This window comes from Aquarana catesbeiana, linkage group LG05 (genome assembly GCF_042186555.1).
Source record: "Aquarana catesbeiana isolate 2022-GZ linkage group LG05, ASM4218655v1, whole genome shotgun sequence".
NCBI classification, from domain to species: domain Eukaryota; kingdom Metazoa; phylum Chordata; class Amphibia; order Anura; family Ranidae; genus Aquarana; species Aquarana catesbeiana.
In genome coordinates, this window is record NC_133328.1 from 632,165,169 (window position 1) to 632,309,347 (window position 144,179).

The 144,179-nt window shown below is 45.1% G+C and overlaps 1 protein-coding gene across 1 annotated transcript; it reads left to right on the forward strand.

Moving 5' to 3' along the window:
- Positions 1–50,290: 50,290 nt before the first annotated feature.
- LOC141146096 (forkhead activin signal transducer 3-like) lies at positions 50,291–96,502 on the forward strand. The gene is made up of 4 exons (XM_073632850.1): positions 50,291–50,578; positions 52,125–52,229; positions 52,452–53,043; positions 96,387–96,502. The coding sequence occupies exons 1-4, from the start codon at positions 50,291–50,293 to the stop codon at positions 96,500–96,502; spliced, it is 1,101 nt and encodes a 366-aa protein (XP_073488951.1).
- Positions 96,503–144,179: the final 47,677 nt, after the last annotated feature.

Sequence of the window (144,179 nt, forward strand, 5' to 3'; positions counted from 1 at the left end):
TTAATGGGCACAGTGGCGGCAATTTATGGGTACAGTGGCTGCGTTTGATGGCACAGTGGCTGCGTTTGATGGCACAGTGGCTGCGTTTAATGGGTACAGTGGCTGCACTTGATGGCACAGTGGCTGCGTTTAATGGGCACAGTGGCTGCACTTGATGGCACAGTGGCTTCGTTTGATGGCACAGTGGTGATAATTTATTGGCACAGTGGCTGCGTTTAATGGGCACAGTGGCGGCAATTTATGGGTACAGTGGCTGCGTTTGGCACAGTGGTGGCAATTTATGGGTACAGTGGCTGCGTTTTATGGCGCAGTGGCTGTGTTTGATGGGTACAATGGCAACCTTTAATGGGCACAGTGGCGGCAATTTATGGGCACAGTGGCTGCGTTTAATGGGCACAGTGGCTGCGTTTGATGGTATACAGCTTTTCCATGATAATCTGGCACTTGAACAAAACATGAACTTGTACACCTCCCTGAAGACCAAACTGCAGACAAATGTGACTGTCACAAAAAAGGAGAGAGAGAGAAAGGAAGAGAAAGAGGGAGAGAGGGAGAGAGAGAGGGGAGAGGGGGGGAGAGAGGGGAGAGGAGAGGGGAGAGAGAGAGAGGGGGGGGAGAGAGAGAGAGAGAAAGAGGGAGAGAGGGAGAGAGAGAGGGGAGAGGGGGGGGAGAGAGGGGAGAGGAGAGGGGAGAGAGAGAGAGGGGGGGAGAGAGAGAGAGAAAGAGAGAGAGAGAGAGAGAAAGAGGGTGGAGAGAGATAGAGAAAGAGGGTGGAGAGAGAGAGAGGGTGGAGAGAGAGAGAGGGGGGAGGAGAGAGAGAGAGAGAGAGAGAGAGAGAGAGAGAGAGAGAGAGAGAGGTGGAGAGAGAGAGAGGGGGGAGGAGAGAGAGAGAGAGGGGGGAGGAGAGAGAGAGAGAGGGGGGAGAGAGAGAGATTAGTGGGCGGTGCTGGCGCCACACGGGACCAGTCACAAAGGGAAAATCGAGCAGCACGGCATTCTCCTGCTCCTCCCCTCAGGCACACAGAGGCATATCACTGTTTAGTTCTGTGGCCGGTGCGCGGCGCTGGATCGGAGGAGGCGGCACACACAGCTATTGTGTAGTGCGGCGGCCGCCGCCACTGCTGTCTATTTTGCTGACACAGTCAGCCAGCCAAGCTCAGAGCCAAAAGCGGCCCCAGGGGTACTAGGTGCAGACAGCCTACTGGGAAACTTCCCGGTATCCCGGTAGTCCAGTCCGGCCCTGGTGTAGAGGTGTCCCCTTACATTGGTGGTTGGTGTAGAGGTGTCCCCTTACATTGGTGGTCAGTGTAGAAGTGACCCCTTACATTGGTGGTCAGTGTAGAAGTGTCCCCTTACATTTGTGGTCAGTGTAGAAGTGTCCCCTTACATTGGTGGTCAGTGTAGAAGTGTCCCCTTACATTGGTGGTCAGTGTAGAAGTGACCCCTTACATTGGTGGTCAGTGTAGAAGTGTCCCCTTACATTTGTGGTCAGTGTAGAAGTGTCCCCTTACATTGGTGGTCAGTGCAGAAGTGACCCCTTACATTGGTGGTCAGTGTAGAAGTGACCCCTTACATTGGTGGTCAGTGTAGAAGTGACCCCGTACATTGGTGGTCAATGTAGAAGTGTCCCCGTACATTGGTGGTCAGTGTAGAAGTGTCCCCGTACATTGGTGGTCAATGTAGAAGTGTCCCCGTACATTGGTGGTCAGTGTAGAAGTGACCCCGTACATTGGTGGTCAATGTAGAAGTGTCCCCGTACATTGGTGGTTAGTGTAGAGGTGACCCCTTACATTAGTCAACATAGAAGTGTCTCCTTACATTGGTGGTCAGTCACAGAGGCAAACCAAGACCAGTTCATCTTTGATCGAGTCTATGGCCTTGGAGGACCAGAACGACATCATGACGTCACTTCCGATCGAGGATGTAAACAATTTTTTTAAAGCAAAAGATCAAAAAATAGAAATAAATGTTTTGATCTTTTGCTTTTAAGGTAAAGGAGTGTTTTGGGGTCTTTTTGACCCCAGAGTTCTCTAAAAAGAGGATCTGTCATCCCTTATTTCTATTACAAGGTGCTTATGTTTGTGATGTTTACATTCCTTGTAATAGGAATAAAATTGATCAAAAATAAAAAATAAAATAAATAAGTAAAAAAAAATTGAAAGCGCCCCTATCCCTCTGTGCTTGCTCGCAGAAGCGAACGCATTTATGGGTTGCGCAGGCATATGTAAATGGTGTTCGCACCACACATGTGAGGTATCCCGGCGAACATTAGAGCAAGAGCAATACTTCTAGTGCTAGACCACCTCTGTAGCTCTAAGCAGGTAAGCTGTAAAAAAAAATAAAAAATAAAGCGTTGCCTATGGAGATTTCTAAGTACCATAGTTTGTTGCCATTCCACAAGCGTGCGCAATTTTGAAGCGTGACATGTTAGTTATCTATTTACTCGGCGTAACATTAACTTTCATATTTTGTAAAAATAATTGGGGTATATATTGTGGTTTTTTTTTTATTCATTTGTTTTTAATGCGTTTGAAAAAATGCACAAATACTGTGTAACAGAAAAATTGCAATGATCGCCATTTTATTCCCTAGAGTCTATGCTAAATATATATATCATATATACACAGTAAAACCTTGGATTGCAAGCATAATTCGTTCCTGAAAAATGCTTGTAATCCAAAGCACTTGTATATCAAAGTGAATTTCCCCATAAGATATAATGGAAACTCAGGTGATTCGTTCCACAACCATTTATTCATAAGTCCTTCAGTTTATAGTCCATATAAAAAGATTCTAGCAATGTGACCAGGTTGTATAACCATAAAATGTCCATCCACTAATGGAAGCCTCCACAAAGGGGATTAGAAGCAAAATCCATCAGGAGCTCCAGAGTATAAAAGAGAAGAGAGGCGCCTCTAAGTGTAGCAATATGGTTATATTTAATGAAGGTTCAACATTTAGAAACTCACATGGTTGATGATTAAAACCGGCACATCTAAGTATGCAGACATCCGGGGTAAAGCTGTCCACATAGACTGTCCTCCGCACCACCGGCTCTCACCGCTGTCAGTCTGCAATTGGCGGAAGGGATGGAAGTGGAAGGGATGGAAGTGGAAGGGATGACGTTGATGGTGGTGCGGAGGACGGTCTATGTGGACAGCTTTACCCCAGATGACCGCATACTTAGATGTGTCCATTTTAACTACTTCAGATCCGCGCTCTAGCCGAATGACGAATACAGTGCAGACCTGCTTTGCCAGGAGTACGTCTATTGACGTCCTCCCATGCCCGAGCGGCCTGCGCGCCCCCTGCAGGGCGTGTGGCGCGCTCTGTGATCAGCGAGTCTCTGAGACTCGCTGGATCACAGATCGGAGTAAGGGGTCGATTCTGACCCCTTACCACATGATCAGCTGTCAGCTAATGACAGCTGATCATGTGATGTCAACAGAGCCGGTATTCGGCTATTTTTTCTCCTCGCGCCGACAGGGTGAGGAGAAAAAAATAAAGCCGATCACCGGCGGCAGTGAGAGGGACATCAGTCCTGATCACGGTGAGCTGCTGCCAGATCCTCAGTGCACACCTGTGCCCCCTGCCAGTGCCACCTAGCAGTAGACAACAGTACCGCCTACCAGTGCCCACAAGCGCCATCAATCAGTGCCCACAGTGCCACCCATCAGTGCCCACAGTGCCACATATCAGTACCCACAATCAGTGCCTCAACAACAGTGCTGCACATCAGTGCCACCTATCAGTGCCCATCATTGTCCATCAGTGCCGCCCATCAGTGCCCATCAGTGCCACCTGTCAGTGCCATCTATCAGTGGTACCTATCAGTGATACCTATCAGTGCCCATCAGTGCCACCTGTCAGTGCCATCTATCAGTGGTACCTATCAGTGGCCATCAGTGCCGCCTTATCTGTCCCCATCAGTGCCGCCCCATCTGTGCCTATCAGTGCCCATCAGTGCCGCCTCATCTGTGCCTATCAGTGCCCATCAGTGCAGCCTATCAGTGCCACCTCATCAGCGCATATCAATGAAGGAGAAAAATTACCTGTTTGCAAAATTTTATAACAAACTATGAAGCATAATTTTTTTTTTTCAAAATGTTTTTGTTTGTTTAGCAAAAAATAAAAATCCCAGCTGTGATTAAATACCACCAAAAGAAAGCTCTATTTGTGGGAAAAAAGTGATAAAAATTTCATTTGGGTACAGTGTTGTATGACCGCGCAATTGTCATTCAAAGTGCGTCAGCGCTGAAAGCTGAAAATTGGTCTGGACAGGAGGGGGGTTTAACGGGTTCAATACCGGGCATTTTCACCCCCTTCCTTCCCAGACCAATTTTTAGTTTTCAGCGCTGTTGCACTTTAAACGACAATTGCACGGTCATGCGACGCTGTACCCAAACAATATTAACGTCCTTTTTTCCCCACAAATAGAGCTTTCTTTTGGTGGTATTTGATCACCTCTGCGGTTTTTATTTTTTGCGCTATAAACAAAAGAAGAGTGACAATTTTGAAAAAAAACACAATATTTTATACTTTTTGCTATAATAAATATCCCAATTTAAAAAAAAAAAATGTTTCCTCAGTTTAGGCCGATACGTATTCTTCTACATATGTTTGGTAAAAAAAATTGCAATAAGCGTATATTGATTGGTTTGCGCAAAAGTTATAGTGTCTACAAAATACGGGATTTATGGCATTTAAAAAAAAAATTATTTATTTTTTTTACTAGTAATGGCAGCTATCTGCGATTTTTTCCATGACTGCGACATTATGGCGGACACATCGGACATTTTTGACACATTTTTGGAACCATTCACATTTATCCAGCGATCAATGCTATAAAATTGCATTGATTACTGTATAAATGTGACAGGCAGGGAAGGGGTTAACCACTAGGGGGAGACGAGGGGTTAAATGTGTTTCCTAAGGGAGTGATTCTAACTGTAGGGGGAGGGGACTCACAAGGGGAGGAGCCCGATCGGTGTTCCTCTGTACTGGGAACACAGATCGGTCTCCTCTCACCTGACAGGACGTGGATCTGTGTGTTTACAGGTTAATGGGCAATCGCGGGTGCCTGGTGGACATCGCGGCCGTCAGGCACACGCACCGGGTCCTGAGCAACGCGGCGGGCGCACGCACGTGCCCCTTAGATGGTCGGAAAGTCCAGGACGTCATATGACGGCTGCCCAGGATGGGAGATCCCATCTGCAGCCTACATTTGACTATACGCGGGTATTGAAGTGGTTAAAGGGGTTGTAAAGGTAAAAGTTTTCACCTTAATGCATTCTATGCATTAGGGTGAAAAAACATCCGACAATACCGGCCCCCCCAGCCCCCCGTTTTACTTACCTGACCCCTCAAAAGTCCCGCGCTCGCCCCCGACATCTGCTTCACCGCTCAGCCTGGCCGTTGATTGGTTAGAGTGGATGGATTGAAAGCAGCGCAGCCATTGGCTTGCGCTGCTGTCAATCACATCCAATGATGCGGCGTGCAGGGGGGCGGGGCCGAGTGATACAGTGAGCAGCTATGGCCGCCGGCTGTATCACGGGAGCGCGCCCGCAAGCACTCATCACCATACGAGGGAGCTCACATGAAGGTGTTGAGTCCTTGCGGGGGGAGCCGAAACAGCCGCCGAGGGACCCCAGAAGAGCAGGTTCGGGGCCACTCTGTGCAAAACGAGCTGCACATTGGAGGTAAGTATAACATGTTTGTTATTTAAAAAAAAAAAGAACTCTTTAGTGATCCTTTAAGTGCCCAGTAAGCAAGTGGTTAATCATCTACCATGTGAGTTGCTAAATGTTGTACCTCCATTAAATGTAACCATATTGCTACACTTAGAGGCGCCTCTCTTCTCTCTTATACTCTGTTGTGACATGACGCTACTTGTATATCAAGTCACAAATTATTAAAACATTTAGCTTGTCTTGCAAAACGCTCTGAAACCAAATTACTCGCAAACCAAGAGATAGATAGATAGATAGATAGATAGATAGATAGATAGATAGATAGATAGATAGATAGATAGATAGATAGATAGATAGATAGATAGATAAAAAACATTCGGGGGTTATAAGTCATTTTATAGCAAAAAATACTGATTTAAACCTGTAAACAGAAAAGGTCTGGTCAGCAAGTAGATAGACAATCTTCAAGGGTATGTCTGATGTCTCTGTAACACTACCAGTTGGCCTCAGGTGTCCTGTAACTACAATATATTTCATGGAGTTTGTAAAGTGGCCCTGCCTTGGCTATAACAAATGGCTTAGATATTTACTGTGAGTTGCTCAATAGCTTATTACAAAAGGAAACATTTGTGATCTGTGGGCTTTGTTGTGCCATATGGACAGTTGTACATGCAAGTCTTGGGCTTTACAATTGGCCATTATTATTAGGAAAACATTTACATAGGGAAAGTCAACTTTAACCTCCTGGGGTGAAGCCACATAATAATAAGGACCTGTGTAGAACAGCAGCCATTAGCATTTGTTTTGGTGGAGGCAGTAAGAGATGGACGGGGAGGACAAGGGGAAGTTGTTTTGACAACATTGACAGTGGAAGTGGGTTTTAGAATTCTTTTGTGTCCATTTTTTACCTTCCTTATTTAATAATAAAGTACCACATACCATACTATAGTGATCCTCTTCATGTGATCTTTTGGTGAGCTTTGGGTTTCTTTAACCACTTCCTGCCCGGCCTATAGCAAAATGACGGGCGGACGATGCTTCAGTTATCCTGATTGGGCGTCATATGACTTCCTTCAGGATAACAGCCATCGCGTGCCCATCGGAGGCTCTTTACGACGTGATCAGCCATGTCCAATCACGGCTGATCACGATGTAAACAGGAAAAGCCGTTGATTGGCTTTTCCTCACTCGCGTCTGACAAACACAAGTAGAGGAGAGCCGATCAGTGGCTCTCCTAAAGGGGGGGTCTGCGCTGATTGTTTGTCAGCGCAGCCCTCCCGCTGATGCCCACACTGGACCACCAGGGAAGGAGGCAACATGTGGATGGGCAGGTATGTACCCCAATGTCATCCACATGTGCAAAAGAATGCCCAATCTGTGCCAATCAGTGCCCATAAATGGGCATTGACTGGCACCATTATGTAACAAATGACATCAGCAATGCCCAGCAATGCCACCCATCAGTGTCAACAGTGTCACCCATCAGTGTCCATTAGTGCCACCTATCAGTGCCCATCCATCAGTGCCCATCTGTGCCACCTATCAGTGCCACCCATAAATACCCATCAGTGCCACCTATAAGTACCCATCAGTGCCACCGATGAGTTCCCATCAGTGCCACCTATGAGTGCCCATCAGTACCACCTATGAGTGCCACTTATCAGTGCGCATCAGTGCCACCTAAAAGTGCCCATCATTGCCGCCTATCAGTGCCCGTCAGTGCCACCTCATTAGTGCCACCTCATTGGTGCCACCTCATCAGTGCCGCCTTATCAGTGCCCATTATTGAGGAAGAAAACGTACTTATTTACAAAAAAAATTAACAGAAACAAAGAAAAACTTTTTTTTCAAAATTTTCAGTCTTTTTTATTTTTGTTGCGCAAAAAATAAAAACCGCAGAGGTGATCAAATACCACCAAAAGAAAGCTCTATTAGTTGGAACAAAGTGATAAAAAATAGTTTGTGTACAGTGTTGTATGGCCGCGCAATTGTCATTCAAATTGTTACAGCGCTGAAAGCTGAAAATTGGCCTGGGCAGGAAGGTGTCTAAGTGCCCGGTATTGAAGTGGTTAAAGATGTCCTTATATTTTAGGCGAGGAGGTATTATAATTGATGAGGAGATTCCTGGATGTTTCTATAATCTTTATCATTTCCATCACTGACGATGGTCACCGGGACTAATAAAGAAGTGAATTTCCTCGGCACAGATGGCATTAAAACTCAACAGGGAGTTTAAGGCTGGGGTCACACTATTGCAAATTGAATGTGGGATCTCCATATCCAATTCGCAACAGCAGGAGATTGTGAATGGCTCTCTATGGAGCCGGTTCACATAACACCGATGCGGCTCCCTGGGGCGTCTTTTGGTCAATTTCAGGTCTGAATTCAGACAAAAATTTGGGCTAAAACTTGGACCTGAAATGGTGAACCAGAACGCACAGCACCCCCTGCTGGGAGCCGCATCGGTATTAGGTGTGAACCCAGCCCAACTCTTCCCCACTCCATCCCAAGCTAAAAAATATTTTTCCCTTTTATTCAACAAAGGTATCTACCTGGTTTCCCCCAAAATAAGACCTAGCGTAATTGTCAGTGATGGCTGCAATATAAGCCCTACCCCCTAAATAAGCCCTACCCTGTTTCCCCCAAAATAAGCCCTACCCTGATAATAAGACCTACAAGGACTTTAACTAGGGCTTATTTGGGGGGTAGGACTTATATTGCAGCCATCAATGACAATCACGCTAGGTCTTATTTTGGGGGAAACAGGGTATCAGAGAACGTTCCTCCTACCTACACTACCCAACCATGGTCAGCTCAGGGACTGATATGACATTTCTGGACATCTTTGCTTGGATCGGATTGGAGAGTCAATCAGCCAGTGGGGTTCTTTCCAGTAGAGCTCCAACATTTTCCCCAGAGGGATCCCATAGATGGGGATATCAGCTAGGCTCCCCCACCTATAGGCACTGGCTTTATTTTTGGTAGAACAATTGTTTGGCCTCTACCTTGTCATCTGTAGGAAGCATTAGAAGCTTTTTCATATTTCTTTCAAGCCAACACCACCATGTGAAGAACTCCTTGCTGTTTTTTCTAAAATCACAGTTTTTCTATGGCCAAAATGAGGTTTCTGAGGATTCAGTTCCCTAATGCCGTGTACACACAACTGGTTTTGCCGTTGGAATAAACTCAGAAGGGTTCTCTGACAGAATTCCATTTAAGTGGTCTTGCCTACACACGGTCAAACCAAAGTCTGACCATCCAGAACGCGGTGACGTATAAGACGTACGACGGGACTAGAAAAATTAAGTCCAATAGCCAGTAGCCAATAGCTTCCGTCATGTACTTGCTACAGAGCATGCATCGTTTTTGGTCTGTCGGAACAGCATACAGACGATCGGTTTTCCCGATAGGAATTGGTTCCGTCAGAAATATTTAGAACATGTTCTATTTCTAGGTCTGTCAGAATTTTCGAAAAAAAAGTCCGATGAGGCCCACACACGATCGGAATAGACAATGAAAAGCTTCCGTCTGACTTTTTCTGTCGGACATTCCGCTCGTGTGTATGTGGCTTTAGTCTCCGCTCTAATTCATCCCAAAGGAGTTCTATTGGGTTGAGGTCAGGACTCTGTGCAGGCCAGTCAAGCTTTAGAGCGGAGACTGCGAGCCAGGCCTTCTCACTCCAACATCAGTGCCTGACCTCACAAATGTGCTTCTGGAAGAATGGTCAAACATTCCCATAGACACCCTCCTAAACCTTGTGGACGGCCTTCCCAGAAGAGTTGAAGCTGTTATAGCTGCAAAGGGTGGGCAAACTCCATATTGAACCTACAGACTAATGCCCCGTACACACGGTCGGACTTTCCGATGGAAAATGTGTGATAGGACCTTGTTGTCGGAAATTCCGACCGTGTGTGGGCTCCATCGGACATTTTTCATCGGATTTTCCGACACACAAAGTTGGAGAGCAGGAGATAAAATTTTCCGACATCAAAATCCGTTGTCGGAATTTCCGATCGTGTGTACACAAATCCGATGGACAAAGTGCCATGCATGCTCAGAATAAATAAAGAGATGAAAGCTATTGGCTACTGCCCCGTTTATAGTCCTGACGTACGTGTTTTACGTCACCGCGTTTAGAACAATTGGATTTTCCGACAACTTTGTGTGACCGTGTGTATGCAAGACAAGTTTGAGCCAACATCCGTCGGGAAAAATCCAATTTTGTTGTCGGAATGTCCGAACAAAGTCCGACCGTGTGTACGGGGCATAAGACTGGGATGTCATTAAAGTTCATGTGTGTGTAAAGGCAGGTGTCCCAATACTTTTGCCAATATAATGTAAATGTAATATATATATATATATTTGTTATTACATTATTTGTTGCAATCATTGTAAGAGGGGACTGACATAAGGGGGATTCTGATAGGCTCTCTCATGTATGGGAGACTCTCATAGGGACTCTGTTGTAAGGGGGACTCTGATGGGAACCTTGATGTATGAGGGGGCTCTGATATAAGATGGGCTTCTGATTGGGACCCTGATGTAAGGGGGGACTCTAAAGAGTAACCAGATGTAAGTGGTGGCCCTGATGGGGACTCTTATGCAAGGGGGGATTCTGATGGGGACCCTGATGTAAAAGAAACTTTGATGGGGACCCTGATGTAAGAGAGGGGAGAATGGGGACCCTGATGTAAGAGGGGGGAGGATGGGGACCCTGATGTAAGAGGGGGGAGGATGGGGACCCTGATGTAAGGGGGGGAGGATGGGGACCCTTAAGTAAGAGGGGGGTGGGGACTCTTAAGTAAGAAGGTTGATGGGGACCCTGATGTAAGAGGGGGGAGGATGAGGACCCTGATGTAAGGGGGGAGATGGGGACCCTGATGTAAGGGGGGAGGATGGGGACCCTGATGTAAGAGGGGGGGAGGATGAGGACACTGATGTAAGAGGGGGGGAGGATGGGGACCCTGATGTAAGAGGGGGAGGATGGGGACCCTAATGTAAGACGGGGGAGGATGGGGACCCTGATGTAAGACGGGGGATAGGGACCCTGATATAAGGGGGGTGGGGACCCTGATGTAAGGGGGGGAGGATGGGGTCCCTGATGTAAGAGGGGGGAAGATGGGGACCCTGATGTAAGAGTGGGAGGATGGGGACCCTGATGTAAGAGTGGGAGGATGGTGGCCCTGATGTAAGGGGGGGGGAGATGGGGACCCTGATGTAAGAGGAGGAGGATGGGGACCCTGATGTAAGAGGGAGAGAGGATGGGGACCCTGATGTAAGAGGGAGAGAGGATGGGGACCCTGATGTAAGAGGGGGGCAGGATGGGGACCCTGATGTAAGAGGGGGAAGGATGGGGACCCTGATGTAAGAGGGGGGAAGGATGGGGACCCTGATGTAAGAGGGGGGAAGGATGGGGACCCTGATGTAAGAGGGGGGAAGCATGGGGACCCTGATGTAAGAGGGGGGAGGATGGGGACCCTGATGTAAGAGGGGGGAGGATGGGAACCCTGAGGGGGGGAGGATGAGGACCCTGATTTAAGGGGGGAGGATGGGGACCCTGATGTAAGGGGGTATGGGGACCCTGATGTAAGGGGGGAGGATGGGGACCCTGATGTAAGGGGGTATGGGGACCCTGATGTAAGGGGGAGGATGGGCACCCTGATGTAAGAGGGGGAGGATGGGGACCCTAATGTAAGAGGGGGGGAGGATAGGGACCCTGATGTAAGACGGGGGAGGATGGGGACCCTGATGTAAGACGGGGATGGGGACCCTGATGTAAGCGGGGATGGGGACCCTGATGTAAGAGGGGGTGGGGACCCTGATATAAGGGAGGTGGGGACCCTGATGTAAGGGGGGAGGATGGGGACCCTGATGTAAGGGGGGGGAGGATGAGGACCCTGATGTAAGAGGGGGGGGAGGATGGGGACCCTGATGTAAGAGGAGGAGGATGGGGACCCTGATGTAAGAGGGAGGGAGGATGGGGACCCTGATGTAAGAGGGAGGGAGGATGGGGACCCTGATGTAAGAGGAGGAGGATGGGGACCCTGATGTAAGAGGGGGGAAGGATGGGGACCCTGATGTAAGACCCTGAAAACCAAGCACCGCCTTCAGGCTTTCTAAGGGTGTAAATTTTTGATTTCACTCTTCACTGCCTATCACAGTTTCGGAGGCTATGGAATGCCCAGGTGGCACAAACCCCCCCCCAAAATGACCCTATTTTGGAAAGTAGACACCCCAAGTTATATGCTGAGAGGTATAGTGAGTATTTTGCAGACCTCACTTTTTGTCACAAAGTTTTGAAAAAATACTCACCATGCCTCTCAGCAAATAGCTTGTGGTGTCTACTTTCCAAAATGGGGTCATTTGGGGGGGCTTGTGCTATCTTGGCATTTTATGGCCTTCAAAACTGTGATAGGTAGTGAGGAGTGAATCAAAAATTTATGCCCTTAGAAATCCTGAAGGCGGCGATTGGTTTTCAGGGCCCTGTATGCAGCTAGGCTCCCAAAAAGTCCCACACATGTGGTATCCCCATACTCAGGAGAAGCAGCAGAATGTATTTTGGGGTGTAATTCCACATATGCCCATGGCATGTTTGAGCTATAAATCATTTAGTGACAACTTTGTGCAAAAACAAAAATTGTCACTTTCCTGCAACTTGTGTCAAAATATAGAATATTTCATGGACTCAACATGCCTCTCAGCAAATATCTTGGGGTGTCTACTTTCCAAAATGGGGTCATTTGGGGGGGTTGTGCCATCTGGGCATTTTATGGCCTTCAAAACTGTGATAGGCAGTGAGGAGTGAAATCAAAACTTTACGCCCTTAGAAATCCTGAAGGCGGTGCTTGGTTTTCGGACTTTGTACGTGGCTAGGCTCCCAAAAAGTCCCACACATGTGGTATCCCCGTACTCAGGAGAATCAGCAGAATATATTTTGGGGTGCAATTCCACATATGCCCATGGCCTGTGTGAGCAATATATCATTTAGTGACAACTTTTTGTACATTTTTTTTGTCATTATTCATTCACTTGGGACAAAAAATAATATTCAATGGGCTCAACATGCCTCTCAGCAATTTCCTTGGGGTGTCTACTTTCCAAAATCGGGTCATTTGGGGGGTTTTGTACTGCCCTGCCATTTTAGCACCTCAAGAAATGACATAGGCAGTCATAAACTAAAAGCTGTGTAAATTCCAGAAAATGTACCCTAGTTTGTAGATGCTATAACTTTTGCGCAAACCAATAAATATATGCTTATTGACATTTTTTTACCAAAGACATGTGGCTGAATACCTTTTGGCCTAAATGTATGACTAAAATTGAGTTTATTGGATTTTTTTTATAACAAAAAGTAGAAAATATCATTTTTTTCAAAATCTTCGGTCTTTTTCCATTTATAGCGCAAAACATAAAAACCGCAGAGGTGATCAAATACCATCAAAAGAAAGCTCTATTTGTGGGAAGAAAAGGATGCAAATTTCGTTTGGGTACAGCATTGCATGACCGCACAATAAGCAGTTAAACAACGCAGTGCCAAATTGTAAAAAGTGCTCTGGTCAGGAAGGGGGAGTAAATCCTTCCGGGGCTGAAGTGGTTAAAGACCATGTATATTGTACATTAGCACATTAACAGTACACATACCTCCCAACATTTTGAGATGGGAATGAGGGACACCTATCAGCAAAAGTATGCAGGCATAGGACACACCCCTTGCCACGCCCCCTTAAAGGAGAATTGTACAAAAAACAAGATTGGATAAAACCACAAGTACTTTTTTTACCACTACTATTTCTTTATATTGGCTTTTGGAATTTACAAATGCAGTAATTTAGGAATCAGATGAAAGGTTTAGCGCTGGAAAACACTTTTTGATAAATAAAAAGTGTATTTTATATACATCTATATAGATCAGACCAAAATGAGGGACAAATGAGGAGGAATGAGGGACAGAGGGACATTGCTCCAAATCAGGGACAGTCCCTCAAAATCAGGGACAGTTGGGAGCTATGACAGTACATAATCCAAGGGGTAAATTGCACAGGCATATCATGTGTCAAGCAGAATTATGAGGTGCAGGTGGTAGAGGACCATAGAGGGGTGTTATCATGAAATACTGGATAATCCAGCCTAGAGGTCACCAGATCCCAAATCCTCTTGTGCTGGAATGAGAGTTTGGAGCGATGAGGAGATGTCACCGTGCCCTTTAGCCCTCTCAGTATGTCACAGAAGGGGTGTGGGAAGCGTGAGTCCGTCTGTTTGGATACTAAGGCCAGATACCTATGTCTATCTGATTTGTCTATGTGATAGAAATGTGATAGTTGTGCGGCTAAGTATTAGGTCCCAACATCAGGGACAGCAAGGCCCCCCAGTGACGTTGGGCACTGTATTGTCTTCCATGAGAGTCTGTGTCTACCTGTTCCCCATATAAAAGATTGTAGAAGCATGTCCATAATTTTAAAGTATTTGAGGGTTATGTATATTGGGGAATGCCATATCACATATAAGATTTTTGGTAAAAGTATCATTTTGACCAGGCCTATACGACCCATCACACCCACCGGTAATCTGGCCATTGTTTGCATTTCAGATTTAATGAATGGGACTAGGGGTTCCACATTTTGGGGGATGAAGTCTGTCAGTGACCTGGAGATCTGTATACCCAAGTGTTTAAGAGTGCTCACTCTTACTAGAGGTAAGTCAGCGTGTTCTTTTGTTGGGGGGAATATATCAATGGGAAGAATTTGGGACTTGTCTCAGTTCATTTTGAGCCCAGAGAACCTGCCAAAATTCTTGATAACCTGCAGGGCCATTTGGAGAGAGGGACCCGAGTCTGAGAGATATAGTTATCGTATCATTGGCGTATAGCCCCACCCTTACCTCCATTGTGCCTGAAGCTATACCGTGGATATCCGGATGTTCTCTAAGCGCCACTGCCAGGGGTTCCACTGCCAGCGCATACAGTAGAGATGAAATGGGACATCCCTGCCGCGTCCCCCGTGAAAGTGGGAAGGCAGCAGAGGTCCATCCATTAGCCACAACTCCAGCCTGAGGTGCATTATATAAAATAGTGAGACACTTAACAAAGTTAGGATCAAACCCATACCTATGTAGACAATGCCACAGGTACTGCCATTCCACCGTGTCGAATGCCTTGGCTGCATCAAGGGAGACAACTACTCTGGATCCTATTTGCTGGTGAGAGGCCTGGACGTTACATAGTTACATAGTAGGTGAGGTTGAAAAAAGACACAAGTCCATCAAGTCCAACCTATGTGTGTGATTATGTGTCAGTATTACATTACATATACCTGTATATTGCGGTCATTCAGGTGATTATCTAATAGTTTCTTGAAGCTATCAATGCTCCCCGCTGAGACCACCGCCTGTGGAAGGGAATTCCACATCCTTGCCGCTCTTACAGTAAAGAACCCTCTACGTAGTTTAAGGTTAAATGTCTTTTCTTCTAATTGTAATGAGTGGCCCCGAGTCTTATTAAACTCTCTTCTGTGAAAAAGTGTTATCCCTATTGTGGGGTCACCAGTACAGTATTTGTAAATTGAAATCATATCCCTTCTCAAGCGTCTCTTCTCCAGAGAGAATAAGTTCAACGCTCGCAACCTTTCCTCATAACTAAGATCCTCCAGACCCTTTATTAGCTTTGTTGCCCTTCTTTGTACTCACTCCATTTCCAGTACATCCTTCCTGAGGACTGGTGCCCAGAACTGGACAGCATACTCCAGGTGCGGCCGGACCAGAGTCTTGTAGAGCCGGAGAATTATCGTTTTATCTCTGAAGTTGATCCCCCTTTTAATGCATGCCAATATTCTGTTTGCTTTATTAGCAGCAGCTTGGCATTGCATGTCAATGCTGAGCCTATCATCTACTAGCACCCCCAGGTCCTTTTCCATCCTAGATTCCCCCAGAGGTTCTCCCCCCAGTGTATAGATTGCATTCATATTTTTGCCACCCAAATGCATTATTTTACATTTTTCTACATTGAACCTCATTTGCCATGTAGTCGCCCACCCCATTAATTTGTTCAGATCTTTTTGCAAGGTTTCCACATCCTGCGGAGAAGTTATTGCCCTGCTTAGCTTAGTATCGTCTGCAAACACAGAGATTGAACTGTTTATCCCATCCCCCAGGTCATTTATGAACAAATTAAATAGGATTGGTCCCAGCACAGAACCCTGGTGAACCCCACTACCCACCCCTGACCATTCCGAGTACTCCCCATTTATCACCACCCTCTGAACTCGCCCTTGTAGCCAGTTTTCAATCCATGTACTCACCCTATGGTCCATGCCAACGGACCTTATTTTGTACAGTAAACGTTTATGGGAAACTGTGTCAAATGCTTTTGCAAAATCCAGATACACCACGTCTACGGGCCTTTCTTTATCTAGATGGCAACTCACCTCCTCATAGAAGGTTAATAGATTGGTTTGGCAAGAACGATTCTTCATGAATCAATGCTGATTACTGCTAATGATATCGTTCTTATTACTAAAATCTTGTATATAGTCCCTTATCATCCCCTCACATTCATGAAGAGGCGTCTGGTGTTAAATGCAGTGTTTTTGGCTGGTATAAAGCCTGTTAGGTCAGGGTGTATGAGGGAGAGGATAACCTTATTTAGACACAGGGCTAGGATTTTGGCCAATATTTTGATGTCTGTTTATAGGAGTGAAATAGGCCTATATGATTCAGGTAGGTGGGGATCTTTGCCTGGTTTAGGGATGAGGACTATGATGACTTCACGCATGCATTCATAGAGAGCGTTAGCCTTAAATATTGCTTGGTATAAGGTGAGAAGTCTAGGGATAAGGGTTTCTGAAAAGCGAGCATAAAATTCAATTGGCAATCCATTGGAGCCTGGGGAGTTAGCATTGGCAAACTGGGAGATAGCGAGTTTAATGTCATCTGCGGATAAAGGGACCTCAAGCATCTCAACTTGTTCTGTATTTAATTTAGGTAGTGTAAGGGCATCAAACAGATTTTTGAGGTCTTGTATGGGGTAATTTATCTCGGATATGTATACTTCCTTAAAGAATCTTTCGAATTCCTTAACTATCAATGCAGGATCTGTAATATTACCCGCCGTGGCTGATTTTAGGGTGATAAGCACTGTGGGTCTGGAGTCAAGGTGTGCCAGATAAGCCAATAGCTTACCTGGGCGTTCCCCGTGCTCGAAAGCCTTTTGTTTACTGAAGAACATCTTATATCTAGCCCGCTCCTGACACATCTGATCAACCGCCCTGGTTTGCAGCTTCAGCTGTGCCAGTGTGGCTGGTGTAGGGGATGTCACATAGTCAGTTTCTGTTTCCGCTAGTTGTGCTATAGCTTGAGTATAGGTACGTTTAGAATTTCTCCTAAACCTGGATATACATTCAGTGAGCAGCTTTCTAGCATGTTTTTTAAACGATTCCCACTCACTCAGTGGAGTGGAAGTGCCAGTGTTATTTTGAAAAAAGAATCCCCATTCCAGGACTAACCTATCTGTGTCAGGGAGTATGTTTAACCAAAAGGGCTTTAGACTCCAATTTGGGGGGATGGGGGGGTCGGCATGAGATGTCAGTTCAACCCAAAAGGAAGAATGGTCAGAGAGTAGTCTGGGGACAAATCCGGCATTATGTATCCTGGGAGTTAGATTGGCGGATATCCACACATGGTCTATACGGGTCATGGAAGAATGGGAACTAGAGAAGCAGGAGTAGGTTTGGCGCTTTGGGTAGAGGTGTCGCCAGGTGTTCACCAAGTCAAAACTTGTCATTAGTCTGCTAAACCTAGTATCATGATCTGGTAGGGGTGGTTGTGAGGCCTGTCCCAGGCAGTCAAGGGAGGGATTGGTCACCATATTAAAGTCTCCTAGCCATATTGCCGGTACACCCGGGTATTTAGCCATAAAAGAGAATCCCTCACTGACAATGATGGAATTAAAAGGCGAGGGAATATACCAAGCACGTATTAATATGGGGTCACCCGCTATTTTGGCATGCAACAGCACATATCTGCCCTGGGGGTCTAACACCACAGATTGTATCTCAAAGGGTACTGACTTAGCCACCAGCACTGAGACACCCCTGGAGTATGAGGTATGGGTGGCATGGTAAGCCCAACCAATCCAGGGGTGCTGCAGCGCTAGCTGTAGGTGTCCCTGTACATGGGTCTACACTAGTATAATCACATCAGCCCTTTGATTTTTAAGGAATGAAAACACTGCGATGCGTTACAGTTTATCACCCAGTCCACGGACATTCCACGTCAGGCACTTTAACCTAGCCATAGGCACAGCATAATGTAGCGGGCAAGCCGGGTAGGCTCGCTCATCCCTATCTTGTGTTGGCGTTGTAGTGCGCCTGTGCAAGTGTATCCATAGTGTAATAAATCATTAGACATCAGCATATTAATGGTCATATTTGTGCAAAAAATATGTGCGATAGACGGATCTTTTGCTTTTAAAGGTCTTTTTGACCCCAGATCTCTCTATAACGAGGACCTTTCATCCATATTTCTATTACAAAGTGTAGGGTTGCACTGATAGCGATACTAGTATTGGTATCGGTTGCCGATACCGAGCATTTGCACAAGTACTTGCACTTGTGCAAATGCTCCCATGCTTAACCTGATACCTCCAGATCTTCAGCCCTCCTCCAGATATAAAGACATCGCGCAAGGGAGTTGGAGGCGTTGTTCTATCAGATTACCGCTACCCATCAGATTGTGTAACGGAAGTGACGTTCCGACCAAAAAATACTTACTGCGCATGCGCTCCAACATGCGTTCCATGGTGCGCTTTACGTTCTACACACTTCTCCACTCCACTACCAACAGAGCCCATCAGGTTGTTTGACAACAGCAGCAGTGGACATCTTACTACACCCAGCTAGGTCTTGAACTTTTTTAGCAATAAAGTGAGCGTATATAAATAAATATAGTATATTGACATCTGTGATGCTGTTTGGCTGTTTAATTTTGAAAACCTAAAGGTTAAGCGCTGAGCAGTTTGAGGTGTACCAACATGGCCTCCGCCACCTTCCTACTGCTGGCTAGGGATGAGCTTCGAGTTTGAGTCAAACTCATGTTCGACTCAAACATTGGCTGTTCGCCAGTTCTCCAAACAGCGAACAATTTGGTGTGTTCGTGGCAAATTCGAAAGCTGCGGAACACCCTTTAAAAGTCTATGGGAGAAATCAAAAGTGCTAATTTTAAAGGCTTATATGCATGGTCTGTTTTTTCGGGAGCAGTGATTTTAATAATGCTTAAACTGAAACAATAAAAGTGTAATATTCCTTTAAATTTCATACCTGGGGGGTGTCTATAGTAGGCCTGTAAAGGGGTGCATGTTTCCCGTGTTTGAGACAGTCTGACAGCAAAATGACATTTCAAAAGGAAAAAAAGTCATTTAAAACTACTCGCGGCTATTAATGAATTGCCGGTCCGACAATACACATAAAAGTTCATTGATAAAAACGGCTTCGGAACCCCGAACCAAAATTAAAAAAAAAAAAAAAATGATGTGGAGGGTCCCACTAAATTCCATACCAGGCCCTTCAGGTCTGGTATGGATATTAAGGGGAACCCCGCACCAAAATTAAAAAAAAAAAATGGCGTGGGGTCACCCCAAAAATCCATACCAGACCCTTATCAGAGCACGCAACCTGGCAGGCCGCAGGAAAAGAGGGGGGACGAGAGAGCGCCCCCCTCCTGAACCGTACCAGGCCACAGGCCCTCAACATTGGGAGGGTGCTTTGGGGTAGCCCCCAAAACACCTTGTCCCCATGTTGATGGGGATAAGGGCCTCATCCCCACAACCCTTGCCCGCTGGTTGTGGGGGTCTGCGGGCAGGGGGCTTATCGGACTCTGGAAGCCCCCTTTAACAAGGGGACCCTCAGATCCTGGCCCTCCCCCCTGTGTGAAATGGTAAGGGGGTACAAAAGTACCCCTACCATTTCACAAAAAAATGTCAAAAATGTTAAAAATGACAAGAGACAGTTTTTGACAATTCCTTTATTTAAATGCTGAGATGTTTTATCAGCTTACCGCTACACGTCAGATCATAAAGTGTTTGGAACGCATAGCGCTGTAGAATGCATGTTGGAACGCATAGAGCATGCGCAGTAAGTATTTTTTGGTCGGAACATCACCTCCATAACACGATCTGATGGGTAGCGCTATTCTGATAGAACAGCGTCACTTGCTCATTCCCGGAACTCTGTGGGCAAAGAGAAGACAGAGGGAGTCAGCGTCAACATTTAACACATTGGCAGCTAGCAGGTAAGCTGGTCTGGGGCAGGGGCGCAGCTGCTATGTTTTCCTAAGACAAATATGCGGGTGTTCCATCAGAACCCGTCAGATTTGGTAACGGAAGTGACGTTCCATCAGAACACCGCAGTGACCATCTTGGTGCACCCTGCTCATATAGTGAAATACAGCATTTTAAAATCCATGAGACATGTTTTTGTTTTGATATTGAATTTGAAAAGCAGCGTCAAGAAAGCTGATCTCACAGGTTTGGTAATCTGACAGAACACTGCTGCTTTTAAAATTCAACATCAAAATAATCTCACGGGTTATAAAATATTGTATTTGAACCATATAAGTTCAGTTTACTGCTAAAATAAGTCTGAAATTCAAGACTTGGCTGGGTGTAACAAGATATCCGCTGCTGCCTTCTGACTGCAGGCTTACTGCGGCCGAGTACAGGGTACCAAGATGGGGGTCGCAGTGCTCACTTTCATTACCTTATCTGACAGGTCGCCGATTCTGACGGAACACCAGCACATTTGTCTTGGAAAGACAAACTATATTATTTAAAATAAATAGTTAAAAAAAGGTATAGCATCTTAGCTGCACACTCTGGAACCAACAAAATAAAAATTAAAATGTAAAAATCAATTAAATAATTAAAGTGAGCAGCCCGTGGTGTAACCATAAGGTCAAATGTGAAAATAGAAATTAATAAATTTCATACCGAGATCAATAAACCAAATCATGGGATATAAATTACTCATATTAACATATGCAGAACATAAACATATGCAGAAAAAGAAAGAAAAGCCGCTCATAGTGTAGCTTGAAGCCGTATATTTTAAAAAAGTACTGGAGACATCAGACGTGCTGACAAAATGCGTTGGATTATGTACGTGATACGTCACTTCTGCCATCGTGGTTGGAGCGCAGGTGGAGCGCAACTTGGCGTACCGGCTTCATTTTATGTGTTTTTAATGGAATGAGTACATTTTTCAAATAAACGGCTACAAGCTAAACTATGAGGAGCTTTTCTTTCTTTTTCTGATCTACAAATCTCGTTTTGGCCATATCGTTGGGGAGAGACGCCTATACTGGGTGGGGACATTGTGATATACATTCTCTGCTTATTTGACACCTGTCATGGGTGTCAGATCTATCCAGTGAGTAGGATGTTTGCCTAGATTGGTGGAGGACGGCACCTTTCCCATTCCCAGAATTGTATTTTCACCGTTCACTGGATTGAAGAATCGTTTGGTGGCGGTTCATTATAATTTCGTTATAATTTCATTGTTGTATTTACAAAGTTCATTTATATCATTTGTCACATGCATATGTTTATATGAGTAATTTATATCACGTGATTTGGTTTATTGAGCGCGGTATGAAATTTTATTAATTTCTATTTTATAATATTTAAAAGTTGCAGTGAGGCCAATCTGTGCCCTTCAGTTATGCCAATCAGAGCTGCCTTTTAGTGCCACTGTAAAAAAAAGGTAATCGGTATCGGCGAGTACTTGAAAAACAACTATTGGTACTTGTACTCTTAAAAAAGTGGTATCGTTGCAACCCTAACAATGTGTTTATGTTTGCAATTTTTACATTCCTTGTAATAGAAATAAACATGATAAAAAATTGAAATAAAAAATAAAACAAATAAGAAAAAAAAAGTAAAGTTCCCCCATCCTTCTGTGTTCGCGCACAGAAGCGAACGCATTCATAGGTTGTACAGGCATATGTAAACGGTGTTCGCACCACACATGTGAGATATCCCTGTGAACGTTAGAGTGAGAGCAATAATCCAAGCGCTAGATCTCCTCTGTAGCTCTAAACAAGTAACCTGTAAAAAATGTCGCCGGTAACCTGTAAAAAGCGTCGCCCATGGAGATTTTTACATACCAGTGTTTGTTGCCATCCCATGAGCGTGCGGAACTTTAAAGCGTGACATGTTAGGTATCTATTTACTCGGCGTAACATCATCTTTCATATTTTGCAAAAAAAGAGGGTATATATTGTGGGTTTTTTTTCATTAAAGTGTATTTTTTTTAAAAAATGCATTTGAAAAAACGCTGCGCAAATACCGTGTAACATAAAAAATTGTAATGATCGCCATTTCATTCCCTAGGAGTAAAAAAAAACAAAAAAAAAAAGGAATAGGGGCGCCTCTGCGTATATATCGTAAAACAATTTATTAAAACAATAATATCCACTCACAAGGAAAGAGGAGTAGTATTCAGGTCCATAATCTGGGCTGAGAAGATGATGGTGTGGGCTTGTAGGTCACAGCAGTACCAGTGTGGCTGACACTCCATCAGATCCAGACAGGCAGGAGTGGAGATGACTGAGCACAATACAATCTAATGTAGTTCGGTATTCCTGGCTAGGGATGAGCTTCGAACCCATGTTTGTCTCGAGCATCGGCTGTTCGATCGTTCGCCGAATTGCGAACGATATGGGCGTTCGCGCCAAATTCGTGTGGCGCGTCACGGCCCATAATTCACTGCGGCATCGCAGTGCATTGCTGGCTGATGATTGGCCAAGCATGCACTATGACCCGCATGCTTGGCCGCCGTCGGTAGAGAGAGCTGTAATTGCCCAAAGCCAGGGTGGCTTTGGCCAATTATGGCTCAGGCGGCCCTGTGTAGTGTGTTCTGGCATGCTGAGAGAGAGACAGTATCATTTCATTCGAGTTAGCTAGATTAGGCAGCACAGTCAGTGAGTTAGCTGCCCTCACAGTGTATTGTGTATATATATATGCATCCCAGCTGTTGTATATATATATATATATATATATATATATATATACACACACACACACTGTATTCAGTTTAGCTTGATCCGTTCCTGTTATCTTCCTACTGACAGGCAAGCTTGTCTTGTTACAGTATTTACAGCTACCTGAAGAAAATTGCTGGTGTTCTTTTGATCCTATTAGTACCACAGTCAGGCAGCTAGACTATTTACAGTTAGTGTAGTGCGTCCTCCTCACAGTGTTCAGCTAAACCTACAAGTTATTTTTTGGCGAGTTCTGCACAGTGTTCACCTAAAGCTACCTGTGGAAGGTTGGTGGTGTTTTTCTGATCCTGTCACTACCGCAGGCAGCTAAATAAGCTACAAGTTAGTGTAGTGTGAGCTATGCACAGTGTTCATCTAAAGCTACCTGTAGAAGGTTGGTGGTGTTCTCATACTACAGGCAGGCAGTTGATTTTGCTAGCTGCAGGCTGCAGTATCAGTATAATTATATATATATATACAGTACCTGACCGCGAGATTGTGTTTCCAGCGCGATACCATCGCGCTGGTTCTCGGCGACAGGGTACTGTGAATGTCGCGCTGGCTCGCTCATCGGGAAAGGAAAACTTTGTTTTCCTTCCGCGATGAGTGACAGGCAGCGCTGACAGCTGTCTGGTATGAATCCTGAGGCGGGAACACGGCGCCAAATTTTAAATGAAAAAAATGGCGTGGGTTCCCCCCTCGGAGGCATACCAGGCCCTTAGGTCTGGCATGGATTGTAAGGGGAACCCCCTATGCCGAAAAATCGGCGTGGGGGTCCCCCCCAAATCCATGCCAGACCCTTATCCGAGCACGCAGCCCGGCCAGCCAGGAAATGGGGTGGGGGATGAGCGAGCGCCCCCCCCCCTCCTGAGCCGTACCAGGCCGCATGCCCTCAACATGGGGGGGTGGGTGCCTTGGGGGAGGGGGGCGCCCTGCGGCCCCCCACCCCAAAGCACCTTGTCCCCATGTTAATGAGGACAAGGGCCTCTTCCCGACAACCCTGGCCGTTGGTTGTCGGGGTCTGCAGGCGGGGGGCTTATCGGAATCCGGGAGACCCCCTTAAGAAGGGGGGCCCCCAGATCCCGGCCCCCCACCCTGTGTGAATGAGTTTGGGGTACATGGTACCCCTACCCATTCACCTAGGGAAAAGTGTCAATACATAAAAAAAACACACTACACAGGTTTTAAGAGTAATTTATTAGTCAGCTCCGGGGTCTTCTTCCGACTTCGGGGGGTCTCCTTCCGACTTCTCCGGGTGTTCGGCCTCTTCTCCCGGTGTTCGGCCTCTTCTCCCGGGCCCCGCCGCTATCTTCTTCCAGCTCTATTGCCAGCGAGGGGCCCGGTCTGCTGCCGCTGTCTTGTCGCCGCTGTCTCGCCGCCGCTGTCTCGCCGCTTCTTCTCTTCTTTTCTTCTTCCCCGATGTTGACACGACGCTCTCTCCGGCTCGAATGCTGTGTGCGAGCTGCGGAGCCATTTATATAGGCGGTAACCCCGTCCCTGCGCATGCTGGGACCATGACGTCGTAAGGGGGCGGGGTTACCGCCTATATAAATGGCCAGGGTTGTCGGGAAGAGGCCCTTGTCCTCATCAACATGGGGACAAGGTGCTTTGGGGTGGGGGGCCGCAGGGTGCCCCCCTCCCCCAAGGCACCCACCCCCCATGTTGAGGGCATGCGGCCTGGTACGGCTCAGGAGGGGGGGGGGGGCGCTCGCTCGTCCCCACCCCCTTTCCTGGCCGGCCGGGCTGCATGCTCGGATAAGGGTCTGGTATGGATTTGGGGGGGACCCCCACGCCGATTTTTCGGCATAGGGGGTTCCCCTTACAATCCATGCCAGACCTAAGGGCCTGGTATGCCTCCGAGGGGGGAACCCACGCCGGTTTTTTCATTTAAAATTTGGCGTGGTGTTCCCACCTCAGGATTCATACTAGACAGCTGTCAGCGCTGCCTGTCACTCATCGCGGAAGGAAAACAAAGTTTTCCTTTCCCGATGAGCGAGCCATCTCGGCGCTGGCTCCTGCGACGGGGCTCGTAGGTGTCAAATCTTGCCGAGAAGTGCGGCGAGATTGACACAATATCGCAGTCACCTACTGTATTAGCCTTTTTTTCGACAGCTGGCCGTGTTGAGCCGCAACATGCGGAAGACTTGGTAGAGTGGATGACCAAGCCATCCTCATCCTCCTCATCCTCTCTCACCCATGCTCAGGGTACTTTGTCTGGCAAAGCAGCGGCCTCTGCCCTCAGCTCAATGTCATCAGTGACTCCTTCCCTAGCCCCACCATGTCCTCCTGAGGAGTCCCTCAAATTGTTTGACCACACTGTTGGGTACATGCTCCAGGAGGATGCCCAGCGTTTGGAAGGCTCTGATGATGATCCTCAGCTAGATGAAGGCAGTAACGTGAGCATGGACTGAGGGGGTGCCCAAGAAGGACAGCAATCTGGCAGTCATGCTCCCCCTGCTGCAGCATACTGCCAGGTTTGCTCCAGTGATGAGGAGGGAGGGGATGATGAGGTCACCGACTCAACGTGGGTGCCTGATAGGAGAGAGGAGGAGGAGGTGGCACATCACCAACGAGGCAGGATGCCCTCCAGGGGCCAGTCTAAGGGCAGCACACTGACTGCATCACATCCCAAAGCTCCGCATGTGCAGGGCGCTGCAGTCTCTGCGCATTATTCAAAAAGTTCTTTGGTGTGGGCCTTTTTTGAGACGAGTGCATCAGATCGCACCACTGCTATTTGCAACATATGTCTCAAGCGTATCTGTCAGATGTAGCAGGGGGAGGCCTCCCTTACGTTTCTGGTTCCCGGCCCCTGGTAGTATGGACAGGAGGCACGGGAGCACAGAATGGTATGAGAGCCTGGCGGGTTAGCTGCAGGAAGATCCCAGTAAAGGTGGTTATTGAGATCACCAGTCAACTGAAGCACAGGCAGCAGGTGCAGAGCAGGAGTGGAGCAAGCAGGTCAGGTCACAGGCAGAGGTCCGAAACAGGCAGGCAACGTGGTACAGAGGAGCAGGCAGATCGTAGTCAGGACAGTCCGGGATCAGTGGCAGGCAGCAAGCAAGGAGAATCAAAGACAGGCTGGTGGTCAGGAGATCAGGTTCAAAATAGGAAGCAGGAAGCAGGTGCAGGGGTACAGGGAGCTGAAGATCGGACAGCACCGAGCCCCTTGTGCAGACAGCCTAAATAGGCAGATTGGTGCCAAACGCCGGGCACGCGTGCACGCCAACGTGCGCCGGCACGCGTCCCCGCACACATGCAAGTGCCCACACGCCAGCACCCACGGCGAGCACGGGAACGCACGTGCCGACGCGCCCCAGCGCATACCAGCAGCGCGTCTGGCCAAGGGAACTCTCTGACAGTATCTCACGTGGCCAAAACATCTCCCGCTTGGGTACCACATGCTTGACCAGACATATGTTGACCTGCCATGCAGTTCGTTGGCAAGCGTATCTAAAAGACCCACACCAAAGAACAAAGAGGACCTCTCCTTGCTCCTCATCAGCTGAGATCTCCAACCCCACTATACCTTCAGTCCTCTCTGAGACCTGCACTGAGAGGAATGAAGGTGTAGAATTAGGCGTGTCACAGCCAAGTACTTGTGGGCAATCTGCTTTCAGTACACCGACGTCAGATTGTACCAGGCAAATTTCCCTGCCCCAGCTGCTGCATCGCCGAAAGAAGTTTGCTCCCAGCCATCCACATGCCCAGTGGTTGAATGCTAGCTTGGCAAAATTGCTAGCACTTCAACTGCTGCCTTTTCAGTTGGTAGATTCTGCACCCTTCCGTGAGTTTGTGGAATGTGCGGTTCCTCAGTGGCAGGTACCCAAATGACACTTTTTTTCACGGAAGGCGATTCCGGCTCTCTACCGACATGTGGAAGGCAATGTCCATGCCTCGCTGGACAGGGCGGTCAGAGGTAAGGTGCATATTACCGCTGACTCATGGTCCAGCAGGCATGGACAGGGACATTACCTAAGTTTCACAGCGCATTGGGTGACTCTGCTGGCAGCTGGGAAGGATGCAGGACAAGGTGCAGTAGTGTGGAGGTTGTTCCGCCACCACGCCTCCAAAATGCCACTACTAAAGATTGTGACACACCTCACTCCTCCACCCCCTCCTCTTCTTCTTCCTCCATGGCCTCTTCCTGTGCTTTGTCCTCGGAACCAGCGGTGCTCCGTAGGCATTCAAGGGGCTACGCATGTACGCAGGCCAAAAGATGCCATGCGGTTCTTGAGCTGGTGTGCTTGGGGGACAGGAGCCACACTGGGGCAGAGGTTCTGTCAGCTTTGAAGGGGAAGGTTCAGAGGTGGTTGACACCACACCAACTTAAGGCAGGAATGGTGGTTTGCGACAATGGCACCAACCTCCTCTCCACCCTCCGACAGTAACAAATGACCCATGTGCCCTGTTTGGCTCACGTCCTTAACTTGGTGGTGCAGCAGTTCTTGGGCAGGTACCCGAGCTTACAGGATGTCCTGAGGCAGGCCAAGAAAGTCTGTGTGCATTTCCGCTGGTCATATAATGCCAGTGCTGGGCTGGCGGACCTCCAAAAGGAATTTAACCTGCCCAAGAACCGCCTAATCTGTGACATGCCCACCAGGTGGAACTCAACGTTGGCCATGCTGCAGCGGCTGCACATGCAGCAGAGGGCCATCAATGAGTACCTGTGCGACTATGGCACCAGGACAGGGTCAGGGGAGCTTGTTTTTTTTTTCCCCACGCCAGTGGGCCATGATCAGGGATGCATGCACTGTCCTGTCACCATTTGAGGAGGCCATGAGGATGGTGAGCAGTGACAGTGCATGCATCAGTGATACTGTCCCCCTTGTCCACCTGTTGGAGCACACACTGCATGGAATAATGGACAGGGCACTTGAAGCAGAACAGAGGCAGGAAGAGGAGGACTTTCTTAGCTCTTAAGGCCCCCTTTATCCAGACAGTGCCCGCAGATCACACAGGAAGAGAAGGAGGAGGATTGTGTCAGTATGGAGGTGGAGCCTGGCACTCAGCATCAGCAGCAGTTGTTAAGGGATCAGTCCCAAGAAACACATGGACTTGTACGTGGCTGGGAGGAGGTGGCTGCGGACCATGTCATCCTTAGTGACCCAGAGGACTCCGGACCGAATGCCTCAGCAAACCTACGCTGCATGGCCTCCCTGATCCTGCAAAGCCTACAGAAGGATCCTCGTATTTGTGGTATCAAGGAGAAGGACCAATACTGGCTGGCAACCCTCCTTGATCCACGTTACAAGGGTAAGGTTGCGGACATTATCTTGCCGTCGCAGAGGGAGCAGAGGATGAAACATCTTCGGGAGGCCTTGCAGAAAGCTTTGTGCAACATGTTCCCAGAGACTGGGAGGTTACAAACTCCTGTTTCTGGACAACGTGTTGCTGAGGCTTCAGTCAGTCAATGAAGAAGCGGTGGAGAAGGTGGCCGTCTGACCGATGCGTTCAGACAATTTTTTAGTCTGCAGCCCCAAGGTATGATCGGTTCCAGCAACCATTGACAGCCTCTGTTTTACATGGTGCAGGAATACCTAGGGGCAAGATCTGACTTGGACACCTTTACCACCAAAAATCCTCTGGGTTACTGGGTGTTGAGGATGGATCACTGCCCAGAGCTTGCACAGTATGCAATTGAGCTACTGGCCTGTCCTGCCTTCTTTTGGAACGCACATTCAGTGCTGCTGGAGGCTTTCTAACTGATCACAGGGTGCGTCTGTCCACCGACTTGGTCGATCGACTGACCTTCATAAAAATGAATCAGTCTTGGATTACCACCAGCTACCAAGCACCTGATGCTGATGTAACCGAATAATTTTTTTTGAAATCTCAAATCCCTTCAAAGACTGCCTATGCTGATGCTGAGTTACTATCCTGAGTAATTATCCTGTTCCTCTTCAATGATCATGCTGATAGCTTGTAAGAACATTTTTGGTTCTGGGCACCGTCACCAGTGCCTAAGGCCCAATTTTTCAGCCCGTTTAACAGGGGCGTGTAATTACAATTTTTGATGCAATACTTTGCAGCAGGGCTCGTTCCTGTGTTCCAACTAGAGTATCTGTGAGGGGTTGCAGTGTTGTGTCACCAGCACCAGTGTCTAAGGCCCAATTCTTCTGCCCCTGTTTAACAGGGGCGTGTAATTTTTGATCTAATATTTCACGGCAGGGCCTGTTTCTGTGCCCACTAAGAGCGAGTGAGGACTTTGTTGTGGCACCAGCACCACCACCAAAGGCCCAATTTTTCAGCCCCTGTGTAATTACAATTCTTGATCTAATATTTCACAGCAGGGCCCTGTGAGGGCTTACAGTGTTGTGGCCACAACAACACCTAAGGCCCAAATTTCTGCTGAGTATATAGGGCAGGCCCCTACCTTAAAACATCCAACTTACAAAAGACTCCTACTTGCAAACGGAAGGAGACAACAGGAAGTGAGATGAAATCTACCCCTAGGAAGGGAAATTCTCTCCTGTAAGAGTTAATATGGGAAAAACTTTTCTCCTTTCCACTGATGCTTTATCACCAATCCTTGTTTCACAAAAAAAACCAAATTTTCAAAAAACATTTGTCATTGGGACAAAAAGTGAGGTTCAATCTTCTGAAGAGGAGCACAGACAGCAAAACAAAATGTCACAGGGGTGATAACCCTTCCCTATGTTTTCCAAAAAGCTTAAAACAGATTTTTTGGCTGGAGCTAAACATGTTAAAAATGTACCCGTTCAAAATTACAAACTGATTCTACTTAACAACAAACCTACAGTCCCTGTCTTGTTTGCACCGCCTGTATACTGCTGCTCAGAGTATATAGGGCCTGGTGGCCCCACACCTTTCCTTTTTTTAATTTGGGTGCGAGGTTCCCCTTAATATCCATACAAGACCCAAAGGGCCTGGTAATGGACTGGGGGTACCCATGCCGTTTGTCTCACTGATTTTCATCCATATTGCCAGGACCCGACAATACATTAAACCCACAAGCAGTTTTAAATGACTTTTTTTCCTTTAAAAATGACATTTTGTGCCGGGACTGTTCTAAGCACGGGAAACACGCGCCACTTTACAGGCATACTATAGACACCCCCCAGGTACGATATTTAAAGGAATATTGCATCATTAAAATCACTGCTCCCGAAAAAACGTCCATTTTTAAAAGTTTTTTATTGCATTGATACATGTCCCCTGGGGCAGGACCCGGGTCCCCAAACCCTTTTTAGGACAATACCATGAAAATTAGCCTTTAAAATTAGCACTTTTGATTTTGAACGTTCGAGTCCCATAGACATCAATGGGGTTCTAACGTTCGTGCGAATTTTCGGTCCGTTCGCAGGTTCTGGTGCAAACCGAACCAGGGGGGGGGTTCGGCTCATCCCTATTCCTGGCAGATACCTGTAGCAATCCGGTAGGGAGGAGGGAAAACAGTCTGGTGCTGACAAGGGTGTCAGTAAGGGGGGGAGGGGGTGGACATATGGATGGATGGCCGAGCCGTGCCTCCACAGTGTTCGCACTGCCTCTGTGTTATGGAGGGAGACACGACCGTGTATGCAGATTGATATTGGTATTCTCTAGAGTCTCTGCTAAAAATTTATACAGTATATATAAACATTCGGGGGTTATAAGTAATTTTCTAGCAAAAAATACCGATTTAAACTTGTGCCAGAAAAAGACTTTGTCCTCAAGTAGATAGACAATCTTCAAGGGTATGTCTGATGTCTTTGTACTACAAGTTGGCCTCAGGTGTCCTGTAACTACAGTATACAGTATTTCATGGAGTTTGTAAAGTGGCCCTCCCTTCGCTATAACAAATAGCTTAGATATTTACTGTGAGTTGCTCAATAGCTTATTACAAAAGGAAACATTTGTGAGCTGTGGGCTTTGTTGTGCCATATTGACAGTTGTACATGCAAGTCTTGGGCTTTACAATTGGCCATTATTATTAGGAAAACATTTACATAGGGAAAGTCAACTTTAACCTCCTGGGGTGAAACCACAGTGGGGATAAAGGACGGGGGAATAAGGACTTGTGTAGAACAGTAGCCATTAGCACTTGTTTTGGTGGAACTATTAAGAGATGGGATGCAAGGGCAAGTTGATTTGACAACATTGACATTGGAAGTGGGTTTTTGGATTCTTTTGTGTCCATTTTTTACCTTACTTATTTATTAATAAAGAACCACATACCATACTATAGTGATCCTCTTCATGTGACCTTTTGGTGAGCTATGGTTATCTATGAAGATGTCCTTATATTTTAGACGAGGAGGTATTTAAATTGATGAGGGAATTCCGGGGGTGTTTTTATTATCTTTCTCATTTCCATGGTCACCTGGACTAATAAAGGAGTGCATTTCCTCGGCACAGATAGCAATAAAAATCAACAGGGAGTCTAACTCTTCCCCACTCCATCCAAAGCTAAAAAAATATATTGCCTTTTATTCAACAAAGGTGTCTATCAAAGAACGTTCCTCCTATCTAGCCAACCATGATCAGCTCAGGGATTGATATGACATGTCTGGACATCTTTGCTTGGATCGGATTGGGGAGAGTGAATCAGCCAGTGGGGTTCTTTCCAGATGGGGATATCAGCTAGGCTCCCCCACATATAGACACTGGCTTTACTTTTTTATACCATGAGAATTTGGTGGAACAATTGTTTGGCCTCTACCTTGTCATCTGTAGGAAGCATCAGAAGCTTTTTCATATTTCTTCCAAGCCAACACCACCAAGTGAAGTACTCTTGGTTCATTGCCACTATTTTTTTCTATAATTACAGTTTTTCTATGGCCAAAAATTAGCTTTCTGAGGATTCAATCCCCTTATTTATTTTTTTTATATTATCTTCCTCTATGTGGGAAGACATCTGCCAGAGCCAGGAGAAAGGATCTAAGCTAGGTCCCTTCTTCCAGACATAGGAGCTCCATAGGAAACATGTTCTGCACTTATGGGCAGTGTGGACAAGGGTGACAAGCAGTCCAAGTGGTTACAGTGGCTCCTGTGGTGAGAATGCTGGATCTAAAGATCTATGCTAGATCCCTTCTTCCAGACATAGGCACCCCATTGGAAGCTTGTTCTGCACTGATGAGCAGTAAGGGCAAGGGTGACAGGAAGCCCAAGTGGTTATAGCAGGGCCATCTAATCCAGTGGGCACACCTGGGCACTGCCCAAGGGCCCCAGGTGCACACGGGGCCCCATCAGGATGGGCCCACCCCTAGAGAGATGCTGCTGGCACTGGGGCACAAATACTCCCCCAGCTTTGCCTTATCTCTCCTACTGATTGCAACACATTAATCCCTCTCCTCTTCACTTGCTCTCTGGCCACGGCTCACTCCACCTTCTTTCCAGATGAGTTTCTTTTAATTATTTCTGCTACAAACAGGTCACCCTCTGCTTCTCCCTTTATCTACACTTTCAGTTTGCTGTAAGTTGAACACTTTCACACGATCCAATCCTCCTTCCCTCTCCCCTGATAACACTATGTCCTCTCCTTTCCATAAATCTGCACTATAAACAACACTGGAGCCTCCACTCTCAGCTCTGGGCATTTGGAAGACATAGAAAGGGTGCAAGACCAGTGGCAGCTGGTGCACATAATTTTTGGGGGGCGCAAACAAACTGAAAATACTGAAAAAAAAACATCAATTGCATCCACTGTGCCCATCAAACGCTGCCACTGTGCCCATCAAACGCTGCCACTGTGCCCATCAATTGCTGCCACTGTGCCCATCAAACGCAGCCACTGTGTCATCAAAATCTGCCACTGTGCCCATCAAAAGCTGCCACTGTGCCCATCAAAAGCTGCCACTGTGCTATCAAATGCTGCCACTGTGCTGTCAAATGCTGCCACTGTGTCCATCAATTGCTGCCACGCTGCCCATCGAATGCTGCCACTGTGCCATACAATGGCACCGCTGTGACCCCCCCACTCACTGTCTGCCAGCCACTTACCCGGTCTCGGTGGGGCGGCGGATGACGGCGGTGAGCAGTGTCCTCCGAGCGGTGTCTTCATGTGTCTCTTCCCGTCCTCTCCTCCCATCTGGGGTCCTATCACAGCGCTTATTGTTTCAGCCAATCAGGTGATGGGTAACAGACCCAAGCACCTGATTGGTGGAGAGGCGGTTCAGTGTTAGGACAGCAAATATTCATTCGCTGTCCTAACACACCTGGGTAAACTGCGAGAGCCAAGCATGGTCACCTTTTTTGATGCCTATTAGAGCCTATGGCTCTAATCATGTGCTTCAAAAATACCCCCCGCCACTGTAATTTAGGTGCCCGATGCCCGAAAAGGGGACAGGCACCTGAATAGGGGGTGGCATCAGTGGCCATGGATAGATTCATGTAATGCATGAATCTATCCATTGGTCATAGAAGGGGTGGCTGGAGAGAGGGTCCCTTATGGATGCACTGCCACTGTGCAAGACAGATGAACGTGTGGACTGTCTTGCACCCTTTCTATGCCTGCTCACTTTTTATCTCTTCCAACTGTCCTGCAGCCTAACACATTTTCTGCAGTTATTTAAACTGCCCATAGCATAACACACTCCCGATCCCTGTATTTTGAGCATAACACACTCGTGATCCCTGCATTCTGAGCAAAAGACACTCCTGATCCCTGCATTCTGAGCATAACACACTCCCGATCCCTGCATTCTGAGCAAAAGACACTCCCGATCCCTGCATTCTGAGAAAAACACACTCCTGATCCCTGTATTCTGAGCATAACACACTCCTGATCCCTGCATTCTGAGCAAAACACACTCCCGATCCCTGCATTCTGAGCAAAACACACTCCCGATCCCTGCATTCTGAGCAAAACACACTCCTGATCCCTGCATTCTGAGCAAAACACACTCCCGATCCCTGCATTCTGAGCAAAACACACTCCCGATCCCTGCATTCTGAGCAAAAGACACTCCCGATCCCTGCATTCTGAGAAAAACACACTCCTGATCCCTGTATTCTGAGCATAACACACTCCCGATCCCTGCATTCTGAGCAAAACACACTCCCGATCCCTGCATTCTGAGCAAAACACACTCCCGATCCCTGCATTCTGAGCAAAACACACTCCCGATCCCTGCATTCTGAGCAAAACACACTCCTGATCCCTGCATTCTGAGCAAAACACACTCCCGATCCCTGCATTCTGAGCAAAACACACTCCTGATCCCTGCATTCTGAGAGCAAGCACTCCTGATCCCTGCATTCTGAGAGCAACACCCTCCTTAATCCTGCATTCTCAGCGCAATGCACTACTTAACCCTGCATTCTGAGCGCAACACAAGCCTTAACACTACATTTTGAGCATAACGCACTGCTTTGATCTTTGACTTCATCAGTGATCTTTGACTTCATCAGTGTTGTTCAAGTAGGTCTCCATCTGTCTAAGGTTGCCTACCCCTGCCTTAGAGCCTTTTTCAATCCCTTTTTCTCCCTCAGAGCCCCCCTAGATCCCTTTAGTTCCATGCACCAACTCATTCCCAACTGGGAAATATGTTTCCTCAGTCCCTTCCATTGCATCAAAAGTGAGACTTCCGGGGTCTGTTTACACCCCTGATATCTCACCAAAGACAACAGCATTATGAAAAAAATGTAAGCAATTATTTTTTTTAAAAATGGTTTAAAAAAAAGGTCAAAATCAAACTAAAAGTTCTAATCAGCCTAAAAAGTCTTGCCCAATATGTAGCATAATTTAGCCACACACAATGTTTGCCACGCATAGCATGCCGCAGATCACCATCTTCATTGTTGGGGTCCCAATGCATTATTTTGCCCAGGGGCCCATGATGCTATTAAGATGGTAGTGGGTTATAGTGGCTCCTGTGGTGACAACGCTGGATTTAAGGATCTAAACTGAATCTAAGCTAGATCCCTTCTTCCAGACATAGGCGCCCCATAGGAAGCTTGTTCTGAACTGATGGGCAATGAGGACAAGGGTGAGAAGTAGGGATGAGCCGAACACCCCCCGGTTCGGTTCGCACCAGAACCCGCGAACGGACCGCAAGTTCGCACGAACGTTAGAACCCCATTGACGTCTATGGGACTCGAACGTTCGAAATCAAAAGTGCTCATTTTAAAGGCTAATTTGCATGGTATTGTCCTAAAAAGGGTTTGGGGACCCGGGTCCTACCCCAGGGGACATGTATCAATGCAAAAAAAACTTTTAAAAACGGCCGTTTTTTCGGGAGCAGTGATTTTAATGATGCTTAAAGTAAAAAAAAAAAAGTGAAATATTCCTTTAAATATCGTACCTGGGGGGTGTCTATAGTATGCCTGTAAAGTGACGCGTGTTTCCCATGTTTAGAACAGTCCCTGCACCAAATGTCATTTTTAAAGGAAAAAATCTCATTTAAAACTGCTTGCGGGTTTAATGTCATGTCGGGTCATGGCAATATGGATGAAAATCAGTGAGACAAACGGCATGGGTACCCCCCAGTCCATTACCAGGCCCTTTGGGTCTTGTATGGATATTAAGGGGAACCCCGCACCCAAATTAAAATAAGGAAAGGTCCCTATATACTCTGAACAGCAGTATTCAGGCGGTGCAAACAAGACAGGGACTGTAGGTTTGTTGTTAAGTAGAATCTGTTTGTAATTTTGAACATTTTTAATGTGTTTAGCTCCAGCCAAAAAATCTTTTCTAAGCTTTTTGGAAAACATAGGGAAGGGTTATCACCCCTGTGACATTTGTTTTGCGTCTTTCCTCCTCTTCAGAAGATTTCACCTCACTTTTTTGTCCCAATGAAAAATGTTTTTGGAAAATTTGGGTTTTTTTGTGGAACAAGGATTGGAAAGCATCAGTGGAAAGGAGAAATTGTTTTCCCATATTAACTCTTACAGGAGAGAATTTCCCTTCCTTAGGGGTAGATTTCATCTCACTTCCTGTTGTCTCCTTCCGTTTGCAAGTAGGAGTCGTTTGTAAGTTAGATGTTTGAAAGTAGGGTCCTGCCCTATATACTCAGCAGAAATTTGGGCCTTAGGTGTTGCTGTGGCCAAAACACTGTAAGCCCTCACAGGGCCCTGCTGTGAAATATTAGATCAAGAATTGTAATTACATGCCCCTGTTGAACAGGAGCTGAAAAATTAGGCCTTAGGCACTGGTGCTGGTGCCACAACACTGCAACCCCTCACAGACACTCTAGTTGGAACGCAGGAACGAGCCCTGCTGCAAAGTATTGCATCAAAAATTGTAATTACACGCCCCTGTTAGACAGGGGCAGAAAAATTGGGTCTTAGGCACTGGTGCTGGTGCCACAACACTGCAACCCCTCACAGACACTCTAGTTGAAACGCAGGAACAAGCCCTGCTGCAAAGTATTGCATCAAAAATTGTAATTACACGCCCCTGTTAGACAGGGGCTGAAAAATTGGGTCTTAGGCACTGGTGCTGGTGCCACAACACTGCAACCCCTCACAGACACTCTAGTTGGAATGCAGGAACGAGCCCTGCTGCAAAGTATTACATCAAAAATTGTAATTACACGCCCCTGTTAAACAGGGGCTGAAAAATTGTGCCTTAGGCACTGGTGGTGGCGCCCAGAACCAAAAATGTTCTTACAAGCTATCAGCGTGATGATTGAGGAGGAAGAGGATAATTACTCAGGGATAGTCACTCAGCATCAGCATAGGCAGTCTTTGAAGGGATCTGAGATTTCAAAAAAAATTATTCGGTTACATCTGCATCAGGTGCTTGGTAGCTGGTGGTGATCCAAGACTGATTCATTTTTATGAAGGTCAGCCGATCGACCGAGTCGGTGGACAGACGCACCCTGTGATCGGTTACCACGCCTCCAGCAGCACTGAATGTGCAATCCGAAAGAACGCTGGATGCAGGACAGGCCAGTAGCTCAATTGCATACTGTGCAAGCTCTGGCCAGTGATCCATCCTCAAGACCCAGTAACCCAGAGGATTTTCGGTGGGAAAGGTGTCCAAGTCTGATCTTGCCCCTAGGTATTCCTGCACCATGTAAAACAGACGCTGGCGATGGTTGCTGGAACCGATCATACCTTGGGGCTGCGGACCAAAAAATTGTCTGAACGCATCGGTCAGACGGCCACCTTCTCCACCGCTCCTTCTTTGACTGACCGAAGCCTCAGCAACACGTTGTCCAGAAACAGGAGTTTGTAACCTCCCAGTCTCTGGGAACGCGTTGCACAGACCTTTCTGCAAGGCCTCCCGAAGATGTTTCATCCTCTGCTCCCTCTGCGATGGCAAGATAAGGTCCGCAACCTTACCCTTGTAACGTGGATCAAGGAGGGTTGCCAGCCAGTATTGGTCCTTCTCCTTGATACCACGAATACGAGGATCCTTACGCAGGCTTTGCAGGATCAGGGAGGCCATGCAGCGTAGGTTTGCTGAGGCATTCGGTCCGGAGTCCTCTGGGTCACTAAGGACAACAACGTCCGCAGCCACCTCCTCCCAGCCACGTACAAGTCCATGTGTTCCTTGGGACTGATCCCTTAAAGACTGCTGATGCTGAGTGCCAGGCTCCACCTCCATACTGACACAATCTTCCTCCTCCTCCTCCTCCTCCTCCTCCTCCTCGTCCTCTTCCTGTGTGATCGGCGGGCACGCAGGAACACTGTCTGGATAAAGGGGGCCTTGAGAGCTAAGGAAGTCCTCCTCTTCCTGCCTCTGTTCTGCCTCAAGTGCCCTGTCCATTATTCCACGCAGCGTGTGCTCCAACAGGTGGACAAGGGGGACAGTGTCACTGATGCATGCACTGTCAGTGCTCACCATCCTCGTGGCCTCCTCGAATGGTGACAGGACAGTGCATGCATCCCTGATCATGGCCCACTGGCGTGGGGAAAAAAAACCAAGGTCCCCTGACCCTGTCCTGGTGCCATAGTCGCACAGGTACTCATTGATGGCCCTCTGCTGCGTGTGCAGCCGCTGCAGCATGGCCAACGTCGAGTTCCACCTGGTGGGCATGTCACAGATTAGGCGGTTCTTGGGCAGGTTAAACTCCTTTTGGAGGTTTGTCAGCCGAGCACTGGCATTATATGACCGGCGGAAATGCACACAGACTTTCCTGGCCTGCCTCAGGACATCCTGTAAGCCCGGGTACCTGCCCAAGAACCGCTGCACCACCAAGTTAAGGACGTGAGCCAAACAGGGCACATGGGTCAGTTGTCCCTGTCGGAGGGCAGAGAGGAGGTTGGTGCCATTGTCGCAAACCACCATTCCTGCCTTAAGTTGGCGTGGCGTCAACCACCTCTGAACCTGCCCCTGCAGAGCTGACAGAACCTCTGCCCCAGTGTGGCTCCTGTCCCCCAAGCACACCAGCTCAAGCACCGCATGGCATCTTTTGGCCTGCGTACTTGCGTAGCCCCTTGAACGCCTACGGAGCACCGCTGGTTCCGAGGAAGAGGCCATGGAGGAAGAAGAAGAGGAGGGGGTGGAGGAGAGAGGTGTGTCACAATCAGCATTTTGGAGGCGTGGTGGCGGAACAACCTCCAACACTACTGCACCTTGTCCTGCATCCTTCCCAGCTGCCAGCAGAGTCACCCAATGCGCCGTGAAACTTAAGTAACGTCCCTGTCCATGCCTGCTGGACCATGAGTCAGCGGTAATATGCACCTTACCGCTGACCGCCCTGTCCAGCGAGGCATGGACATTGCCTTCCACATGCCGGTAGAGAGCCGGAATCGCCTTCCGTGAGAAAAAGTGGCGTTTGGGTACCTGCCACTGAGGAACCGCACATTCCACAAACTCACGGAAGGGGGCAGAGTCTACCAACTGAAAAGGCAGCAGTTGAAGTGCTAGCAATTTTGCCAAGCTAGCATTCAGCCGCTGGGCATGTGGATGGCTGGGAGCAAACTTCTTTCGGCGGTGCAGCAGCTGGGGCAGGGAAATTTGCCTGGTACAATCTGACGTCGGTGTACCAAAAGCAGATTGCCCATAAGTACTTGGCTGTGACACACCTAATTCTACACCTTCATTCCTCTCACTGCAGGTCGCAGAGAGGACTGAAGGTCTAGTGGGGTTGGAAATCTCAGCTGATGAGGAGCAAGGAGAGATCGTCTTTGTTCTTTGGTGTGGGTCTTTTAGATACGCTTGCCAACGAACTGCATGGCAGGTCAACATATGTCTGGTCAAGCATGTGGTACCCAAGCGGGAGATGTTTTGGCCACGCGAGATACGCTTGAGACATATGTTGCAAATAGCAGCGGTGCGATCTGATGCACTCGTCTCAAAAAAGGCCCACACCAAAGAACTTTTTGAATAACGCGCAGAGACTGCAGCGCCCTGCACATGTGGAGCTTTGGGGTGTGATGCAGTCAATGTGCTGCCCTTAGGCTGGCCCCTGGAGGGCATCCTGCCTAGTTGGTGATGTGCCACCTCCTCCTCCTCCTCCTCCTCCTCCTCCTCTCTCCTATCAGGCACCCACGTTGAGTCAGTGACCTCATCATCCCCTCCCTCCTCATCACTGGAGCAAACCTGGCAGTATGCTGCAGCAGGGGGAGCAGGACTGCCAGATTGCTGTCCTTCTTGGGCACCCCCTCTGTCCGTGCTCATGTTACTGCCTTCATTGAGCTCAGTATCATCATCAGAGCCTTCCAAACGCTGGGCATCCTCCTGGAGCATGTACCCAACACTGTGGTCAAACAGTTCGAGGGAATCCTCATGAGGACATGGTGGAGCTAGGGAAGGAGTCACTGATGACATTGAGCTGAGGGAAGAGGCCGCTGCTTTGCCAGACAAAGCACCCTGGGCATGGGTGAGAGAGGATGAGGAGGATGAGGACGGCTTGGTCATCCACTCGACCAAGTCTTCCGCATGTTGCGGCTCAACACGGCCAGCTGCCGAAAAAAAGGCCAAGCGTGTCCCATGGCCACGTGCTGATGAGGATGCACCGTCTCCACGACCAGCACTAGACACAGAGCCTGCTTGCCCTCTCTTATTGGCTTGTGACTGTCTGCCTCTCCTTCTTGGCCTTCCAGACATACTAATGGCCTGTAGCTGCACTAAGCTGGGATAGAACACCTGTAATTTTCTTCAGGTAGCTTTATATACTGTAACCAGACAAGCCTGCCTGTCAGTAGGAAGATAACAGGAACGGATCTAGCTGAACACTGTGAGCAGGACGTACTGCACTAAATGTATATAGCAGGAACGGATCTAGCTGAACACTGTGAGCAGGACGCACTGCACTGAATGTAAATACCAGGAACGGATCTAGCTGAACACTGTGAGCAGGACGCACTGCACTGAATGTAAATAGCAAGAACGGATCTAGCTGAACACTGTGAGCAGGACGCACTGCACTGAATGTAAATAGTCTAGCTGCCTGACCGTGGTACTAATAGGATCAAAAAGAACACCTGTAATTTTCTTAAGGTAGCTTTATATACTGTAACCAGACAAGCCTGCCTGTCAGTAGGAAGATAACAGGAACGGATCTAGCTGAACACTGTGAGCAGGACACACTGTACTAAATGTAAATAGTCTAGCTGCCTGACCGTGGTACTAATAGGATCAAAAAGAACACCTGTAATTTTCTTCAGGTAGCTTTATATACTGTAACCAGACAAGCCTGCCTGTCAGTAGGAAGATAACAGGAACGGATCTAGCTGAACACTGTGAGCAGGACGTACTGCACTAAATGTATATAGCAGGAACGGATCTAGCTGAACACTGTGAGCAGGACGCACTGCACTGAATGTAAATAGCAGGAACGGATCTAGCTGAACACTGTGAGCAGGACGCACTGCACTGAATGTAAATAGCAGGAACGGATCTAGCTGAACACTGTGAGCAGGACGCACTGCACTGAATGTAAACAGCAGGAACGGATGTAGCTAAACACTGTGAGCAGGACGCACTGCACTGAATGTAAATAGCAGGAACGGATCTAGCTGAACACTGTGAGCAGGACGCACTGCACTGAATGTAAATAGCAGGAACGGATCTAGCTGAACACTGTGAGCAGGACGCACTGCACTGAATGTAAATAACAGGAACGGATCTAGCTGAACACTGTGAGCAGGACGCACTGCACTGAATGTAAATAGCAGGAACGGATCTAGCTGAACACTGTGAGCAGGACGCACTGCACTGAATGTAAATAGTCTAGCTGCCTGACCGTGGTACTAATAGGATCAAAAAGAACACCTGTAATTTTCTTAAGGTAGCTTTATATACTGTAACCAGACAAGCCTGCCTGTCAGTAGGAAGATAACAGGAACGGATCTAGCTGAACACTGTGAGCAGGACACACTGTACTAAATGTAAATAGTCTAGCTGCCTGACCGTGGTACTAATAGGATCAAAAAGAACACCTGTAATTTTCTTAAGGTAGCTTTATATACTGTAACCAGACAAGCCTGCCTGTCAGTAGGAAGATAACAGGAACGGATCTAGCTGAACACTGTGAGCAGGACACACTGTACTAAATGTAAATAGTCTAGCTGCCTGACCGTGGTACTAATAGGATCAAAAAGAACACCTGTAATTTTCTTCAGGTAGCTTTATATACTGTAACCAGACAAGCCTGCCTGTCAGTAGGAAGATAACAGGAACGGATCTAGCTGAACACTGTGAGCAGGACACACTGTACTAAATGTAAATAGTCTAGCTGCCTGACCGTGGTACTAATAGGATCAAAAAGAACACCTGTAATTTTCTTAAGGTAGCTTTATATACTGTAACCAGACAAGCCTGCCTGTCAGTAGGAAGATAACAGGAACGGATCTAGCTGAACACTGTGAGCAGGACACACTGTACTAAATGTAAATAGTCTAGCTGCCTGACCGTGGTACTAATAGGATCAAAAAGAACACCTGTAATTTTCTTCAGGTAGCTTTATATACTGTAACCAGACAAGCCTGCCTGTCAGTAGGAAGATAACAGGAACGGATCTAGCTGAACACTGTGAGCAGGACGTACTGCACTAAATGTATATAGCAGGAACGGATCTAGCTGAACACTGTGAGCAGGACGCACTGCACTGAATGTAAATAGCAGGAACGGATCTAGCTGAACACTGTGAGCAGGACGCACTGCACTGAATGTAAATAGCAGGAACGGATCTAGCTGAACACTGTGAGCAGGACGCACTGCACTGAATGTAAATAGCAGGAACGGATCTAGCTGAACACTGTGAGCAGGACGCACTGCACTGAATGTAAATAGCAGGAACGGATCTAGCTGAACACTGTGAGCAGGACGCACTGCACTGAATGTAAATAGCAGGAACGGATCTAGCTGAACACTGTGAGCAGGACGCACTGCACTGAATGTAAATAGCAGGAACGGATCTAGCTGAACACTGTGAGCAGGACGCACTGCACTGAATGTAAACAGCAGGAACGGATGTAGCTAAACACTGTGAGCAGGACGCACTGCACTGAATGTAAATAGCAGGAACGGATCTAGCTGAACACTGTGAGCAGGACGCACTGCACTGAATGTAAATAGCAGGAACGGATGTAGCTGAACACTGTGAGCAGGACGCACTGCACTAAATGTAAATACCAGGAACGGATCTAGCTGAACACTGTGAGCAGGACGCACTGCACTGAATGTAAATAGCAGGAACGGATCTAGCTGAACACTGTGAGCAGGACGCACTGCACTGAATGTAAATAGCAGGAACGGATCTAGCTGAACACTGTGAGCAGGACGCACTGCACTGAATGTAAATAGCAGGAACGGATCTAGCTGAACACTGTGAGCAGGACGCACTGCACTGAATGTAAATAGCAGGAACGGATCTAGCTGAACACTGTGAGCAGGACGCACTGCACTGAATGTAAATAGCAGGAACGGATCTAGCTGAACACTGTGAGCAGGACGCACTGCACTGAATGTAAATAGCAGGAACGGATCTAGCTGAACACTGTGAGCAGGACGCACTGCACTGAATGTAAATAGCAGGAACGGATCTAGCTGAACACTGTGAGCAGGACACACTGCACTAAATGTAAATAGTCTAGATAGAAGATAACAGGAACGGATCTAGCTAAACTGAATACAGTGTATATATATATATGCAACACCTGGGATGCATATATATACACAATACACTGTAAGTGCAGCTAACTGACTGACTGTTCTGCCTAATCTATCTAACTCAAATCAAATGACACTGTCTCTCTCTCTCTCTATCTCTCAGCACACCGGAACACACACTACACAGGGCCGCCGTGCAGGCGGCCTTATATAGTGTGGGGTGTGTACTAAATCCCCTGAGCCATAATTGGCCAAAGCCACCCTGGCTTTGGCCAATTACAGCTCTCTCTACTGACGGCGCTGTGATTGGCCAAGCATGCGGGTCATAGTGCATGCTTGGCCAATCATCAGCCAGCAATGCACTGCGATGCCGCAGTGAATTATGGGCCGTGACGCGCCACACGAATTTGGCGCGAACGGCCCATATCGTTCGCAATTCGACGGACGGTCGAACAGCCGATGTTCGAGTCGAACATGGGTTCGACTCGAACACGAAGCTCATCCCTAGTGAGAAGCAGTCCAAGTAGTTACAATGCTGGATTTAAGGATCTAAGCTAGATCCCCTATATTACACTATACTATACACTAAACTATAATAGCAAAAGTATTGGGACGCTTGCCTTTACACACACACATGAACTTTAATAGTATCCCAGTGTTAGTCCGTAGGGTTCAATACCATGTTTCCCCGAAAATAAGCCCGGGTCTTATATTAATTTTGGTAACAAAAGACACAGTAGGGCTTATTTTCGGGGTAGGTCTTATGTAATGTGCGGTCTTCTCTCCCCCTCTCTCTCTCCCTGCCTGACAGGAACCCCCAGTGTGAACCAAGTTAAAATGCTTGTAAATCCTATATTCCACTCTATTAAAGTACTATATAATGTACAATGTGTGTTTCTGTAATATAATTGTGCCAAATACCTTCATTATAGCGTCGTTCTGCTCTTCTGTGACCCACCGGAGATCTTTTCCCTGCAATTATATTACAGAAGCACACACATTGTACATTATATACTACTGTAATAGAGTAGATTATAGGATTTCACAAGTATTTTAAACTAGGGCTTATTTTCGGGGTAGGGCTTATATTGCAGCCCTCCTGGAAAATAACGCTAGGTCTTCAACTCTTCTGGGAAGGCCATCCACAAGGTTTAGGAGTGTGTCTATGGGAATGTTTGACCATTCTTCCAAAAGCGCATTTGTGAGGTCAGGTATTGATGTTGGATGAGAAGACCTGGCTCACAGTCTCCGCTCTAATTCATCCCAAAGGTGTTCTAACGGGTTGAGGTCAGGACTCTGTGCAGGCCAGTCAAGTTCCTCCACCCCAAACTCGCTCATCCATGTCTTTATGGACCTTGCTTTGTGCACTGGTGTGCAGTCATGTTGGAACAGGAAATCCCCAAACTGTTCCCACAAAGTTGGGATCATGAAATTGTCCAAAATGTCTTGGTATGCTGACGCCTTAAGAGTTCCCTTCACTGGAACTAAGGGGACAAGCCCAACCCCTGAAAAACAACCCCACACCATAATCCCCCCTCCACCAAATGATTTGGACCAGTGCACAAAGCAAGGTCCATAAAGACATGGATGAGCGAGTTTGGGGTGGAGAAACTTGACTGGCCTGCACAGAGTCCTGACCTCAACCCGATGGAATACCTTTGGGGACAAATTATGCCCTTTACACATGATAGGATTTTCTGACAACAAATTCCATGTTTTTTTCCCGACAGAATTCCGCTCAATCTTGTCTTGCATACACACGGTCACTCAAATCTTGTCGGAAATTCCGAAAGCCAAGAACGCAGTGACGTACAACACGTACGATGAGCCGAGAAAAATGAAGTTCAATAGCCAGTGCGGCTCTACTGCTTGATTCCGAACATGCGTGGAATTTTGTGCGTCGGAATTGTGTACACACGATCAGAATTTCCGACAATGGATTTTGTTGTCGGAAAATTTGAGATCCAGATCTCAAATTCTGTGTGTCGGAAATTTGACGGAAAATGTCCGATGTAGCCTACACATGGTCGGAATTTCTGACAAAAAGCTCCTGTTGAACATTTCCCATCAGAAAATCCGACTGTGTGTACGCGGCATTAGAATGGAGACTGCGAGCCAGGCCTTCTCGTCCAACATCAGTGCCTGACCTTCACTGCTGAATTTGCACCTGAACCAGACCCAGAAATGCACAGGACCCTTTTTGAAACACCACCTCGTCAGCCCCAGAAATGTGTGTACCGGCTCCATCGAGAGCGAATTGGATGCGGTTTAAAACACATTCACTTTGCATATATGTAAACACAGCCTAGAACTTATGTTTATTAGATATAATACATTTTTGGGGCCGTGGATATTGTCTCTTGTACTGAAAAGTTCGGAGACCCCTGTATATGATTGGGAGATTGATAGCTTATTAGTGATTTAGTTTCATTCGGATGATTAGCGGTGAGCTCCACTAATGTTCTTCTCTATATTGTATTTGTTTAATAACATCTATTATTATTATTATTATTATTATTATTATTATTATTATTATTATTATACAGGATTTATATAGCGCCAATAGTTTGTGCAGCGTTTACAACATGAGGGCAGCTATTGAGTTTTCTTCACACATAGAATATATATTGCTGACAATTTATAGGTTATAACAAGAGAAATGCACATTTTTTTTATATATGAGATTTGTAACGAAATAACAATTTCCATCTTTAGAAAGATTCCTGCGGGTGTATTCCTTGTAGTGGGAATTCCTGGGCTCGTGTCTCCTGACAATGGGAGGTTGTGATGTTTGGAAGGGTGTAATGTACACTGAGATCGCTCACCATTGTTGGGGCTGTTGAGAAGTAGATGAAGGTTGGAGTCACACGGGGGATGAAGGGTTGGTGGGACATATCAGGAGAACAATGGGGGCCTGATGGGTTACTTTAGGCTTCTATCATGTGCTAATCACTGTAAACAGGGTTCAGATTGAGAAGTGAGACTCCTCCAGGCAAGAAATGGGAAGTCACTTTCATATGTGTCATGGGACTGATAACCCTAAAAGACGCAAATTGAAAGCATATTGTACAAAGTTTAGGTGAGTCTATGAGAGTTTACAAGCATTTTGTTTACAGGCATCTTTTACACTACACGCCCCTCTGCAAAAGCCAGGAAATGATGTACAGTAACAACATACCTTTTTTTTTTACTAAAAAAAGTTGAAATTTGATGTTCAGAAGAGGTAAGAGGAGTTTAGAAGAGATTGACGTTTTTACAGCTCCTAAACGTCTCCAGAAAACGCGATAGAGAAGGTTTTTTTTCCTGCCTCTGAACGTCCCTGACAGAAAACGCCTGTAGTAGTCATAATGTGCAAACACACATAGAACACAATAGAAGTGCTTCTAGAGGCAGGTGAAAAAAACGCCAAATGCCTGTAGAATCGACGTTTTTTAAGTCCAGTGTGCATGGAACCTAATAGTGTCAGGATTGTCACATTAGCCATCGATATTTCTTGTTCTTGTGTGATGGTGAACTGAGAATACTCACATTAAGAATCAACACATTTGTTACAATCTTCAATGACTTTTAGATCCACCAACAATTATCTAGAGTAAGGGCCGGCCTGATTGGACACAAATTGATTGGGTAGATTAGGTAGGTTCTTATATAGTTCTGGTAAACCTTAAGTTGATTGGGCAAAGTTTGTATGGTCAAATTGTAACATGTTTGGTGACCCTAAAGCTGACCACGTGCGGGAATCTGATTGTAAAACCTCCTTTAGATCTACCAACAACTATGTAGTGCATGGGTACTCAACTTGTGGCCCTCCAGCTAAACTATAATGCCCATCATGCCTCTGCCTTTGGGAGTCATGCTTGTAGGCATCAGCTTTGCAGTGCCTCATGGGACTTCCACAACAGCTGGAAGGCCACCAGTTGAGCACCCATGATGTAGTGTAAGGGCCTGCCCGATTGGATACAAATCCATTGTATAGATTAGGTAGGTCCTCATATTACATTGCTTCTTTTTTCTGTAAAGTTGATATTACAAAGATGATACGGTCAGATGTTTTGGGGACACGAACCGTGACTGTCTTATAAGATTCATGGTCAATATTCCCATAAAACACTTTGATAGTTTATCTTCGTTGTCAAATTACTAATCCAAGCAGAAGAAGTGAATCTAAAGGCCATATTTATCCAGCACAGAATGGACTCACATATACAAGAACCTTTTTTTGATTATTCTATATTGGACAGTGGTATTTCTCAGCTGGTATTGTAATTTTGAGTAAAAAAACGATATAATTGGAACCAACATTACTCTCCATACACCTACATTGACTTGATGACATTTACATTGTTGCAATGTTGAGTAGGGGCAGATCTGTGTTGGACATTCATTCTATATATCATTTTTTATAAGATTTTTCTAACTCCCTGGTGTCCAACCTGTGGCCCTCCGATACTTGTAGTGCAGCCCTTACCCCCAGCAGTCAGTACAGGGAGCACTGATTTGTAAAGGGTTCCGTAACTGTAGAAATGTCCAGTGGTCTCTTGCAACATTTGCCTAGTCTCTGATGGTCTCCTATAGCATGACTTCAGTCTCCAACCACTCTAGTACAGGGGGTCTCCAAACTTTCCAAACAAAGGGCCAGATTACTGTCCTTCAGACAGAAGGGGGTTGGACTAGGGCCATTTAGAACAGAAAATGTTCTGGTGTCCAGTGGGAGTAAACAGCGCTCTATCTTTGATGTCAATGGAAAGAATTGTGCCCCATCATTGGTGCTAATGAAAGGAATTGTTCCCCATCATTGGTGTCAATGGGAGGAATTGTGCCCCAACGTTGGTGTTAATGGAAGGAAATGTGCCCCATCATTAGTGTTAATGGAAGGAGTTGTGCTCCATTATTGGGGGACCCGCATCCAAATCGCAATGGTGTGAACCCAGCCTAAAGTTCCATGGGAGGTCTTCCATGTTTAAGAATAGATTTCCATTTCTCTGAAGAAATTTCCTCTCATTTCCTATTGTGTCTATAGTATAGGAAGTGAAAAGAAATCTAAAAATGGCAGACATTTTAACCATTTCCTACAGTATCCAAAAATGTTTTTAAAAGTTTTGTCTTTTTATGCTTACTTTTTTGGAAAATCTGCTATTACTGACAGAAACAAATATGGACATTGGTTTTAACCCGTTTCCACTCCATCCAAAAATGAAACACAGTTTTGATACTCTGGCTTTAATTCAGCTTGAGTACATTTTTTCCCCCTTTTACTAAAAAGCCATTTTGGTTAGAGTTACTGGGTTTGGTTTACTAAAGCCAAATAGGCCGATCACTTTGCAAGGGAATTTAACCTTAGCTTAGTAAATGAGGTGAAGCTCTGTAGCCTTCCATCATTTAATCATATGCAAGAAAAAAATGTGTTTTTTTTTCTTACATTTTCGTTGCCTGGTTGGGTTTCCTTTGTAAAGCGCATTTCACCACATTCACTAAGTTAAGGGAAAAATCAGTTGCAAAGTGAACACTGGTTTGCCTTTAGTAAGTCAAACTCGGTTTGTTCAGTTCTGGAGACCTCACATGCAAGAAGATATTGATAAGATAGAATGAATCCAGAGATGGACAACAAAATGGTGAAAGGTCTGAGGGATGAAACATATCAGGAGAGACTTCAGAAACTTACAGTCTGGAGGAAAGAAGGGAAAGGATGGATATGACAACCTTCAAACTCATAAAGGGGGTGAATAAGGTTCAGGAGGGCAGGACTTTCAATATGAAGCCAAGTTTAGGAACACGGGGACATGACCTCAAACTGGATGAAAGAAAGTTCTACACTAATCTTAGAAAGGCTTGGAACAGACTTTCAGAAGAGGTAGCGAGTCAGTCAACAGTCAGCCCCTGTTCACATTAGAGTGACAGGTCAAATCGCATGACAAGTCACATCCTATTGCCAGCAATCACTCTGTTCAAATCAGTGCGACGCCGACTCATGCATATTGGATGCGGTGTAAAGCGCATCCAAATCGCATATATGTGAACCCAGCCTAAATCTCCCCTAATGTATTTAACATTACTGGGCATTTTATTCTCCAGATTTGCATCCCTGCTCCATGTCCCTTTTCCACCATATTTATCATCAGTATAAAAAAATTATTTCAAAGCATGTCTATCATAGATTTAAAATAGCAGTTTCGTTGTTGGGGTGTCAAACTAGTTAAAAAAGTTATGCAACCAGCAAGAGCAATAAAGCAGTTTCAATACTAACCCCTATCAATCATTATACCAACATTTAATAAGTCATTAACTCATCATTATTAATTGATTAATAATAATTAATAATAATCAATTAATATGTATTTGTAGTTTTTACCCATTTAATATTACATCTAGACACACAGACACATAGAAGTGTGAGGACAGAAAAAAAAGACAAAGTGCTCCATCAATCGGGCCCACTTTTTTAATTTATATCTACAGCATATACATATTTTGTATTCTTTTAGTATAGATTTATGTTTGCCCCAAGCATTTTTGAGATGCATGTTTGAAAATCTATTAACAGTTATAGACCTCCCATGTTATATGGAGTCCTACTGAGTGTGTTTTTTATCAAAAACATTTTTTCCTGCAAATTGCTCAGATCTGTCATCTTAACATAGTAAAATTGTTCTACTTATATAGATATAATATCATATAGGTATTTATATTTTTTATGTTAAATATAATCCCCTTCAATTTGCTTCTACAAATTTCTTAAATAGAATGAATGCCTAGAAAATGGCCACTATTAAAGGAAAAAATGCTGAAAACCATCTGGAATAACAGGGACACCAACGTGCAGCAAATTTAAAACACTGATTTCAAATAAGAAATAAACAAACAGAAAAAAATGTAAATTTATGCTAAAAAAAGCAGTTGTAATTTAACACAGTATGTGCTCCTTAGATCTTATCTTTCAAAGTTATTGTTAGTTTAATAAATAAAAATAACTTCTAAAATTCAATGTACTTGTAAATGTTAACTGGATAAAATTATTTTAAAAATTAGACATAAAATAAAACTATTTTGACAGCCAAAAGAAAGTCGTAAGAATATTTAGAATAATAAAACCATCAAATTCAAGTTTGGACACTTTGAGTGGTTCTGATGGATAAAAAGCAGTATTGAGCTATTTATGCCCGATGTACCCTAACAAAAGCCATTCTGAGATTGGTAAATGTGTCTAAAATTTTATGCAAAATGTAGGAAAATTTAAAGATAAAATAAATATATTTTTGAATTATTAAAAAAAATCTAAGTTATACATGTGATATAAAAATATATACAAACAAATCTATATCCACAGGTAAAAAAAAAATTGTATATACAAGAGATCATTTTAGTATATGAACGTAATATTCACCTCATAAGCATACAATATATGCTCCATCAGCTTATAGTCAACACAACATATACATATCAATGCCCCCCCAACATCTCAGCCCTGAAACTTCCAGGAAACTTATTCAAATGGATGGTGAGGGGCCCTCTGCAGTAAGGGAGGTGTCGCCTCTTATGGTTACAGGTGCATTTACATTATAAAGCCCAGGGTGGGGATCCCAGCACTATGTATACCTGGCTGCCCCCATACACACAACACACCTGACAAGCCATGGATTGCCCACAACATTCCTGGGACCCCCTCTACAACCAAGTCCCTGAGCCACACAGCATAGACAGGATCCTGGCCGAAGTAGAGAGCTGTCCTGGGGAGGCCAACGGAGGCCCCAAAAAGCCAGAAACCACGGATCAGCTCAGCAAGAAGAGTAAGAAGAGCAAAAAGAGCAAAAAGAGCAAGAAGAAGAATTATCAACGCTACGCCAAACCACCCTACTCCTACTTGGCCATGATCGCCCTGGTTATCCAGACTTCCCCCAAGAAGAAGCTCAAACTGAAACAGGTAACCAACCTTCCATTATGGGGCTTCTTGGGGCTTTAGGGCAGCTAAGGGCAGAGGGAGGGGGTGACACTGAGACTAGCTCAGATAAAGGATTTGTCAGAGGGATATTCTTTATTTTCGGCACAAACTTATTTGTTTCTGTTAGGTCTATGAAGGCTGAATAAATTATACCAATATTTATCAAAAATAGAAGTTCAAGAATTTGGGTGAATTGTCAATGTTTTATTTTTTTAGTTATTTTTTTATTTTTAATTTAGGCCCCTGGCCGCCTGTGATATTTGCAGCATATAAAACTCTCATGACTACAGCCTGAATTACAGAAAAAAAAATGTTTTAATTTACTCCTCAAATTTTTTATATAAATAAAAAAAGCCAAAACTTTTTTTTTTCTTTTTTTTTATGAAGTGGGTCAGATTTTTGTTGTTTTTGTATGGAGTAATAAGCCTTATGCTGTCCTTACATATATCATTCACAGCTGTTCAATTACACCAACTTTTTTTCAAAAACACGGAAAGAAAATATAAAGAAAAAAATAATAGAATCACAAACATTGAGAAAAAAAGGGTTGTTTATTTAAATTTTTATTGTTTGTATTTTTTGTTCATGTAATTTCATTTGTGTGTGCTTTTTTTCAAACAGTTTTTTCTTAATATTTTTACTTTATTTATTACTTCCTTTTTTTTTTTGCTTTTTTCATGTTGTGTTTAGAGAATACATCTAATACAATTGATATAATAAATTGAACATATGTGAATAATATATGTAAGGACAGTGCAGCTAAGGCCTTCATTATTATTGCTCTTATTGGGCTTAGCCCGTGCTTTGTGGAAATACGTTTTGTAATAGTGAATGATTTTATAGAGAGGGGTGCTTTTGCATTTTATTTTAGTCTTTATTGCTGTCTGTGTCCCAGCTGGGGAGATTTACCCTGAGACCCCCCAAAGTATGAAAGTGATTGGAAAAGCCAAAATATTGGTCTGTCAACAAAACAGGGGAAGCCTTCCAATGAAGACAATTGTTCCTGTGGCAAATGTCTAACTGGGGATTTGCCTCCCTTTGGGGAGGTTTCATCTTACTTGAAGGAAAGGGAAAAGAGAAATTTCCTCAATGGGGACACAAGAAAAATAAATAAATCTCCACTCCATCCAAAATGTCCAAAAAAAGTTTTGCCTTCAGGTCATCTTTTCTTTCCCAGTTTTGTGCCGGGATCTCAATGGTAACCCAAAAATCCCCCCAGGACATTGATGTCCCTTTCTCCCATACATACATACATTTGGCTCCCAACACCAGACTTCAGAAAGTGCTAGCTGTCTCCCCAATTCAATACAAGCATGCACAAAGTGTTCTGTCTATACCCTGTTGTCACTTTCTACATGCTTAATTTAGGAAGCCTTGTACCACAAATGGACAGGAGGTCTACAGTGATGTCCTCCTAAGTATCTCAGTACAGGTCTCCTGGTTATACTTATATAATGTAAGAGGTATTATTTATCTTGGTTTACGGTCATGTTCATTCACTTACAACTATACTTTTTATTATTGGCAGATCGAACATGAGATCAGCATCCTCTTCCCTTTCTTCAAGGGGGATTATCAGGGCTGGAGGGACTCTGTTCGACATAACCTCTCCTCCAATGATTGCTTCCAAAAGGTAAGGACTTGTTGCTCCTAGGATGTGATGGCGGTGATGGGCTCTTAAGGTTCTCTACATACTGCAGCCAAGTAAAAAAAAAAAAATAGGTGCAGATTCTGAGAAATGACTTTTCTGATCATTGTAAATAGGTCATAGGGTTTTGTTACCCTGACCTGTAATAGATTTGTGTGAATCTGCTGTGCTGGCTTACGCCTCTAACGTCTTCTCCCTCTTTTGCAGATCCTGAAAGATCCGCTGAAGCCGAATGGTAAAGGCAACTACTGGATAGTGAATGTGAGCCGTATTCCCGCCGCAGCCATGAAGCTGCAGAACACGGCGGTCACCCGCCAGGAAGCCTACCCTCATGACCTGGCTCCTTATATCCTGGATGGACATCCCTACAGACCTTCCACTTTTCATAACCCTCATCCTCCAATAGAAAATACTGCGTTCAGAGTAGAAGCAGAGGCTCAGTCCTCAGGACCAACCCAGCCCCCTAGTGTACATCCCGCCTCAACTTACCCAGATATCTTATGGAACCTTCCAACATCATACACAACATGTGTGGCCCCTAATGTGGTGGCCCCTCCTAGCATACACCCTCTGCAGCTTTACCCCAACTTCGCACTCTCTCTACGTAATTACATGCCTTCCCCATACTCAAGCTCCACCTGTGTGATACCTCAAATGTCTCCCCAGCCTAGACCCTCTGAAGCCAGGAATTCCCTGTCAGATTTCCCTCCCAATACAGCAATCTTCGATGTCCCCATATATCCCCCACCCGGGAGCTACATGTCACCTCAAAACATGTGTGGGCAGCAATTATCTCAAGGTGTTGCTTACGGGCAGCATTTAACTCAGGGTGGTGCTTACGGGCAGCATTTATCTCAGGGTGGTGCTTACGGGCAGCATTTATCTCAGGGTGGTGCTTACGGGCAGCATTTAACTCAGGGTGGCACATATGGGGAACGAATATCTCAGGTCGGGGTGTACCCAGAGTACGGACCCAACGGTTACTGATTGGCCAGATGCTGAGCCAAGGCTGGTTTTGGGCCGTTCACTTTTGTCCCAAGGACTAGCTGCACTTGAAGGCTTACCTGATGACATTGGCACCAGTGGTAATTTAGTCGACTAAAATAACACTATTTTAGTTGAGTAAAACAGTTCAGATGGCTAAAATACAACTAAAACTGAAATGGCATTTTAGTCAAAAGACAAATATAAAAAATTAACACTGGTTGGCACTCAACTCGGCATGTGGCCCAGCGGAGGTGGCACCAACCAAGACATACAGTCCAAAGGCATTGGAATTGGATCACATGTATATATGACAATCATTTTGTATCTTGTCTGATTATATTCACTTGAAATAAATTTGAATTTTTGTTTTACTGAAATTTGGCATCAATGTTGTAATTGTCTACATGGGTATCAAGATTAGAACTAGTAAAATAGTCTGAAAAATGTATATATCAACTGTATAGTATAGATCTTAAAGGGTCAGTCCACCCAAAAGTGACATTTCAGTATTTGTCTAATGCTGGTGAATTAATTGCCCTGACAGGGTCTTGTATCTCCCGATTTTACACACTTGCTGTCCCCATTATAAAGGGTTCCCAACTTCCCACCATCACGTCACCATTTTTAATTTATTTTATGTTATGGAGAATGTAACAGAAGGCATCAAAACACAAATGTTTTATATATGAGATTTGTAACAAAATAACAATTTCCATCTTTATAAAGATTCCTGCGGGTGTATTGGTTGTATTCGGAATTCCTCGGCTCATGTCTAGTGATAATAGAAGCAGTGGCATCGCGATGGGGGGGCAAGGTGGGGTGCAGCCTGCATTGGGTGACACCTGCCAGAAAGGTGACACCGGGGCCGCCACTACACAGTGCACTATATTGTATGCACTTGCAGAGCTGCAGCGGTGCGGTGAGAGCGGGACATGTAGCCGTGCGAGGGAGACTGCCTATAACACTCCCCAGTCAGTGAAGCTAACCCTCGGGGATCTTCAATATCTCCTTCAGCTGCAGTTGGGGGCCGGAGCTGGGGGGTGTGGCTGCCTCCTCCACTCCTCCCACACCCTTATTCACTCTCGCGGCTGAAGGAGGAGAAGAGGCAAAAACACAGCAGCCCCGAGTGTCTTCATCTCTGCAGCTATGCTGTAATTTCCTGCAAACTGCCCTATACCTCCCCAACCTGCCCTATACCTCCCAACCTGCCCTATACCAGCCCAACCTGCCCTATACCACCCCAAACTGCCCTATACCTCCCCAAACTCCCCTATACCTCCCCAAACTGCCCTATATCACCCCAACCTGCCCTATACCACTCCCAACCTGCCCTATACCACCCCCAACCTGCCCTATACCACCCCCAACCTGCCCTATACCACCCCCAACCTGCCCTATACCATCCCAACCTGTTCTATACCCCCCAAACTGCCATATACCACCCCAACCTGCCCTATATCATCTCAACCTGCCCTATACCTCCCCAAACTGTCCTATACCACCCCAGCCTGCCCTATTTCACCCCAACATGCCCTATACCACCCAACCTGCCCTAGAATGAATCCAGAGATGGACAACAAAATGGTGAAAGGTCTGAGGGATGAAACATCAGGAGAGGCTTCAGGCACTTACAGTCTGGAGGAAAGAAGGGAAAGGATGGATATGACAACCTTCAAACTCATAAAGGGGGTGAATAAGGTTCAGGAGGGCAGGATTTTCAATATGAAGCCAAGTTTAGGAACACGGGGACATGGCCTCAAAACCAGATGAAAGAACGTTCTACACTAATCTTAGAAAGGCTTGGAACAGACTTTCAGAAGAGGTAGCGAGTCAGTCAACAGTCAGCCCCTGTTCACATTAGAGCAACTTGTCATGCGATTTGACAGGTCAAATCGCATGACAAGTTGCATCCTATTGCCAGCCATCACTCTGTTCAAACCAGTCCAACTCATGCAAATTGGATGCGGTGTAAAGCGCATCCAATTCGCATATATGTGAACGCAGCCTAAATCTCCCCTAATGTGTTTAAAATTACTGGGCATATTATTCTCCAGCTTTGCATCCCTGCGCCATATCCTTTTTCCACCATATTTTCATCAGTATAAAAAAATTATTTCAAGGCATGTCTATCATAGATTTAGAATAGCAGTTTCGTTGTTGGGGTGTCAAACTAGTTAAAAAAAAAGTTCTGCAAACAGCAAGAGCAATAAAGCAGCTTCAGTAATGACACCATCAATCATTATACCAACATTAATTAAGTCATTAACTAATTATTAATAATAATCAATTAATAGGTATTCATAGTTTTTACCCATTTAATATTACATCTAGACACACAGACACATAGAAGAGTGAGGACAAAAAAAAAGACCAAGTGCTCCATCAAGTCTGCCCCACTTTTTTCATTTATATCTACAGTATATCTATATTTTTATTTTTTTTAGTATAGATTTATGTTTGCCCCAAGCATTTTTGAGATGCATGTTTGAAAATCTATTATCAGTTATAGACCTCCCATGTTATATGGAGTCCTACTGAGCGTGTTTTTTATCAAAGACATTTTTTCCTGCAAAATGCTCAGATCTGTCACCTTAACATAACGGAATTGTTCTACTTATAGATATAATATGACATAATATCATATAGGTATTTATATTTTTTATATTAAGTTCTGAGCATAAGACACTCCTGATCCCTGCATTCTGAGAGCAACACCCTCCTTAACCCTGCATTCTGAGCATCATGCACTCCTTAACCCTGTTTACTGTCTTTTTATTTTTGTTTGGTGGGGTGCTTCAGAATTCCCTGCCTATAGGCTCCTGAGATGTAAATCCAGCCTTGCCTGCAAATCGCATCAGACTGCACAAAAAGTAGTGCATGCACTGGCACCACGTTCTGGTGTGAACCGGCCCCAACAACAGGACACTGTGCCCGGTGATCTTTGACTTCATCAGTGATGTTCAAGTAGATCTCCATCTGTCTAAGGTTTCCTACCCCTGCCTTAGAGCCTTTTCAATCCCTTTTGCTCCCTCAGAGCCCCCCAAGATCCCTTTAGTTCCTGGCACCAACTCATTCCCAACTGGGAAATATGTTTCCTCAGTCCCTTTCATTCTATCAAAAGTGAGACTCCTGGGGTCTTTTTACACCCCTGATATCTCACCAGCAAGACAACAGCCTTATGAAAAAAAATGTAAAAAATTATTTTTAAAAATTTTTTTAAAAAATAGGTCAAAAATCGAACTAAAGGCTTTTTCACACGCTTGCTCAGTGGGGATCACTCCGCCGGTCCCCGCTGAGCAGGAAGATGACAGATCTGTCTCTACACACTGTGCAGCGACGGACCTGTCAGAGCGCCGCTCTCCCCTATGGGGGATCAGATGATGACGGATAGTAGTGTCCTTCGTCACCCGATCCGATCCGAAAACGGATGGAAAAGTAGGGTTTTCCTCCGTTACACTTTTCGGATCGGAGCGGGTCGAAAGTTAGCAGACATGTCACCGCTGACATCCGACGCTCCATAGGGATACATGTATGTCCGTTTTTCATCCGAAAATGGAAGTATGAAAAACGGACATACGGATCGTCAGTGTGAAAGAGCCCTAAAAGTTCTAATCAGCCTAAAAATCCGCTCCCAATATGTAGCATAATTTAGCCATGCCCACTATTTGCCACGGCACATGTAGCACGCCGCAGGTCACCATCTTCATTGTTGGGGCCCCAATGCATTACTTTGCCCAGGGGCCCATGATGCTATTAAGATGGCACTGGGTTATAGTGGCTCCTGTGGTGACAATGCTGGATTTAAGGATCTAAGCTGGATCTAATGATCTAAGCTGGATCCCTTCTTCCAGATATAGGCGCCCCATAGGAACCTTGTTCTGAACTGATGGGCAATGAGGACAAGGGTGAGAAGCAGTCCAAGTGGTTACAGTGGCTGGGTGGAGTAAATCATGGGAGTAAGTGTATATACTCTAAGGCTGGGTTCACATATATGCCAATTGGATGTGTTTTTAACCGTATCCAATTCGCATAACATGTGAGTGTGACCGGCTTTCAATGGAGCCGGTACACACATGTCCGGTGGTGGCTTCCATGCGGTTTTGAAAAGGGTCTTGTGCGTTTTTGTGTCCGGTTCAGGTGCGAATTCAGGGAAAAATTTGCACCTGTATCACACCTGAACTGGAGAACCGAAATGCACAGGACATCAGACTGCAATCCACAGCCACAAATACACTATATAAGCAAAAGTATTGGGACGCCTGCCTTTACACACACACATGAACTTTAATGGCATCCCAGTCTTAGTTCGTAGGGTTCAATAACGTGTTTCCCCAAAAAAAAGCCCGGGTCTTATATTAATTTTGGCAACAAAAGACACAGTAGGGCTTATTTTCGGGGTAGGTCTTATCATGTAATGTGCTGTCTTCTCTCCCCCTCTCTCCCTGCCTGACAGGAATCCCCAGTGTGAACCAAGTTAAAATGCTTGTAATTATATTACAGAAGCAGACACATTGTACATTATATACTACTGTAATAGAGTAGATTATAGGATTTCACAAGCATTTTAAACTAGGGCTTATTTTCTGGGTAGGGCTTATATTGCAGCCCTCCTGGAAAATAACGCTAGGTCTTATTTTCAGGGTAGGTCTTATTTTCGTGGAAACACGGTATTGAGTTGGCCCACCCTTTTCAGCTATAACAGCTTCAACTCTTCTGGGAAGGCTGTCCACAAGGTTTAGGAGTGTGTCTATGGGAATGTTTGACCATTCTTCCAAAAGCGCATTTGTGAGGTCAGGTATTGATGTTGGATGAGAAGACCTGGCTCACAGTCTCTGCTCTAATTCATCCCAAAGGTGTTCTAACGGGTTGAGGTCAGGACTCTGTGCAGGCCAGTCAAGTTCCTCCACCCCAAACTCGCTCATCCATGTCTTTTATGGACCTTGCTTTGTGCACTGGTGTGCTGTCATATTGGAACAGGAAGGGGCAATCCCCAAACTGTTCCCACAGAGTTGGGAGCATGAAATTGTCCAAAATGTCTTGGTATGCTGACACCTTAAGAGTTCCCTTCACTGGAACTAAGGGGACAAACCCAACCCCTGAAAAACAACCCCACACCATAATCCCCCCTCCCCCACATCATAATCTCCCCTCCACCAAATGATTTGGACCAGTGCACAAAGCAAGGTCCATAAAGACATGAATGAGCGCGTTTGGGGTGGAGGAACGTGACTGGCCTGCACAGAGACCCAACCTCAACCCGATAGAATACCTTTGGGAAGAATAATGCCACGTACACGCGATCGCACATTACGACAACAAAATCCATGTTTTTTCTTCCGACGGATGTTGGCTCAAACTTGTCTTGCATACACACGGTCACACAAATGTTGTCGGAAATTCCGAATGTCAAGAACGCGGTGATGTACAACACGTACGACAAGCCGAGAAAAATGAAGTTCAAAAGCCAGTGCGGCTCTTCTGCTTGATTCCGAACATGCGTGGAACTTTGTGCGTCGGAATTGTGTACACACGATTGTAATTTCCGACAACGGATTTTGTTGTGTTGGAAATTGTCCGATGGAGCCTACACTTGGTCGGAATTTCCGACAACAATCTCCCATCGAACATTTTCCATCAGAAAATCCGACCGTGTGTACACGGCATTAGAGTGGAGACTGCGAGCCAGGCCTTCTCGTCCAACATCAGTGCCTGACCTTCACTGCTGAATTCGCACCTGAACCAGACCCAGAAATGCACAGGACCCTTTTTGAAACACCACCTCGTCAGCCCCAGAAATGTGTGTACTGGCTCCATTGAGAGCATCAGATGGCTTGCATCCGAGGGTACTTGGGGAACCCAGTCAGGTGATTGCCAGACCGTTGTTCCTAATTTTTACAGACAGTCTATTGACTGGAATGGTACCAGCTGATTGGAGAAAAGCCAATGTAGCACCAATATTTAGAAAGGGCCCAAAAAACATCCCTGGGAATTACAGACCAGTTAGCCTAACATCAATAGTATGTAAACTCTTGGAGGGGATGATAAGGGACTATATACAAGATTTTAGTAATAAGAATGATATCATTAGCAGTAATCAGCATGGATTCATGAAGAATCGTTCTTGCCAAACCAATCTATTAACCTTCTATGAGGAGGTGAGTTACCATCTAAAGGAAGGCCCGTAGACGTGGTGTATCTGGATTTTGCAAAAGCATTTGACACAGTTCCCCATAAACATTTACTGTACAAAATCAGGTGCGTTGGCATGGACCATAGGGTGAGTACATGGATTGAAAACTGGCTACAAGGGCGAGTTCAGAGGGTGGTGATAAATGGGGAGTACTCAGAATGGTCAGGGGTGGGTAGTGGGGTCCCCCAGGGTTCTGTGCTGGGACCAATCCTATTTAATTTGTTCATAAACGATCTGGAGGATGGGATAAACAGTTCAATCTCTGTATTTGCAGACGATACTAAGCTAAGCAGGGCAATAACTTCTCCGCAGGATGTGGAAATCTTGCAAAAAGAGCTGAACAAATTAATGGGGTGGGCGACTACATGGCAAATGAGGTTCAATGTAGATAAATGTAAAATAATGCATTTGGGTGGCAAAAATATGAATGCAATCTATACACTGGGGGGAGAACCTCTGGGGGAATCTAGGATGGAAAAGGACCTGGGGGTCCTAGTAGATGATAGGCTCAGCAATGGCAGGCAATGCCAAGCTGCTGCTAATAAAGCAAACAGAATATTGGCATTAAAAGGGGGATCAACTCCAGAGATAAAAACGATAATTCTCCCGCTCTACAAGACTCTGGTCCGGCCGCACCTGGAGTATGCTGTCCAGTTCTGGGCACCAGTCCTCAGGAGGGATGTACTGGAAATGGAGCGAGTACAAAGAAGGGCAACAAAGCTAATAAAGGGTCTGGAGGATCTTAGTTATGAGGAAAGGTTGCGAGCTCTGAACTTATTCTCTCTGGAGAAGAGACGCTTGAGAGGGGATATGATTTCAATTTACAAATACTGTACTGGTGACCCCACAATAGGGATAAAACTTTTTCGCAGAAGAGAGTTTAATAAGACTCGGGACCACTCATTACAATTAGAAGAAAAGAGGTTTAACCTTAAACTACATAGAGGGTTCTTTACTGTAAGAGCGGCAAGAATGTGGAATTCCCTTCCACAGGTGGTGGTCTCAGCGGGGAACATTGATAGCTTCAAGAAACTATTAGATAATCACCTGAATGACCGCAACATACAGGGATATACAATGTAATACTGACATAATCACACACACAGGTTGGACTTGATGGACTTGTGTCTTTTTTCAACCTCACCTACTATGTAACTATGAGAGTGAATTGGACGCGGTTTAAAACACATTCACTTTGCATATATGTAAACACAGCCTAGAACTTATGTTTATTAGATATAATACATTTTTGGGGCCGTGGATATTGTCTCTTGTAGTGAAAAGTTCGGAGACCCCTGTATATGATTGGGAGATTGATAGCTTATTAGTGATTTAATTTCATTCGGATGATTAGCGGTGAGCTCCACTAATGTTCTTCTCTATATTGTATTTGTTTAATAACATCTATTATTATTATTATTATTATTATTAATATTATACAGGATTTATATAGTGCCAACAGTTTGTGCAGCGTTTACAACATGAGGGCAGCTATTGAGTTTTCTTCACACATAGAATATATATTGCTGACAATTTATAGGTTATAACAAGAGAAATGCACATTTTTCTTATATATGAGATTTGTAACGAAATAACAATTTCCATCTTTAGAAAGATTCCTGCGGGTGTATTCCTTGTAGTGGGAATTCCTGGGCTCGTGTCTCCTGACAATGGGAGGTTGTGATGTTTGGAAGGGTGTAATGTACACTGAGATCGCTCACCATTGTTGGGGCTGTTGAGAAGTAGATGAAGGTTGGAGTCACACGGGGGATGAAGGGTTGGTGGGACATATCAGGAGTAGGGATGAGCCGAACACCCCCCGGTTCGGTTTGCACCAGAACCTGCGAACGGACCGAAAATTCGCACGAACGTTAGAACTCCATTGATGTCTATGGGACTCGAACGTTCAAAATCAAAAGTGCTCATTTTAAAGGCTAATTTGCATGGTATTGTCCTAAAAAGGTTTGGGGACCCGGGTCCTGCCCCAGGGGACATGTATCAATGCAAAAAAAGTTTTAAAAAACAGCCATTTTTTTCGATAACAGTGATTTTAATGCTTAAAGTGAAAAAAAAGTGAAATATTCTTTTTAATATCGTACCTGGGGGGTGTCTATAGTATGCCTGTAAAGTGGCGCGTGTTTCCCGTGCTTAGAACAGTCCCTGCACAAAATGACATTTCTAAAGTAATAAAAGCCATTTAAAACTGCTTACGGCTTTAATGTAATGTCCGGTCCCAGTAATATGGATGAAAATCAGTGAGACAAATGGCATGGGTACCCCCCTCCCCAGTCCATTACCAGGCCCTTTGGGTCTTGTATGGATATTAAGGGGAACCCCGCACCCAAATTTAAAAAAAGGAAAAGCGTGGTGCCCTAGGCCAGTGATGGCGAACCTTGGCACCCCAGATGTTTTGGAACTGCATTTCCCATGATGCTCAACTACACTGCACAGTGCATGAGCATCATGGGAAATGTAGTTCCAAAACATCTGGGGTGCCAAGGTTCACCATCACTGCCCTAGGCCCTCTGAACAGCCATATACAGGTGGTGCAAACATGACAAGGTGTCAGGGAAATAGTGTTCCCAGGCATCAAAGCCGTGTTTCTGCGCGCATGCGCGGCGGCGCATGCACATTCGCGGTCCGGCAATCCAGTGCACGCACATGCGCACTAGCGCACATCCCATGTGACCCTTAGGCTGCCTATAAAAAGGACTTTGGCACACAGTATCTTTGCTGGTTTGTCTTCAGCTTCCTGTGTATCTCTGCTTCCCGATTGTTACCTGATTACCTGCTTTTGACCCGGATTGACCTAGACTACTTTGCTTGTCTCCTGGACTAGACCTGTGGCTTGTTTAACAGATTCCGCCCTTCTCCAGTGTTTGACCCTCTGCCTGTGACCCGGAGCTGCCTGCTGTCTCCTTGCCCTTGAACCATTGCCTGTATCCTGGACTTCTCTTGTATCTACCTGCCACAACACCTCAGCCTGTGTTTGGATAGTCTAACCTGTGTGTTTGACCCTCAGCCTGGTTCTGGACTTTCTCTTGTACCCGCTTTGGTGATACTCCACTTGCCAGTCGCTGCACAGCTACTACTCTCTGACAAGGACTTCACGCCAGCAACCACCTGTTTCCTGGGTAGCCTGTGCCTCTTTGTGCATTTATTCCCTGTCACATCTCCAGGGGGTGGACTGCACTTAGTTGCAAGGGTGAACCGCTCTCAGCATTTTGGCCTTGGTAAGTACCTCTCCTGATACAAGGACTCTAGGTTTGTTGTTAAGTAGAATCAGTTTGAAATTTTGAACTGGTACATTTTTAAAGTGTAAAATCTATTTTTAAGCTTTTTGGAAAACATAAGGAAGGGTTATCACCCCTGTGACATTTGCTTTGCTGTCTGTGCTCCTCTTCAAAAGATTTTATCTCACTTTCTGTTCCAATGACAAATGTTCGACAATTTTGGGTTTTTAGTGAAACAAGGTTTGGTGATAAAGCATCAGTGGAGAGGAGACACGTTTTTCCCATATTAACTCTTACAGGAGAGAATTTCCCTTCCAAGGGGTAGATTTCATCTCACTTCCTGTTGTCTCCTTCCATTTGCAAGTAGGAGTCGTTTGTAAGTTGGATGTTTGAAAGTAGGGGCCTGCCCTATATACTCAGCAGAAATTGGGGCCTTAGGTGTTGGTGTTGCCACAACACTGTAAGCCCTCACAGTTATGCCGCTTACACACGGTCGGACATTGATCGGACATTCCGACAACAAAATCCTAGGATTTTTTCAGACGGATGTTGGCTGAAACTTGTCTTGCATACACATGGTCAAAGTTGTCGGAAAATCCGATCGTTCTGAACGTGGTGACGTAAAACACGTACGTCGGGACTATAAATGGGTCAGTAGCCAATAGCTTTCATCTCTTAATTTATTCTGAGCATGCGTGGCACTTTGTGTGTCGGATTTGTGTACACACGATCGGAATTTCCGACGGATTTTGTTGTCGGAAAATTTTATAGCCTGCTCTCAAACTGTGTGTCGGAAATTCCTATGGAAAATGTGTGATGGAGCCTACACACGGACGGAATTTCCGACAACAAGGTCCTATCACACATTTTCCGTCTGAAAATCCTATCGTGTGTACAGCACATTACTCTTGGTGGGCACAGGAACGGGCTCTGCTGTGAAATATTAGATCAAGAATTGTAATTACATGACCCTGTTGAACAGGGGCAGAAAAATTGGACCTTAGGCACTGGTGCCACAACACTTCAACCCCTCACAGATACTGCCAGGTATAGTGACTCATAGGACAGGCCCTATACAAGATTATGGTCTCCAGATGACACACGGTGAAGGCCGGGAGTTAGGGTCAACCAGAGTAGGGGAAACAGAAAGTACATATTAAAGTGAAAAGGTTTTCAATATTATGCATGTGTGTATGTATATAAATAATATATAATCAGATTTTAAAGAAACAGTGCGGAGGGAGAAAGAGACAACGAAAGAAAAAGAAAAAAGAAGAAAGAAGAAAAGGAAGGAAATAGGGGTGGGGGAAGGAAGGGTAGGGAAGAGGGGAAATGAGGAGAGAAAAGGGGGGAGGGGAAGGATAAGACAGGAGAGGAGAAGAGGAGAAGGGGGGAGGGGGAGGGGATTTTTTTGGGGAAAAAAAAGGAAAGCAGAAGTGAAAAAGGAAAGAGAGGAAAAAGAAGGAAAATAGAAGGGGAAGAGAAGACAAAAAGGGGAGAAATGGGAATCGGAGGAGAAGAAGGGAGGAATGGGTAATGGAGATGGGGATCAGAGGGGAAGGGGGAGGGGTGGGGGGGAAAGAAAATGAGGGAAGGAGGGAGCAAAGGAAGGGGGAAGAGAAAAGGGGAAAAGGAAAAAGAAGGGGGAAAAACAATGTGGATGGTGTGTGGGAGGGTAAAGTTCACTTACCATATTGAAAATGGTAAGACCAGAAACTGTTAATGATAATAAGGTGCATATGATCGCGATTCGATCAGAAGTCACTGTTGTCTGGAGCATAATGAAGAATGAAGATAATGAAGACAGCAGCTGGCCATATACTGGGATATCTCAAATGGAAAGTAGCATCAGGGAATAAGGGAGATAAGGGAATAAAGACTTTGTAGTAATAATGCTGGTATATATATGGGGAACCTGGGAAGGATGCTGGCAAGGATGTACCTGCAGAGTCACTCTGCATTTTTTAGGTACTACATTACTAGGTTCTTTGTTTGATATGCATGCTTGCGTAGCCCCTTGAACGCCTATGGAGCACCACTGGTTCCGAAGTCAAATCAGCACAAGAAGAGGCCATGGAGGAAGAAGAAGAGGAGGGGTGGAGGAGAGAGGTGTGGCAGAATCACCACTAGTATTATTTTGGAGGCGCAGTGAAGGAACAACCTCCAACACTACTGCACCCTGTCCTGCATCCTTCCCAGTTGCCAGAAGAGTCACCCAGTGTGCGGTGAAAGATAGACAACGTCCCTGTCCATGCCTGCTGGACCATGAGTCAGCGGTAATATGCACCTTACCGCTGACCGCCCTGTCCAGCGAGGCCAAGACATTGCCTTTCACATGCCAGCAGAGAGCCAGAATTGCCTTCCATGAGAAAAAGTGGCATTGGTGAACCTGCCACTGAGGAACCGCACATTCCACAAACTCACGGAAGGGGGCAGAGTCTACCAACTGAAAAGGCAGCAGTTGAAGTGCTAGCAATTTAGCCACGCTAGCATTCAACCGCTGGGCATGTGGATGGCTGGGAGCAAACTTTTCAGTGGTGCAGCAGCTGGGGCAGGGTAATTTGCCTGGTACAATCTGATGTTGGTGTACTGATAGCAGATTGCCCCCAAGTACTTGGCTGTGACACACCTAATTCTACACCTTCATTCCTCTCAGTGCAGGTCTCAGAGAGGACTGAAGGTATAGTGTGGTTGGAGATCCCAGCTGATGAGGAGCAAGGAGAGGTCTTCTTTGTTCTTTGGTGTGGGTCTTTTAGGTACGCTTGCCAAGGAACTGCATGGCAGGTCAACATATGTCTGGTCAAGCATGTGGTGCCCAACTGGGAGATGTTTTGGCCATGAGAGATGCACTTGAGACATATGTTGCAAATAGCAGTGGTGGGATCTGATACACTCATCTCAAAAAAGGCCCACACCAAAGAACTTTTGGAATAACGCGCAGAGACAGCAACGCCCTGCACATGCGGAGCTCTGCAGTTTGATGCAGTCGGTGTGCTGCCCTTAAGCTGGCCCCTGGAGGGCAACCTGCCTCCTTGGTGATGTGCCACCTCCTCCTCCTTCCTATCAGGCACCCACGTGGAGTCAGTGACCTCATCATCCCCTCCCTCCTCATCACTGGAGCAAAGCTGGCAGTATGCTGCAGCTGGGGGAATATGATTGCCAGATTGCTGTCCTTCTTGGGCACCCCCTCTCTGGGCTCACAATACTGCCTTCCTCTAGCTGGGTACCATCATCAGAGCCTTCAAAATGCTGTGCATCCTCCTGGAGCATGTAGTATTATTAGGATGAGAACACCAGAAATTGTCTTCAGGTAGCTTTAGGTGCACACTGTGCAGAGGACACAGTACACTAACTGTAAATACTGTAGCTGCCTGCTGTATTAATAGGAGCAGAACAACAGCAATTGTCTCCAGGTAGCTTTTAGGTGCACACTCTGCAGAGGACACAGTACACTAACTGCAAAATACTGTAGCTGCCTGCCTATGGTATTAATAGGATCAGAAGAACACCACTAATTTTCTTCAGGTAGCTTTAGGTGCACACTGTGCAGAGGACGCACTACACTAACTGTAAATACTGTAGCTAATAGGACTAATAGGATCAGAAGAATACCAGCAACTTTCTTTAGGTAGCTGTAAATACTGTAAAAACACCTGCCTGCCTGTCAGTAGGAAGAGAATAACAGCAACGGATCTAGCTAAACTGAATATAATATATATATATATATATATATATATATATATATATATATATATATATATATATATATATATATATATATATATATATATATACATACATACATACACACACACACACACACACACACACATACACACACACACAAGTGCAGCTAACTAACTCGCCTGCCTACTCTATCTAACTTAAATCAAATGACACTGTCTCTATATCTCTCTCTCTCAACGCTGGAACACACTACACAGGGCTGCCGTGCAAGCGGCCCTATATAGTGTGGGGCGTGTACTAAACCCTCTGAGCCATAATTGGCCAAAGCCACTTTGACTTTGGCCAATTATGGCTCTCTGTACAGAAGGCGCTGTGATTGGCCAAGCATGCGGGTCATAGTGCATGCTTGGCCAATCATCAGCCAGCAAAGCACTGCCATGCCCCAGTGAATTATGGGCCGTGACACACCACTCGAATTTGGCGCGAACGGCCCATAGCATTCATAATTCGGCGAACGACCGAACAGGCGCTGTTCGAGTCGAACATGCGTTCGAATCAAATACAAAAGCTCATCCCTAATCAGGAGAACAATGGGGGCCTGATGGGTTACTTAACCACTTCAGCCCCGGAAGGATTTACCCCCTTCCTGACCAGAGCACTTTTTACAATTCGGCACTGCGTCGCTTTAACTGCTAATTGCGCGGTCATGCAATGCTGTACCCAAACGAAATTTGCGTCCTTTTCTTCCCACAAATAGAGCTTTCTTTTGATGGTATTTGATCACCTCTGCCGTTTTTATTTTTTGCGCTATACATGGAAAAAGACCGAAAATTTTGAAAAAAAATGATATTTTCTACTTTTTGTTCTAAAAAAAATCCAATAAACTCAATTTTAGTCATACATTTAGGCCAAAATGTATTCGGCCACATGTCTTTGGTAAAAAAAATGTCAATAAGTGTATATTTATTGGTTTGCGCAAAAGTTATAGCGTCTACAAACTAGGGTACATTTTCTGGAATTTGCACAGCCTTTAATTTATGACTGCCTATGTCGATTCTTGAGGTGCTAAAATGGCAGGGCAGTACAAAACCCCCACAAATGACCCCATTTTGGAAAGTAGACACCCCAAGGAATTTGCTGAGAGGCATGTTGAGCCCATTGAATATTCATTTTTTTTGTCCCAAGTGATTGAATAATGACAAAAAAAAAAAAAAAATTACAAAAAGTTGTCACTAAATGATATATTGCTCACACAGGCCATGGGCATATGTGGAATTGCACCCCAAAATACATTTAGCTGCTTCTCCTGAGTACGGGGATACCACATGTGTGGGACTTTTTGGGAGCCTAGCCGCGTACGGGGCCCCGAAAACCAAGCACCGCCTTCAGGATTTCTAAGGGCGTACATTTTTGATTTTACTCCTCACTACCTATCACGGTTTTGAAGGCCATAAAATGCCCAGATGACATAAACCCCCCCCAAATGACCCCATTTTGGAAAGTAGACACCCCAAGCTATTTGCTTTGAGGCATGTTGAGTCCATGGAATGTTTTATATTTTGACACAAGTTGCGGGAAAGTGACAATTTTTTTTTTTTTTTTTTTTCTTTGCACAAAGTTGTCACTAAATGATATATTGCTCACACAGGCCATGGGCATATGTGGAATTGCACCCCAAAATACATTTAGCTGCTTCTCCTGAGTACGGGGATACCACATGTGTGGGACTTTTTAGGAGCCTAGCCGCGTACGGGACCCCGAAAACCAAGCACCGCCTTCAGGATTTCTAAGGGCGTACATTTTTGATTTTACTCCTCACTGCCTATCACAGTTTCGGAGGCCATGGAATGCCCAGGTGGCACAAACCCCCCCAAATGACCCCATTTTGGAAAGTAGACACCCCAAGCTATTTGCTGAGAGGCATGGTGAGTATTTTGCAGCTCTCATTTGTTTTTGAAAATAAAGAAAGACGAGAAAAAAAATTTTTTTTTTTCTTTTTTCAATTTTCAAAACTTTGTGACAAAAAGTGAGGTCTGCAAAATACTCACTATACCTCTCATCAAATAGCTTGGGGTGTCTACTTTCCAAAATGGGGTCATTTGGGGGGTTTTTTTGCCACCTGGGCATTCCATGGCCCCCGAAACTGTGAAAGGCGGTGAAGAGTGAAATCAAAAATTTACGGCCTTAGAAAGCCTGAAGGCGGTGCTTGGTTTTCGGGGTCCCGTACGCGGCTAGGCTCCCAAAAAGTCTCACACATGTGGTATCCCCGTACTCAGGAGAAGCAGCAGAATGTATTTTGGGGTGTAATTTCACATATTCCCATGGCATGTTTGAGCAATATATCATTTAGTGACAACTTTGCGCAAAAAAAAATAAAAAAAATAAAAAATTGTCTCTTTCCCGCAACTTGTGTCACAATATAAATTATTCCATGGACTCAACATGACTCTCAGCAAATAGCTTGGGGTGTCTACTTTCCAAAATGGGGTCATTTGGGGGGGGTTTGAACTGTCCTGGCATTTTATGCACAACATCTAGAAGCTTATGTCACACATCACCCACTCTTCTAACCACTTGAAGACAAAGCCCTTTCTGACACTTATTGTTTACATTAAAAAATAATTTTTTTTTGCAAGAAAATTACTTTGAACCCCCAAACATTATATATTTTTTTTAAAGCAAATGCCCTACAGATTAAAATGGTGGGTGTTTCATTTTTTTTTTTTCACACAGTATTTGCGCAGCGATTTTTCAAACGCATTTTTTGGGGAAAAAACACACTTTTTTACATTTTAATGCACTAAAACACACTATATTGCCCAAATGTTTGATGAAATAAAAAAGATCATCTTAGGCCGAGTACATAGATACCAAACATGACATGCTTTAAAATTGCGCACAAACGTGCAGTGGCGACAAACTAAATACATTTTTAAAAGCCTTTAAAAGCCTTTACAGGTTACCACTTTAGATTTACAGAGGAGGTCTACTGCTAAAATTACTGCCCTCGATCTGACCTTCGCGGCGATACCTCACATGCATGGTGCAATTGCTGTTTACATTTGACGCCAGACCAACGCTTGCGTTCACCTTAGCGCGAGAGCAGGGGGGACAGGGGTGCTTTTTTTTTTTTTTTTTTTTTTTTTTCTTTATTATTATTATTTTTTTATCTTATTTTTAAACTGTTCCTTTCATTTTTTTTTTTTTAAATCATTTTTATTGTTATCTCAGGGAATGTAAATATCCCCTATGATAGCAATAGGTAGTGACAGGTACTCTTTTTTGCAAAAATTGGGGTCTATTAGACCCTAGATTTCTCCTCTGCCCTCAAAGCATCTGATCACACCAAGATCGGTGTGATAAAATGCTTTCCCAATTTCCCAATGGCGCTGTTTACATCCGGCGAAATCTACGTCATAAAATGCTCGTAGCTTCCGGTTTCTTAGGTCATAGAGATGTTTGGAGCCACTCTGGTCTCTGATCAGCTCTATGGTCAGCTGGCTGAATCACCGGCTGCATTTTCAGGTTCCCTGTTGAGACAGGAGAGCCAGAGAAAAACACGGAAGATGTTGGGGGGGGGGGGCATTCCCTCCCACTGCTTGTAAAAGCAGTCTAGAGGCTAATTAGCCACTAGGATTGCTTTTACATGAAAGCCGACCGCTGGCTGAAAAGAATAATACCAAGATGATACCTAAACCTGCAGGCATCATTCTGGTATAACCACTCAAAGTCGTGAATGGCATACCTGAAGACAAAAAAATGGTTAACAATAAAGCACAGTAAACGGTAAGGTATAAAAAATTGCATACCTGAAAAGCAAACATGATAAAACATAATAACAATAAAACATTGCAGAATAGAATACAGTAAAAAAGAGCAGAACAATAGAGAGAGAATAGAGAGAGAGAGAACAATAAAACGACAACTATTTTTATTTTATATTTTTGTTTGTGTTTTTTTTTTTTTTTACACTTTTTTTTGTAACTAACTATAATAACTGTAACCGGTTCCAGGTTCGGGTCTCTCAAAATGCGATGGCATCTCGGGAGACCCTGTGAAAGTGTGCCTAGTCTGTGCAATGCTGTACCCTACGCTAATACTCAACTAGTGAATGGTAGCGTTCAAAACATTCACCAATGCAAAGACCAGGATTGTCAGGACAGGAGGGACAATAATAGCGGGTGTCACGCCTATATCCGCGCTTGCTGCAGACACGACATCTTTTTTGGGGGGGTTCGCTGGGTAGGGGTACTCGGGAGGACATAAAGAAAATGCCTCTCATGCAGCCGACTGCATTTGGTTGGGGATGTGAATGGGGGAAGTACGGGCGCTGCAGAAGCGGTGGGTTCCCAATTAGGATTGGCGAATGCAGCAGGAAGGGCACTATGGGCATGACGGGCCTGTGTTTGTCTTTTTGGTGGCAGCGGGACACTACTTGTGCTTGCCACCTCGCCAGCTTGAACTGCACTTATGGGACTCGCCACGTCACCAAGTGTTACTGCAGTGCTGGTTTGACTACGACCGGGGTGTACTAGGCCTCTGGTGCTTGCCAGTTCACCAAGACGCTACAAAAAAAACTGTTAGCGATCGCAGGGATCAGGCCTGACTCTGCGAACGCTGCAGTTATGCGTTTAGAGTTTTGTAAGTGACAGTGATCGATCGATACTGCACTTGGGTGGGCTGGGCCGGGCCGGGCGGAGGGGCAAAACGCAGGTGCTAGCAGGTATCTGGGCTGATCCCGCTAACACTGCGTTTTTGGGAACCCTAAACTGCTGGGGACGCTAGTATAGATCTGATCGGATCAGATATTGATCTGTTCAGATACTATACCACTAAGGGAGGTGTACGCTGCGTGCGTGGGTGTTAGCGGTACTGGCGCTAACCTGACGCTGCCTGGGGCTGGTGCTTGCCAGTTCACCAAAATGCTACCAAAAAAACTGTTAGCGATCGCAGGGATCAGGCCTGACTCTGCGAACGCTGCAGTTATGCGTTTAGTGTTTTGTAAGTGACAGTGATCGATCGATACTGCACTTGGGTGGGCTGGGCCGGGCGGAGGGGCAAAACGCAGGTGCTAGCAGGTATCTGGGCTGATCCCGCTAACACTGCGTTTTTGGGAACCCTAAACTGCTGGGGACGCTAGTATAGATCTGATCGGATCAGATATTGATCCGATCAGATACTATACCACTAAGGGAGGTGTATGGTGCGTGTACGGTGCGTGCGTGGGTGTTCGCGGTACTGGCGCTAATCTGACGCTGCCTGGGGCAACGCATATCACCGCCGGGCGATCAGGGGGCTAAACCTTTATTCGGTAATAAACGGCGGGTGCCCTGACACTATAAAAAATAAACTAACTAACCAGCGTCACCCGTAACAGTTATACGGTGATCAGTGGTGAAAGGGTTAACTAGGGGGCAATCAAGGGGTTAAAACATTTATTAGATAGTATATGGGGGTCCCTGTCGCTATAAAACACTGACGGCGAACCTAAATATTTACGTTCCTAACTAGCGTCACCAGTGACACTAATACAGCGATCAGAAAAATGATCGCTTAGTGACACTGGCGACAGGGGGTGATCAAGGGGTTAAAACTTTATTAGGGGGGGTACTGGCGCTAATCTGACGCTGCCTGGGGCGACGCATATCACCGCCGGGCGATCGGGGGGCTAAACCTTTATTCGGTAATAAACGGCGGGTGCCCTGACACTATAAAAAATAAACTAACTAACCAGCGTCAACCGTAACGGTTATACGGTGATCAGTGGTGAAAGGGTTAACTAGGGGGCAATCAAGGGGTTAAAACATTTATTAGATAGTATATGGGGGTCCCTGTCGCTATAAAACACTGACGGCGAACCTAAATATTTACGTCCCTAACTACCGTCACCAGCGACACTAATACAGCGATCAGAAAAATGATCGCTTAGCGACACTGGTGAGGGGGGGTGATCAAGGGGTTAAAACTTTATTAGGGGGGGTAAGGGGGGTACCCTAGACCTACAGGGGGGTTACAGTAACTGTCCTAACACTGCTAACTGTCACAAACTGACACTATGCAGTAATCAGGAAAAAAAAAAAAAAAAAAAAAAAAAACCTGCTTGGTGTCAGTTTGTGACAGGGGGGGGGGGTGATTGGGGGGGGATCGGGGGGCGATCGGGGGTGTAATGTATGCCTGGCATGTTCTACTGTGTGTGTTTGTGTTGTGCACTTACTTACATGTCATCTCTCCTCGGCGCTGGAACGGAAACTGACAGCCGAGGAGAGATGACATCACATCCTCTGCCTCTGTGTACTATACAGAGGCAGGGGATGTTTGTCAGTGGCTGGGAGCGATCGCGAGGGGGGGGCCACGATCGGATGGTCTCCCCCTCGTCTGTAATCGCTCCCAACCAAATGCCGACCGCAGCTGGCACAGGGGGGGGGTCCGATCGGACCCCCCACCCGCGGGAAGGCAATCACGTACTAGGTACGTGATTTTGCCTGCCCGTGCCGCTCTGCTCACGTATATAGGTGTGAGGCGGTCGGCAAGTGGTTAAAGCTTCTATCATGTTCTAATCACTGTAAACAGGGTTCAGATTGAGAAGTGAGACTCCTCCAGGCAAGAAATGGGAAGTCACTTTCATATGTGTCATGGGACTGATAACCCTAAAAGACGCAAATTGAAAGCATATTGTACAAAGTTTAGGTGAGTCTATGAGAGTTTAAGTGCATTTTGTTTACAGACGTTTTTTACACTACACGTCCCTCTGCAAAAGCCAGGAAATGATGTACAGCAACAACACTCTTTTTTTTTTTTACTAAAAAAGGGTTGGAACTTGACGTTCAGAAGAGATAAGAGGAGTTTAGGAGAGATTGATGTTTTTACAGCTCCTAAACGTCTCCAGAAAACGCGATAGAGAAGGTTTTTTTTCCTACCTCTGAACATCCCTGACAGAAAACGCCTGTAGTAGTCATAATGTGCAAAGACACATAGAACACAATAGAAGTGCTTCTAGAGGCAGGTGAAAAAAAACATCAAACACCTGTAGAATCAACGTTTTTTAAGTCCAGTGTGCATGGAACCGAATAGTGTCAGGATTGTCACATTAGCCATCGATATTTCTTGTTCTTGTGTGATGGTGAACTGAGAATACTCACATTAAGAATCAACACATTTGTTACAATCTGCAATCACTTTTAGATCCACCAACAATTATCTAGTGTAAGGGCCGGCCTAATTAGATACGAATTGATTGGGTAGATTAGGTAGGTTCTTATATAGTTCTGGTAAATCTAAAGTTGATTGGGCAAAGTTTGTATGGTCAAATTGTAACATGTTTGGTGACCCTAAAGCTGACCACGTGCAGGAATCTGATTGTAAAATCTCCCAACAACTATATAGTGCATGAGTAATCAACTTGTGGCCCTCCAGCTGTTGCTAAACTACAATGCCCATCATGCCTCTGCCTTTGGGAGTCATGCTTGTAGGCATCAGCTTTGCATTCCCTAATGGGACTTCTGCAACAGCTGGAGGGCCACCGGTTGAGCACCCATGATGTAGTGTAAGGGCCTGCCTGATTGGATACAACTCCATTGGATAGATTAGGTAGGTCCTCATATTACATTGCTTCTTTTTTCTGTAAAGTTGATATTACAAAGATGATACGGTCAGATGTTTTGGGGACACGAACAATGACTGTCTTATAAGATTCATGGTCAATATTCCCATAAAACACTTTGATAGTTTATCTTCGTTGTCAAATTACTAATCCAACCAGAAGAAGTGAATCTAAAGGCCATATTTATCCAGCACAGAATGGACTCGCATATACAAGAACCTTTTTTTGATTATTCTATATTGGACAGTGGTATTTCCCAGCTGCTATTGTAATTTTGAGTAAAAAAAAAAAAATTATATATATATATATGAAAAAACACATGGAACGATGCTTGATGCAAAAAGTGTCCTTTTACTGAAAATTATTCCATTACATGATTCAAAATACAAGCAAGCCACTGTACAGTTCCGAGCACAAGTCGCTCTTCGTCAGGCTTTTCTGGCTGTGTGAAAAGCCTGACGAAGAGCGACTTGCGCTCGGAACTGTACAGTGGCTTGCTTGTATTTTGAATCATGTAATGGAATAATTTTCAGTAAAAGGACACTTTTTGCATCAAGCATCGTTCCATGTGTTTTTTTCCTATCCTTTATGGTGGAAGTTTGGGAGTCCACCCTGAAGGTGCCTTGATTGAACAAGGAATTCAAGAGAAGAGGGTAACCCACCTGATGTTTTTATATATATATATATATTTTTTTTTTTTATTTGGAACCAACATTACTCTCCATACACCTACATTGACTTGATGACATTTACATTGTTTCAATGTTTAGTAGGGGCAGATCTGTGTTGGACATTCATTCTATATATCATTTTTAATAAGATTCTTCTAACTCCCTGGTGTCCAACCTGTGGCCCTCCGATGCTTGTACTGCAGCCCTTACCCCCAGCAGTCAGTACAGGGAGCACTGATTTGTAAAGGGTTCCGTAACTGTAGTAATGCCCAGTGGTCTCTTGCAACATTTTCCTAGTCTCTGATGGTCTCCTATAGCATGACTTCGGTCTCCAACCACTCTAGTACAGGGGGTCTCCAAACTTTCCAAACAAAGGGCCAGTTTACTGTCCTTCAGACAGAAGGGAGTTGACTAGGGCCATTGGGAATAGAAAATGTTCTGGTGTCCAGTGGGAGTAAACAACGCTCTCTCTTTGGTGTCAATGGGAGGAATTGTGCCCCATCATTAGTGTTAATGGAAGGAATTGTGCTCCATTATTGGGGGACCCGCATCCAATTCGCAATGGTGTGAACCCAGCCTAAAGTTCCATGGGAGGTCTTCCATGTTTTAGAGTAGATTTCCATTTCTCTGAAGAAATTTCCTATTGTGTCTATAGTATAGGAAGTGAATAGAAATCTAAAAATGGCAGACATTTTAACCATTTCCTAAAGTATCCAAAAAAGTTAACAAGTTTTGTCTTTTTATGCTTAGGTTTTTTGGAAAATCTGCTATTACTGACAGAAACAAATATGGACATTGGTTCTAACCCGTTTCCACTCCATCCAAAAATGAAACACAGTTTTGATACTCTGGTTTTAATTCAGCTTGAGTACATTTTTTTCCCCCTTTTACTAAAAAGCCGTTTTGGTTAGAGTTACTGGGTTTGGTTTACTAAAGCCAAATAGGCCGATCACTTTGCAAGGGAATTTAACCTTAGCTTAGTAAATGAGGTGAAGCTCTGCAGCCTTCCATCATTTAATCATATGCAAGAAAACAAATGCTGGGTTTTGTTTTTATATTTTTTTTGCATGGTTGGGTTTCCTTTGTAAAGCGCATTCCACCACATTCACTAAGTTAAGGGGAAAACCCGTTGTAAAGTGAACACCGGTTTGCTTTTAGTAAGTCAAACTCGGTTTGTTCAGTTCTGGAGACCTCACATGCAAGAAGATATTGATAAGATAGAATGAATCCAGAGATGGACAACAAAATGGTGAAAGGTCTGAGGGATGAAACATATCAGGAGAGACTTCAGGAACTTACAGTCTGGAGGAAAGAAGGGAAAGAATGGATATGACAACCTTCAAACTCATAAAGAGGGTGAATAAGGTTCAGGAGGGCAGGATTTTCAATATGAAGCCAAGTTTAGGAACACGGGGACATGACCTCAAACTGGATGAAAGAAAGTTCTACACTAATCTTAGAAAGACTTGGAACAAACTTTCAGAAGAGGTAGTGAGTCAGTCAACAGTCAGCCCCTGTTCACATTAGAGCGACAGGTCAAATCCCATGACAAGTTGCATCCTATTGCCAGCAATCACTCCGTTCAAATCAGTGCGACGCCAACTCACGCAAATTGGATGTGGTGTAAAGCGCATCCAAATCGCATATATGTGAACCCAGCCTATATCTCCCCTAATGTATTTAACATTACTGGGCATATTATTCTCCAGATTTGCATCCCTGCTCCATGTCCTTTTTCCACCATATTTATCATCAGTATGAAAAAAATTATTTCAAAGCATGTCTATCATAGATTTAGAATAGCAGTTTCATTGTTGGGGTGTCAAACTAGTTAAAAAAAGTTCTGCAAACAGCAAGAGCAATAAAGCAGTTTCAATACTAACCCCATCAATCATTATACCAACATTTAATAAGTCATTAACTCATCATTATTAATATGTATTCGTAGTTTTGTAACCATTTAATATTACATCTAGACACACAGAAGAGTGAGGATAGAAAAAAAAGGAAGACCAAGTGCGCCATCAAGTCTGCCCCACTTTTTTCATCTATATTTTTATTTTATTTTTTTTTAAGTATAGACTTATGTTTGCCCCAAGCATTTTTTGGGGCGCATGTTTGATAATCTATCAGTTATATACCTCCCATGTTATATGGAGTCCTACTGAGTGTGTTTATCAAAAACATTTTTTCCTGCAAATTGCTCAGATGTCATCTTAAAGTGGATGTAAACCCCCAGAAATTTTTTTATATATCTATCATACTGTAGAGTATAAGATTTCCTATCATTTGAGCCCAGTCTTGCCACACAGAGTTAATCCATCTCTGAGCAATCCTCTTTTATTGTTCAGTGAGACAATTCTTGACAAACTGAGAAAAACTGTCAAATCCTCCCCCTTGCTGTGAGTGACAGGTGATTTACATCTCGTGCACTAGCCTAAGAGACAGGCATTATTTTTTAATTCCCTCCCCCACTCCTTTCTTCAGCAGCTCTGCAAGGATTGGCTGTTCCACACCTCAGTATGATTTCCTGTCTTTTCACTGGATGTTAGAGATCATAGCAGAAGTTCAGTGTAAGGAAAATGCTGAAAACCATCCAGAATAACAGGGACACCAACGTGCAGCAAATTCAAAACACTTATTTTAATTAAGAAATAAAAAAAACGTAAATTAATGCTAAAAAAAAGCAATTGTAATTTAAACACAGTATGTGCTCCTTAGAAAGATATATTTGCTGAGGTATCTTATCTAAGTTTAATAAAAAAATAACATTTACAAGTACATTGAATTTTAGTTAACTGGATAAAGTAATTTTAAAAATTAGACATAAAATAAAACTATTTTGACAGCCAAAAGTAAGTCGTAAGAATATTTAGAATAGAACCATCAAATTCAAGTTTGGACACTTTGAGTGGTTCTAATGGATAAAAAGCAGTATTAGGCCATTTATGTCCGATGTACCCTAACAAAAGCCATTCTGAGATTGGTAAATGTGTCTAAAATTTTATGCAAAATGTAGGAAAATTAATATATTTTTGAATTAGAAAAAAAAAAAAAAAAAAAAAAAAACACACACTAAAATTATACATGTGATCTAAAAATACATCTATAACCACAGGTAAAACAAAAAAACTATATACAAGAGATAATCTTAGTATATGAATGTAATATTCACCTCATAAGCATACGATATATGCTCCATCAGCTTATAGTCACCACACCATATACATAACAATGCCCCCCAACATCTCAGCCCTGAAACTTCCAGGAAACGTATTTGAATGGATGGTGAGGGGCCCTCTGCAGTAAGGGAGGTGTCGCCTCTTATGGTTACAGGTGCATTTACATTATAAAGCCCAGGGTGGGGATCCCAGCATGATGTATACCTGGCTGCCCCCATACACACAACACACCTGACAAGCCATGGATTGCCCACAACATTCCTGGGACCCCCTCTACAACCAAGTCCCTGAGCCACACAGCATAGACAGGATCCTGGCCGAAGTAGAGAGCTGTCCTGGGGAGGCCAACGGAGGCCCCAAAAAGCCAGAAACTACTGATCAGCTCAGCAAGAAGAATTATTAACGCTATGCCAAACCACCGTACTCCTACTTGGCCATGATCGCCCTGGTCATCCAAACTTCCCCCAAGAAGAAGCTCAAACTGTCTGAGGTAACCAACCTTCCATTATGGGGCTTTAGGGCAGCTAAGGGGTGACAATGAGACTAGCTCAGATAAAGGATTTGTCAGAGGGATATTCTTTATTTTCAGCACAAAATTTGTTTCTGTTAGGCCTATGAAGGCTGAAAAAAATACCAATATTTATCAAAAATAGGAGTTGAAGTTGGGTGAATTGTCAGTTTTATTTTTTTTATTTTTAATTTAGGCCCCTGGCTGCCTGTTATAGTTACAGCATATAAAACTCTTATGACTACAGGCTGAATTACAGAAAAAAAAAAAAAGTTTTTTTCCTCTTCAAATTTTTTTATATAAATAAAAATTAAAGTTACGTACCGGTAACGTCTTTTCCTGTAGTCTTTCAGGACAGCCACTATTGAGAGATAGTCTCCTCCTCTTCCTGTAGGAAACACTGCGCCAGCCCATAAAACTCTCACTTCCCCTGCCAGACCTCAGTTTTTACAAGATCACCTCCGGTCAGCTGGGGAGACACAAGAACACATTAATAACATACCATTCAATATCATTATCATATTGCATTCTGGTCTTAAATAAGACCCCCCCCCAAGCTTAGGGTGAGTAACTAGGGCTGTCCTGAAAGACTACAGGAAAAGACGTTACCGGTACGTAACTTTAATTTTCCCTTTACGTCATTCAGGACAGCCACTATTGAGAGGATAATCGAGCACTTACCAATTAGGGTGGGACTACAGCTTGCAGAACTTTTCGCCCAAAAGCCTGCTCACCTGCCGCCACCAGGTCCACTCTGTAATGTTTAACGAAAGTGGAGTAGCTGGACCATGTCGCTGCCTTGCATATTTGCTCTGGCGTTGCTCCAGCCTTCTCTGCCTGGGAAGTTGCCACGGCTCTGGTAGAGTGTGCCTTTATGCCCGTAGGAATCTCTTTCCCTGCTAGAGAATATGCCTGCCCAATAGCTAATCTAAGCCATCTGGCAATCGTGCGTCGAGACGCTCTGAGTCCTTTTCTGGACCCGGAAAATAAAATAAATAGAGAATCAGACTTTCTTATGGTTTTAGTCATCTCTAAGTATTGTAGGATACACCTCCTTACGTCTAAGAAATGAAATTTCAGTTCCCCTTCTCCAGCAGGATTGGGACAAAATGAAGGTAGGACTATTTCCTGGCTTCTGTGAAAGCCTGACGCCACTTTAGGCAAAAATGCTGGATCAGTCTTAAGAACTATTCTATCCGGAAAAATAACACAAAAAGGAGGTCTAATTGATAATGCCTCAATTTCACTGACTCTCCTGGCAGTTGTCACTGCCACTAAAAATGCTGTCTTTAAAGTTAACTCTTTTAACAGACATTTGTCCAAGGGCTCAAAGGGAATTCCTGTTAGGCTTTGCAACACTAAAGATAGATCCCATCCGGGAAAGGGGGGACCTTGGACAGGTCTCTGTCTGGACAGAGCCCTAAAGAACCTGACCACCCATGGATTGGTGGCCAAAGATCTCTCTAAATAAGCACTAAGAGCTGACACCTGGCTTTTAAGGGTACCTACGGATAACCCTTTGTCTGCTCCACACTGTAGGAACTCCAAAACAGCTATAGGGCTCTGTACCGAGAAGGAGTTCTCAGTGCACCACCTGTTGAAAAGGAGCCAGACCTTTTTATAAATCTGACGCGTCTCCTTTTTTCTACTGTTGAGGAGGGTGGAGATTAATTTCTGAGAAAATCCCTTAGATTTTAATATACTCTCCTCAGTAGCCAGGCCGCTAACTTCCACTGGTGTACCTGTGGACAGAGGATTGGACCCTGTGAGAGAAGATCCTCCTGAGGTGGAAGGAATAGGGGTGGTTCCACTGCTAGCTGACTGAGGATTGAAAACCATGCCCTTTTCGGCCAATGTGGAGCTACTAGAATGAGGGAGGTGTTCTCTAGTTGGAACTTCCGCAGAACCGCCGGTAATAACACCGGAGGGGGGAAGGCATAGCATGTCCTGAAATGCCAATTCTGTGTTAATGCGTCCACCCCCAGTGCTCCTTCTCCTGCGTTTAGGGAGAAAAAACAGGGGATTTTCGCATTGTCTCTTGAAGCGAAAAGATCCACCTCCGGGGGTCCCCATTTCTCGGATATGAGATTGAAAACCTCCTGGCTGAGGGCCCAAACTCCCTCTCTCAGCCTCCTCCGGCTGAGAAAGTCCGCTATAACGTTCCTTTCTCCTCTCAGAAAAACCGCTGAGAGTGAGAGAGTGTTGGTCTCGGCCCAATTTAGAATGTCTGTTGCTAAGACCAGGAGACTTCCGCTTCTGGTGCCACCCTGTTTGTTTATATAGGCTACGGCAGAAGAGTTGTCTGACCGTACCTGTATATGGTGACCCTGCAGCTCTTTTTTGAAAAACCTGAGGGCCAGGCCGACCGCCCTCAGCTCCTTCCAATTGGACGATCTTTTTAGTTCGTCTCCCCTCCATATGCCCTGCGCTAGAAGGGATCCCAGATGCGCCCCCCCAGCCTTTGCCGCTTGCGTCCGTGGTACTATCCGTGAAACTGGAATAAGCCACAGACGTCCCTGCGACAAGTTCGCTTCTTTCCTCCACCACCAAAGAGATCTCTTTAATCGATGGGGAACCTGTACTAAGGTGTCTAGATCCCTCTGACTGTGGTCCCATACCTTTAGTACGTATGACTGCAGGGGACGAAAGTGTAATCCTGCCCACTGCACTGCTGGGAGAGTAGAGGTCAGCAGACCTAGCGTTGACATTAAGGACCTTTTGGACACCCGATGGTTGCACTGGAGAGATAAAACTGCTCTGTCCAGTTTTAGAATTTTTTCTCTTGGAAGAAAAACTTTCAAGAGTGTCGAGTCTAGCAGGTATCCTAGGTACATAATGCGCTGTGAAGGAATGAGACTGGACTTGTCTAAGTTCAGGAGCCATCCTAATCCTGTCAGTACCTTTTTTGTCAGGTCGAGATCCCTGAGCAATTTCTCTGGGGATACTGTTAGGTGCCCGTCTTCTCCTTGTGGCCTAGGCTCTTGAGATGGCTCAGTGGAGGTCCTCGCCGGCGGTTAATCAATTACACATACACACACCAGGTATGCTGAATGATTACAATAGTTTATTGAATGCTTTGCTGTTTTATGCTGTACCTCTACAAGACTCTGCCCCATTTGGGGGCCAATCAAAATAATGTTCATTAGCATATCTAGTAATTTCTTAATCTTGTGATTTTCCATATATTAGTAATGTCTTCACCTTGTGACCTTAATATTAACCCCTATAGTTCAAGCCATTAGGTCATTGATTCCTTACTTTCTGTCATCGTCTGCTGACTCTGCTGACCATGAGATGCCCAACCACAACTTCCTAAAAAGCTAATTCTGACCGTTGTTGGCCTTCTCATACCCAGCAACAGTGTACAGAGATAAAAACCACAGACAGATGTTTCCTAAGATGAAGACATCAGACAGGAATAGACAGACAGGGTGATATTGCAATGGGATAATTCAGTCATTAAGTAATTCTTGTCATAAGACAGATTCTCTAAAAATCTTTTTTAAATCACTAAGCAGATAAGCAACCCTAAACTTATATCCTCAGGGTAAAATCAATAATCAATCATAATGCAATGTAATATGGAATCTCCTTACAATCCTCCCTTTGACCATTCGATATCATCGAAATGGTCATTCTACCTTTTCGTCACGCCTCAAGGATTCATATCCCTCGGTTACCTTTTCGTCATGCCTTAAGGATTCATATCCCCCGGCCTCATTTTCCTGGTTCTCGTACCATACCGTGGGATCTCTGGAAATGGAAGTCAGCTTCATGGTTTCGGAATGTGCTTCGCTACCCTTTTTGCAGAGGCATTTGAGTAACATGAAGCATGCATACAAGAACAATATGAAAAGCAGTATGGTAAAAATTGTCATTGCAGTGTTCTTAAACCATGAAGTGAGACCTCCCAAACTGAAACCGGTAGAGAAAGGGTCCCATGTTTTCCCAATATCCCTTGCATCCTGTTGTAGCTTGTTTACCTCTTTTCTGTGTTGTGTAATAATGTCATAGTAATCAGGGATCTCGATACTCGTGTTGTGTATCCAAGTGCAGCATTCATAGTCCTCAGTAATTTCACAGAGGCCAGTGAGGGCTGCGCTCATGCTTTCTATAGCCAGGTCATGTAACTCCAATTGTTTTCTAATTGCTCTGGTTTCTAGGTTTAATTTTGAGATGTCATCAGAGTCCTTTTCCAAGATCTCATCAATGATTGAGGTGTAGTTATTTAGTTTCTTCATCAAATCTATTCCCCAACCTGTCCAGGAAGGAAACCAAGCCCAGGTCATATCTTTTTCTAGGAACATTTCTCTCTTTCCAAGATGTTTTAGAGGGTATCTTGGGTGGGTGCTAGCTTTAAGTAGGTGTCCTTGCCCATTATCCCCAACTACTCCCATTACAGGAACTATTTTAGCAAGGTAGCACCACCCCTGGGGTTCTTCAGGAATCCATGGGTAACAGAGCTTGCCACAACAGATGTAGGTTGTGTTACCTAATGCCAAGGGTCGTTGACTAACAACGGTCCTTGCACCCTTTGAATGACCAGATGCCATCAGCAGAGCTAGTAACTGTGCGACCGTGGAGTGGGAACTAGAATTAAAAAGGTCATAGATGGTAGCATTTATCACAGGGTCTGAGGTGCGAAAAAGTGAGTTATCGGTAAGGGAAGCCATGGAGACATTAAGTTTTGACCATTTGCACACCTCAGCTCCCCTGGAAATGTTTCCCAGTATGAAACACCAATCTGGAGCGTGGCTCCTGCCCACAATTTGAAAACTGAGGGGCTTATTGGGACTTTTCCTTATGACATTGGCAAGAACTATGGGGGGTGTTCCATTCAAAAAAGGAGTGATGTTTAAGGGAATGGCCATCAATGGGATTCTGGCTGTACTGGGGTGGAGTTTGCTGCATATCCAACATTTCTCAAAACCAGACTTTTGTGCATAACTGTACTTAAACTTCAACAACAACATCTTGTCAGTAAAACCTGAAGGGGGTTCAGTGGGGGACATACTTCTTTTATATTTTATACTAGGTGCTTTGGCTGTCTGGGCATTTCCACATATCCCTTTTAGTAGCCCTAAACCTTCTGGATGGTACACACAATTTGCTATTAACCAAGTAGGTAGGAATACTATCAGAATCAGACATGTCCAGAGGCATAATGTTTTTCCTGACACAAAGGTAGAAATCATTTTGTCAGGTACTGTGTGCAAAGTTCTGTTACTCGTTTCTTCTTGTTGGTGGGGGATTCGTCTCGTCGTCCAGAGAGATTTGTCTTATGCCTTCTTGAATGTCCTCCAAATCTGGTCGCTGTTCCTGAAGAGAGGAGTCTTGGGATGCTGGTGGAGGGTCAGGGGTCTGGGGTTGCTGTGGACACTTCTTTAACCGGCTGGCGTGGATCCAGGTGTTTCCTAGATCGGTCAGTACAGCAGTTCTGGAAACCTTCTCTATCTTCCAAGGTCCAGAGAAAATGGGTCCAACCTTCTTTTTGTGTGCCAGTTGTTTCACCAGTACTTTGTCTCCTGGGATGAAGGGATGAGTAGGTTCTGTTGAAAGAGGAGAAAAGGTGACAGAGACTTGTTCGTTCATATCCTGTAGCATACTTACCAGATTTTTCACGTACATTTCCTGTTGAGAATAGATGTTAATGTCAGTGTTTTGATCTAAGAGGGGCAGCTCTATGTTTGCAGGAACTCCCATCAAAATCTCAAAGGGCGAGAGTTTTGTTCTAGCATGTGGTGTTGTCCTGATCTGGAATAGGACAGAAGGAAGGTAATCCAACCATCCTTTCATGGTGCCCCCCGTAGCCTTTTTTAACTTGTCTTTAATGTTCCTATTCATTCTTTCCACTACTCCTGCACTTTGTGGGTGGTAAGGGATGTGCAATTTCCACTGTAAGCCTAGTAGCTTAGCTAAAGTCTGTGTGACAGAGGAGCTGAAGGCATGCCCTCTGTCTGACCATATGGCCGTTGGTATTCCGAACCTACAAACCCAATGGTTCAGTAGGCATTTGGCAGCAATTTTAGCAGTCTCACCTGTACACGGAATACCTTCAACCCAACCTGACCATTTGCATACGATCACGCAAAGGCATTTCAAATTGCCTTTTTGTTTGGGCATGTGTGTGAAGTCTATTTGCAAATCTGTTAGGGGACCCAGGGGTGGGGGCAGGTGGCCATGTAATCCATGATTTTTCCCTTGGACATTGTTTTGTGCACAGGTCAGACAACTGCTGGTGAGGAGTTTTGCCTGTTTACTTAAGTTGTTTGTACAGAAAGACTTTGTGTATATGTTTGTTAGGGCGGTGGTACCTATATGTCCTGGACCATGGAGATAGGAAAGTATGAGAACACTGCTTGATTCTGGTATGCCCAATATCTTCCCCTCTTTTGACCAAAGACCTTCTTGGTCCTTGGTCAAGCCATCCTTGACCCAAAAAAGAAACATCCTCCTCTGTAGCTAATCCCTGTATTTGTGCCACAACGGTTTTAAAGTTGGGTGATGTAAAATGTTCTTTGAAGAACATTGTTGTGGGGGCTGGCTGACCAATGTATAGGGCAGCAGCTTTTTTTGCTTCTCTGTCTGCCAGAGCGTTTCCTTTGGAAACTCTGCTGTTATCTGATGAATGTGCCTTTACCTTGATGACCGCTATCCTCTTTGGGAGAAGAATCGCTTGCAGGAGTGCTTTAATTTGCGTAGAGTTAGCGATTGGCTTGTTGTCAGCGGTTTTAAATCCTCTATTCGCCCAGATTACGCCATAGTCGTGCGTTACCCCAAAAGCGTACCTACTATCTGTGTAGATGTTTACCTCCTCATCAGAGAAAAGTATGCAAGCTCTTGTGAGTGCCTCCAATTCTGCTACCTGTGCCGAGGAGGGTGGTAAGGCTTTTGCTTCCAACACCACATCAGGTAGTTGGACAATGGCATACCCTGTCAGGAATGTTGCATCAGAGGGGCGAGAACAACTGCCGTCTATGAAGACGTCCTGTACTCCTGGTAGGGGAATGTCAGTGAGATCTGGGCGAGGGCTGGTTATTGCTGCAACCTGTTCAACACAATTGTGCTTCTGATCAGGGTCTCGTGGTAGCTTGAGCAAAGAGTGTAAAAGACGGACAGTGGGATTACTTGGTGGTGCGTGTTTGAGGGTGAGGTTATCAGTATTCAGAAGTGTGATCTCATACCCACTAAGCCTTTGTGCTGTCATATGCTGTGTGTATCTAGAGTGGGTGGCAATGATGCAAAGAGTCCCCTGAAAGTGTGTCTCTTTGGAGCATGTAAATCACAGAACGGTGAGCTGGCAGTGAGGGAGCCCCCTCTGTCAAATTTAATGGTGATATTCAGTTTTGAGAGTAGGTCCCTCCCCATTAAAGATACTGGGCAATCCACAAGGACAGCAAAACTCTGGGTGCACAGTTCCTGCCCTTCTGGAGTGGCCACGGGCAATGGTGGAGTGATGGGGTGGGTAACTGATGTCCCATTTATACCAATAGAGTTTCCCTCAGTGCAGTGCGGTGTGTCATATATGGCATCATTCAGACTACTGAATGTAGCCCCTGAATCCAAAAGTAGACATATCAGGTGATTGTCTACCCGCAATAGTACCTGCGGAAGACTTTTCCATGATGGATTGTAACACACAAGGCTGAGGGACGGGACATACTCTTGGCATCCCTATTGTGGTGTCCGCCGAGCGGATGGCCACTGCATCGGGATGCGTGGGGGTGGTCTGTTAGGCTGAGGCTGGTATTGGGGTTGTGGTGGGGGTGGTTGGGGTTGTGGTGGGTGAGGATACCTGATATCCTGAAGGCGACGGGGGGTGGTGTTAAGATTCCTACCTCTTCCTCTCTGGGCGTTTGTTCTAATTCTGTAGGGACATTGGGACTTCCAGTGCCCCAGTTCCCCACAGTTAAAGCACCTCTGGTCTGGTGGGTAACCCTGGTCTGGGGGATAAGATTGCATTGGTGGATAAGGTTGCATTGTCATTATGTGGGTGGGCGGAGTCCCACCAGTTGGCAGAGTCTGGGTTGGTGTCAGGGAGGGAAAAATGCCACCCTTCTGCTCAAATACCCCTGATGTTTCTCGTGACCTAGCATCTTTCATAAATTCATCTGGGGGTTGTTCTGCCCACTTTGGATTAGTGAATTTAAGCAACTGTGTCACCTTAGTATCGCCACCAGCCATAATGGTGGTGGTGAACAATTGGGGGTTGGCGTTATCTACTGCTTTCCACATACCATATACCCGGGTACAAAATTCATAGAACTTTTCCTTCGGTCCCTGTTTTGCTAGGACAAGTTCCTGAAGTGCAGATGAACCCTTGTATATAGCAGACCAATGATTCCCCATACCTTTCCAAAAAGACACCCAATCTTTATTTTCTTCTATGTGGGCTGTCCATAAGGCATCTACGGGATGCCCTTCTGGGCTGTCAGGGTCAACTATACTAAGAATCCCTGCTATATCTTCCTTATCCAGGCTCGTCCCTGCACTGTATTTTGCAAGGAAAGCGCCAGCCTCCCTAGGGCTTTTCTTTGGGCTGGGGCATAACTCCTTTATTCTTGACAGTGTGCCTAGGGGTAGGGGAATATGGACTACCGTCTCCCCTATATGCATAAGTGGTGCTTTAAAGGTGGCACCTAGAGTTTCCTGTTCCATTTCCATTTCTCTTTCCTCAGTAGAGGATTCACCCTGCTCCCTTTCCTCCTGTGGGGGTTTCTGGCTTATGGCCGGTTTAGTTTGGCTTCTGAGTGTGGTGGATGGCTGTGAAATTATCTTTTCCTTAGCTTCCTTAATCCTTCTTGCCTCTTTCTCTAGTTTCTTCTCGTACGCCTCCAAATCTTCCCTTTTCCTCTGTATCCTTTCTTCCTCTTCCTGCTGTCTTTTATTAAATTCTTTCTGTTTCTCCTCCCATTCCTTTTCCCTGGGGCTTAACTTCCTGACTCCTTCCTCTTCTCCCTTTTCTAGGGACATTCCATCCCTTTCTTCCTTAGTTATCGCAGAATACTCTCTTATTTCACCCTCCCTCTTATCTAGCTCTCTTTTGTAATGTTCTAGCTCTTCCTCCCTCCTAGACATTTTCTCCTCTAATTCCTCCTTTCTTCTCTTTAGCTCTTTTAACTTCTCTTCTAATTCCCTTTCCTTCGGATCCAACCTCCTAATCCTCTCTTCTTCCCTCCTACGTATACCTTCTGCCCGGACTTCCTCTTCCCTGTTCCTACTTTCATTTTCCCATCGTGTAACTTGTGCCTGATCAGCTGCCCCATATACCATGGTAGCCAATACTGCTGGATCCAAAGATGGATACAGCTGAAGACATGGACCCAATGTTCCATCCTCCTGTTTAACCATCACATAAGGGGGGGGTGCTTCGGGTTGCTGAGATAGGGCGGGTGAGTTTACAGGTTTTGGTGTGGGGGCTTTAGTTACATACTTTGTTTTATATTTGGCTAAGCATTTATTCCATATTTTGTAACAATCTTTCATATACTGGGTGTCTTCCCATTTCCCAGGTGGGTAGGAGTGCTTGTGTACCTGACACACCTTGCTCACTTCCTTCCACTCGTCCTCAGAACAGGGTCCCACTGGTCCCGGGTCATGTATCCCCAATTGTTGGCACCTCTCTCTGACCTGTGTCCAAAATGGTTCTACCTGTGACCCCGGCAGTGTGTTTTTAACATACTCATAGGGGGATGGGTTGGCCATGGTCTGGGTTGCCACAGAATTCCCCATCTAATAACCTTGGTAGTGTGTGTCTAGTACAGGGACAGAGATGAAAGCAACCTGTTTGTGCTATAATCTGTTCCCTGACTTGGGAGTAAGTCCCTTGGTCTCTTATGGCAGTGGGGCTGAAATAGCTATGAAGGTTAACCCTTAGTACTCGGTATAGAGTACCCCTTCTTGTAGTAGGATAAACCCCCCTTGCACCAAGTCGGTATGAAAATCCGGTTGGTCTAGTGGTAAGCAGGATCCACGTCCTGTCAACACTAAGGAACAGTAAACCAAAGGTGCAATGTGGGCAGGTGGGCGCTATCTCACTACAGTCAGGTTCTTGCCCTATGTGGTTCATTTAGTGCATATATGTGTAATGCTTTAACAAAAAAATCCTCTAAATCAATACAGTACTTTACATTCAGTTGTCATACACATATATATCATACACTTATCTCTAATTCTCTATACACTCTAAATACTTACGGTGGTACCTAAAAGAAAACAAGCAAAATCTTATATATACAGTGGCAAAATAAAGTTACATTATATGAACATGTTATAATAAGTGCACTTTTCAATATTTTCCCCAAAAATTGGGCGTCCACTCAGCCACTCCTTATACTACGGGCGTATTCTATACTTCCCGAGTTTTAAACACACATATATCTACCTAACACAGTCAGACCAACCTAGTCAGACTTTTTAAAAAAAACCAAAAAACCAAAAAACCTGCGAGCCCTTCTTAACCCTCCAAGGGACCAGCCTAGTCCGTTGCGAAGGCACAGTTATGTAAGTGGGTGGACATACAAGGTTATTTGAACATGGCAAGCATCAACACCAGTTACCAAAAATAGGTAAAAAGGAGTAAAATGTCTTACCTGTTCAAACACACCCCACCACTTCCTGGTACCAAAACTGTTAGGTGCCCGTCTTCTCCTTGTGGCCTAGGCTCTTGAGATGGCTCAGTGGAGGTCCTCACCGGCGGTTAATCAATTACACATACACACACCAGGTATGCTGAATGATTACAATAGTTTATTGAATGCTTTGCTGTTTTATGCTGTGCCTCTACAAGACTCTGCCCCATTTGGGGGCCAATCAAAATAATGTTCATTAGCATATTTAGTAATTTCTTAATCTTGTGATTTTCCATATATTAGTAATGTCTTCACCTTGTGACCTTAATATTAACCCCTATAGTTCAAGCCATTAGGTCATTGATTCCTTACTTTCTGTCATCGTCTGCTGACTCTGCTGACCATGAGATGCCCAACCACAACTTCCTAAAAAGCTAATTCTGACCGTTGTTGGCCTTCTCATACCCAGCAACAGTGTACAGAGATAAAAACCACAGACAGATGTTTCCTAAGATGAAGACATCAGACAGGAATAGACAGACAGGGTGATATTGCAATGGGATAATTCAGTCATTAAGTAATTCTTGTCATAAGACAGATTCTCTAAAAATCTTTTTTAAATCACTAAGCAGATAAGCAACCCTAAACTTATATCCTCAGGGTAAAATCAATAATCAATCATAATGCAATGTAATATGGAATCTCCTTACAGATACTGCAAATAGGAGCAGGTCGTCCAGATAGGCTATAACTGACACACCCTGCAGTCGCAGGAAGGCCATGGCCTCTGCCAGGATTTTGGTAAATATTCGGGGCGAGGAGGATAGCCCGAAAGGCAGGGCCTGGAATTGTAGGTGCAGTATTGCATCACCCAGGTTTATTGCTAAACGGAGAAACCTCTGAGAAGCTTCTGCAATAGGGACGTGCAGATACGCGTCTGAGGTCCAGAGACACCATGAAACAATTCTGCGGTAACAGGGCCCTGACCGTAAAAATTGACTCCATACGGAATCTTTTGTAACAAATTGACCTGTTCAAGGGTTTTAAATTCAGAATCAATCTGAATTTTCCTGAGGGTTTTTTACCATAAATACATGGGAATAAACACCCTCTCCTTCCTCCCCCTTTGGTACTCTGCAAACTACATTTTGTAGTTCTAACTCCTTCAGAGCGTCTAACAAGGCCTTGGTTTTTGTCGTGCAGCTGGAAAGCTGCGTGACAAGGAACCTTTGTGAGGGGGGCCTTGTGAATTCCAAGAGATACCCCCTTCTTATGATCCCTAGGATGAACCGATTGGGGGAAATGATCTCCCACTGTGGAAGGAAGGCCCCCAGTCTTCCTCCCACCGCTTTTAGAGAGTCATTGATCTTTCTGGGCTTTTTCAGGAGGGCGAAAAATCGCCCCTCCTCTGCCCTTACCTCTTTGCCCCCAGGTTTTCTTCTGTCCCCCTTGTTTAGGGGCTTCCCTGCGCTTTTGCGGACGAAACCCCCTCTTTCCCTGTGTTGGGGGTCTTTCGTTTGAGTGGGAAGGACTTTTTTGTCTGCTGTCCGGTCTAGGACTGTATCTAACCCAGGACCAAACAGTAGGTCACCAGTCAGGGGTATCCCACATAACTTGACCTTAGAGGCGGCGTCGCCCGGCCAAGTCTTCAGCCAGAGGGCCCTCCTGGCCGAGTTAGCCAGGGCCGCTGATCTGGCTGACATACGGACTGACTCTGCCGAGGCATCTGCTATGTATGGGATTCCTCGCAGAATCGTGGGGAAAGACGCTAGGATAGTCTCTTTAGCCGTGCCAGCTTCAATATGCTCTTGAATCTGGAAAAGCCAATGTTCTAAATTGCGGGCTACCACAGTAACAGCCATTTCTGGTTTTAAGTTACCGACTGTCGAGTCCCACGTCTTTTTCAGTAGTGAGTCTATCCTTTTGTCCATGACATCTGATAAAGCCCCCATGTCCTCAAATGCCAGGTCTGTGTGTCTAGAGACCTGAGAGAAAGCTGCATCCAGTTTGGGATTTTTATTCCAAATGGACGCTGGATCCGCTGAAAACAGAAATCTTCTCTTAAGGGAACTAGAGAAGAAGGGCTTTCTTTCCGGATCCTGCCACTCTTTTTTAGTTTCCACCAGAACCTCGTGTACTGGAAAAACTTTTCTCTTTTGATCTCCTAAGCCCTTGTACATAAGGTCATGGAGTGAGAGGGGTTTTTTATCCTCGTGTATACCGAGGGTTGTATATATTGCCCCTAGGAGATCTTCCACCTCCTCTAGGGACAACTTATACCTGGAGATTTTCCTGGACTCCCCGTCCTGGTCCTCTCCCTCTGATTCCTCATGGGAGTCAGAAGTGCCACTGTCTGGTTGCCTATGCTCCACCCCAGAAGGACCTGCAGCCGCTTCTGCCGTAGCCATACTAGTGGATCTGGCAGGAGCCGAGCCCTGAGCATGAGGCGGGGTTGAACCCTGCTGAATGGGATTAAAGGGAAGCTGAAACTTCTCAAAAAGCATTTTAAAGGAGGAAAAAGTGGATGACAGCTCCTTTACAGAGGCTGCCAAGCCGGACTGCTGTTCAGAGTCCCAGGGAGTCTATGCATTCCTTACACAGAACCTTGGTCCAAGCTTCCCCTAAACTGTCCCTACAAGAGGCACATTTCTTTTTAGAGACATGAGTGGACTTTGTCTTTTCTGTGGATTTCTGAAATTACATACAGAAAACACATTACATTCAGCAATTTTTTAACAGAAACAACCCTGGGGGTGTACCCGACCCACCTGTAGGGATCCGAGTCACCCCCACCCCCTGACCACCCAGGGGGTCTGCCCCCCTAAGTAAGGAACCGTACATGGGGGGGGGGGGGAACAATCCTAGGTAGAGAGGACCCCTCCCCAGGGAACTCTTACCTTCGGAAGGCTGGAGCTAGCATCCGTATGAGCTGCAGCATCTGCCTCAGACATGACTGCAGGTGGTTGCCTGTGTAGAGTCTCACACTGTCTGCACGTGTAAACTGACTCCTCCAGCCTGAGCCCAGCCCCTCTATCAGCACCGCGACCCGGAACCGGAAGTCGCGGGTTAAAAGGTAGACATCCGCCCTCCGCCGGAAATGACATCGCCCGTCGTCCGGCCCGTTTGTTCCAAACGAAAAAATGCAGCCTGCACAGCGTACAGGGAGAGCGGCGTGTCCTCCTTGCTGTGACCCTGTGGACACGATAGGGGGCCCCCACAGCCTGATGCCACGCTTGACAAGGAAGGGGTGGCTGCTGTTTGTGGGTATGTACCGCCATCCATTTGTTGGAAGCCCCTGCTCCCCTGGGGATGTTTTGAAAGAGGCCACAATCTCCCTGATTGTATCAGCCTGGTTCCCTGCACAGTGTCTCCCCTCCGGAGGAAACACTATTAACTGAGGTCTGGCAGGGGAAGTGAGAGTTTTATGGGCTGGCGCAGTGTTTCCTACAGGAAGAGGAGGAGACTATCTCTCAATAGTGGCTGTCCTGAATGACGTAAAGGGAAAAATTATCTAAAGCCAAAATTTTTTTTTTGATGAAGTGGGTCAGATTTTTGTTGTTTTTTGTATGGAGCAATAAGCCTTATGCTGTCCTTACGTATATCATTCACAGCTGTTCAATTATACCAACTTTTTTCCAAAAACACAGAAAGAAAAGAAAATTAAAATCAAACATTCAAAAAAAAAATAAATAAATAAATAAAAAATTTAATTTGTTAATGTAATTTCATTTGTGTGCTTTTTTCAAAATTTGTTATATTATTTTTATTCCTTTTTTTATGCTTTTTTCATATTGTCTTTTGAGAATACATCTGATACAATTGATAATAAATTGAACATATGTGAATAATATATGTAAGGACAGTGCAGCTAAGGCCTTCATTATTATTGCTCTTAGCCCGTGCTTTGTGGAATGATTTTATAGAGAGGGGTGCTTTTGCATTTTATTTTGGTCTTTATTGCGGTCTGTGACCCAGCTGGGGAGATTAACCCCGAGACCCCCAAAGTATGAAAGTGATTGGAAAAGCCAAAATATTGGGCCGTCAAGAAAACAGGGGAAGCCTTCCAATGAAGACAATTGTTCCTGTGGCAAATGTCTAACTTGGGATTTGCCTCCCTTTGGGGAGGTTTCATCTTACTTGAAGGAAAGGGAAAAGAGAAATTTCCTCAATGGGGAAAGAAAGAGTTTTGCCTTGAGGTCATCTTTGCCTTCCAAGTTTTGTGCTGGGATCACAATGGTAACCCAAAGATCCCCCAAGACATTGATGTCCTTTTAACCCATACATACATTTGGCTCCCAACACCAGACTTCAGAAAGTTCTAGCTGCCTCCCCAATTCAATACAAGCATGCACAAAGTGTTTGAATCAGAAAAGGGCTGGCGACTCGGATGCTCTTGAATAAAAGTCCTTTATTGGGTTACATGGGTAAAGGCTACGCTGACCCGTTTCGGCTAAGAAGCCTTCATCAAAGCATACATGTTTGTTTTAAAAACTGATATTTATAACAGAGTAAGCACTCCAAATAGGGCGGGTGCATCTTAATCAGATAAATCAAAACAATTAAAAAAAAAAAAAACACATGGACAAAAGAAAGAAGCACAGCAGGCATATGAGAAACATATCATGAACAAATAAAGCATATTCAAAATGGTGCGATAAATGTATCAAACAATGCGACTATGTTGAAAAATGCAATTATGTTAAAAAAGAAAGATTTATATCCATCTGGTCGTTCAAACCATACGGTTTTCTAGTATTGAGGGTATGTATCCACCATACTTCACGCTTGAGCAAAATATGATGAGTGTAACCTCCTCTTGGGAGTTTAACCTGTTCAGCACCAAAAAAGGAAAAAAGTGTCAGGATTACCATGATGGAATTCCCGGAAATGTTTTGACACATTTGAGATATTTTTAGCATTAGTATTTGTAGTATCATTCACATGTTCCGAGATTCTAACTCTCAACGGGCGTATAGTGCACCCAACGTATTGTAGACTGCAGGCACTACACTGAATAACATATACCACCGATTTAGAGTTGCAGTTTATATACTGTTTGATGGTATATGTTTTCTTGGTAGAAGAAAAAAAAAAAAAAAACACTGAGGTGCTTTTTTTTAGGTCAATGACACTGCCTACAGGTTTTGTGGCCACACACGTAGGAACCTACAGTGGAAAGCCAGGTCTGAGATTTGTTTGACTTCTGGGAGCAAAACAAGTTGGGTGACAACATACTTCCCAGACTGGGGGCCCCTTCTACTGGAAAATTGACAACCGCCTTGAATAACAGTACAGATCCTTGTCAGCATACAAAATGGGGAGATGTGCTTTAAGAATTGCAACGATTTTGTTGTATTCTAAAAGAGAAAGTAGTGACAAAATTAAATTTCTATTGTAATCCCTACACTGTTTGTGTTGATTTGTGCCACTATTCTGAATCATCTCCATCCCAACCACTACCCGATCTCTAAATTTTGACTTCTAGCTATTGATAGTGTACTATAGCCCCTTTCTTTGAGTCGCTGTGCATTCTTACAAGAAATCCTCATCTGCAGAGCAGTTTCTCCTGGCCCTGATGAATTCACCAGTAGGCAAAGACTTGATGGTGTGACAGCTATTGGCCAATAAAAAAGGGAATTTCCTGCACAGGGCTTTCTAAAAGTTCTGGAAGTCACTGTGTTGCTATCTGGGTGCCCCATCAATGTCAAATCCAAAATAGTCTATTTGGGTCGGGTGGTCCACACAGGTGAACTCCAGGTTTAGGGAGTTGGTATTAATATATTTCATAAAGTCACCTATGTCACCACTCGATCCATGCCATACCACAATCAGATCAATGAAACGACCATACCAGGCGATGTTGGTTTTGAATGGGTTACCATGGGCAAATAATGTGTTCTGTCTATACCCTGACATCACTTTCTACATGCTCAATTTAGGAAGCCTTGTACCACAAATGGACAGGAGGTCTACAGTGATGTCCTCCTAAATATCTCAGTACAGGTCTCCTGGTTAAACTTACATTATATAAGAGGTATTATGCATCTTGGTTTACGGTCATGTTCATTCACTTACAACTAAATTTTATTATTGGCAGATCAAACACGAGATCAGCATCCTCTTCCCTTTCTTCAAGGGGGATTATCTATTGCTTCTGAATGAGAAGGACTTGTTGCTCCTAGGATGTGATGGGCTCTTAAAGGATAGTCCCCAAATCACATAGGAATGTGATAATAGGAGAGCGTGCTGAGCTATAATTTGGCAATAGAACTCTTCCAGAGCGCTGTAGAGTTCTGAATTACTTTGGTTTTAGTAAATCAACTCATGTGTTATTCTGGTAAGTGGGAATTTTATATAAATAGTCATTTTTGAGGTTCCTCAATGGCAGGGTTTCTCAACACCAGTATTCAAGGCGCCGCAACAGGTCATGTTTTCAGGCTTTCCATTATAATGCACAGGTGATTTGATCAGTTTCACTGCCTTAGTAATTACCACAGCCATGTCATCTGAGGGAAATCCTGAAAACATGACCTGTTAGGGTGCCTTGAGGACTGGAGTTGAGAAACATTGCTCTGTGGTTCTCAACCACAGGGCCATGGCCTGCTGCAGGGCAGTGGCTTCCCTCCTCCCTGGCCTTAAGTCAGCTGCAAATCTCTTGAACTCCCACAGTGCCACCCAACCTCCCAAGCAGGAAGGGAACTTCCCTTAAATTGTTCTTTCATGAGCAACATTTTTTTTAATCCATTTTATTTATTTTTACACTAATGTTTTTATACATCAGCAAAACTTCTGTTTGAAGTGTCTATGTGGCATTGCAAAATTTAGTGAAAGAAAGAGTAAACATTTTTCCTGAGCATTATAAACTATTTTACCCCAGCATAAATATCATTAAAAGTCATAAAAAGGTGGGATCCGGCTTCAGCCCAAGATCCTCCCAGGCAACACCCCTCTGACGCATTTTGCCTCGTCTACAGGGCTTATAGACCTCTACGATTTAGCCCTGTGGGCATGATGAAATGTGTCAGTTGGGCATGGCATGGGAGGAGCCTGGGCTGAAGGCACCTTCTTATACTGTATTCTGGCTGTGTTTCCAATGTGTGGTATCCCATCAGTTGCCGGTACCCACTAGTTGTGTGGGACACCAGTGAGTCTTACAGCAGCACTTTTAGCGGAGCTCTATTTTTCTTATATAGATAACAGCTAAAATTTTACACACTCGATAGGGGACCCAACCATCTCCCACTCTATATAAAGCAAAGAAGAAAGTTCTGGTTGGAGTCCTACTTTGATTAAACCATTTTTCACCGCTGTTTGATTTTTAACATTTGCTAATTTTCTACATACTGCAGCCAAGTTAAAAAAAAAAAAAAATTCAAAAATTAGGTGCAGATTCTGAGAAATGACTTTTCTGATTATAAATAGGTCACAGGGTTTTGTTACCCTGACCTGTAATAGATTTGTGTGAATCTGCTGTGCTGGCTTATGCCTCCAACATCTTCTCCCTATTTTGCAGATCCTGAAAGATTCGCTGAAGCCGAAGGCAACTACGGGGAATGTGTGCCGGATTCCTGCCGAAGCCATGAAGCTGCAGACTACGGTGGTCACCCGCCAGGAAGCCTACCCTCGTGATCTGGCTCCTTATATCCTGCATGGCATCCCTACAGACAGTCCACTTTTTATAACCCTCATCGTCCAATAGAAAAATACTGCAGTCAGAGCAGAAGCTCAGTCCACAATACCAACCCAGCCCCCTAGTGTACATCCCGCCTCAACTTTCCCAGAGATCTTACATAACCTTCCAACACCATACACAACATGTGTTGCCCCTAATGTGGTGGCCCCTCCTAGCATACACCCACTGCTGCTTTACCCCAACTTCTCACTCTAACTACATGCCTTCCCCATACTCAAGCTGTCTACCTTCCCAATGCGAGACCTCAAATGTCTCCCCAGCCTAGACCCTCCAAAGCCAGGAATTCCCTGACAGATTTCCTTCCCAATACAGCAATCTTTGATGTCCCCATATATCCCCCACACGGGAGCTACATGTCACCTCAAAACATGTATGGGCAGCAATCATCTCCCGTCGGCGCACATGGGCAACATACATCTCCCGTCGGCGCACATGGGCAACATACATCTCCCGTCGGCGCACATGGGCAACATACATCTCCCGTCGGCGCACATGGGCAACATACATCTCCCGTCGGCGCACATGGGCAACATACATCTCCCGTTGGCGCGTACCCACGGTACGGACCCAACGGTTACTGGCTGGCCAGATGCTGAGACAAGGCTGGTTTTGGGCTGTTCACTTTTGTCCCAAGGACTAGCTGCACTTGAAGGCTTACCTGATGACATTGGCACCAGTGGTAATTTAGTCGACTAAAATACAAGTAAAACTGAAATGGCATTTTAGTCAAAAGACTAACTAAATCAAAAATGGACATCAAAATGAATACTACTCTGCTGGCCATTTCTAAATCGGCAACACAGTTCCATCCAGAGCCTATAATAATAGCACATTAAAGTTTAAACATGTATTGCACTATACCACCACCGCATAAGTAGGTTGGCATCTACTAAGCTGCTGAAAGAAAAAAAAAAATTCTTAATATTTAATGCTGGTAATATATTCAGGTAATATGTGCAATGGCATTACAGACAATAGAGGTTACAGCTTCCCCCCCCCCCCCCCCCATCTTAAAGTTGCACTTCTGTTAGTCAAAAAGCAAGATTTGTTTATTTAGGAAATTTGATTTTGTTTATAAAGACGTTGTATATCGCAACAGCTAAACCTGTGTCTGTAGTGCTAATGTTCAAACCTTAATACCAGAAATAACATCTTATTCGATTTTTACTCCATGTAATTAGTATGAAAATTCTAGAGAAATGCGTAAATAATCCATTACAAGTTAACAACTCATTCGATTTTAGATGACTAAAATGTATGAGATGTTAGTAGAATAAAAATATACTAGAGATTTTAGTTGACTAAAATGCCATTTTAGTTAAAAGACAAAGATTACAACTAAACTGAAATTTGCTGCCAAAATTAACACTGGTTGGCACTCGGCATGGGGCCCAGCGGAGGTGGCAGCAACCATGCCACACAGTCCAAAGGCATTGGAATTGGATCACATGTATATATGACAATCATTTTGTATCTTGTCTGATTATATTCACTTGATATAAATTTGAATTTTTTTTTTTACTGAAATTTGGCATCAATGTTGTAATTGTCTACATGGGTATGAAGATTAGAACTAGTAAAATAATCTGAAAAATGTATATATCAACTGTATAGTATAGATCTTAAAGGGTCAGTCCACCCAAAAGTGACATTTCAGTATTTTCAGTATTTGTCTAATGCTGGTGAATTAATTGCCCTGACAGGGTCTTGTATCTCCCGATTTTACACACTTGCTGTCCCCATTATAAAGGGTTCCCAACTTCCCACCATCCCGGCACCATTTTTAATTTCTTTTAGGTTATGGAGAATGTGACAGAAGGCTTCAAAACTCGCCCATCTTCTGGAATTCCCTACCCCAATCTGTCAGACTGTCTCCAAATTTATCCACTTTTAGGCGATCCCTGAAAACTTTCCTCTTCAGAGAAGCCTATCCTGCCTCCATCTAATAACTGCACTATTCTCTCGATTCGCTCATCCCCCACAGCTATTACCCTTTTGTATAACTTGTCCCTCCCTCCTAGATTGTAAGCTCTAACGAGCAGGGCCCTCTGATTCCTCCTGTATTGAACTTGTATTGTCTGCCCTAATGTTGTAAAGCGCTTCGTAAACTGTCGGCGCTATATAAATCCTGAATAATAATAATAAGAGATTTGTAACAAAGTAACAATTTCCATCTATAAAGATTCCTGCGGGTGTATTTGGAATTCCTCGGCTTGTGTCTCCTGATAGGGAGCAGTGGCGTCACTATGTGGGGGCAGCCCACACTGGGTGACACCTGCCAGAGAGGTGACACCAGGACCACCGCTACACAGTGCACTATATTGTATGCACTTGCAGAGATGCAGCGGGGAGAGCGGGACATGTAGCCGTGCGAGGGAGGCTGCCTATAAGACTCCCCAGTCAGTGAAGCTAACCCTCGGGGATCTTCAATATCTCCTTCAGCTGCAGTTGGGGGCCGGAGCTGGGGGGTGTGGCTGCCTCCTCTACTCCTCCCACACACTTATTCACTCTCGTGGCTGAAGGCGGAGAAGAGGCTAAGACACAGCAGCACCAAATGTCTTCATCTCTGCAGCTATGCTGTAAGTTCCTGCAAACTGCCCTATACCTCCCCAACCTGCCCTATACCTCCCAACCTGCCCTATACCTCCCAACCTGCCCTATACCTCCCAACCTGCCCTATACCTCCCAACCTGCCCTATACCTCCCAACCTGCCCTATACCACCACAACAGCATTCCAAAAAGCTGCACTTACCAAGCACTCCATCAGTTTTGTATTAGTATATGACAGCATTACCAGGGAACACCTCAGGATCTCCTGGGAGCTGTGGGGTTTTAAAGTGTCTGCATGTGTCAGGCCCCTCCCCATCCACCCTCCCATTGGGTCTGCAGCACCAAAAAGGCATCATGCACGTGGTCCTCTTGGCGTTCCAAAAGGCATGGCCCCGACATGAGCCATCGCCTCCGACGCAAAAGCACAACGTCATTGACAGTCTGGTGGCGATCACGGGACACCACCGGCACGGAGAGGGCTCCCCACAGTGGCCCAGGGGGGACTCAACTGTAGGAAAAACGCATTGGGGAGAATCACAGAATGCATCCGTGTCTCCCAGGCACCCACCCAATGTCGCAGGGCTGAACACAGCGGCCCGCACCGGGAGGATGGACAGAGTAAAACACTGCAATGCATGCAAAGTGATGAATAAAATGATTTACAAATATTCGTATATAGTTGGTCAGAAGAGCCAAGGGCATATACAGTGCCATCAATTAAATGAAAAAAGTAGGGGGGGGGGAGAAAATACAAATACAAAAAAAAAAAGGGAAGTTTCCCCAGGGTTTTTAGCAGCAGAGAATTTGTATAAAAGTGGTTAATGTAAAAAAAAAAAAAAAAAAAAATCATTTTACAATAATAAATCATCCATATAGGTAGTGCGACACAAAACTAAACATGGAACATCACTCATAGCAAGGAACACCCTATGTACAAGCATGGTTTGCCAATTGTATTTATGACGTATGTATCCACATGAAAAACCCCGATGGATTTCGACCCTTGCGATTTTCAGTCTCTTCAGGAGGGATTTATTTTCTAGGAAAATATCAAAGTATCTAATTAAAATCATTGGACAATATAAACCATGTAAGTATAGCATTTCGAATTGAGTAAAGTTATATCTCCATACACATAGGGGTATAGTTACCAATGGGTGGATGAAGACATGAGGATGTATCGCACAAACCAGCATTGCAGGATTGTAGTTGTCCAAAGATCCCATCGCTGCCGCACATCCCCCTGCGTCCTCCAGGTGGGCGCATAGTCCACCGAGCTTGCAGGGGGCCACGTTCTAGGACCCGGAGAGGAGGATGGGGGGTAAAACACCTGCAGATGGACATGCAAAGACTTTCTGTAAGTAGTCATTTAGATAATGTTGGAGGAGTGTATAGAAGTGCTTGGCAGCTGTAGGCTGGTTGTTATTTAGTCACTAATGGATTCATGTTATAGAAAAATTAATTAAGTTAAACATAGCGTAGTTTATTGGTTATAAAAAGGGTTGGCCAGCAGTGAAGAAAGGTTGGGTGGGGGATGGGGTGTAGTGAAGTGAAAGTGCATCATGTGGGATTGACTGATAATGGGACAAAACAAAGGTAAAACTGAAAAAAAAAAACCCCATGCTAAAAACTGAAAAAAAGTGTTAAAAGCGTAAACAGTTGTATATGTGAAGTGAGAAGAAAAGGGGGAATAGGTTGAATAAAATAAGTGATGTGACACTGAATAGTATATACGGTACGCAGGGCTATTTTTTCTCAGAGAAAAGGTGCAGCAACTCACCCTCTGTCCAACTCCCCGCCCCAGCCACGCCCAAACCCCGCCCCCCAGCCACACCTTCCTTAGAGGAGAGATTTACAGCGATGCCAAAAAAATTGTAATGAGTTAAGGCTTAGAACTGTGTATTACATAAGGCAAATTCCCCAAAATCCCCCCCAGCTCTCCCCTCATCACAAAGCCCCTTCCAGCATCACAAAGCCCCTCCCAGCATCACAAAGCCCCCCAGCTCCCCTCTCTGCTGACCTCCCCCACACACATACTTTCTCAGCTCCCCTTTCATTACAAGTTCCCCCCGGCTCTCTGTATACAATACTCTCCCCTCTGCTAAACGCACACAAATTTTACCTCTCTGCACATATCCCCCTCCCCCGCACACTTTCACATTGCACTCCTCTCTGAATGAACTCAGTCTCTGCAAAGCTCTCCCAAAAAAATAAATAAAAATTCCCCTTCCCAGCACAAATCTCCTTCCACCCCACAAATCCATATCACAGCTCCTCATCCCAGCAAAAATCACCCCCCCAGCATAAATCCTCCTCCCAGTACAAAATTCTCTCCCCCAAATCTCCCCTTCCAGCACAACATGCTCCCCCTCCCACACAAGTCCCCTCCCCTTGTCCTCATTCCTCCAAGCCCCTCCCACACAAGTCCCCTCCCCTTGTCCTCATTCCTCCATGCCCCTCCCACACAAGTCCCCTCCCCTGTTCCATCACATATCTTCCCACCTAAACCCCCCCCTGCCAGTACAAACTTTTCCCCCACAAAACACAAATCCTTTCCCCCTTTCTAATCCAAACCTCCATACTGTCCCAGTTTTAATAGACCTTCCTGAGATTTAAACAAAATCCCAGCGTCCTATGAATCCGGGCTGAGTCCTAGAGCCCAATGCTGGAACAAGTTCTGCCACTAGACTCCACTAACTTATCAAGCAGGAGCTAGTGTGGGGAAAGAAAAAAGAGAAAGAAAAAAGAGAAAGAAAAAAGAGAAAGAAAAAAGAGAAAGAAAAAAGAGAAAGAAAAAAGAGAAAGAAAAAAGAGAAAGAAAAAAGAGAAAGAAAAAAGAGAAAGAAAAAAGAGAAAGAAAAAAGAGAAAGAAAAAAGAGAAAGAAAAAAGAGAAAGAAAAAAGAGAAAGAAAAAAGAGAAAGAAAAAAGAGAAAGAAAAAAGAGAAAGAAAAAAGAGAAAGAAAAAAGAGAAAGAAAAAAGAGAAAGAAAAAAGAGAAAGAAAAAAGAGAAAGAAAAAAGAGAAAGAAAAAAGAGAAAGAAAAAAGAGAAAGAAAAAAGAGAAAGAAAAAAGAGAAAGAAAAAAGAGAAAGAAAAAAGAGAAAGAAAAAAGAGAAAGAAAAAAGAGAAAGAAAAAAGAGAAAGAAAAAAGAGAAAGAAAAAAGAGAAAGAAAAAAGAGAAAGAAAAAAGAGAAAGAAAAAAGAGAAAGAAAAAAGAGAAAGAAAAAAGAGAAAGAAAAAAGAGAAAGAAAAAAGAGAAAGAAAAAAGAGAAAGAAAAAAGAGAAAGAAAAAAGAGAAAGAAAAAAGAGAAAGAAAAAAGAGAAAGAAAAAAGAGAAAGAAAAAAGAGAAAGAAAAAAGAGAAAGAAAAAAGAGAAAGAAAAAAGAGAAAGAAAAAAGAGAAAGAAAAAAGAGAAAGAAAAAAGAGAAAGAAAAAAGAGAAAGAAAAAAGAGAAAGAAAAAAGAGAAAGAAAAAAGAGAAAGAAAAAAGAGAAAGAAAAAGAAAAAGAAAAAGAGAAAGAAAGAAAGAGAAAGAAAGAGAGAGGGCTAGTGCTGGAAGGGGGGGGGGAGAGAGAGAGAGAGAGAAAGAGGGCTAGTGCTGGAGGGGGGGGGGGGGAGGAAGAGAGAAAAGAGGGCTAGTGCTGGGAAGGGGGGGGGGGAAGAGGGCTAGTGCTGGAACTGGGGGTTGGAAATGTGCTGCGGGCAGAGGGGGGCTACTGCTGGAAGGGGGGGGGGGGGCACCATTGCTGGAAGGGGCTGTCAGGTTTCAAATGAATCCCACACTGATTTCTGGCATTTCTCATACCAAAGCACATGTCCTCCTAACCCCCCAATCACTCCACCAAGTGTACATCGTTTTCATTTCCTGCTTCCCAATCCCGGCCACTCTCCCCTCCTCCTCCCTGTCCATCTATAAAGCATAGAAAAGTTTGTACAGATGTGAAGTCAGCGCGTGTTCCTGCTCCCCTCTTGTGTATACAGATCTGAAGGAGGAGGGGGAGGAGACAGCTTCATTCTGCTGTGTGAATGAGACAAGCTGCTGCAGGGATGGGAGACATGGATCTGATGATCGTGCAGACAGCAGACATGGATCTGATGATCGTGCAGACAGCAGACATGTCACTCCCAGGAGAGGAGAGGAGAGGAGAGGAGAGGAGAGGAGAGGGCTGCCAGAGGTTCCAGAACACAGTTCCAGCTGAAAAAAAAGCCCTGACGGTACTCAAGGTAAAAGGATATAACTAAGGTTTTTACTACATAGGGATGATGGTGTAAGGTGAAAAAAAAATCACAATGTTGGAAAATGAAAATAAATGGGTATAACACAAGTACATAGATTAGCCAGTCAAACAGCATTCCAAAAAGCTGCACTTACCAAGCACTCCATCAGTTTTGTATTAGTATATGACAGCATTACCAGGGAACACCTCAGGATCTCCTGGGAGTTGTGGGGTTTTAAAGTGTCTGCATGATTGTCCATTGTCTGCAGGTGTCAGGCCCCTCCCCATCCACCCTCCCATTGGGTCTGCAGTGCCAAAAAGGCGTTGTCCACATGGTCCCCTCGGAGTTCTGGAAGGCATGGCCGCGGCATGAGCCGTCGCCTCTGACGCAAAAGCACAACGTCATTGACAGTCCAGTGGTGATCACGGGATGCCGCTGGCATGGAGAGGTCTCCCCACAGTGTACCAGGGGGGACTCAACTGTAGGGAAACACGCATTGGGGAGAATCGCAGAATGCATCCGCGTCCCCCCACCGTGCCGGGAAGTGGGGTGGAAAAGAGGCACCCACCCAATGTCGCAGGGCTGAACACAGCGGTCCACACCGGGAGGACGGACAGAGTAAAACACTGCAATGCATGTACAGTGATGAACAAAATAAAATGATTTACAAATATTCGTATATTGTATATAGGCATATAGTTGGTTGGCAGAGCCAAGGGCATATACAGTGCCATCAATTAAATGAAAAAAGTGGGGGGAGAAAAAGAAAATCGCTTTTTGCACCCCAAGAAAAAGGATTTGCTCCTATGCTCAAACAGGGATTCCACATGTCTGAGCCAATTGCAGGTGCCTTTCATTATAGGCTATTAACGCTTGGTATGCGTCCCTTCATTGTCACCTCAAGGGTGACTGGAGGAAAATACCTGCATTGTATATATTCAAATATTCAAGAAATTGGCGATATGCCTTGGCTCCTATCAGGGCTCACATGTCTTGGAGGGGGAAGATTGGTCTTTGCATGTCCATCTGCAGGTGTTTTACCCCCCATCCTCCTCTCCAGGTCCTAGAACGTGGCCCCCTGCAAGCTCGGTGGACTATGCGCCCACCCGGAGGACGCGGGGGGGAATGTGCGGCAGCGATGGGATCTTTGGACAACTACAATCCTGCAATGCTGGTTTGTGCGATACATCCTCATGTCTTCATCCACCCATTGGTAACTATACCCCTATGTGTATGGAGATATAACTTTGCTCAATTCGAAATGCTATACTTACATTTTTTATATTGTCCAATCACTTTAATTAGATACTTTGATATTTTCCTAGAATATAAATCCCCCTTAAGAGACCGAAAAATCGCAAGGGTCGAAATCCATCAGGGTTTTTCATGTGGATACATACGTCATAAATACAATTAGTAAACCATGCTTGTACATAGGGTGTTCCTTGCTATGAGTGATGTTTGTTTTTGTGTTGCACTACCTATATGGATGATTTATTATTGTTCATTTGAAATTATTATTGTCTGTTAAACAAATGATTTTTTACATCAACTACTTTTATACAAATTCTCTGCTGCTAAAAAACCCCTGGGGAAACTTCCTATTTCTTTGAAGCTTTGGGGGCTCCCACATTGCGTTTTTTTCCCTTCTATATATATCACCCCAAACTGTCCTATACCACCCCAACCTACCCTATATCACCCCAACCTACCCTATATCACCCCAACCTACCCTATATCACCCCAACCTACCCTATATTACCCCAACCTACCCTGTATCGCCCGCAACCTACCCTATATCACCCCAACCTTCTCTATATCACCCCAACCTACCACAACATGCCCTAGGCCTCCCCAAACTGCCCTATACCACCCTAACCTGCCCTATATCACCCCAAACTGCACTATATCACCCCAAACTGCACTATATCACCCCAACCTGCCCTATACTGCCCCAACGTGCCCTATACCCCTTAACCATCCCTATACCTCCCTAACCTGCCCTATATCACCCCAAACTGCCCTATATCACCGCAACCTTCCCTATATCACCCCAACATGCTCTATACCTCCCCAACGTGCCCTATATCACCCCAACCTGCCCTATACCTCCCCAACCTGCCCTATATCACCCCAACCTGCCCTATATCACCCCAACCTGCCCTATAACGAACCAACCTGCCCTATATCACCCCCAACCTGCCCTATATCACCCCAACCTGACCTATACCAAACCAACCTGACCTATATCATTCCAACCTGCCCTATACCACTGCATCCTGCCCTAAATAACCACAACCTACCCTATGCCACCACACCCTGCCCTATACCACCCCCAATCTACCCTTTACCACCCCAACCTGCCCTATATCACCCAACCTGAAATATACCACCCCAAACTGCCCTATACCACCCCAACCTGCACTATATCACCCCAACCTGCACTCTGCCACCCCAACCTGCCCTATGCCACCCCAACCTGCCCTATATCACTCCAAACTGCCCTATACCACCCTAAATGGTCCTTTATCACCCCAACCTTCCCTGTACCACCGTATCCTGCCCTATGCCATCCCAAACTGCCCTATATTACCCCAAATTGCCCTATACCACCCCAACCTGCCCTATATCACCCCAACCTCCCCTATATCACCCCAATCTGCCCTATACCACCCCAACCTGCCCTATATCACCCCAACCTGCCCTATGCCACCCCAACCTGCCCTATGTCACCCCAACTTGCCCTAAACCACCCCAACCTGCCCTATACCACCCTAACCCGCCCTTAACCACCCCAACCTGCCCTATATCACCCCAACCTGGCCTATATCACCCCAACCTGGCCTATACCACCCCAACCTGCCCTATAACAAACCAACCTGCCCTATAACAAACCAACCTGTCCTATATCACCCTAACCTACCCTATACCACCCCAATCTGCCCTACACCAACCGAACCTGCCCTATATAACCCTAACCTGCCCTGTACCACCCCAACCTGCCCTATATAACCCCAACCAGCCCTATATCACCCCAACCTACCCTATACCACCGCATCCTGCCCTAAATAACCACAACCTACTCTATGCCACCACACCCTGCCCTATACCACCCCCAACCTGCCCTTTACCACCCCCAACCTGACCTAAATCACCCAACCTGACATATATCACCTCAAACTGCCCTATACCACCCCAACCTGCCCTCTGCCACCCCAACCTGCCCTATGCCACCCCAACCTGCCCTATATCACCCAACCTGCCCTATACCACCCAAACCTGCCCTATATCACTCTAAACTGCCCTATACCACCCTAGCCTGCGCTATATCACCCCAACCAGACCTATACCACCCAAACTACCCTATACCACCACTACCTGCCCTATAACACCCCAACCTGCCCTTTATCACCCCAACCTGCCCTTTATCACCCCAACCTGCCATTTATCACCCTAACCTGCCCTATATCACCCCAACCTTCCCTATACCACCGCATCCTGCCCTATGCCACCCCAAAATGCCCTATGCCACCCCAACTTCCCTATATCACCCCAACCTGCCCTATATTACCCCAACCTGCCCTATATCACCCCAACCTGCCCTAGACCACCCAAACCTGCCCTATATCACCCCAAATGATCATATACCACCCCAACCTGCCCTATATAACCACAACCTGCCCTATACCATCCCAACCTGCCCTATGCCATCCCAAATTGCCCTATACCACCCCAAATTGCCCTATACCACCCCAAACTTCCCTATACCACACCAAACTGCCCTATATCACCCATCCTGCCCTATACCATCCCAACCTGCCCTATAACAAACCAACCTGCCCTATAACAAACCAACCTGCCCTATAACAAACCAACCTGTCCTATATCACCCTAACCTACCCTATACCACCCCAATCTGCCCTACACCAACCAAACCTGCCCTATATAACCCTAACCTGCCCTGTACCACCCCAACCTGCCCTATATAACCCCAACCAGCCCTATATCACCCCAACCTACCCTATACCACCGCATCCTGCCCTAAATAACCACAACCTACTCTATGCCACCACACCCTGCCCTATACCACCCCAACCTGACCTAAATCACCCAACCTGACATATATCACCTCAAACTGCCCTATACCACCCCAACCTGCACTATATCACCCCAACCTGCCCTATGCCACCCCAACCTGCCCTATACCACCCAAACCTGCCCTATATCACTCCAAACTGCCCTATACCACCCTAGTCTGCGCTATATCACCCCAACCAGACCTATACCACCCAAACTACCCTATACCACCACTACCTGCCCTATAACACCCCAACCTGCCCTTTATCACCCCAACCTGCCCTTTATCACCCCAACCTGCCATTTATCACCCTAACCTGCCCTATATCACCCCAACCTTCCCTATACCACCGCATCCTGCCCTATGCCACCCCAAAATGCCCTATGCCACCCCAAACTTCCCTATATAACCCCAACCTGCCCTATATCACCCCAACCTGCCCTATATCACCCCAACCTGCCCTATATCACCCCAACCTGCCCTAGACCACCCAAACCTGCCCTATATCACCCCAAATGATCATATACCACCCCAACCTGCCCTATATAACCACAACCTGCCCTATACCATCCCAACCTGCCCTATGCCATCCCACCCTGCCCTATGCCATCCCAAATTGCCCTATACCACCCCAAATTGCCAAATACCACCCCAAACTGCCCTATACCACACCAAACTGCCCTATATCACCCATCCTGCCCTATACCACCCCAACCTGCCCTATACCACCCCAACCCGCCCTATACCACCCCAATCTACCCTATACCACCCAAACCTGCCCCATATAACCCTAACCTGCCCTATAAAACCCTAACCTGCCCTATACCACCCCAACCTACCCTATACCACCCCAACCCGCCCTATACCACCCCAACCTGCCCTATACCACCCCAATCTACCCTATACCACCCAAACCTGCCCCATATAACCCTAACCTGCCCTATGAAACCCTAACCTGCCCTATACCACTCCAACCTGCCCTATACAACCCCAACCTGCCCTATTCCTCCACAACATGCCTTAGGCTTCCCCAAACTACCCTATTCCACCCCAACCTAAGCTATATCATCCCAACCTAAGCTATATTATCCAAACCTGAGCTATATCACCCCAATCTGCCCTATACCACCTGAACCTGCCCTGTATCACCAAAACTTGCCCTGTATCACCCCAACTTGCCCTGTATCACCCCAACTTGCCTTATATTACCCCAACCTGGCCTATACCACCCCAAACTGACCTATACCACCCCAACCTGCCATATATCACCCCAAACTGCCGATACCACCCAACCTGCCCTATATCACCCCAAACAGCCCTATACCACCCAACCTTAACTATATCACCACAACCTGACCTGTATGACCCCAACCTGCCCTATACCACCCCAACCTGCGTTATAGCACCCCAATCGCCTTTACCACCCCAACCTGACCTATACCACCCCAACCTGACCTATACCTCACTAACTTGCCTTTTACCACCCAACCTGCCCTTTATTACCCCAACCTGCCCTGTACCACCCCAAACTGCCCTATACCAACCCAACTGCCTTTAACACACCAACCTGACCTATATCACCACAACCTACAATATAACGCCCTATCCTGCCCTATATTACCCTATCCTGCCCCATACCACCCTAACCTGCCCTATATCACCCCAAACTGCTCTATACCACCCCAAACTGCCCTGTACCACCCCAAACTGCCCTATACCACCCTAACCTGCCCTATGTCACCCCAAACTGCCCTATAGCACCATAACCTGCCCTATAGCACCACAACCTGCCATATACCATCCCAACCTGCCCTATACCATCCCACCCTGCCCTATGCCATCCCAAATTGCCCTGTACCACACCAAATTGCCATATTCCACCGCAAACTGCCCTATATCACCCAACCTGCACTATATCACCCAACCTGCCCTATACCACCCCAACCTGCCCTATAACACTCCAACCTACCCTATATCACCCCAACCCGCCCTATATCACCCCAACCTGCCCTATATCACCCCAATCTACCCTATCCCTCCCGAACCTGCCCTATATAACCCTAACCTGCCCTATAAAACCCTAACCTGCCCTATACCACCCCAACCTGCCCTATACTACCCCAACCTGCCCTATTCCACCACAACATGCCCTAGGCTTCCCCAAACTACCCTATTCCACCCCAACCTAAGCTATATCATCCCAACCTAAGCTATATCATCCCAACCTGAGCTATATCACCCCAACCTGCCCTATATCACCCGAACCTGCCCTGTATCACCCGAACCTGCCCTGTATCACCCCAACTTGCCCTATATCACCCCAACTTGCCCTATATCACCCCAACCTGGCCTATACCACTCCAACTTGCCCTGTATCACCCCAACCTGCCCTATACCACCCCAAACTGTCCTATACCACCCCAAACTGCCCTATACCACCCAAACCTGCCCTATACCACCCCAACCTGCAATATATTAACCCAACAGCTTTTACCACCCCAACCTGACCTATACCACCCCAACCTGACCTATAGCACCCCAACCTGCCCTATATCACCCCAGCCTGCATTATACCTCACTAACTTGCCTTAAAGCACCCAACCTGCCCTATGTTAGCCCAAACTGCCCTATATCACCCCAAACTGCCCTATATCACCCCAAACTGCCCTATACCACCCCAACCTGCCCTGTACCACCCCAAACTGCCCTATACCACCCCAACTGGCCCTATATTACCACAAACTGCCAATACCACCCAACCTGCCCTATATCACCCCAACCTGCCCAGTATCTCCCCAACCTGCCCAATATCTCCCCAACCTGCCCTATACCACCCCAACCTGCCCTATACCACCCCAACCTGCCCTATATTACCCCAACCTGCCTTATACCACCTCAACCTGCCCTATATCACCCCAATCGCCTTTAACACACCAACCTGACCTATATCACCACAACCTACAATATACCACCCCAACCTACCCTATACCACCCTATCCTGCCCTATACCACCCTAACCTGCCCTGTACCACCCCAAACTGCCCTGTACCACCCCGAACTGCCCTATACCACCCTAACCTGCCCTATATCACCCCAAACTGCCCTATACTACCTAACCTGTCCTATATTACCCCAACCTACCGAACATCACCCCAAACTGCCCTATACTACCCCAAACTGCCCTATACTACCCCAACCTGTCCTATACCACCCCAATCTGCACTATATCACCCCAACCGCCTTTACCACCCCAACCTGACCTATACCGCCCCTTCCTGCCCTATATCACCCCAACCTGCCCTATACCACCCAACCTGCCCTATATCACCCCAACCTGCCTTATATTACCCCAACCTGATTTATACCACCCCAAACTGCCCTATAACACCCCAAACTGCCCTATTTCACCCCAACATGCCCCATTTCGCATCAACCTGCCCTATACCACCATAACCTGCCCTATACCACCATAACCTGCCCTATACCACCATAACCTGCCCTATACCCCCTAACCTGCCCTATACCCCCCAAACTGCCCTATATCACCCCAACCTGCCCTATACTACCCCAAACTGCCCTATATCACCCCAACCTGCCCTATATCACCCAAACCTGCCCAATATCACCCCAACCTGCCCTATAGCACCCCAACCTGCCCTATACCTCCCTAACTTGCCCTATACCTTCCTAACCTGCCCTATACCACCCCAAACTACCCTATATCACCCTAACTTGCCCTACACCACCCCAACCTGACCTATATCACTCCAAACTGCCCTATATCACCCCAACCTGCTCTATACCACTCCAATCTGCCCTATATCACCCCAAACTGACCTACACCACCCCAACCTGCCCTATATCCACCCAACCTGCCCTATATTACCCCAACCTGCCCTACCCCACCACAACCTGCCCTATATCCCCCCAAACTGCCCTATATCCCCCCAAACTGCCCTATAGCACCCAACCTTCCCTATATTACCCCAACCTGCCCTGTACCACCCCAACCTGCCCTATATCACCCCAACCTGCCCTATATCCCCCCAACCTGCCCTATATCCCCCCAACCTGCCCTATATCCCCCCAAACTGCCCTATATTACCCCAACCTGCCCTACACCACCCCAACCTGCCCTATATCCCCCCAAACTGCCCTATATCCCCCAAAACTGCCCTATATTACCCCAACCTGCCCTGTACCACCCCAACCTGCCCTGTACCACCCCAACCTGCCCTATATCACCCCAACTGCCTTTACCACCCCAACCTGACCAATACCACCCCAAGCATAACTATATCACCCTAACCTACCATATACCACCCCAACCTACCCTATATCACCCCAACCTACCCTATATCACCCTAACCTAACCTACACCTCACTAACTTGACCTATATCTCCCAAAACTGCCCTATTCCACCCCAACCTGCCCTATATCACCCTAACCTGCCCTATACCACCCCAAACTGCCCTATATCACCCCAACCTACCCTTTACCACCCCAAAATGCCCTATACTACACCACCCTGCCCTATATCACCCTAAACTGCCCTATACCACCCTAACCTGCCCTATACCACCTTAACCTGACCTATACCAATCTAAACTAACCTTTATCGCCCCAAACTGCCCTATATCGCATCAACCTGCCCTATATCACCCCAACCTTGTCTATATCAACCCAACCTGCCCTATACCACCCTAACCTGCCCTATAACCCCATATCCTGCCCTATACCTACCTAACCTGCCCTATACCATCTCAAACTGCCCTATATCATCCTAACTTGTCCTATACTACCCCATCCTGCCCTACACCACCCCAACCTTACCTATATCACCCAAAACTGCCCTATATCACCTCAACCTTCCCTATACCACCTCAACCTGCCCTATATCACTCCAACCTGCCCTATATCACCCCAACCTGCCCTATACCTCACAAACCTGCCCTATACCACCCCATCTTGCTCTATATCCCCACAACCTGCCCTATAATACTCTAAGCTGCCCTATTCCACCCTAACCTGCCCTGTTCCACCCTAACCTGCCCTATTCCCCCTAACCTGCCCTATACCTCCCTAACTTGCCAGATACCACCCCAATCTGCCCTACACCACCCCAACCTGCCCTACATCACCCCAACCTGTCCTATATCAAACCAACCTGCCCTATATCACACCAGCCTGCCTTATACAACCCCAACTTGCCCTATATCACCCAAACCTGACCTATAAAACTCCAACCTGCCCAATATCACCCCAACCTGCCCTATTCCACCCCAACCTGCCCTTTACCTCCCCAACCTGCCCTTTACCTCCCCAACCTGCCCTTTACCTCCCCAACCTACACTATACCTCCCTAACCTGCCCTATACCTCCCTAACCTGCCCTATACCACCCCAAACTACCCTATATCACCCTAACTTACCCTATACCACCCCAACCTGCCCTACGCCACCCCAACTTGCCCTATATCACCCCAATCTGCCCTATATCACCCTAACCTGCCCTATACCACCCCAACCTGCCCTATACCACCCCAACCTGCCCTATACCACCCAAACCTGCCCTACACCACCCCAAACTGCCCTATACCACCCAACTTGTACTATATTACCCCAACCTGCCCTGTACCACCCAACCTGCTCTATATCACCCCAACCTGCCCTTTACCACCCCAACCTGCCCTATACCATCCCAAACTGCCCTATATTACCCCTACCTTTTCTATACCACTCCAACCTGCCCTATACCACCCCAACCTGCCCTATATCACCCCAAACTGCCCTATACCACCCAAACTGCCCTATATCACCCCAAACGGTCCTATACCACCCAACCTGCCCCAAATCACCCTAAACTGCCCTATACCGCCCAAACTGCCCTATATCAACCCCAAACTGTCCTATGCCACCCCAGCCTGCCCTATATCACCCAACCTGCCCTGTACCACCCCAAACTCCCCTATGCCACCCCAACCTGCCCTATGCCACCCCAACCTGCCCTATGCCACCCCAACCTGTCCTATACCACCCCAAACTGCCCTATACCACCCCAAACTGCCCTATATTACCCCAACCTGCCCTATACACTCTAACCTGCCCTGTACCCCTATCCTGTCCTACACCTCCCTAACCTCCCCTATACTACCCCAACCTCCCCTATACTACCCCAACCTGCCCTATACCACCCCAACCTGCCCTATACCACCTCAACCTACCCTATACCATCCCAACCTACCCTTTATCACCCCAACCTGCCCTATATCCCCCCAACCTGCCCTATATCCCCCCAACCTGCCCTATATCCCCCCAAACTGCCCTATACCACCCAACGTGCCCGTTATTACCCCAACCTGCCCTGTACCACCCCAACCTGCCCTATATCACCCCAACTGCCTTTACCACCCCAACCTGCCCTATACCACCCCTGCCTTCCCTATACCACCCCAGCCTTCCCTATACCACCCCAACCTGCCCTATACACTCTAACCTGCCCTGTACCCCTATCCTGCCCTACACCTCCCTAACCTCCCCTATACCACCCCAAACTTACCCTATACCACCCCAACCTGCCCTAAGCCACCCCAACCTACCCTATCTCACCCCAACCTGCCCTATACCACCCCAATTTGTCCTATACCTTCCCAACCTACCCTATACCACCCCAATTTGCCCTATATTACCCCAACCTGCCCTATATCACTCCAACCTGCCCTATTTCACCCCAACTTGCCCTATACCACCCCAAACTGACCTATATCACCCCAAACTGTCCTATACCACCCCAACCTGCCCTATATCACCCCAACCTGCCCTGTGCCACCGCAAACTGCCCTATACCACTCCAACATGCCTTATATCACCCCAACCTGCCCTATACCACCCAACCTGCCCTATATCACCCCAACCTGCCCAATATCAGCCCAAACTGCCCTATACCACCCCAATCTGCCCTATATCACCCCAACTGCCTTTACCACCCCAACCTGCTCTATATCACCCCAACCTGCCCTGCACCTTGCAAACTGCCCTATACCACTCCAACATGCTTTATATCACCCCAACCTGCCCTATACCACCCAACCTGCCCTATATCACCCCAGCCTACCATATACCACCCCAACCTATCTTATACCACCCTAACCTGCCCTATACCACACTATACTACCCTAACCTTCCACTACAGCTCCCTTAACTGCCACTATACCACCCTAACCTGCCCTATACCACCCTAGCCTGTCCTATACCCTTATCCTGCCCTATACCTCCCAAACCTGCCCTATATCACCCCAAACTGCCCTATATCACCCTAACTTACTGTATACCTCCCCAACCTGACCTATATCACCCCAAACTGCCCTATACCTCCCCAACCTGCCCTGTACCACCCCCAATTTGCCCTATACTACCCCAACCTGCCCTATACCACCCCAATCTGCCCGATACCACCCCAACGTGCCCTATACCACACCAAACTGCCCTATACCTCCTCAACCTGCCCTATACCACCCCAATCTGCCCTATATCACCCCAACATGCCCTATACTGGGGTGGTATTGGGCAGTTTATATCAACCTGCCCTATAGTGTAGAAGTGACCCCTTACATTGGTGGTCAGTGCAGAAGTGACACCTTACATTGGTGGTTGGTGTAGAAGTGTCCCCTTACATTGGTGGTTGGTGTAGAAGTGCCCCCTTACATTGGTGGTCAGTGTAGAAGTGTCCCCTTACATTGGTGGTCAGTGTAGAAGTGACCCCTTACATTGGTGGTCAGTGTAGAAGTGACCTCTTACATTGGTGGTCAGTGTAGAAGTGTCCCCTTACATTGGTGGTCAGTGTAGAAGTGACCCCTTACATTGGTGGTCAGTGCAGAGGTGACCCCTTACATTGCTGGTCAGTGTAGAAGTGTCTCCTTACATTGGTGGTTAGTGTAGAGGTGACCCCTTACATTGGTAGTTAGTGTAGAGGTGACCCCTTACATTGGTGGACTGTGTAGAGGTGACCCCTTATATTGGTGGTTAGTGTAGAAGTGCCCCCTTAGATTGGTGGTCAGTGTAGAAGTGCCCCCTTACATTGGTGGTCAGTGTAGAAGTGACCCCTTACATTGGTGGTCAGTGTAGAATTGACCCTGTACATTGGTGTTCAGTGTAGAAGTGACCCCGTACATTGGTGGTCAGTGTAGAAGTGTCCTCTTACATTGATACTTAGTGTAGACATGACCCCTTACATTGGTGTTCAGTGTAGAAGTGACCCCTTACATCAGTGTAAAAGTGACCGCGTACATTGGTGGTCAGTGTAGAAGTGTCCCCGTACATTGGTGGTCAGTGTAGAAGTGTCCCCTTACATTGTTGGTCAGTGTACAAGTGTCCCCTTACATTGGTGGTCGGTGCCACCCCAAACTGCCCTTTATTACCCCAACCTGCCCTATACCATCCCAAACTGCCCAATATCACCCCAACCTGCCCTATGCCATCCCAACCTGCCCTATTCCACCACAACATGCCCTAGGCCTCCCCAAACTGCCCTATACCACCCCAACCTGCCTATACCACCCACCCTGCCCTATACCACCCCAAACTGCCCTATACCACCCCAAACTGCCCTATACCACCCCAACCTGCCCTATACCACCCAACCTGCCGTATATCACTCTAAACTGTACTATACCACCCCAACCTGCCCTGTATCACCCCAACCTGACCTATACCACCCCAACCATCCCTTTACCACCCCAACCATCCCTTTACCACCCCAACCATCCCTTTACCACCCCAACCATCCCTATACCACCCCAACCATCCCTATACCACCCCAACCATGCCTATACCACCCCAACCTGCCCTATATCACCCCAACCTGCCCTATATCACCCCAACCTGCCCTATACCACCCCAATTTGCCCTATATCACCCCAACCTGCCCTATACTACCCCACCCTGCCCTATAGCACCCCAACCTGCCCTATATCACTCCAACATGCCCTATATCACCTCAACCTGCCCAGTACCACCCCAAACTGACCTATATCACCCAAACTGTCCTATAATACCCCAACTTGCCCTATATCACCCCAACCTGCCCTGTACCACCGCAAACTGCCCAATATCACCCCAAACTAGACTATACCACCCAACCTGCCCTATATCACCCTAACCTGCCCAATATCAGCCCAACCTGCCCTATACCAACCTAACCTGCCCTATATCACCCCAACCTGTCGTATATCACCCCAACCTGCCCTAAATCACCCCAACCGCCTTTACCACCCCAACCTGATCTATACCACCCCAACCTGACCTATATCACCCCATCCTACCATATACCACCCCAACCTACCTTATGCCACCCTAACCTGCCCTATGCCACCCTAACCTGCCCTATACCACCCTATACTACCCTAACCTTCCACTACACCTCCCTTAACTGCCACTATACCACCCTAACCTGCCTATACCACCCTAGCCTGCCCTATACCCTTATCCTGCCCTATACCTCCCTAACCTGCCCTATACCACCTCAAACTGCCCTATACCACCCCAAACTGCCCTATATCACCCCAACCTGCCCTATATGACCATAACCTGCCCTATACCACCCCAATTTGCCCTATATCACCCCAACCTGCCCTATACCTCCCCAACCTGCCCTATACCACCCTAACCTGCCCTATACCACCCAACCTGCCCTTTCTCACCCCAACCTGCCCAATATCACCACAAACTGCCCTATACCACCCCATCCTGCCCTATACCACCCCAAACTGCCCTATATTACCCCAACCTGCCCTATATCACCTCAACCTGCCCAATACCACCCCAACCTTACCTATACCACCCCAAACTGCCCTATATCACCCCAACCTGCCCTATACCACCCCAAACTGCCCTATATCACCCTAACTTACCCTATACCACCCCAACCTGCCTTACACCACCCCAACCTGCCCTATACCTCCCCAATTTGCCCTATAATACCACAACCTGCCCTATACTACCCCAACCTGCCCTATATCACTCCAACCTGCCCTATATCACTCCAACCTGCCCTATATCACCCCAACCTGCCCTATACCACCCCAAACTGACCTATATCACCCAAACTGTCATATACCACTCCAACCTGCCCTATATCACCCCAACCTGCCCTATACCACCGCAAACTGCCCTATACCACTCCAACATGACCTATATCACCCCAAACTGCACTATACCCCCCAACCTGCCCTATATCACCCCAACCTGCCCAATATCAGCCCAAACTGCCCTATACCACCCCAACCTGCCCTATATCACCCCCAATTGCCCTATATTAACCCAACCTGCCCTATATCACCCCAACCGCCTTTACCACCCCAACCTGACCTATACCACCCCAACCTACCTTATGCCACCCTAATAGGATTTACAAGCATTTTAACTTGGTTCACACTGGGGATTCCAGTCAGGCAGGGAGAGAGAGAAGGGGAGAGAAGACAGCACATTACATAAGACCTACCCTGAAAATAAGCCCTACTGTGTCTTTTGTTGCCAAAATTAATATAAGACCCGGGCTTATTTTCAGGGAAACACGTTATTGAACCCTACGAACTAAGACTGGGATGCCATTAAAGATCATGTGTGTGTGTGTATAAAGGCAAGCGTCCCAATATTTTTGCTAATATAGTGTATTTGTGGCTGTGGATTGCAGTCCGATGTCCTGTGCATTTCAGTTCACCGGTCCAGGTGTGATACAGGTGCAAATTTTTTACTGAATTCGCACCTGAACCAGACCCAAAAATGCACAAGACCCTTTTCAAACCACACTGAAGCCACCACCGGACATGTGTGTACCGGCTCCATTGAAAGCTGGTCACACTCACATGTTATGCGAATTGGATACAGTTAAAAAACACATCCAATTGGCATATATGTGAACCCAGCCTTATGCCCCGTACACACGGTCGGACTTTGTTCGGACATTCCGACAACAAAATCCTCTGAATTTTTCCGACGGGTGTTGGCTCAAACTTGTTTTGCCTACACACGGTCGCACAAAGTTGTCGGAATTTCTGATCGCCAAGAACGCGGTGACGTCAAGCACGTACGACGAGACTAGAAAAGGCCAGTTCAGAACCAAGCGAGGCACCCTTTGGGCTCCTTTTGCTAATCTCGTGTTAGTAAAAGTTTGGTGAGAGACGATTCGCGCTTTTTCAGACTCGTGGCTTTCAGATCGTTTTCTGCCGTTCAGTTTGTGCTTGTGGGTTTGTATCTGTTCTTCAGTGCGTGCAGTCAGTTCGTATCGGAGTTTTCTCTGTGATCTTGTACGCTCGTTGCTGTTTTTCAGGTCGCTCTTCACAGGCCTTGCTGTTCTTCAGTGCGTTCTGTTACTTCGTTCTGAGCAGCCGACCGTTTTCTAGCCATGTTTCGTATGCGTACTCCTCGTACAGTTTGTGCTGTGCGGGGGCTTGGTGTTGGGGTCCTGACCTTGACAAAAGTCCAGTCCATGAACAGGGTGAGGAGGAGTTCATGGACCAAGAATTGGTTGCTTCAGCATGACCAGTTCTCTCATATGCCTTTGCTCCGTGAGATCCGTGAGAATAATCCTGGTGATTTCCGGAATTTTCTCAGGATGACGGACCCCGTGTTTCACCGTTTGTTGGCTTCGCTGACCCCCTATATCAGCAGGCAGGATACCTGCATGAGGCAAGCCATCACTACGGAGCAGTGGTTGGTCGCTACCTTGCGGTATTTGGCGACAGGGAGAAGCCTGCAGGACCTCAAGTTCTCGACAGGCATCTCCCCCCAGGCTCTTCTTTGTGGACATTTACTGCTTGTGTTTGTTTGAGCTGACCCTGACAGAAATGTGTGGAGTCCAGAAAATGTCGTGATTGTGTAACCTTATACAAAGCACTGTTGGCTGTTATTTACTAAATGCAAAGACACTTTTCACTACAAGTGCACTTGCAACTGCACTGAAACTGCACTTATAGTGCAAAGTGCATTTGCCCTTAGGAAATAACCCCCATTTTCTTATCAAACAACAATTACATCACCCCAAAAGTGTTGTAGTGTTGAGACAATAATCCACACATTCTTGATGAACAATCTTTTTAATACCAGCACAATCACATGTGCATTTACCAAAGGTTTTTCTGACAAACCGACATGTTTGTTGTATAACATATTTTGTGGTGTCATTATCCAAAATCAAAATGTGCATTTTATAGAAAACAGGCCTGTGTAAAACCCACAAGAAAGACACAAATCTTGATCTTACAAAGTTCACATTTGATAGAACTTGAAGGCAATATCAGACATGAGTATTTAGGAACTGTGTTTGATATTGCGTTCAGATGGGGGGAAATCACCCCTGGAAAAGCCAAATTTGGAAGATGCACACAAATTTCACAATGTCAACATGTGCTATCTGCCATCACGGGGGATCAAGGGATGTGTTTTGGGGGAGAAAGCCCTTCCTCACCGCTACTTTATTATTGAGGAAGGGGTTGCACCCCCAAAACGCGTCCATTCATCTCCCGTGATGGCAGATAGCACATGTAGACACACTGTGTACATCCTCCAAATTTGGCTTTGGGAAAAATCACAAAAACATTTCGCACATTGTAGCAGACAAAAGAAGAAAGTGATTTTGAGGGGCTTTAAACTCGCCCCAAAACATCAATGATGTTTTTATATTTTGGAATAACATCATTGATGTTTTGCTTGATGTTTTCCAATTGTAAATTACACCCCATGATCTCCCCGATCAGGATTTGGGCACATTCGGATGTGAAAGGATCTTCATCCACAACCTCACGATCACCTAAAAAGAGAGGAAACCCAAAATAAATTAGGTCTAAAAAAAATGCCGCCATCCATCTCTTATCTGAGCCTGTGGTTGCAGACACTCACCTGTTGTGGTGACTAGTTCCACCACGTCTTCATCCTCCTGCTCATCTTGTGTTGGGGGGATTTTCCCTTCTTCCAGAGGGGGGGGCTCTGGTCTCCTCGGATGAGGGGTGTCCTCCGAGTCTTTTCTCCCCTATGTAAAACAAAAATGGTATAATTAGCACACAGATATTTGATGGCAGAACTATAAAGATGAAACCTTGCTTGGAAGTGGGGTACAATTGTCTATTTTAGCAGAGTTCCAAGATGTAGCTTTTTTAGTGTCCTTTGTCAAGCTGCAATACTTTACCTGTTTTGTACAAGCTTCACAGATGGAGACCCCCCTATAGTATACACTGGAGCACCTGTGTGGCCCCCCTAATAAAAAGGGTGTTCTGGGGTCCCACACTAGTGCTCCAGTGTCCAGATGTGAAAACAGCTGCTCAGTGTCCTCTCCTTACACAGAATCTAGTTTGCATTTCATTCTAGTAACAAAGCCATCTACACAACCCAATTCTTTGAAGACAAGTATAGGGCCTCAAAATGGTGGCCAAATGCATATGGGCTAAACAATGGTATTTTATAGTCCTCAAAAAAATGTGTGATCCGAACGAATAATGTGCCCATGAACATGAAAGTTGCCATTTTAAACTGTACAACAGTTCCTAAAAGCACATGGAGCAGCACGAATGTAATAAACACAAGAACAATAGGAACACAGCACAACTACTTACTTTTTTGCAGCACTCTACGGATCTTTCTGTACTGCTCATGTTCTCGTAATTTCAGGTCCGACCACCGCTTCCTGAGCTGATCTTTCGATCGTCGTACCCCGAATTTCCGGTGCAGACTCCTGACCACTTTCGCCATGATCTTGGCCTTTCGGACATTGTGGTTGGGGTAAGGCCCATACTTTCCATCATAGTCGGCCTTCTTCAGGATGTCCACCATTTCCAACATCTCCCCAAAGGACATATTTGAGTCCTTAAATCTCCTTCTGGATCGGGACGTTTCAGGCTCCGGCCTTTCCTCCTTCTCCTCGTTGCTGTAATTAGCACTATCCTGCTGTCTCTCCGCCATGTGCTCTTCCTCCACTGCGCCAAACAAAAAGGGGCGGGGAATAGACTAGAAAGAACGTCAGGGGCGGGCGGAGTTATACGCATGCGCAGTGTGTATAAATCGTAACGCGCGTGTCTTACGTACGATCTGTGAGCGGAGGAAGGAGCATCGGAGACGCCGATCGTGCTAACGAAGGTAGGATCTAAACTTGGGCCTATACTGCTTCGAAATTGAAGCCTATATTGTAACAAGATTAGGGGAGTTTGGCCTGACATTAGGGTTTGTCTTGTGTTGTGTCTTGCAGAGAAAATGGATGGGTTCAACGACCACAATTTCCTGCCCCTGTTTATTGACAAGTACAGGGAGCTGCCCTGTCTGTGGCAAGTGAGACACCCCCATTATAACCACAAACAGAAGAGGCAGGCAGCGCTGGAGAAACTGCTGGAGTTGGTGAAGCCGGTGGTCCCCACAGCAAACATCCCCTATTTAAAAGCTAAAATTGGTGGCCTGAGGAGCACTTATCTGAGGGAGCGCAAGAAGGTCACAGATTCCCAGAGGTCCGGAGCTGCAGCAGATGACATTTATGTCCCCAGGCTGTGGTACTATGAGAGACTGCGATTTCTGTCAGACCACACTGAAGTCAGGGAATCCCTCTCTACTCTTCCTTCCACGCTTCCTTCCATCCCAGCTGAGGCTTCCGATGTCCAACCTGGGCCTTCCAGCCAGGAAGAAGTGGAGGAGCCCAGCTGGAGTCAGGTATAGCATTCTTCTACAGATTTCTGGGCAATAAATAAATTATGTTTACTAGATGTTATTAGTGATCACTAATTGCTGATTAAAAAAAGTGTTTTACGTATCAATAGACAGTAGTGGGCACCCAAAATTGGGACAAGAATGCAAAATGCTGGGCTCAGAAGGATAGTCTGTTATATTTGTTAACATTGAATTTGCAGCAGTCAGGAGGTGAAAATTGTGTGTGATTGATGAAAACAATACTAAAACTATGTCCCTTTTTCATACACAGGAAGACCTCAGCCAGGAGGAGGCTGTGGAATGTGGCAGTCAGGAGGAGGCGGGGATTAGTGGCAGTCAGAAGGAGACGGGGATTAGTGGCAGCCAGGGGGAGGCGGGGCTAAGTGTCAGCCAAGAGAAGCCAGGGACAAGTCGCAGCCTGACTGAGTCTCAGGTCCCTCCCCTCCGCCTGCCATATAAAAGGGCCAGGAAGGCTACTCCCATTCCTGTGCGGGATTCAGTGTACAGGCTGATCCAGGAGGCTTCTGCATCCCTCAGAGCCTTCCCCAGTCCTGAAGAGGCCTTTGCCTGCATGGCTGCCACCAAATTGCAGGGCATGCAGGAGGGCCAACGCAAGATCTCTGAGGACCTGATTTATAAAGTCCTTTGTAAGGGGGAGAGTGGGGAACTGACACACAAGACGGATGTCATGGAGAGGGACGATCCTCCTCCTCCTCCTCCTCCTGCTGCCACAACTCCCCCACCACAGCCAAAGCCTGTAAGGAAGCGTGGAAGGAAGACCTGAGAGTGATGACCCTGGGTTCAGTCTGGTCTGACAGAAGATGCAGTCTCTCGTATGACCACAGCCTGGGGACACAGATGTCATCTGCTGCTTTCCGGATCTCTGGGACTTCTGGACCAGACTGCCCTCCCTTAGATATGGACTCCTCAGGCCACCAATTTTGCTTTTAAATAATTGATGTCTGCCCTGGGGGTCCAAGGCTTCGCCCACTTCTGCAGTTTCTCCAGCGTTGCCTCCCTCTTTGTTTTTTTATAGTTGTGACCCCTTAATAAAATATTTTTAGGTAAATTCTACTCTCCTGTGTGTGTTTTCATCCAAAAAGGACAGTTTGTTGGTGAGTATTCAGGTACATTTCTAAAGTACAATGTGAAATTAACAAGGGACAACAACACCAAACAATCTCCTCCTACAGATTAAATAGAACAACATATCAATGGTGTTGTGGGAACTTGTCACAAAAAACACACAAACATTTTCGGGAATACAAATCAAAATCACCAAAAAAAAAAGAGAAACACAAAAAAATATTCTACATTAAAGTAAAAAAAAAAAAATAAAAAATATGTTGTCAGATGTGAGAAATCAAAATATATTGAGGGAATCCCGATAAATAGTAACGAAAAAAGTTTGTGAGAAGTGTGTGTGAATATGAGCATCAAAACGACTTAATTCTTGTCACATTATAAAGAAGAAGAGAGTGCGCTGTAATAAACCATTTTTTACATTGCAGCGTGACGAAAGTGCTTTATCCATTACGAACGCTAAGTTTACCAGGACGAGCTGTCCCGTGTCGGAATTTCTTGTGAGCATGCGTGGCACTTTGTGCGTCGGAACAGGCCACACACGGTCGGAATTTACGCGATCGGATTTTGTTGTCGGAAAATTTTATCTCCTGCTGTCCAACTTTGTGTGTCGGAAAATCCGATGGAAAATGTCCGATGGAGCCCACACACGGTCGGAATTTCCGACAACACGCTCCGATCGGATATTTTCCATCGGAAAATCCGACCGTGTGTACGGGGCATTAGAGTATATACATTTACTCCCATGATTTACTCCACCCAGCCATTGTAACCACTTGGACTGCTTGTCACCCTTGTCCTCATTGCCCATCAGTTCAGAACAAGTTTCCTATGGGTTGCCTATGTCTGGAAGAAGGGATCTAGCTTAGATCCTTAAATCCAGCATTGTCACCACAGGAGCCACTATAACCCAGTGCCATCTTAAAGGCATCATGGGCCCCTGGGAAAAGTAATGCATTGGGGCCCCAACAATGAAAATGAGCAAAAGGGATTCAAAAGGCTCTAAGGCAGGGGTAGGAAACCTTAGACAGATGGAGATCTACTTGAACATCACTGATGAAGTCAAAGATCACCGGGCACAGTGTCCTGTTGTTGGGGCCGGTTCACACCAGAACGTGGTGCCAGCGCATGCACTACTTTTTGTGCAGTCTGATGCGATTTGCAGGCAGGGCTGGATTTACATCTCAGGAGCCTATAGGCAGGGAATTCTGAAGCACCCCACCAAACAAAAATAAAAAGACAGTAAGCAGAGTTAAAGCGTGCTCTGCGCTCAGAATGCAGGATTAAGGAGGGTGTTGCTCTCAGAGTGCAGGGATCAGGAGTGTCTTATGCTCAGAATTTAATATAAAAAATATAAATACCTATATGATATTATGTCATATTATATCTATAAGTAGAACAATTTCGTTATGTTAAGATGACAGATCTGAGCATTTTGCAGGAAAAAATTTTTTGATAAAAAACACACTCAGTAGGACTCCATATAACATGGGAGGTCTATAACTGATAATAGATTTTCAAACATGCATCTCAAAAATGCTTGGGGCAAACATAAATCTAGACTAAAAAAAATAAAAATATAGATATACTGTAGATATAAATGAAAAAAGTGGGGCAGACTTGATGGAGCACTTGGTCTTTTTTTTCTGTCCTCACTCTTCTATGTGTCTGTGTGTCTAGATGTAATATTAAATGGGTAAAAACTAAGAATACATATTAATTGATTATTATTAATAATCAATTAATAATGAGTTAATGACTTAATCAATGTAGAAAAATGTAAAATAATGCATTTGGGTGCCAAAAATATGAATGCAATCTATACACTGGGGGGAGAACCTCTGGGGGAATCTAGGATGGAAAAAGACTTGGGGGTCCTAGTGGATGATAGGCTCAGCAACGGCATGCAATGCCAAGCTGCTGCTAATAAAGCAAACAGAATATTGGCATGCATTAAAAGGGGGATCAACTGCAGAGATAAAACGATAATTCTCCCGCTCTACAAGACTCTGGTCCGGCCGCACCTGGAGTATGCTGTCCAGTTCTGGGCACCAGTCCTCAGGAGGGATGTACTGGAAATGGAGCGAGTACAAAGAAGGGCAACAAAGCTAATAAAGGGTCTGGAGGATCTTAGTTATGAGGAAAGGTTGCGAGCACTGAACTTATTCTCTCTGGAGAAGAGACGCTTGAGAGGGGATATGAATTCAATTTACAAATACTGTACTGGTGACCCCACAATAGGGATAAAACTTTTTCGCAGAAGAGAGTTTAATAAGACTCGTGGCCACTCATTACAATTAGAAGAAAAGAGGTTTAACCTTAAACTACGTAGAGGGTTCTTTACTGTAAGAGCGGCAAGGATGTGGAATTCCCTTCCACAGGCGGTGGTCTCAGCGGGGAGCATTGATAGCTTCAAGAAACTATTAGATAATCACCTGAATGACCGCAATATACAGGGATATGTAATGTAATACTGACACATAATCACACACATAGGTTGGACTTGATGGACTTGTGTCTTTTTTCAACCTCACCTACTATATAAATGTTGGTATAATGATTGATGGGGTCATTACTGAAGCTGCTTTATTGCTCTCGCTGTTTGCAGAACTTTTTTTTAAACTAGTTTGACACCCCAACAACGAAACTGCTATTCTAAATCTATGATAGACATGCTTTGTAATTATTTTTTTATACTGATGAAAATATGGTGGAAAAAGGATATGGTGCAGGGATGCAAAGCTGGAGAATAATATGCCCAGTAATTTTAAACACATTAGGGGAGATTTAGGCTGGGGTCACATATATGCAAATTGGATGCGCTTTACACCGCATCCAATTTGCATGAGTCGGTGTCCCACTGGTTTGAACAGAGTGATTGCTGGCAATAGGATGCAACTTGTCATGTGATTTGACCTGTCGCTCTAATGTGAATAGGGGCTGACTGTTGACTGACTCACTACCTCTTCTGAAAGTTTGTTCCAAGTCTTTCTAAGATTAGTGTAGAACTTTCTTTCATCTAGTTTGAGGTCATGTCCTCGTGTTCCTAAACTTGGCTTCATATTCAAAATCCTGCCCTCCTGAACCTTATTCACCCCCTTTATGAGTTTGAAGGTTGTCATATCCATCCTTTCCCTTCTTTCCTCCAGACTGTAAGTGCCTGAAGCCTCTCCTGATATGTTTCATCCCTCAGACCTTTCACCATTTTGTTGTCCATCTCTGGATTCATTCTAGGGCAGGTTGGGTGATATGAGGCTGGTTGGGTGGTATAGGGAATGTTGGGGTGAAATAGGGCAGTTTGGGGTGGTATAGGGCAGTTTGGGGTGGTATAGGGCAGGTTGGGGAGGTATAGGGCAGGTTGGGAGGTGTAGGGCAGGTTGGGGAGGTATAGGGCAGTTTGCAGGAACTTACAGCATAGCTGCAGAGATGAAGACACTTGGGGCTGCTGTGTCTTCGCCTCTTCTCCTACTTCAGCCACGAGAGTGAATAAGTTTGTGGGAGGAGTAGAGGAGGCAGCCACACCCCCCAGCTCCGGCCTCCAACTGCAGCTGAAGGAGATATTGAAGATCCCCGAGGGTTAGCTTGACAGACTGGGGAGTGTTATAGACAGCCTCCCTTGCACGACTACATGTCCCACTCTCACCGCTCCGCTGCAGCTCTGCAAGTGCATACAATATGGTGCACTGTGTAGCGGCGGCCCCGGTGTCACCTTTCTGGCAGGTGTCACCCAGTGCAGGCTGCACCCCACCTTGCCCCCCCATTGCGATGCCACTGCTTCTATTATCACTAGACATGAGCCGAGGAATTCCGAATACAACCAATACACCCACAGGAATCTTTATAAAGATGGAAATTGTTATTTCGTTACAAATCTCATATATAAAACATTTGTGTTTTGATGCCTTCTGTCACATTCTCCATAACATAAAATAAATTAAAAATGGTGCCGGAATGGTGGGAAGTTGGGAACCATTTATAATGGGGACAGCAAGTGTGTAAAATCGGGAGATACAAGACCCTGTCAGGGCAATTAATTCACCAGCATTAGACAAATACTGAAATGTCACTTTTGGGTGGACTGACCCTTTAAGATCTATACTATACAGTTGATATATACATTTTCAGACTATTTTACTAGTTCTAATCTTGATACCCATGTGGACAATTACAACATTGATGCCAAATTTCAGTAAAACAAAAATTCAAATTTATCTCAAGTGAATATAATCAGACAAGATACAAAATGATTTTCATATATACATGTGATCCAATTCCAATGCCTTTGGACTGTATGTCATGGTTGGTGCCACCTCCGCTGGGCCACATGCCGAGTTGAGTGCCAACCAGTGTTAATTTTGGCAGCAAATTTCAGTTTAATTTTAATCTTTGTCTTTTGACTAAAATGCCATTTCAGTTATAGTATTTTAGCCATCTGAATTGTTTTAGTCAACTAAAATATTGTTATTTTAGTAGACTAAATTACCACTGGTGCCAATGTCATCAGGTAAGCCTTCAAGTGCAGCTAGTCCTTGGGACAAAAGTGAACGGCCCAAAACCAGCCTTGTCTTAGCATCTGGCCAATCAGTAACCGTTGGGTCCGTACCATTGGTACACCCCGACCTGAGATAAATGTTCCCCATATGCGCCACCCTGAGATAAATGCTGCCCGTAAGCACCACCCTGAGATAAATACTGCCCGTAAGCACCACCCTCAGATAAATGCTGCCCATAGGCACCACCTTGAGATAATTGCTGCCCGTAAGCACCACCCTGAGATAAATGCTGCCCATAAGCAGCACCTTGAGATAATTGCTGTCCATATATGTTTTGAGGTGACATGTAGCTCCCGGGTGAGGGATATATGGGGACATTAAATATTGCTGTATTGGGAGGGAAATCTGACAGGGAATTCCTGGCTTCAGAGGGTCTAGGCTGGGGAGTCATTTGAGGTATCACATTGGGAGGGTAGACATCCCTCCGCTCCGCACAGGTGGAGCTTGAGTATGGGGAAGGCATGTAATTAAGTAGAGAGAGTGCGAAGTTGGGGTAAAGCTGCAGAGGGTGTATGCTAGGAGGGGCCACCACATTAGGGGCCACACATGTTGTGTGTGATGCTGGAAGGTTCGATAAGATCTCTGGGAAAGTTGAGGCGGGATGTACACTAGGGGGCTGGATTCGTACTGAGGACTGAGCCTCTGCTTCTGCTCTGACCGCAGTATTTTCTATTGGAGGATGAGGGTTTTGAAAAATGGAAGGTCTGTAGGGATGTCCATCCAGGATATAAGGAGCCAGGTCATGAGGGTAGGCTTCCTGGCGGGTGACCGCCGTGTTCTGCAGCTTCATGGCTGCGGAGGGAATCTGGCTCACATCCACTATCCAGTAGTTGCATTTACCATTCGGCCTCAGGGGATCTTTCAGGATCTGCAAAAGAGGGAGAAGATGTTAGAGGCGTAAACCAGCACAGCAGATTCACACAAATCTATTACAGGTCAGGGTAACAAAACCCTGTGACCTATTTACAATGATCAGAAAAGTAATTTCTCAGAATCTGCACCTATTTTTAAATAATGTTTTTTTTTTTTTTACTTGGCTGCAGTATGTAGAGAGCCTTAAGAGCCCATCACCGCCATCACATCCTAGGAGCACAAAGTCCTTACCATACTGAAGCAATCATTGGAGGAGAGGTTATGTCGAACAGAGTCCCTCCAGCCCTGATAATCCCCCTTGAAGAAAGGGAAGAGGTTGCTGATCTCATCTTCGATCTGCCAATAATAAAAAGTATAGTTGTAAGTGAATGAACATGACCGTAAACCAAGATACATAATACCTCTTACATTATATAAGTATAACCAGGAGACCTGTACTGAGATACTTAGGAGGACATCACTGTAGACCTCCTATCCATTTGTGGTATAAGGCTTCCTAAATTAAGCATGTAGAAAGTGATATCAGGGTATAGACAGAATACTTTGTCCATGCTTGTATTGAATTGGGGAGGCAGCTAGCACTTTCTGAAGTCTGGTGTTGGGAGCCAAATGTATGTATGTATGGGAGAAAGGGACATCAATGTCCTGGGGGGATTTTTGGGTTGCCATTGAGATCCTAGCACAAAACTTGGAAGGAAAAGATGACCTGAAGGCAAAACTTTTTTTGGACATTGTGGATGGAGTGGAGATTTTTTTTTTGTGTCCCCATTGAGGAAATTTCTCTTTTCCCTTTCCTTCAAGTAAGATGAAACCCCCAAATGGAGGCAAATCCCAAGTTAGACATTTGCCACAGGAACAATTGTCTTCATTGAAAGGCTTCCCCTGTTTTGTTGACAGCCCAATATTTTGGCTTTTCCAATCACTTTCATACTTTGGGGGGTCTCAGGGTAAATCTCCCCAGCTGGGACACAGACAGCAATAAAGACTAAAATAAAATGCAAAAGCACCCCTCTCTATAAAATCATTCAATATTACAAAACGTATTTCCACAAAGCATGGGCTAAGCCCAATAAGAGCAATAATAATGAAGGCCTTAGCTGCACTGTCCTTACATATATTATTCACATATGTTCAATTTATTATATCAATTGTATCAGATGTATTCTCAAAACACAACATGAAAAAGCAAAAAAAAAAGGAAGAAAAAAATAAAGTAAAAATATTAAAAAAACACAAATTTGAAAAAAAAAGCACACACAAATGAAATTACATGAACAAAAAATACAAACAATAAAATTCAAATAAACAATCCTTTTTTTCTGAACGTTTATGTGATTCTATTATTTTTTTCTTTATATTTTCTTTCCGTATTTTGGAAAAAAAAGTTGGTATAATTGAACAGCTGTGAATGATATACGTAAGGACAGCATAAGGCTTATTGCTCCAAACGAAAACAGCAAAAATCTGACCCACTTCATCAAAAAAAAGAAAAAAAAAGTAATTCAGCCTGTAGTCATGAGAGTTTTATATGCTGCAAATATAACAGGCAGCCAGGGGCCTAAATTAAAAAAAAAAATAAGTAAAAAAATAAAATATTGACAAATCACCCAACTTCTTGAACTTCTATTTTTGATAAATATTGGTATAATTTTTTCAGCCTTCATAGGCCTAACAGAAACAAATAATAATAAAGAATATCCCTCTGACAAATCCTTTATCTGAGCTAGTCTCAGTGTCACCCCCTCCCTCTGCCCTTAGCTGCCCTAAAGCCGCAGGAAGCCCCATAATGGAAGGTTGGTTACCTCGGACACTGTGAGCTTCTTCATGGGGGAAGCCTGGATGACCAGGGCGATCATGGCCAAGTAGGAGTAGGGTGGTTTGGCGTAGCGTTGATAATTCTTCTTCTTGCTCTTTTTGCTCTTTTTGCTCTTTTTGCTCTTCTTACTCTTCTTGCTGAGCTGATCAGTGGTTTCTGGCTTTTTGGGGCCTCCGTTGGCCTCCCCAGGACAGCTCTCTACTTCGGCCAGGATCCTGTCTATGCTGTGTGGCTCAGGGACTTGGTTGTAGAGGGGGTCCCAGGAATGTTGTGGGCAATCCATGGCTTGTCAGGTGTGTTGTGTGTATGGGGGCAGCCAGGTATACATAGTGCTGGGATCCCCACCCTGGGCTTTATAATGTAAATGCACCTGTAACCATAAGAGGCGACACCTCCCTTACTGCAGAGGGCCCCTCACCATCCATTCGAATACGTTTCCTGGAAGTTTCAATGCTGAGATGTTGGGGGGCATTGTTATGTATATGTTGTGTTGACTATAAGCTGATGGAGCATATATCATATGCTTATGAGGTGAATATTACGTTCATGAACTAAGATTCTCTTGTATATACAATTTCTTTTTTTTTACCTATGGATATAGATTTGTTTTTATATATTTTTATATCACATGTATAACTTAGATTTTTTTTACTAATTCAAAAATATATTTATTTTATCTTTTAATTTTCCTACATTTTGCATAAAATTTTAGACACATTTACCAATCTCAGAATGGCTTTTGTAAGGGTACATCGGGCATAAATAGCTTAATACTGCTTTTTATCCATCAGAACCACTCAAAGTGTCCAAACTTGAATTTGATGGTTTTATTATTCTAAAAATTCTTACGACTTTTTATTTTGGCTGTCAAAATAGTTTTATTTTATGTCTAATTTTTAAAATAACTTTATCCAGTTAACATTTACAAGTACATTGAATTTTAGAAGTCATTTTTATTTATTAAACTTTGAAAGATATATTTGCTGAGGGATCTTATCTAAGGAGCACATACTGTGTTAAATTACAACTGCTTTTTTTAGCATAAATTTACATTTTTTTTCTGTTTGTTTATTTCTTAATTGAAATCAGTGTTTTAATTTTGCTGCACATTGGTGTCCCTGTTATTCCAGATGGTTTTCAGCATTTTTTCCTTAATAGTGGACATTTTCTAGGCATTCATTCTATTTAAGAAATTTGTAGAAGCAAACTGAAGGGGATTATATTTAATATAAAAATGTAAATACCTATATGATATTATATCTATATACGTAGAACAATTTGGTTATGTTAAGATGACAATTTGCAGGAAAAAATGTTTTTGATAAAAAACACACTCAGTAGGACTCCATATAACATGGGAGGTCTATAACTGATAATAGATTTTCAAACATGCATCTCAAAAATGCTTGGGACAAACATAAATCTATACTAAAAGAATTAAAATATAGATATATACTGTAGATATAAATTTCAAAAGTGGGGCAGACTTGATGGAGCACTTTTTTTTTCTGTCCTCACTCTTCTATGTGTCTGTGTGTCTAGATGTAATATTAAATGGGTAAAAACTACAAATACATATTAATTGATTATTATTAATAATCAATTAATAATGAGTTAATGACTTATTAAATGTTGGTATAATGATTGATGGGGTCAGTACTGAAGCTGCTTTATTGCTCTTGCTGTTTGCAGAACTTTTTTTAACTAGTTTGACACCCCAACAACTAAACTGCTATTCTAAATCTATAATAGACATGCTTTGAAATTTTTTTATACTGATGATAAATATGGTGGAAAAATGACATGGAGCAGGGATTCAAATCTGGAGAATAATATGCCCAGTAATGTTAAATACATTAGGGGAGATTTAGGCTGGGTTCACATATATGCGATTTGGATGCGCTTTACACCACATCCAATATGCATGAGTCGGCGTCGCACTGATTTGAACAGAGTGATTGCTGGCAATAGGATGTGACTTGTCATGCGATTTGACCTGTCCCTCTAATGTGAACAGGGGCTGAATGTTGACTGACTCACTACCTCTTCTAAAAGTCTGTTGCAAGTCTTTCTAAGATTAGTGTAGAACTTTCCTTCATCTAGTTTGAGGTCATGTCCCCGTGTTCCTAAATTTGGCTTCATAATGAAAATCCTGCCCTCCTGAACCTTATTCACCCCCTTTATGAGTTTGAAGGTTGTCATATCCATCCTTTCCCTTCTTTCCTCCAGACTGTAAGTTCCTGAAGTCTCTCCTGATATGTTTCATCCCTCAGACCTTTCACCATTTTGTTGTCCATCTCTGGATTCATTCTATCTTATCAATATCTTCTTGCATGTGAGGTCTTCAGAACTGAACAAACCGAGTTTGACTTACTAAAGGCAAACCGGTGTTCACTTTGCAAGGGGTTTTTCCCTTAACTTAGTGAATGTGGTGAAATGCGCTTTACAAAGGAAACCCAACCAGGCAACAAAAATGTAAAAAAAAACACAGCATTGTTTTCTTGCATATGATTAAATAATGGAAGGCTGCAGAGCTTCACCTCGTTTACTAAGCTAAGGTTAAATTCCTTTGCAAAGTGATCGGCCTATTTGGCTTTAGTAAACCAAACCCAGTAACTCTAACCAAAACGGCTTTTTAGCAAAAGGGGTAAAAAATGTACTCAAGCTGAATTAAAACCAGAGTATCAAAACTGTGTTTCCATTTTGGATGGAGTGGAAACGGGTTAGAACCAATGTCCATATTTGTTTCTGTCAATAATAGCAGATTTTCCAAAAACGTAAGCATCAAAAGACAAAACTTTTTAAAACATTTTTGGGTACTGTAGGAAATGGTTAAAATGTCTGCCATTTATAGATTTCTATTCACTTCCTATACCATAGACACAATAGGAAATGAGAGGAAATTTCTTCAGAGAAATGGAAATCTACTCTTAAACATGGAAGACCTCCCATGGAACTTTAGGCTGGGTTCACACCATTGCGAATTGTATGCGGGTCCCCCAATAATGGAGCACAACTCCTTCCATTAACACTAATGATGGGGCACATTTCCTTCCATTAACACCAATGTTGGGGCACAATTCCTCCCATTGACACCAATGATGGGGCACAATTCCTCCCATTGACACCAATGATGGGGAACAATTCTTTCAATTGACCCCAAAGATAGAGCGTTGTTTACTCCCACTGGACACCAGAACATTTTCTATTCCCAATGGCCCTAGTCCAACCTCCTTCTGTCTGAAGGACAGTAATCTGGCCCTTTGTTTGGAAAGTTTGGAGACCCCCTGTACTAGAGTGGTTGGAGACCAAAGTCATGCTATAGGAGACCATCAGAGACTAGGCAAATGTTGCAAGAGACCACTGGACTTTACTACAGTTACGGAACCCTTTACAAATCAGTGCTCCCTTTACTGACTGCCGGGGGTGAGGGCTGCACTACAAGCATCGGAGGGCCACAGGTTGGACACCAGGGAGTTAGAAGAATCTTTTAAAAAATGATATATAGAATGAATGTCCAACACACATCTGCCCCTACTCAACATTGCAACAATGTCATCAAGTCAATGTAGGTGTATGGAGAGTAATGTTGGTTCCAATTATATCGTTTTTTTACTCAAAATTACAATACCAGCTGGGAAATACCACTGTCCAATATAGAATAATCAAAAAAAGGTTCTTGTATATGCGAGTCCATTCTGTGCTGGATAAATATGGCCTTTAGATTTACTTCTTCTGGTTGGATTAGTAATTTGACAACGAAAATAAACTATCAAAGTGTTTTATGGGAATATTGACCATGAATCTTATAAGACAGTCACGGTTCGTGTCCCCAAAACATCTGACTGTATCATCTTTGTAATATCAACTTTACAGAAAAAAGAAGCAATGTAATATGAGGACCTACCTAATCTATCCAATGGATTGTATGCAATCAGGCAGGCCCTTACACTACATCATGGGTGTTCAACCGGTGGCCTTCCAGCTGTTCTGGAAGTCCCATGAGGCACTGCAAAGCTGATGCCTACAAGCATGACTCCCAAAGGCAGAGGCATGATGGGCATTATAGTTTAGCAACAGCTGGAGGGCCACAAGTTGAGTACCCATGCACTACATAGTTGTTGGTAGATCTAAACGAGATTTTACAATCAGATTCCCGCACGTGGTCAGCTTTAGGGTCACCAAACATGTTACAATTTGACCATACAAACTTTGCCCAATCAACTTTAGATTTACCAGAACTATATAAGAACCTACCTAATCTACCCAATCAATTCGTATCTAATCAGGCCGGCCCTTACACTAGATAATTGTTGGTGGATCTAAAAGCCATTGCAGATTGTAACAAATGTGTTGATTCTTAATGTGAGTATTCTCAGTTCACCATCACACAAGAAGAAGAAATATCGATGGCTAATGTGACAATCCTGACACTATTAGGTTCCATGCACACTGGTCTTAAAAAACGTCGATTCTACAGGTGTTTGGCGTTTTTTTCACCTGCCTCTAGAAGCACTTCTATTGTGTTCTATGTGTCTTTGCACATTATGACTACTACAGGCTTTTTCTGTCAGGGACGTTCAGAGGTAGGAAAAAAAACCTTCTCTATCGCGTTTTCTGGAGAAGTTTAGGAGCTGTAAAAACGTCAATCTCTCCTAAACTCCTCTTACCTCTTCTGAACATCAAGTTTCAACGTTTTTTAGTAAAAATAAAGGTGTGTTGTTGCTGTACATCATTTTCTGGCTTTTGCAGAGGGGCGTGTAGTGTAAAAAACGCTTGTAAACAAAATGCTCTTAAACTCTCATAGACTCACCTAAACTTTGTACAATATGCTTTCAATTTGCGTCTTTTAGGGTTATCAGTCCCATGACACATATGAAAGTGACTTCCCATTTCTTGCCTGGAGGAGTCTCACTTCTCAATCTGAACCCTGTTTACAGTGATTAGCACATGATAGAAGCCTTAAGTAACCGATCAGGCCCACATTGTTCTCCTGATATGTCCCACCAACCCTTCATCCCCTGTGTGACTCCAACCTTCATCTACTTCTCAACAGCCCCAACAATGGTGAGCGATCTCAGTGTACATTACACCCTTCCAAACATCACAACCCCCCATTGTCAGGAGACACGAGCCCAGGAATTCCCACTACAAGGAATACACCCGCAGGAATCTTTCTAAAGATGGAAATTGTTATTTCGTTACAAATCTCATATATAAAAAAAATGTGCATTTCTCTTGTTATAACCTATAAATTGTCAGCAATATATATTCTATGTGTGAAGAAAACTCAATAGCTGCCCTCATGTTGTAAACGCTGCACAAACTGTTGGCGCTATATAAATCCTGTATAATAATAATAATAATAATAATAATAATAATAATAATAGATGTTATTAAACAAATACAATATAGAGAAGGACAGTAGTGGAGCTCACCGCTAATCATCTGAATGAAATTAAATCACTAATAAGCTATCAATCTCCCAATCATATACAGGGGTCTCCAAACTTTTCACTACAAGAGACAATATCCACGGCCCCAAAAATGTATTATATCTAATAAACATAAGTTCTAGGCTGTGTTTACATATATGCAAAGTGAATGTGTTTTAAACCGCGTCCAATTCGCTCTCGATGGAGCCGGTACACACATTTCTGGGGCTGACGAGGTGGTGTTTTTAAAAGAGGGTCCTGTGCATTTCTGGGTCTGGTTCAGGTGCAAATTCAGCAGTGAAGGTCAGGCACTGATGTTAGATGAGAAGGCCTGGCTCGCAGTCTCCACTCTAATGCCCCGTACACACGGTCGGATTTTCCGATGGAAAATTTCCGATCGGAGCGTGTTGTCGGAAATTCTGACCGTGTGTGGGCTCCATCGGACATTTTCCATCGGATTTTCCGACACACAAAGTTGGAAAGCAGGAGATAAAATTTTCCGACAACAAAATCCGTTGTCGGAAATTCCGATCGTGTGTACACAAATCCGACGGACAAAGTGCCACGCATGCTCAGAATAAATAAAGAGATGAAAGCTATTGGCCACTGCCCCGTTTATAGTCCCGACGTACGTGTTTTACATCACCGCGTTCAGAATGAACGGATTTTCCGACAACTTTGTGTGACCGTGTATGCAAGGCAAGTTTGAGCCAACATCCGTCAGAAAAAATCCTAGGATTTTGTTGTCGGAATGTCCGAACAAAGTCCGACCATGTGTACGGGGCATAATGCCCCATGCAGACGGTCGGACTTTGTTTGGACATTCCGACAACAAAATCCTAGGATTTTTTCTGACGGATGTTGGCTCAAACTTGCCTTGCATACACGGTCACACAAAGTTGTCGGAAAATCCGTTCATTCTGAACGCAGTGATGTAAAACACGTACGTCGGGACTATAAACGGGGCAGTGGCCAATAGCTTTCATCTCTTTATTTATTCTGAGCATGCATGGCACTTTGTCCGTTGGAATTGTGTACACAAGATCTGAATTTCTGACAACGGATTTTGTTATCGGAAAATTTTATCTCCTGCTCTCAAACTTTGTGTGTCAGAAATTCCGATGGAAAATGTCCGATGGAGCCCACACACTGTCGGAATTTCCGACAACACGCTCCGATCGGTCATTTTCCATCGGAAAATCCAACCATGTGTAGGCTCCATCGGACATTTTCCATCTTTTCCAGCCTTAGGACCTTCCCCCCTGTAGGCTGACAATGCCCTTCGCAGAGTTGTCACCACCGCACCTTTGGACTGCTCATCACTGCTGATAACCCTCCTCCTCACTGCCCATCAGTGCAGGACACGTATCTAATGGGGCACCCTGTGCCTGGAAGAAGGGATTGAGCTTGGATCCTTTCCTCCTGAAGGTTGACAACGTTATTCTTTTAAAGTGATTTTTCATGCACCGTTGTCACGTCAGGAGCCACTGTAACCACTTGGACTGTTGTCACTGCTGATAACCTTCCTCCTCACTGCCTATCAGTGCAGGACAAGTAATCAATGAGGTGCCCTGTGTCTGGAAGAAGGGATCTAGCCTGGATCCTTCCTCCTGCAAGTTGACAATGATGTTGGGTCTAAAGTGATGCTTGTGCAGCGTTATCACCACAGGGGTCACTGTAACTACTTGGACTGCTTCTCACCCTTGTGCTCATTGCCCATCAGTTCAGAATATGTTTCCTATGGGGCACCTATGTCTGGAAGAAGGGATCTAGCTTAGATCCAGTTTAGATCCTTAAATCCAGTGTTGTCACCACAGGAGCCACTAATACCCAGTGCCATCTTAATAGCATTAGGGGCCCCTGGGCAAAGTAATGCATTGGTGCCCCAACAATGAAGATGGTGATCTGCGGCATGCTACGCGTGCCGTGGCAAACATTGGGTGTGGCTAAATTATGCTACATATTGGGCAAGGCTTTTTAGGCTGATTAGAACTTTTAGATTTTGACCTATTTTTTTAAACCATATTTTTTTTAAATAATTGCTTACATTTTTTTCATAACGTTATTGTCTTTGGTGAGACATCAGGGGTGTAAACAGACCCCGGAAGTCTTACTTTTGATACAATGAAAAGGACTGAGGAAACATATTTCCCAGTTGGGAATGAGTTGGTGCATGGAACTAAAGGGATCTTGGGGGGCTCTGAGGGAGCAAAAGGGATTGAAAAGGCTCTAAGGCAGGGGTAGGCAACCTTAGACAGATGGAGATCTACTTTAACAACACTGATGAAGTGAAAGATCACCGGGCACAGTGTCCTGTTGTTGGGGCCGGTTCACACCAGAACGTGGTGCCAGTGTATGCACTACTTTTTTGTCTGATGTGATTTGTTTGTTTTTTGTCTGATGTGATTTGCAAGGCTGGATTTAAATCTCAGAAGCCTATAGGCAGGGAATTCTAAAGCACCCCACCAAACAAAAATAAAAAGACAGTAAGCAGGGTTAAGAAATGCATGATACTCAGAATGCAGTGTTAAGGCGTGCTCTGCACTCAGAATGCAGGGTTAAGCAGTGCGTTATGCTCAAAATGCAGTGTTAAGGTTTGTGTTGCGCTCAGAATGCAGGGTTAAGTAGTGCATTGTGCTGAGGATGCAGGATTAAGGAGAGTGTTGCTCTCAGAATGCAGGAATCAGGAGTGCTTGCTCTCAGAATGAAGGGATCAGGAGTGCTTGCTCTCAGAATGCAGGGATCAGGAGTGCTTGCTCTCAGAATGCAGGGATCAGGAGTGCTTGCTCTCAGAATGCAGGGATCAGGAGTGTGTTTTGCTCAGAATACGGGGATCGGTAGTGTGTTTTGCTCGGAATGCAGGGATCGGTAGTGTGTTATGCTCAGAATGCAGGGATCAGGAGTGTGTTTTGCTCAGAATGCAGGGATCGGAAGTGTGTTTTGCTCAGAATGCAGGGATCGGTAGAGTGTTTTGCTCAGAATGCAGGGATCGGGAGTGTGTTTTGCTCAGAATGCAGGGATCAGGAGTGTGTTTTGCTCAGAATGCAGGGATCGGAAGTGTGTTTTGCTCAGAATGCAGGGATCGGGAGTGTGTCATGCTCAGAATGCAGGGATCAGGAGTGTGTTATGCTCAGAATACAGGGATCGGGACAGTTGGAAGAGATAAAAAGTGAGCAGGCATAGAAAGGGTGCAAGACAGTCCACACGTTTATCTGTCTTGCACAGTGGCAGTGCGTCCATAAGGGACCCTCTCTCCAGCCACCCCTTCTATGATCAATGGATAGATTGATGCATTGCATGAATCTATCCATGGCCACTGGTGCTACCCCCTATTCAGGCACCTGGCCCCTTTTCGGGCACCGGGCACCTGAATTACAGTGGCGGGGGGGTATTTTTGAAGCATGTGATTGGAGCCATAGGCTCTAATAGGCGTCAAAAAGGTGACCACTGCTTGGCGCTCGCAGTTTACCCAGGTGTGTTAGAACAGCGAATGAATATTCGCTGTCCTAACACTGAACTGCTTCTCCGCCAGTCAGGTGCTTGGGTCTGTTACCTGGCTGAAACGATAGGCGATTGGACCCCAGATGGGAGGAGAGGACAGGAAGAGACACATAAAGGCACTGCTCGGAGGACAGCGCTCAGAGGACACTGCTCACGGCCATCACCTGCTGCCCCGCCAAGACAGGGTAAGTGCCAGGCAGCCGGTGAGTGGGGGGGTCACAGCGGTGCCATTGTATGGCACAGTGGCAGCATTCGATGGGCAGTGTGGCAGCATTTGATGGGCACAGTGGCAGCATTTGATGGCACAGTGGCAGCGTTTGATGGGCACAGTGGCAGCATTTGATGGGCACAGTGGCTGCAATTGATGGGTTTTTTTTCAGTATTTTTCAGTTTGTTTGCGCCCCCCAAAAATTATGAGCACCTGCTGCCACTGGTCTTGCACCCTTTCTATCTCTTCCAAATGCCCAGAGCTGAGAGCGGAGGCTCCAGTGTTGTTTATAGTGCAGATTTATGGAAAGGAGAGGACATAGTGTTATCAGGGGAGAGGGGAGGAGGATTGGATCATGTGAAAGTGTTCAACTTACAGCAAACTGAAAGTGTAGATAAAGGGAGAAGCAGAGGGTGACCTGTTTGTAGCAGAAATAATTGAAAGAAACTCATCTGGAAAGAAGGTGGAGTGAGCCGTGGCCGGAGAGGGATTAATGTGTTGCAATCAGTAGGAGAGATAAGGCAAAGCTGGGGGAGTATTTGCGCCCCAGTGCCAGCAGCATCTCTCTAGGTCTGGGCCCATCCTGATGGGGCCCCATGTGCACCTGGGGACCCTGGGCAGTGCCCAGGTGTGCCCACTGGATAAGACGGCCCTGCTATAAACACTTGGGCTACTTGTCACCCTTGTCCTTACTGCTCATCAGTGCAGAACAAGCTTCCTATGGGGTGCCTATGTCTGGAAGAAGGGATCTAGCTTAGATCCTTAGATCCAGCATTCTCACCACAGGAGCCACTGTAACCACTTGGACTGCTTGTCACCCTTGTCCACACTGCCCATAAGTGCAGAACATGTTTCCTACGGGGCTCCTATGTCTGGAAGAAGCGACCTAGCTTAGATCCTTTCTCTTGGCTCTGGCAGATGTCTTCCCACATAGAGGAAGATAATATAAAAATAAATAAATAAGGGAATTGAATCCTCAGAAAGCTAATTTTTGGCCATAGAAAAACTGTAATTATAGAAAAAAATAGCAGCAAAGAACCAAGAAGTACTTCACATGATGTGGTGTTGGCTTGGAAGAAATATGAAAAATCTTCTAATGTTTCCTACAGATGACAAGGTAGAGGCCAAACAATTGTTCCACCTAATACTCATGGTATAAAAAAATAAAGCCAGTGTCTATATGTGGGGGGAGCCTAGCTGATATCTCCATCTGGAAAGAACCCCACTGGCTGATTGACTCTCCCCAATCCGATCCAAGCAAAGATGTCCAGAAATGTTATATCAATCCCTGAGCTGATCATGGTTGGCTAGATAGGAGGAATGTTCTTTGATAGACACCTTTGTTGAATAAAAGGGAACATATTTTTTTTTAGCTTTGGATGGAGTGGGGAAGAGTTAGACTCCCTGTTGTTTTTTTTTTAGCTATCTGTGCCGAGGAAATTCACTCCTTTATTAGTCCCGGTGACCATTGTCAGTGATGGAAATGATAAAGAAAACAAAAACACCCCCGGAATTCCCTCATCAATTAAAATACCTCCTCGTCTAAAATATAAGGACATCTTCATAGAAACCCAAAGCTCACCAAAAGGTCACATGAAGAGGATCACTATAGTATGGTATGTGCTACTTTATTATTAAATAAGTAATGTAAAAAATGGACACAAAAGAATCCAAAAACCCACTTCCACTGTCAATGTTGTCAAATAAACTTGCCCTTGCATCCCATCTCTTACTAGTTCCACCAAAACAAATGCTAATGGCTACTGTTCTACACAAGTCCTTATTCCCCCGTCCTTCATCCCCCCTGTGGCTTCACCCCAGGAGGTTAAAGTTGACTTTCCCTATGTAAATGTTTTCCTAATAATAATGGCCAATTGTAAAGCCCAAAACTTGCATGTACAACTGTCAATATGGCACAACAAAGCCCACAGATCACAAATGTTTCCTTTTGTAATAAGCTATTGAGCAACTCACAGTAAATATCTAAGCTATTTGTTATAGCCAAGGCAGGGCCACTTTACAAACTCCATGAAATACTGTATACTGTAGTTACAGGACACCTGAGGCCAACTTGTAGTACAAAGACATCAGACATACCCTTGAAGATTGTCTATCTACTTGAGGACAAAGTCTTTTCTGGCACTTTTTTATTTACAAGTTTAAATTAGTTTTTTTTGCTAGAAAATATCTTATAACCCCTGAATGTTATATATATATATTTATTTATTTAGCAGAGACTCTAGGGAATATCAATATCAATCTGCATACACGGTCGTGTCTCCCTCCATAACACAGAGGCAGTGTGAACACTGTGGAGGCACGGCTCGGCCATCCGTCCGTATGTACACCCCTCCCCCCCCTCACTGACACCCTTGTCAGCACCAGACTGTTTTCCCTCCTCCCTACCGGATTGCTACAGGTATCTGCCAGGAATACTGAACTACATTAGATTGTGTTGTGCTCAGTCATCTCCACTCCTACCTGTCTGGATCTGATGGAGTGTCAGCCACACTGGAACTGCTGTGACCTACAGTCCCACACCATCATCTTCTCAGCCCAGATTATGGACCTGAATACTACTCCTCTTTCCTTGTGAGTGGATATTATTGTTTTAATAAATATTTTTACGATATATACTCAGAGGCGCCCCTATTCCTTGCTGTTTTTTTTTTTTTTTTACTCTTGGAAATTAAATGGCGATCATTGCAATTTTTATGTTACACGGTATTTGCGCAGCGTTTTTTCAAACGCAGTTTAAAAAAATACATTTTAATGAAAAAAAAAACACAATATATACCCTAATTTTTTTGAAAAATATGAAAGATGATTTTACGCCGAGTAAATAGATACCTAACATGTCATGCTTTAAAGCTGAGCACACTCATGGAATGGCAACAAACTATGGTATGTAAAAATCTCCATGGGCGACGCTTTAACATTTTTTACAGGTTACCGGCGATATTTTTTACAGGTTACTTGTTTAGATCTACAGAGGAGATCTAGCGCTTGGATTATTGCTCTCACTCTAACGTTCACAGGGATATCTCACATGTGTGGTGCGAACACCGTTTACATATGCCTGTACAACCTATGAATGCGTTCGCTTCTGTGCGCGAACACGGAAGGATGGGGGAACTTTCATTTTTTTTTTTCTTATTTGTTTTATTTTTTATTTCAAATTTTTATCATGTTTATTTCTATTACAAGGAATGTAAACATCGCAAACACAAACACATTGTTAGGATTGCACCAATACCACTTTTTTAAGAGTACAAGTACCAATAGTTGTTTTTCAAGTACTCGCCGATACCAATTACCTTTTTTTTACAGTGGCACTAAAAGGCAGCTCTGATTGGCATAACTGATGGGCACAGATTGGCCTCACTGCAACTTTTAAATATTATAAAATAGAAATTAATAAAATTTCATACCGCGCTCAATAAACCAAATCACGTGATATAAATTACTCATATAAACATATGCATGTGACAAATGATATAAATGAACTTTGTGAATACAACAATGAAATTATAACGAAATTATAATGAACCGCCACCAAACGATTCTTCAATCCAGTGAACGGTGAAAATACAATTCTGGGAATGGGAAAGGTGCCGTCCTCCACCAATCTAGGCAAACATCCTACTCACTGGATAGATCTGACACCCATGACAGGTGTCAAATAAGCAGAGAATGTATATCACAATGTCCCCACCCAGTATAGGCGTCTCTCCCCAACGATATGGCCAAAACGAGATTTGTAGATCAGAAAAAGAAAAGCTCCTCATAGTGTAGCTTATAGCCGTTTATTTGAAAAATGTACTCATTCCATTAAAAACACATAAAATGAAGCCGGTACGCCAAGTTGCGCTCCACCTGCGCTCCAACCACGATGGCGGAAGTGACGTATCACGTACATAATCCGACGCGTTTTGTCAGCACGTCTGATGTCTCCAGTACATTTTTTAAATAAACAGCTTCAAGCTACACTATGAGCAGCTTTTCTTTCTTTTTCTGCATATGTTTATGTTCTGCATATGTTAATATGAGTAATTTATATCCCATCATTTGGTTTATTGAGCACGGTATGAAATTTATTAATTTCTATTTTCACATTTGACCTTATGGTTACACTACGGGCTGCTCACTTAATTGATTTTTACATTTTATTTATTTTTTGTTCGTTCTAGAGTGCGCAGCTAAGAAGCAATACCTTTTTTTAACTATTTTAAATAATATAGTTTGTTTTTCCAAGACAAATATGCTGGTGTTCCGTCAGAATCGCCGACCAGTCACATAAGGTACCGAAAGTGCAGAACACTGCGACCCCCATCTTGGTACCCTGTACTCGGCCGCAGTAAGCCGGCAGTCAGAAGGCAGCAGCAGATATCTTGTTACACCCAGCCAAGTCTTGAATTTCAGACTTATTTTAGCAGTAAACTGAGCTTATATGGTTCAAATACAGTATTTTATAACCCGTGAGATTATTTTGATGTTGAATTTTAAAAGCAGCGGTGTTCTGTCAGATTACCAAAACTGTCAGATCAGCAGGCTTGCCGCTGCTTTTCAAATTCAATATCAAAACATGTCTCATGGATCTTAAAATACTGTATATCA

What these genes read in the sequence shown, in the direction of transcription:
- LOC141146096 (XM_073632850.1), top strand. Translation starts at nt 50,291, where the DNA reads ATGGATTGCCCACAACATTCCTGGGACCCCCTCTACAACCAAGTCCCT. An exon ending in AGAAGCTCAAACTGAAACAG is followed by an intron (nt 50,579 to 52,124) that starts GTAACCAACCTT and finishes TATTATTGGCAG; the next exon opens with ATCGAACATGAGATCAGCAT. An exon ending in TGGGCAGCAATTATCTCAAG is followed by an intron (nt 53,044 to 96,386) that starts GTGTTGCTTACG and finishes CCTATTTTGCAG; the next exon opens with ATCCTGAAAGATTCGCTGAA.